At 39.7% G+C, this 121,896-nt stretch overlaps 4 protein-coding genes, 1 long non-coding RNA gene and 3 other non-coding genes across 13 annotated transcripts; 2 read left to right on the top strand and 6 right to left on the bottom strand.

Annotated features, from left to right (window-relative positions):
* Positions 1-4,987: 4,987 nt before the first annotated feature.
* lhx4 (LIM homeobox 4) lies at positions 4,988-16,932 on the bottom strand. 2 transcript variants are annotated; one of them, XM_077716834.1, is made up of 8 exons: positions 13,259-13,395; positions 10,900-10,995; positions 10,484-10,801; positions 8,664-8,835; positions 6,867-7,069; positions 6,301-6,455; positions 5,865-6,036; positions 4,988-5,782 (listed from the first exon to the last, which is right to left on the bottom strand). In XM_077716834.1, the coding sequence occupies exons 3-8, from the start codon at positions 10,560-10,562 to the stop codon at positions 5,394-5,396; spliced, it is 1,170 nt and encodes a 389-aa protein (XP_077572960.1). In that variant the 5' UTR covers positions 10,563-10,801; positions 10,900-10,995; positions 13,259-13,395; the 3' UTR covers positions 4,988-5,393. The 2 variants fall into 2 exon arrangements, with proteins under 2 accessions (XP_077572960.1, XP_077572957.1); XM_077716831.1 differs by lacking the exons at positions 10,484-10,801; positions 10,900-10,995 and adding an exon at positions 16,834-16,932 and having other exon boundaries at positions 13,259-15,526.
* Positions 16,933-17,045: 113 nt separating this feature from the next.
* On the bottom strand, positions 17,046-37,690 carry qsox1 (quiescin Q6 sulfhydryl oxidase 1). The gene is made up of 13 exons (XM_077716830.1): positions 37,067-37,690; positions 36,136-36,236; positions 35,380-35,428; positions 35,111-35,210; positions 34,528-34,618; positions 34,277-34,422; positions 31,472-31,606; positions 31,264-31,393; positions 25,195-25,317; positions 24,444-24,582; positions 23,310-23,486; positions 18,595-18,756; positions 17,046-17,950 (listed from the first exon to the last, which is right to left on the bottom strand). The coding sequence occupies exons 1-13, from the start codon at positions 37,356-37,358 to the stop codon at positions 17,334-17,336; spliced, it is 2,262 nt and encodes a 753-aa protein (XP_077572956.1). The 5' UTR covers positions 37,359-37,690; the 3' UTR covers positions 17,046-17,333.
* Positions 37,691-38,420: 730 nt separating this feature from the next.
* On the bottom strand, positions 38,421-59,915 carry cep350 (centrosomal protein 350). 2 transcript variants are annotated; one of them, XM_077716806.1, is made up of 38 exons: positions 59,575-59,915; positions 57,740-57,825; positions 57,599-57,636; positions 57,254-57,362; positions 56,935-57,085; positions 55,932-56,584; positions 55,764-55,850; positions 55,568-55,675; positions 55,105-55,221; positions 53,805-54,544; positions 53,510-53,631; positions 52,167-53,089; positions 51,946-52,078; positions 51,220-51,344; positions 50,992-51,116; positions 50,489-50,633; positions 50,159-50,322; positions 49,942-50,052; positions 49,800-49,874; positions 49,578-49,696; positions 49,407-49,478; positions 49,119-49,312; positions 48,826-49,016; positions 48,177-48,455; positions 47,927-48,079; positions 47,657-47,814; positions 46,562-46,684; positions 45,081-45,304; positions 44,805-44,983; positions 44,515-44,656; positions 44,054-44,214; positions 43,827-43,957; positions 43,704-43,762; positions 42,155-43,623; positions 41,253-41,786; positions 41,012-41,158; positions 40,788-40,910; positions 38,421-40,279 (listed from the first exon to the last, which is right to left on the bottom strand). In XM_077716806.1, exons 2-38 carry the CDS (start codon positions 57,819-57,821, stop codon positions 40,124-40,126), a joined length of 8,622 nt encoding a protein of 2,873 aa, XP_077572932.1. In that variant the 5' UTR covers positions 57,822-57,825; positions 59,575-59,915; the 3' UTR covers positions 38,421-40,123. The 2 variants fall into 2 exon arrangements, with proteins under 2 accessions (XP_077572932.1, XP_077572933.1); XM_077716807.1 differs by lacking the exon at positions 46,562-46,684.
* On the top strand, positions 47,440-50,453 carry LOC144196532 (uncharacterized). The gene is made up of 3 exons (XR_013326345.1): positions 47,440-47,635; positions 47,721-47,772; positions 49,978-50,453. It is a non-coding gene; the product is annotated as an uncharacterized LOC144196532 (long non-coding RNA).
* Positions 59,916-60,687: 772 nt separating the features above from the next.
* cacna1ea (calcium channel, voltage-dependent, R type, alpha 1E subunit a) lies at positions 60,688-116,717 on the top strand. Of its 4 annotated transcripts, none has more exons than XM_077716230.1 (48): positions 60,688-60,938; positions 66,546-67,037; positions 77,090-77,358; positions 82,358-82,464; positions 82,542-82,681; positions 89,953-90,056; positions 90,141-90,299; positions 91,848-92,038; positions 92,324-92,427; positions 92,575-92,690; positions 92,799-92,852; positions 93,613-93,654; positions 94,996-95,088; positions 95,174-95,380; positions 95,613-95,725; positions 95,798-95,910; positions 96,089-96,220; positions 96,284-96,353; positions 96,436-96,553; positions 96,957-97,024; positions 97,164-97,255; positions 100,161-100,994; positions 101,496-101,704; positions 101,789-101,900; positions 101,988-102,117; positions 102,219-102,278; positions 102,603-102,709; positions 103,025-103,121; positions 103,575-103,735; positions 104,115-104,252; positions 105,177-105,378; positions 105,541-105,705; positions 106,433-106,543; positions 106,618-106,698; positions 106,822-107,004; positions 107,325-107,416; positions 107,741-107,915; positions 107,993-108,120; positions 108,917-109,013; positions 111,562-111,667; positions 111,748-111,855; positions 111,916-112,016; positions 112,477-112,577; positions 112,656-112,812; positions 113,574-113,693; positions 113,779-113,926; positions 114,035-114,207; positions 114,411-116,717. In XM_077716230.1, the coding sequence occupies exons 2-48, from the start codon at positions 66,550-66,552 to the stop codon at positions 114,891-114,893; spliced, it is 7,359 nt and encodes a 2,452-aa protein (XP_077572356.1). In that variant the 5' UTR covers positions 60,688-60,938; positions 66,546-66,549; the 3' UTR covers positions 114,894-116,717. The 4 variants fall into 4 exon arrangements, with proteins under 4 accessions (XP_077572356.1, XP_077572355.1, XP_077572357.1 ...); XM_077716229.1 differs by lacking the exon at positions 108,917-109,013 and adding an exon at positions 110,191-110,287; XM_077716231.1 differs by lacking the exons at positions 93,613-93,654; positions 108,917-109,013 and adding an exon at positions 110,191-110,287.
* On the bottom strand, positions 72,594-72,665 carry trnap-cgg (transfer RNA proline (anticodon CGG)). The gene has a single exon. It is a non-coding gene; the product is annotated as a tRNA-Pro (tRNA).
* Positions 72,807-72,878, bottom strand: trnap-ugg (transfer RNA proline (anticodon UGG)). Its single transcript has one exon. It is a non-coding gene; the product is annotated as a tRNA-Pro (tRNA).
* On the bottom strand, positions 76,107-76,178 carry trnap-cgg (transfer RNA proline (anticodon CGG)). The gene has a single exon. It is a non-coding gene; the product is annotated as a tRNA-Pro (tRNA).
* Positions 116,718-121,896: the final 5,179 nt, after the last annotated feature.

Raw genomic sequence — 121,896 nt, forward strand, 5'->3', positions numbered from 1 at the left:
GATGAGCTTAGGGATGCATGCTGGGTTGTAATTACATTGTGTTTAAAAAAAACAAAAACAAAAAACAACAACTGATTTGGGGTTTTGGGGCCTAAATCCAAATTTGTCTATTATTAAATTGAACATAGATGAACTCTTTCAGTGAATGATGGTGTTAGATGTCCAATCCTTTTTGACGAAAGGAGCAATGATCAATGAATTTACTACAACAAAAATATTAATAGTAGTGTAGTGGTTGTAGTTGCAGTAAAGCACATTTAAGTGTACACACCCCTGTTTAAATGCCAGGTTTTTATGAAATAAAAAAATAGTGAACCCAAAAAGAAATAACTAAAAATGAATCCAAAGAAATACTTGGAAAAAGTGGTGGGTCTTTCTGGTAAATATGAGTTTTCATTATTGTAGAACTAATCTTAAAAATGTATCATAAAAATTTAAATTCAAAAGTATCCTGTAGTTAGTAATGACTCCATTTTTCAATTGGTCCAATGAAATAGGTTACAGTTTTCTCAAAATCTAAAAATGTGGATTTTTCCCACTGTATATGAATAAAACACCATAGCAGCAACTTTGCAGTCTCTTGTTTAAGTAGCAGGATTTTTTCTGATACAAAAGACCACATTCAAAATCATTTGGAATTCATAATGAATAATGTTTTGCTCCCATTCCAAATGAACTGGACGTTCATCAGGAGCAATGTTGTAAAAGTCTTCTCGACTTTACCTGACATTTTGAGTCGCTTTCTAGGAGAAACCTGAAGGCTTGGTGTCAACTCTCCCTCAATTTGGAGCTTTTCATAATCCAAGTTTAGGCGGGCAATGTTCCAGGATTTCCTGCCTGCCCGGAGAGATTATTGACACATATTTCACAAAGCGCTGCACAATCAACAGCACAGGGATTAAAAGCAGCTCCAACCAGTGGCGTCACTGTGCCTATTTTAGGGGGTCTTCAGCCTCCTCTCCATAAATAATTTGTACATTTTTTAATTGTTATTTTTGAGGCACACACAAAAAAAGTCTACATTTATCTGGAAAAAAAGATATGTATACTAAGGCTTTTATTTGTTTAAAAAATGTATGTGTTAAATAGCATTTTTATTTTCTTTTTTTTAAAGTGCATCTATGGTAAGACATATTTGGTTTAAAAAAAAGGACATTATATAGTATGGGTTTTAATTTTTTAAAAGTATGTATAGTTGTCATGATTCACCCTGCGGCACAATTTACTCTTCACGACAAAATAACCATATAAACATGGAGACAAAATGGTAACTAAAGCAGGAGGAAGAGGCAAAAACATGACTTACATGACTGAGACCAAACACAACACTTACCAAAACTCCACATTAGACACAGGTGTTTAAATACACACACCAAGGCCAATTACTAATCACCAACACCTGGCCACGTAAGGGAAGGGAAGCCTGGAGGGACACAAGAGGGAAAACGCACACAATCACCTGGATGGCACACACAAGGAAAAACATGCACACATCCATCCAAAATTTCAACAAAACATGGCAATAGCAAGGCTATTTTTTAATTGAAAAAAAAGAATGCCATCTATACTATGGATTTTATTTGGTCAAAATATGACCCTGTATAGTAAGGCTTTTTTTAAAGACCATAAATAACAAGACTATGTTTTTTTTTTTAAATGACAAAAAATGACCATCTACACTATGGCTATTTTTCTTCTTCTTTTAAACAAAAAGACCACCTATAGTAAGGACTTTTTAGAGAAAGGCCGAATAATAAGCCTATTTATTGTATAAAAAAAATCTCTAATAAAAGCATTTTAAAAAAGATATGCTCAAGGCTTTTAAAAATAAAGACCATTGTAAAAGCTTTTTTAAGACGATGTACAGTAAAGGCTTTAAAAAATGACAATGCAGTAAACCTTTTGTTCTAAAAATAAAACGAAAAATAAATAAAAATAAAGACCATGCATAATAAGCCTTTTGTTTGATCATTGAGTTTGATTATTTAACATCTATTGCATCCTGACGCCCCTGGCTCCCACCATCCGCTGCCGTTTCTTCATCACTGCCAGGATCTGGCATCTTGCATCCCCCCACCCCACCCCACCACACCCCACCTCGTCACGTCATGTGTCTTTGTGATGGCCCCCACCCCGGAGAGAGCGCATCCATCACTGTTAACTGAGCCACCAATGTCTGCTGCTTCTGCTAAATGGATCTCCACAATTGAATCGAGGTCTAAGTGTGTGGTAAATGCTCTCGATGGCTAAATGAATTTGCGGGTTAACTCTCTCTAAAGAGCACTTGGATTCAGCAACAAAAAAAAAGAATATACAAACGCCTCCAATGGTCCCATTTTTAACTCAAAGACGATCCTTTTTTTTATTATTATGATTTTCCTCATATAGATTTGACTGTACACAGTTCCGACCATTACACAGAAGGCATAAATGAATGAATTCAGTGCTCTCCGTTACATCTTTTTCAAAGACACATGGCAATAATAAATAGCACTCATGAAACAAGACGGTCTACACGTTGGCAAACTGTACACAATTTACAACAGTTACGAAGCAAAACGCAGTGTTGTTGTTTGTTTTTTATACACATTTGTGATGAAGAGGTTTGATTGAAAAGTGAACGGAATGACAGTGTATAAAGAAAACTGAGTTGCCATTTTTGTAAGTCAAACCGGCATGTGGATTCCAAAATTGCAGTATTTTTTGTTTTGTTTTTTTGCATGATGAATTAGAATAGTGAACATTTTGGTCACACCTGTTTCTTTTAAATTTCATTGCATGTCAAAAGTAATTAAAAGTATCTTCAAAAAACAGGGATCTGTAGATTTGCTGTCAGATTCACTATTGGTTTCTGCAGCCAAATTTTTGTTTGAAACAAAAAAAAAACCCAGTTTCACATGCTTAATCTCTTCAACTGATGAAAAATGAATAAAACAGAGTAAATGTAGTCAAAATGTATGAATGCTGAGTTCATGTTTCTCGAAAAATTGAATCCAAATCAAATTTCTGTAGTCCAACAATTGATAGAATTTGACACTGTCCAACAATTCTTTTTCATTATCTGCTGGAAGAGGATTTTTGTAGTTTAGTTGTGTTTTTACTTCAGTCATTTTTGGTCACTGATCTCAATCGCCTAAATTTTGAGCTGTCGTGCAATTTTGCTGTTTTTAACCAATTTCTCCTCGATTTTCCCAATCTTTCCAGTCCTTTGCATACTTATATTTGTTTTTCTGAATCAATCTCAACATTTTCTTGTCACAGTTGATTGGTATTTACATATTGGAGGCCTCTCTGCTTGCAATGGTCTAAAACACGTATATTTTTGCTACATGTTGTTAATTTTGGTTTACTTTTAAGTGTCAAATATGGTTATATCTTTATAAAACATCCTGCATTGCAATAAATTAACTTAAAACTTAAATTTGCAAACCTAATGGGTCAGATTTGGACAAAGAGGCCAAAAATGACATCAATTTTTGCATTGCAGTGTAATTTTTCAGCATTCGTACAAATTGCTCTCCATCCAGTCGGATAGAACGATTGCACTTGAGAAAATATAAAAATAAAAATCACAACTGGTCTACTTTCCAAGCTCCGAAGTGAAGTGCCAGCTATTAATCCCTCTGACACGGAGGGAGCCAAAGCGTTGGACAACAGGCTGACAACACATCTGGCCCGGGTAAGCGGGATGATAGCGGGCGCGGCCTGATAGAGCCCATAGATCTCCGCTTCACTGAGTAGATTACGGAGACAAGCCCGGATCAGACGGACGGATGGACCGACAAACGGACGCGGGGAGGGACAAACAGAGCCCAAACAAAGGCGCCACGTCATTTCAAAAAGGTCCAGACAAGGATTTGAACTCAACAATTTCAAGGGGAATGACCAAAACATGCCTGTTGGGTCCATAAAATAGTGCGAATGTGGGCAAAATAAATCATTATTATGATTGGATTTAATTCACTGGATGCCATTGAAGGTAATCGATGTCCAATCATTGGACATTTATCGCTTCCATTAGCATTTTTTCCCAACAATGTTCTTCACAAAACTTGTTTTTTTCCCCTCTCAGGTGTGACCTTAATAAGGTTTTGTTGTCGTGTGGCGTAGGTCAACATGCGGTGGACTGATGTCAAATAGCTAAAATGTTGAATAAAAAAGTTAAAAATAACTTGAATTAAAATGTGTTTGGTTGTAGAAACTGATTGAATCTTAAATTCATTCATAGCAAATGTAACACTGTAATGTCAAAGCAATGTTTAAAAAAAATAACACTGACTCAATTAGATCATTAGCTTTACAGAAATTGATGAAGCAATAAAGCTCCTAATTCATCTGACCGTGTGAACATTTTAGCTTTCAAAACACACTTGTTGCATCTTCAAATAACTTAAATATAAACGTTCAAATTCCCCACCCTTACACTGTTTTGCTTGGAGACACCATTACACACACGATAACAATTCAAGCACCCGCAGATTCGCAATTTTTTTTTGAAAACACCCCTCGTCAAGCTCCCCCCGTAGAAAAAAAAAAAAACAACGTCCGCGTGGGTTTTCGAAAAGAAAGACTTGTGCCACGGCGCTTGTCAAATCCTCCCTCCACGCCAGACTTTTTCGGCCTTGTGCGTACCCTTCGCCTCTCCCGCTCTGCTTTCCCTGGTTTGCGAGGGCGAGGAGAGTAAAGTGCATAGAAAAGGCTCCGTCCGGGCGGTCCGCCGGAAGCATGCGGGGGCCTCTCAGTCCACGTTTCTCCACAAAACTGCCATTTTGAGTTCCATGTGGAAAGCTCCTTCAGATTTGATCGCATTTCCTTAACAGCCACTTTTAGTCATTGACGACAATAGAAGTCCAATTTGTTTTAACTGGCCAATAATGGTTGTTGAGGTAGTTTAATTGAGTTCTGCAAGTAAATGTCCAATTGGGTGGTGGCAGCCAATTTGACAAACATTAGGTATTTTGGATTGAGTTTAACCTGGTTTTAAATTTGGTATGTGTATAATAATAATAATAGAACATAAAATTGATGAGTCTTGAAAACTTAACTTCAAATAATTTTAAATGTCTGTCAATATCACTAAAGAAGAAATTTTCACTGTTTCAAAATAAGAGCTGATACAGCATGTCTATTTTATCTTATTGTGTAAATCAACGAAAATGGATATGATACGAGTCAACCCTCACATCAGACACTTTCACTTAAAAAATTGCTTTTTAAAGTCACGTTGGAGCCTGCATTTGTATGTTAGCCATTACTTTATCTTATCTATACTTAAAATTGTGGTTGGAAGTAATTGCCTAAATTACGGACCAAAAGCGGCTGTCACTCATCTGGAAGAAATGTCGGAGCGGCTTTCCACGGTGATCCACGTGCCAGAACCAAAATGTCCGCCCTCAGAATTGGGATTGGTCCATCTCATCCAACCACGACGCCGGGCTAGTGGGGAAATCGGGGTACCCCGTGCTGCTCCCTGTGGAGAGGTCTGAGGTGGGCCCGCCCGCCATGGCCCTGAGAGCCTGGCCCACTCCACCCGGCCCGCCCGGCGCCCCCAGAGCGTCCATGGTGAAGGCCAAATTGTTGAGGAGCGGGGTGTGGCCAGGCAGGGAGGCGATGGAGGAAGGTGACTGCGGCAAGCCGTAGGGGCTTCCGGCGCGGATGTCGTGGTACGCTTGGCCTGCCGCGTCCACCGAGAAGCCGCCGTTTAGCGCCACGCCGCTCGTCATGTCGCTAACACTACCGTATAAGCCGTTGGCGTGGCCAAGGTCGGACAGAACCTGGTCGTCTGTGGGTGACAGACATGGGAGAATTTCTTTCAAGATCTCCCAATTGAAATGGATTGGACGGCGCACGCCATTTTACGTTACCTCGGAAACTCAGCTCGCTGTCGCTGATTCCCGCGTCGTCGGCCGAACTCTCTTTTTCCACTTTGGATCCTCCTCTACTGCGTTTGACACTTTTGTAAAATTGAGTCCAACGATGGCGGCCCGCGTCTTTTTTTAAACGCTTTTCCTTCGCTCTGCGGTTCTGGAACCAAACCTGACAAAAGAGAAAACCCAAAATGAGTGTGGATGGATTTCCATTAGCCTCACGTGTCCATTGCCCTTGCCAATGTATCAAAAAGTCTGACCATAGTCCAAAAAATGCCATTAGTTCCTAACGTACTACATGCTTAAGTTTAGTTTTAATGATTAGACTGCAGTGTTTTACCTGTGTAATGTTATAAAAATGACTTTGCCTTCAGTCTATTGACATTAGAACAACTTCCATGATCAGGAAAAGTACTCGAGTGTGCCACCTTACCTGCACGACTCTCATGTCAAGGCCCGTCTCGGAGGAAAGTTGCTCTCTGACGTGTCGTGCCGGCTTGGGGGAGTTCTTGTAGGCACTTTTCAAGGTCTCCAACTGCTTGGCCGTGATGGTGGTCCTTGGTCGCTTGGTCCCCGCCTCGGAATCGTCTAAAAAAAACCACCAATAAATTAATAAAAGCACTTAAAGCCTTTTCTAATTCCCAATGATGCCTGATTTCAATGTAAAGCAAAGCAAAGTAAAATGCGCTAAACTCAAGTTAACATTTTCTTTTAGATTTTCCACGCATTTCCAGAACATTTCCATAAAATGGGAAAGCTCCTTTATACAAAAAAAAACCTATCCTCAAATAATGATTGGGTTAAGGATCAACATTTAACTAGTTGTTGACCATAAAGATCAACGTCTATGAGACACTTAATTGCGACAGCTATCGTCCAAACTAATCCATGCAAGTCATTCACTGTATTTAACTGCAATATACACCCAGTCAAGTCCACATTGATTGTCTTTTAACCCAGACGGGACTATGAAACATCTTCCCCTGCGTAGCAACTGACCGTTTTGCTTGGCCGTCTCGTAGTCCACCTTGCACACCAGTCTTCCGTCCTCCATCAGGTAAAACTCGTCCCCAGTGGCCAGCTGCCTGCTGCACATGATGCAAGCGAAGCAGTGGAGGTGGTACACAAAGTCCTGCGCCTTCCTCACCACCTGAGTGGGAGGGATCCCCTGCTGGCAGGACGCGCATTTTGTCCCAAAGCGCCTGCACCCAACAAAGAAGAACATCAGCTAAAGATGAAGAAATTAAAAAAAAGGCAGCTCCTAGTAAGTCTTTTCCTCTCAACGAGAGGCAAGAGTGATGGTGTGGCGCCTGTTAATAGAAGCACCAGCTGTTGAAACGGCGGAGAAAGAAGAAGAAGAAAAAAAATCAGCACTGGAATGCATTTCTGTTAACGATAGACCTGTCTGCGACTTGATGGATGGAGAAGATCTATGCACTGCGGCCAGTGTGCGTGCTGGCGTGTGTGTATGTTTATGTGTTTGCAGAAGAAGGAAGGGGAGAAAAGGAGGAAGAGAAGGGTGCTCCAGCTAAACACACCCACAGGACCACCAATAAAATACTGACTCAGGAGAGGCTTTAAATCACAGCGGCCAGCCAAAGACAGTAAAAGAGCAAGGTGAGGACTACACAAAACGCACATACACCAACTCGCTGGTCATAATATCAGGTACACGTGAAGTTTAGAATCCCTCCCAGTAATGTGAAGTCTGTCAACTGAATCGCCAACTTTTTTGATCGTCAGTGAATCGTTTGAAGACATTCTTGACCTCAAAATTGTCAGGTTTTGGGGGAATTTGTTTGAGCCTCTTAATAGCAATATTTTTTTCTAATTTCTTTGAAAAAAAGGGAGAAAAGGTAAATATGGTTTCTTTAAAAAGGTTTTTTTTGCAAATATTGTATTCATTGTTAAATTGTGTTTTCCTATTTATTTTTTTGGGGGGGGGGAATGCATTCATTTCTTTATTTAGTTTACTTTTTCCTTTTTGAAACTAAGAAAATGAAAAAGGAAAATATGGTAAACATTAACAAAAAAATATGAACTCATTTTCTTACATTTACCACATAAATGAATGAGGTCAGTCCAATTGAATTACATTATTGGCCAAACCAAAGGATTTGAAGGCCTGGATATTGCCCCAGGGCCACATGTTAGCTACCAGTGTTAATATAAAATGTAATCTATTGCGTTTTTTTTCCTAACAAAGTCCTTTACCGTAAAATACAATCAAGGATCGATAACGAGTTTGAGTTACGCAGTACAATTTTGAAAAACATTAAAATAACGCCCATACGTAGCTCAATGTGCTCATTGTCAGATTCACAATTGACTAAAGAAAGAAAACTACACTTATATTTTTGATTATTTGGAGGTCAAAAGTTCATTTTACTGCAATTCAATTTAAGCCATAGTTAACCGGGATAAGCTCCAGCACCACCTTTGCAACCATTGTGAGGATAAGGGGCACAGAAAATGAATGAATGAAAACAAAGATGTTTTCTCTAATATGCCTCATAATTTACAGGATTAAAAAAAAGATCTTTCTAATGCAAGAGTCAATAACATAAATGGACAATTCCCAATTTATGTCTCCTCTGGGCCTGAGAGTGGATCAGAAAAACTACAGAATCCGGGGTCGCTGTCTTCGACAATCTACGTTGGATACATTGTTATAAGTTGGGAGTTTGGCAGCATCTAACCACGGTTAACTTCTACATGCCCAAATGTATTGGTTGTCTATCGGATGTCAAAGTCAAAGCGGATTTTGCAGACTGGGAGGCCCCAAGAAAGACTCACTTGAAAAAATCCTCCTTGCAGTAGACACTGCCAGCCCTAGAGAAGCACTTGTCGGCCAGCGGTGAATGGCAGTCGGCGCACTTGAGGCACTTGGAGTGCCAGTGTCTGTCCAGGACCTTCAGGATGAACTTGTCTACGATGTGCTGACTGCAACCCGCACACTGAGGGATCTCTGCACAACAACACACACACAAATTGACAGCATGCTTTTGAACTACTCCATCCAATTTGAAAAAAAAAAACAGCTGTTAAACGTGATGATAGGAGTGGATTGTAAATTGAACGTTTGTATTCGTCTATGATGATTTTGGCCGTTGGAACTAAATAGCATGATTTTTAACCTGTTAACCTAAAATATAAAACAGAATATAGATGGTTATTATTTTAAGTATAGACATTTGCAATATATAAATAAGACATATAAGACCAAACTTAACATTCTAATAACATTTATTTTTTGTATTAGGTTGCAGTTGCTTCAGTGAATTATAGATTATTATTATTAATATATTTAATGGGATAATGCAGAACATTTGAAATCAGCCTTATTAGGCTTCAATATAAAAACCTTTTCATATTTAATATTTTCTATAATCCTATTGTTTAAAATGTAAAATACATGTGCAATACTTATTTTTTTTATCACAATTGGAATAAGGGTCATTAAATAACGTTGCAGGGGCAGAGAAGCACGTGTGTCTCTGTCCATGGTGCTGAAGATTATTTCTCTTGTTTTTTAGTCTTATTCTGATATTTTTGGAGGGGAATAAAATATATGGCATTCCTTTTCGAATTACAGCCTCCTTTAATATTACAATGCCTCATCCCCCCTCAATATTATTCTCATATTTAATATTTTTTCAAACATCAATTACATAACCATAGCGAATATCATCTATATTTTGTTTTCTACCATTTTACCCTTTCATACAATCACACCTCATCCTCCAAAAACCCTAACAGTCAAAATATGTAATCATTAATACCAGCACAGCCGTAAAATGCTCATTTTAAAATTCGAATTAATAACCGACATGATTTAAAACATGCATCTAACCGGTTGCCATGACTGCACTCGCCATTATCATGAACGTTCAACCTCTTCGTCTTCATCAAAAGGTCACACACACGCAGGCACACACACACGCACACACATACACCACATTGCCACGTTTCTAGCCCATATTTGTTCACTGATTTAAAATAAAAAATCTCCTGGATTCCTCGAAAATAAAGCACGATTTAAATCCATGCAGGATGTTGGCAACCCAGGGGGTCTGAGTGGCAGGATCTTTATCCAATCTTTTAATCTGACTCCATTTTATAACCTTAAATAGTATAATCCCACCATCTATATGTAAAGAATATATTGCAAATATGTGAATTTCGAAATACACTAAACGATTAAGAAGCCTATTTAATACAAAAGAGAACTGATTTCTTTTGAAAGGGGGTTAAAAAGAGGTTACATGAGGAATATTTACAAGTAACGTATTGATGATGGTTTTGGAGAGATTACAGATTATCATCATTTTGCTCACATTGTCCAACATGTAAAGGCCTTTCAACCAATACAATGAACTCCACACAGTCTTTGTCTTTTTAATTAACATTTTCATAAATCAGTTTTGCGTAAATGCTGCAAAATTCTCGGCCTTTGAAAGAAAATCGAATCAAACGAAGAATAATAGGAAAAACAAGGTTGAAATCGAGCAGATTAAACAAACTCCCTCATGCATCCTCGATTAACCGAAATGATCTCATTTTATTTTCTTGAAAAAAATCTTATTATCCATAAATATGAGCATAAATATCCTTACGTTGCAGTGGCACTCCCAGGATGTCCGGTAAACTCTTAACGGGACTCTCTGTGGGAAGGACAGCCGCACTTTGCATCATCGTGATCCGGCACGCGAACGCTCATGCACCCGCAACACTTGTGGGGCCCCCCCCTCTCGGCCGGATAAAAAAGAGGGGGTTCCAGGAAAAAGAAAGAAAAAAGGGAAGAAAAAAAGGAAACAAAATGATTTTTTTGCTGGCGAGACGAGGCGAGCCTCTCTCGCGGCTACTTCCAACTAGGGCTGCGGGCGTCCGCGTTTATGCCGGGCCGGGCCGAGATCAGGACGGGCTGCCGAGTCCTGCAGGGGTGGTGGGAGTGACATCACCCAGGCGCAGGATGAGAGACAACCAATGGGATGGCGATTTGGAATTGGCCCCGCCCTTTTGACCCACCCACATCTTCCTGTGAACATCCAAGCGGACGGCGAGATGACGAAGCCCAGAAATAGCTCACCGCAGTGGGGGTGGCCCTCGGAGGAACCCCGGGGCCAACCTGGAGGACGCCCGAAAAAGGGAACGACTATCATTTGGGTTCATTTCAGTGAATGTTTGGACTCGTTGGCTGCCACTGAATGAGATAGAACTCCAATTCATTGTCCACTGCATGGGATTGCATTAAAAAGCTACCACCATCATTGCCATAATACTGAAAAGATACATTCATGTGTCCATTTAATCCAGGTGGACTGTTTATTTTTATTAAATGCAATATTGCTAACACAGTGATTTTAAACGATTGCAAGTCACAAATAGACTGTTAATAAGGTTAATTCACGCCCTCCCCAAATTTACTTTATGGTATAATATGACTATTTAGATTTTAGACGGTAGTACTTACATCTAAAAATGTGGAATATTGTTTTATGAGGATTGCATATAATAAATTATAGTCACAAATGATGAATGGCAAAATATAGATACCAAAACTTGAAAACACCGTCAATCAACACCTCAAAACATGGTCTACTTAATCTATGTACATGTATTCAATTACAATATAATATTTTATGTAATTTTAAATAACTGTTTGGATTGAATAACTAAAAAAAACAAGCCTATACATGTATACCTTATTCAAATCAACCAAAAAAAATTGCTTTGATATTGTCACCTCAATGCAAACTGTGCCAATTTAAAAATCTTACAATTCGACCACATGCAACAATACCGAGGACACTGCTTAAATCTTCTTTTAGTTGCTATTCATAGCCCACATCACAAAGGTCACTTAGAAAATACTGTTTTACTAAAACATCAACAAACTGGGCTACTCTTAAATGTAAAGTTTTCCCACAGTGCCACCAGCCGACAGTTGTGTATTGATAAAATTGCCCCTAAACTTCAATTTGAATGAGATTATAATATGTGAAGGATTTAGGGTGGAATCGGCAAAGCATAAACAAATGCGTGCTTGTCTCCTGTATTGGCTGTTTGTGACGACTAGATGGGACTTGAAGCGAAATGAACCCAGTCGTCGCTCCCAATTGACTAGACATGTGAAGGAAGGGGATCCCTGGCCCTTTGGCCCATCGGCCCCCCCACCGCCACTCACAATCAAACACACGCGCTCACAACAGCCTGGCGTTAACAAAACGCCTTCATGTGTTGACACATGACAACTCAAATAATATTATCAGGTCATGAATAATGATCCTATCATGATTAAGGAGAGTTATAAAATTGGATTTTGCAATGAGATAGAATATTATTATCTCAATGGCACCCAAACATAAACATTCACAGCCAGTCTTCCCAGTCTGGCATAGAAGCTTCATACCGATCCCAATTATTTGAGTCGGGTGTGTCGGTGGAGTGAGAGATGGTAAACAAACCGGATAGGGGCTCTCGAGGACCGGAGTTGCCCACCCCTGGTTAAGGGTGTTGTTGTCTGTATTTCATTGATTTAGATTTAGGAACATGGTACTAATTTAGTATAAATTTTGTACGTTTGAGGAAACAAACAAATAAATAAAAGATTGATTAACTATTGAACAAAATAGTATTGCTAATATTTTACATTTTTGTTTACCAAATGACTGAAAATAGTCACTTGCTCTAGGAGGCTTAATACTCTTGTGTTATCTAATGCCATAGTTCAAATTATGTTTTTAACCTATAATAATAAAAATATGAAAATAAAGTGCATAGTTCCAAATTTCTCTTGATAAATGAATATATGGCTTCTCAAAAGCAAGGCCATTAAGATTATAAAATCCTGTAACAATATTTGAGTGATAAGAGAATCCACCCACTGAAAAAGAACATAAAATTGTGTTTTGCATTTCCCAGGATTTTAACAAGCATGATTTTAAAAACTGCCAAACATTATTTCCCTGAAAATGATGAAAAAAAAATGGTTCATTCTAGAATGAAACAAACTCATCCAATATGCATTTCATGCATCAATTTCTTCACTTAAAAACGCTCCTATTCAACGAAATGGAAGCAATCAAGGTGTTTTCGTCTCAATTCCCAAACATGCAGCGAAAGGATCATGCAGTAATTCACATAAAGCTGCTTCTTTTGCCACCACTGTTGACCCGTCACCTCTAATTAGAGCTCATCTTTCACTATATTGACGTCTGGACGCACGTACACACGCACACACACGCGCGCGTACCACAATATGTCAGCCCCCTCCGATCCCCCCCAAAACCTATACCTATTTCCCCACTCATCATTCACCTCGTCCCCCAGAAAAAAAATTGAGGAAAAAAGCACCGATTTTGGCCGTTTTTGGGTGAATCATGTCTTACCAGGTCGGACCGCCTCCTCTGCGTTTCCCAGCCGGAAAAAGAGTGCCTCGGTCGGCTTGCCTGCAGCTGCATCCTCGGTCGGTGGCGATGTCGCTCGGAAGTCCGGAGAGAAGCCAGAAAGCAGCAGAACCGAAGCGGGGAGAGGGAGAGAAGCAAAATCAGGCGAGCAGGAGAAGCTACGAGCTGGAGAAAATGAAATTGCACTTGGGGGGCAAATTGTATTAGGGGGGATAGTTATTGTCTCCTGACAGCTCCTGTCCATTTGGGTAATTAGTCGCCCAGATTGGTCCGACTGTCACAAACGATATTTTGCCCATTCCCTGATTGAACCTGACCCTTGAGTACTACACACTATTGCACGTGACATGCTGTGCGTGTGTGTGTGTGTGTGTGTGTGTGTGTGTGTGTGTGTGTGTGTGTGTGTGTGTGTGTGTGTGTGTGTGTGTGTGTGTGTGTGTGTGTGTGTGTGTGTGTGTGTGTGTGTGTGTGTGTGTGTGTGTGTGAGTGAGTGTGTGTGTGTGCACGGATGAGGCGTTAATAGGCTGATTGGTGTCTAATAACAGCAAAGTTCAGCCAACTTGTCAAACACTTTCAACCCGTTAATCACCTGCTGACCACCTCCAAGCTTTACACACGCAAAACACACCCATATTGCTAATTGCTTCACTTTAATATTATTAATAGCGTGTACTATTGGAGTAACTGGCCTGGTAGCCTGACATTATTAATATGATTGGTATATACTTGCTTATTTCCGTACTATAAAAGAAAATGGAAATTTAGGTTTGTTGATTTTAATTCAAAGATCAAATATTATGATGATTGATTTTTTTCCTAGTTTAAAGTGGAAATGTCAATTGTAGTATTATACCTGAAGTAGTAGTACTATTGACTATACTTTTGATTGTAGTGGTATGTAACTTTTTTTCATAGTCATTTATTTCCAAGTGTAATTAGTTCCAGCATAATAAATGGCTATTCTATTCACCTGTAATGTTTATATACAGTAGTCGTGGTATTACAAATAATTCTAGTGGCAGTAGCATTAGTATCACATATTTTTCTTCGGTGACTCCATGTTGAGCAGCATGGTTTTTGTTAGGTATATGATTGTAAATAATTACCTTTTTTTGGGTCATTCATCACTTATTTAAAAGGGTGAATTCAATAACAGATGCCTACAATGTATTATTTTTCACTATAAATTTACATTTATTTAAATTTGAGTGTGACTTGCATGTGAATTGCTATACAGACATTGCTGGCTCACTAGAACACGGCGACTATTGTGATTACTGCCATTAAAATGATCACGTTTAGCACCATCAACAGAAAATCCTTGACGCAGACGTAAAACAAACGCCAAGGAACACGTTGGACGTGTGACCCAGTCAGAAAACATCTTGGGCAGACGTCGCCTAGACGAGCAGTAAAATGAGATGGACGTGACTCCGCTTGACTCTGGCCTTTAAAGGCGGAATATTGGAACCAAAGGCGGCCCGGCGCTTATATTTGCTTGCGATATATACCAATACAATATATTAACCTCCTTTTCTTCATAATGTATTCAGCCGGCATGCACCCCCTCTCCCTTTTCTCGGCCCACAGCGGGAAGCTTTATAGTATTATTAAAGTCAGAAAGAGAGATGACAGAAAAATGCATCAAGGTTGCTTCCTGCATCCTAATATCAATAGCAGCGGGGGTAATAAACACGCCGGCCGAGCTGGTGGCGCCGAGGAGCCACTATAAAAGCTTACATCTTCTAATTTATGGAAGGCAACAACAGGCCAGCAAGGTGACGTTTTTACCCTTCAGTGTTCAGTTGGGTGGGGGTATGGTCGCTAAGAAAACTTTGGCAAACTTTTAGCAGCATTGGAAAGTTCATGTTTTTTTGCATCCTTGACTCATAAACCGCTAGTGACGGATATGGACGTCTTATCTATTTGAATTAGGAGAGATAGAGTGAAAAATGTTGAATTTGTGGCACAATCTAATTTTCTACAGATGTAGATAAATAAAAGAATTCAGTTGTATGCATTTCAAGCAAGCATTGGCAAAGATAACGTTATCAAGAGTTGGCCATTAAGCACAATTTGGTCAATTGCGAGTGATCTGTTAATCTGTTTAAATGTTACCTGCATTGACGCTTGAGCCTGGTTGAGCTGAAAGCCAATGATTGCTGACGACGAGGACGCTGGCAGCCGTGGACTGTTTTTTTCCTCGCCGGAGAATTGAGGACGTCGGGATTCTGTTTTACTCCATTGTTACTATGAGGGTGAAACAACAATTTCATGATGATATGATACATTCATTATAGGTTCTTTGGACAATGATTTTGTACTAGGAATTCTTCTAAGATTTGATTTTGATTGGAAGGTCTCTCAGCCAATGTTTTGCATTTCAATCATGCATCATCGAGGTTGTAAATAAACACATTTTGGGATGATGCACGATTGATTATTTAAACACTATACGATGATTTCCAGTATAATAAAGCAACATGACTTGATTTTTGGAAGATTTGAGAGATCAACATTCAAGAGAAAGCGTGTTTCGATGGATTTCATTGGATCATTACTTGAAATCCCCGATTTCATGACGAACCAACAATGAATGTGTGGATATAAAATTCACTTTGTTTGATTCAAGGGCCTCTCATTTCTTGCATTCCAATGGATTTCATTGCTTAACCTATCTTATCCATCCAGATCAATGCAGGTATTTTTTCATCATTTTCTATCTTACACAATGTAATATTTCTCAGATTGCAATGAATTTTATTGGCTCCTTGCAATTGATATATAGTCACACCCCTAGATTTTTATGAGTTAATGGTAACTGGTAAGGCTTCCTACAACAATGACCCCTAAAGGGCAACTCAACACTTCTTTGAAGGTGCCATTTTTTTTGATTGAGCTATTCAAGCCCCCTCCAACTGCTGCGAATCTTCCCATCAGGCGGAAACGTCACGCTGCTCACCCCCCAGGATTGTGGGAAATGAGATGCCCATGTTTACGTTTTCACTGAGAACACGAGACTTCAATCCAATGTTCCAGGAAAGCAATGCTCAAGATCACAAGCGACTCCTCCGACGCATCTGCGGTAATCCCTCGCTCGTCAGAGCGTCCTCCATTCATCCCCGGCACTTTTTCATCCCGCTCGACCCCTCTCCGTTCCGCCCGTGGGGTCCCGGTGGAGTCAAGCTCCAAGTGTGTGCGAGGGGAGAAGAAGGGCCGTAAAAGCCGATTGCGTTTTAATAAAGTTTATTATCTGCGGGGAGCTAATCCTCAAGGGTAATCTCTCCCCCTAAAGGAAAGCTGGATTATTCACTTGCTTTAATCCCAATGAAATTGTTAGGATTTAGCCTGTGCTGCACAGCAGATGGCAACAGGCTTTTTCCTTCAACCTTGTGATGATTTAACCCCCCTCACCTCCTACTGCTCCCTCATTTCAACATGGAATGTCTGCTTCTTGCACCACTTCTCAAAACCACCACAAGCAACAGACGCCCAATTAATAACGCTGTAAAAGAGGGAGAAAAAAAGTTAACAATGCTAGAAGTCGGATGCTTCACCTTTCAATGAAAAGGATCTTGACAAGTACAGCATTCGCATTGATGACTCAGCATTGCGATGTTATCGTCTCGGATGTGACCATCTTACAAAGTTGCTGCAAGAGAAATGGACCATCAATTGAGTCTATGCACCTAATTTGTGGAATAAAAAGAGAAATTGATCATCAATCGAGTCTATGCACCTCATTTGTGGAATAAAAAGAGAAACTCCATTTATCTGCATATCAAATTGTAATTCAAGAACAGACCAGGATTTCAGATTCAAACAAATATTCACACTTGTAACTTCAGACTGAATAAACAAAGGCAGTGATGGCGGGAAGAGACAATGAGAGCCAATTCATACCACTAAAGAAGAGTTTTGTTTTTTTTTGGAATTAAAAATGTCTAAATCCCAGCAGTAAAATATCCATGACATCCCCAAAAAAAAAAAGTTGTCCTTCATTGTCTTGTGTTCTTCTTCTGTTGAAAATAAACATTCATAAGCACAAGTAGTGTCATCAGGGCAGCGATACTTTGCCCCGCCGTGGACGCAGTCGCGTTTTAAAGAAGATGTACATAACGATGAGACACATGGACGACATGAAATAGAGGATGACGCACAAACTGACATCCGCTTTGGAAAAGCCGATGCTTAGCATGGACATCCAGCGGGTTCCGCGGCCCGAGCCGGCGCCGTCGGGTACTCCGTGCTCGTCGGAAGCCACGTTCCGTTCCATGAGCACCACGCCGAGCTTGGAGTCTCGTTCTTCCCGGTTCCTCTGCAAGGCACGCCGCTTGACCCGGCTGGACGTGGCCACTTGCACGGATTTGGCTTTGTAGCTACGGTTGGCGGCCGAGTCCAAGTCCACAATGTCTTCCCGCACTTCTCGGGGCTTCATCCCCACAATGCTCGGCCTCCGTATCTGTCGTCCATCGTCGTCGGGCACGATGGGTTTGGCAGCTTCGTCGTCTTCCTCTTCCTCCTCCTCTTCCTCGCCCTCCTCAAGAGCAGGATTAGGTGCGTTGGCCTTCTCCAAGGCTTCCCTTGCGATTCGCTTCTGAGCCTCTATTTGTAGCATGCGGAGACGTTTTTCTTCCTGCTTGGCCAGAACTACACTTTCGTCTTCTAGGTAGTCTGAGGGTGGGGGTGGGTTAAGAAAAGATAAAACAAGTTACTCTGAGTAAGTAGGGAAGCTACAGGTGTCAAACACAAGGTCAGATCCTGCCTGCCTAATTTGAGAAAAGGTCAAAAAGTACAGAAATCTAAAAAATATCAGGCTTTCTTTCCTAATAAATAAACAAAAACTGTGGTTTTCTGTCTCTATGTGCCCTGTGATTGGCGAGCCACCAATTTAGGGAGTTCCCCGTCTTGGGATAGGCTCCAGCACCCCCCCTGCGTCTTTCAGTCAAAATAGATTAGCCGTCTACGACCCTGTACCACAGTCAATGAGTTAAAGTTGTATTTCAATCAACCACTATTACTACAACTGTAGTCATCCTCTTTTGTTTCTTTTTTTTTTAAAGAATTCTTTAAAAACATGGACACAAACAGACAGACTTAAATGCCAGCATATTTCAATGTGGAATATTAACTTGATACAGCTGACCATCATGACCCATAAATATGAGTTACAACTAAATTGAGTTACGAGGTACTACTGTATTTTGAAACTTTCAATTTTGAGCACATTACCACTCGCAAACTCAAAATACAAACAGCCTTCTTGTTCATAAGTAGGGTGGCTACATTCCATGAAGACAACAATCTTTTTTACACACCTGTGAGGATGTTTTCAGCTGAGTAGTAGTTCTGGAGGAAGAGCAGAACCTGATTATTATTCCACTTGTGCTCTCCGTTCTCCTTCACCGTGTGGCAGTCGGCACACAAGTCAGGTGGAGGCCACTGGATCTTTGGAAATCTGGGGTCTTCACTTAAAGCCCCTGAAAAGAAAAGAAAACAACAAAAAAATAGCCATTATTTATCATGTTTAACGTTTCTTATGATTTAAAAAAAAAGGCAGCAAGCACAAGGTCATGGCGAGTGTTTGCACGCTTTGATTTGAGGACACGAGTGCTTTGAGGACTGGATGCAATCTGTGTTGAAGCCATTTCATCTTGTCACAGCTACCATAAATCTTTAGGCCTATATGCATACGTGCATGTAGGTCTTTTAAGAGTGTGTATGTAAATCACCTGTCTGTGTCTGTGTGCATGTAATCTACCGATTGATATTGGTGAGTGTGTGCATGTGTGTGTGTGTGTGTCTAGGAATGATCAATGGGCTTCGGGGATGTCCCTATGGGAGGAGTGCTGAGATAATAGATGTGACCAAAGTGGACAGCTTCCCCACTCCCACCCACCCACACGCGCGCTAGCTTGTGAGGCAGCAGACCTCACTAGAGCAGAGCGGACCACCTGTCTGGTGGTCCTTCCGCAGCCCTTTGAAAGTGAAGTCCAATCATTAAATTGAACATGAGAGGAAGACAAGCTTCAGACGGCTGTATGCAACTAATGAATTAAAACAAAAAAAATATCTTCTTTCAGCACCTTTTTTAAAATTTGACCCTGACAGCAAAACTGATATTCATACTTGTATTTTCATAAACAATTTGGTTGGAAAACAGAGGTAGGGTGCGATCTTACGGACCTAACTGGAATATATGTACTATAATACATTTGTCCAAATGTGCTTGTATCAGATTAAAATTATTATTATTATTTTACCTCCACCATCCACATGCTGTTTGTTTTTTTAAGGCCATAGTAATCTGAAAAATTCATGTTAACAGATACCTCCATTTTACTATTGTAAATATAACCTATGTTTGTTGATAAAAAAAAATCCCACCCAAAACTGCATCTTTTATACATATTTTTTCTCTTCATTGTTGTATTTTTTTGGCTGGTGTGACTTCTAGACCCCCCCCCCCCCCCTCCCTCTCCCAAAAATACAATACTCGCCACTATATAAAAATGAATGAAATCCCTAACTTGAACACACCAAACCGACACCCATTATACAAAGTCTAGCAATAAACTGTACATTGTCACCTTCCCGCCTTCCCCTCTGCTGCTCCGTGTGAATCTCAATCACACGCACGTGCGTAAGGACTCTGCATAAACGCTGCTTTACATAAAAGAAACATTCATTCTCTCTGTCCTGGACATGTTGCAGCCTGAGGTGTGTGTGTGTGCTAGAAGTGTGTGTTTTACGCATTTCAGCAGGTGGACGAGAGGGCACATACATGCATGCACGCTTCCCTCATTCTAATCAGTTTGTGGCCAGGGTGACATTAGCCATAGCGGCCATATTGAGATTGCTACCGTGTTAAGGATGTCATCAGTACTCACGTTTCCATATTCATCAGGTGTAAATACCTTTTGTGTGTGTGTTGAAAGTGAATGAACAGGTTTCAGAGCCTTTTTAATGGCGAGAGGTGTCCAATCATTTTTGATTGGGAGGGGACAGAGGTGAATGATGGCAGAAAAAAAATTGTGTGGAGCCTTTTGGCCTTTCTTGACAAATTGCAAAACAAAAACTATACTAGTAAATAAAATATGATGACTTTGCAAATAATTTCGCTTTCAAACCAAGTTAAGATAGGTAATTTCACAAGAGATGTGTAAGACAAAACAACGAAACAAAATTCCCAAAGCACTTATGTGAAATTATCCACTTATTTTTAATCCAATATTTGGTTTTATTTAATCTTTTTGATGTTTTAATTTATTTAAATCCATTTTTTTAATTAAATAAGTGCCTATTGGCAAATGTGAGCAAGAGACCAGAGAAAAAATGGTTGCCGTTTTAGAGACTATGGCAGATATGTCCAAAGTCCGGCCCGCGGGCCAATTAAGGCCCGTGGACAATTTTTTACCGGCCCGTGGCCTCTATCATGAAATCAATAATACGCGGCCCGCCAGCACTGTTGACCACAGTATAAAATACATGAGTTCATTATTTTTTTTGTGATGGTCAAAATCACAGTTTGAATATGCAGTGATCATTGTTTTGTTTTCAGCACTGTTCCTACAGTGAGCATATAATAGTGAATATGTGATGTTTCACATGAACTTAGATATCCTTGATAGTTTTCTTAATTTTTTTGTGGTTTGTGATTTCGGTAAAAACCTAAATGTAAAAAAAAATGTAAAAGTAAAAGTATGCCATTTGTAATTAAAAAAAATCCCAAAAGGTTAATTTGTATTTAATGTTAATGGTTCAAAGAATGTCAGGCTAAATAGTCGGCCCGCACACATTTTCACCTTACAAAATCTGGCCCTCTTTGCAAAAAGTTTGGACACCCCTGGACTATGGTGAATTGAGGATAATTTTAAGAATGCCTTTGTACAGATAAATATCACCTAAAGGATGTCATTTTAAATAAGAAGAATATTTCACTTCTTTCTTTTAAATAGCCTGTTGAAAAATTTAATTTATAATGAACAAAGTATACTTCTTCCATTACTCTTGATGTTATTGGATTGTTAAAAAGCTACTGGTTTTTGTGCCACCCTGTAATATAGATGGATATCAAAAGGGAAGTTTGAAACCCCTGTTTGAATTCAATGCAATAAAAACATTCAATTAAAATAAAACAATTTGTGCATGAAGATCTTAAATGATTACTCACAAAAAAAAAGAAATAATGTTTCCCATTAATTTGACCATGAATGATCAATCCTGGTGGGCCGATATTAGAAATGAATCTCCCGCTCAGCCTGTTGACAAGCAGCAACAAGACCGAGGCACCGTCGCGTCTCTCAATGCGGCCCGCACTGAGCGGCATCACTGGGCCCTGGGGCCTCTTTGTTGCCAGCTAAATGAATTGTTCAGCCGCTTTACAGATCGCTCCTCTTTCACGCATGGGCGCCCCCTGAAAGGCGCTGTGCGGCCGCCAAGGCGGAGGAGGAGGAGGGGTCGCGTGCCTTAAAGAGAGCGGAATGTGCGCTGTCACTCACCGCAGGGAAAAACCTCAGACCATTGCATCTTTGCCGCCTCCCTTTTCCTTTTGATTCACCGTTCTGATCCCCAGCGGTAACAAGTTACTCTTCTACTAAGGCAAAGTGTCATGCTGTTTGCCACCTGCTGTCCCACAATGCCTTGGGAATTGCTGTGTATGTACGTGTGTAGGGAAGAGAGAGGTGGCTCCTGGGGGAGCCATCCTGCCGAGGTGCTGCGCTATCACTTGTCAAGCGGAGGTTATGAGTCTCAGGGGGGGACGAAGGGGGTCTACTCGAGACACAGAAAAAAAAAAAAGAGGAAAGACGGATTGAAGCGGTGAGCAGAGCTCTGGGTGTGGGGTAGGAGTGAAGGGGTGTGGGGGGGTTCTGAATAGTGTTTAAGTGTCTGGGGAGTAGACACACGCAGAGGCGGGTGTCCCATTGGCCCACGCTGTTCGGGACACAAGCTGTCCCGGTGATAGAAGAGGGGGGCGGTCTGCACAAACAAAAGATAGTCATTTAACAAAGTGGGCTGTTAATGACAGCGCCGGGTCTAATAAAATCAGAGGGGACAAAGACGGGGGAGGAGGTTTTTCGCTCTTCCACCAGTAATATACTTTAGTCGTACAGTCAAACAGTGCAGAGTGTTTACAGTGCACTTGACTGAATGGATGCTGACATAAATGTGGATTTTACCCAGTCGGAGTTGGGGAAGCTCAGTCTGTTTGATTGGGAGGTAAAATTGGCAATAGGTGGAGTAAAAGTTCAAATGATAGTTATAGAAAGGCAGAAGTTACAACTGAAATTTGTAAAGACGACAAGGTTAAAATACTCAATGTTGTTGAGAAAATTCTTCATTCAACTTTCTTTGTCATTAGAACTTCGGTGTCGGTAGTTTGAACTCAACATTCGATAAATATTCAGTAAATATGTCATTTTTCTCTTACGACTAAGAATGATATTTCCATTTGAAACTTTTTACATAATTTGAAGGTAAATTGGAATAGTAATACGTACTCAGGAATAGTTACCAGAATTGAAGCATTTGAGTTGCCTACCTAAACTATTTACTTTGCATGCCTAACACAAAGTTTGATTTTTCAAAATGATTTCATATGGGGAAGCACTCTGTGAAATCAACATAGTGACTTTCCACAAGTCAAGTTCCTCAAAAACCGGAGTAAGCAACAGAGTTTTAACGAGAGTGTGAGAGTGAAGAGGGGCGGGGCAAAATAAATCAGGATGAGAGTCAAATGAGAAAACGGCCAAGCGATAGTGAACATGTATGAAGAGGATAGGAAGGTAAGACTGGAGGGGAAAATGGGTAGTACAGACACTTATGATATACCAAAGAATGGAGGGGGTTGGTCTAAGACAAATCACCAGCTGGTGTCTGATCTGAGGATCGGTCCTTCTACCACCCAGCGCCGTCTCTAGTCGTATTAACACGACCCACTGAGCGTGTGAGGAGGACGACGCCCAAATCTTTCCCACAAACTTGTTGCGGTAAACATGAAGGTCTGTGGAGGAGCCAAAGCTGCTCAACTAACCTGCTATTCTGTTGTTGACTCGATTGTGTCGGGACCAAAGCCACAGGATGGAGTCCTTGAAGGTTGTGGCCTCTGCCAGGCTCTGCTTGGCCATGGTCTCAAAGTGCTCAGCGCATGGTCTGCAGCCAAAGAAATTGCTAATGTAGCCAGTCATCGCGTTCAGCACCTCTTTGTGATCTAGAAAGGACATTGGTTCTTGGTTAATATAACGCACATAATACAAATTTGGTTTATAGTATAGAATTGTGCGACAAAAACAACTTTGGATTTATTGTACATCAGTTCTAGCATCCATTTTCTCTAACTAGAGATTCTTGTATTCCCACGCTAAAGTGGGCCAGGAGTCACTGAGAGCTGGGTTACCCTATATTGAGATGAATAATCTCGATCCAATCTGCAGATTAAACAAAGTTAACCCTCTGTGTGAATGACAGCCAGGTTATTATCTCAAGAGCTTCACATATTTTTCCGGCAGAAATGTGCTTTTGTTGTTGGTTTAGCCTCCCCTGTTGGTTGATAAACCGAACAGACCGTGTTTGTGTGTGTGTGTGTCAGGACAATGGAAGGACCGGCCACACCTGGAATACTGCATTCACTGTGTTCATTCATGCAGAAAGTTTATGTCCTGATCAGGGGTACTACTGTACTGTACAACCTGTGAGATGGCCGGCCTGTGGGGTACCAACCATATGGACGCCCCTTTTCGGCCAGTCCATCTGGGGGTCATGTGATGGTCCATAAACCGGGGGGGATTAACCCCCGCCGCATGTGTGCGTATATATGTGTATGGAGGAAAGAGAGATTAGCATCCCCGCTAGAAGTGGACCCTCCATTCATCTGCCTTGTTTTATTCACCGCTCATATTGCGCTAATCTAAAATAATCTGCTTTCACACAGTCACAATTAGGTTCAATGCAGCTGCAACTACAAATTTGTGGGGGGGTAAGGGGACATAAATGATGAGTCCAACTGGTACTAAGAGTTATACGCTTGAAAGCATTTGTGTGTGCGCTTTCAAAACAGGTCATTGTAAAAAGAGGCTAATTATTGGATTTACATACAATATTCCGAAACAACCAGAACTGAACTCTAAATGGCCTTTAGTAAGAACAAGCAAATAAAAACGTTGCCCACCTGAGCCGCCAAACTGCTTAGCCTGGATAGTGAGCACGTGGAAAAGAGTCCACATGCCACAAGGGTAACGTCTGAGGTGAGGTTGTGACCCCTGACAACTCACCCACCTCACCCCCTCGGGCAAAGCGGCGTCTGGAGCCTGTGAGGGAAGGAAAAAAAACACCACAAGAGGAATTCCAAGTGAAGTAAAACTGCCGTTTTGCTTTTCCGTTATCGCATCTCCAAAGCAACTTAATGAAAGCTGCTCTGTGTAGTTTTCTTGATCAATGAGAAGTCAATCTCAGGTTAATGGCTCAGCCCCCGCGCTAATGAACGCAGGCAGTCCGGATATCTAACCACGGGCCGCCACTGAATACGACAACATATTCCCTCTGACACAAAGTCGTTTCTCTCACCGCCTTCAATTGCCTTCTCGGCAATGATTGACAGGGTTACTCACATGTCAATAGTAAAGATTTTGGGCGGGCACAAAGTCCATTTCCTCACAAGTGAAGTCAATTCATACCTTCTCATCGATTCATTGATCCATTGATTGGGCTTGCTAAAAGCTAATGATCCAAGTAAGTGACTCTTTCAATTAGCGAGGGGGGTGTAAACTGGAGGATAGCCCTAGACAAAACCCTCTACATATTGAAAAGTCAAATTAGAATTGTAAGATAGTCCCACTGCATTGACATCTACAATCACAATAATACATAGCATTAGACATCCAATGGGTAGGAAAGGAAAGACCATTTAATTCCAAACTGACCTGTACAGAGTTTTCCAGGATCTCATTGAATGCTTGATATGAAACTTGGTCACCCGTTTGGTTGTCTAACCATAAACTGAGGGACTTCAACAGGTTCATCAGTATGGGGCGGCCTGGGAAGTACTGCAAAAGACAGAAGACAGTATGTCATAGTAAGTTCTTTTCAATAAATGACTGGGCATTTGCTAAATTTGCCCATTGTTTATTTATTCTAAGATAGGCAGGGTCAAGAGGGCTTCGAGTAAATGGGGAGGTGACATTGACAAGACTCTGAGCCACCTCCTCTGACATATGAGTGTCAGTTTCAAGATTTATACAGCAAAGTGCACAAAATACTGAAAAAAAACATGACCTTGAATTGCCTTTTGTAAATTCACAACATTTCACATGAAATGGAATGCACTCACAGTAAATGTTATCAAAATGTCAAGAATGTTCAAATATCTCAACAAAGTAGACAGATTTTTTTTATCAATGAGAAATTTTGTTAGAGGTACAAAAATAGGGACAGCAATGGAATTATTCTTGCTTAATGAATTGAACATAAATAAAAGTATGTATTCTCAGAAAGTGGCAGTCCGATATGGTGGGCAGGCGGCAGACAATTTATCAATGCCAATGAAATGCGAGTATGTCAGATTGCCTGTCCTTCTTTGTGATGTCACTAATAGCCATTATCACATGAAATTGTGCCCCAGTCTATCAGTCTATGTATATCTGTGTGGTTCTAACTAGAGTCACCAAATAGCAACACCTGCGAGCAATGTCATTTTTTTTATTTTTCTCCAATTCAAATGAATTTGATGTCTTTCATGGTCAATTATTATTACCAATGTTGCCAATGACTTCAAACTGGAAATGTCTTCGATTAAGAATAAATGAACAATGAAACTTGAAGTCACAAGATTGACTAATTCTGTAGTATAAATAACAAAGTGCTACCTACCCTATGCTACACCATCTGAATTAGAATCCTCAACTCCCTCATCTTTCCAGAGCAATACTGATGCACACAAATTGCACTGAATCAGCAATGTAATCACTTGATTAATAGTTGCCAAAAAATCCCTGACAATGTTGTTCCCAACATTTATGAGCAGCGCTTGAGTTATGGTGCTTGTGTTTTTAAATCCCAGCACCTTCTGGAAGAATATTTCATGTGCTACCAACCACCACCAAACAATCCTATTAGGAGGGGCCAGTCCTTCCAAATAAAGTGTGTTTAGGTCTTTTTATACCATCGCTACCATGGGGACACCCTGTGAAGGAAACTTGATATCGTAACTAGCAAAAATGAGAACACGGCGAGGAGGAAATGCAACTGATGGACGTCTGAGAACAGCGATGACAGACTAAATGCAAAATGCCCGTGCGTCTTTGCATTTAAGACATGAACAAAAGACTGACTTTAGACTAAAACCGTCTGCCAAAAGTGCTTGCTGTCCTCACAATTAACCTTGACATAGTTTACAGTATGGAGCTCACAAATAAACACTTTACAAGCTTTTCAATAGAATGTATCCATGGTTCCAAGTCCAGGTATTTTTAAATCCGAGTTACTAGCGGGATAGCTTGCCAACAGCAAAAACAGATCCAGCTACGAGTCTCAGAGGAGATTTCGAAAACGTCATCCAAAAATGTACTCCTTTTTATTTGTCGCTGCCATCTGTTCACCTAAGTGCACCTGCATATGGCGACAATCTCATGCTTCAATTCATCACGCTTTAACAGGAGCTGGAAGTCACACCACTTAACTTAACCCTCGCAGGCTGCTTAAGGTGCTGCATTTTGTCCTTGTTGACAGTTTTATACGTACGAAACAAATTCAAGATATTGGAATGTTTGGGAGGGCGCCCAAGTTCCGAACGGCAGCAAAAAAAAAAGAACGAAACGTTGTAAATCTCTGTTAAGTCAATATTTTCTAATAGATGCTGTTTTGTCCAACAAAAAAAAAATCGTATAAACCACATCACTATGCACTAAAGCAGGGGTTGGGAACCTTTTTGACAAAAAGAGCCATATACAATTCATATTTTCAAACATTATTCCTTGAGAGCCATACTCAGAATTTAAAAGAAAAAAAAATACATGAAAATGTGAGCATTTATTATTCATTTCACCACTTTAAAAGTTAAAAAAAAGTCTGAATTCTTTTAAGAACATTATTTCACTGTTGCTAATCAATGAGTATCAACGAGAGAATGCACGCAGAAGAGCCTAATGAAGAAAAAATATGATTTGAAAAAGCGAAGAGCCATATACACCCATCAAAACAGCCACCTATGGCTCCCGAGCCATAGGTTCCCTACCCCTGCACTAAAGGCTCTTGTCGGGGTGTCTTGAGGGACAAACAAAGGGATCTTGTGGTCCCCGTATCAGCTACTGGGAAAGTGACCTAATGGGTTTAGGTGTGGATGGGACGTCTGAATAACAGGCAGTCAGAAAAGCTCATTAAACAGTCATATGAATTTAAGCAGAAGAGAAGAGGCAGGTGTTTGCCAGTAATGGGCTTAGCAAAGCATCACCAAAGCAACATTATTCATGTCTCTGTTTTGGGGGTGATTGCATCAGAAGCTCTCAGTGTTCCAATGGGACATGCTGCTGACCCCTTAGGGCCATTTGTGATTTACTCATCACTGATAGGGTACAAAAAGGTGGTGGATTTAGGGGGAAATTGTACAAATGTACAAATTCCAGTCAAATGTTCACATATCCTTTCAAAGTTGAAGATCAAAGTCCATGCCATAATCAATTGTCCGACTTCAAATTTAGATGAAAAGATGGTCAGGCTATTTTTTGTTGATCTAGGAGGGGGGGGGGGGTTCATTTTTGGTGTGTGTCTTTGTGGGATTTTTTATTTTTTTAAATGGGTGATGAATGGGTCATATGAATGAGGCCTTTGGAAATTGAGGTTTGTATCAGATTTTGTGTGAATTAGTCATTTTTTAAGTGCTAGTATATATAAACATTTAGATTTTTTTTATGTCAAAAAATACATTTGAGAGTTTTTAGATCCTAGCTTCTTTTTTGTACCACTAAGAGATTTTATCCTCTAACAAAACAAAATATTGTCAGATTTGTATTCCTTTGTCTGCACACATTTCTGATCTTCGAGAAAAACAGTTTGGACATTTTCCACTCTACTTTGAGGCTTTTTCAGGATTTCAATAAAAGCGCATCATTTCGATGTTTGGACTGGGACAGAAGCTTGTTTCAGATCCCCGGCCTCCCTTTATTTGTTGCCCCTGCGGGCTTCTTTCAAGAAAAACAAGTTGGTGGTGTAATCCCTAAAAACCTCCCTCTAATGCTCTCATGCATCCCAAGATCCACTTTTTTTTTTTAATCCACATATACATGTAGAAAGGATTCATAAATCCGGCTTCAGTCCGACAAGACAGTAAATCTGGTCAAATATTATTATTAGTGTGTACGAATGGGAAGATCAAGCTAATGTGAACATGCTTAGATGAAAATGAAATAAAAGGTTTGATGATGAGAGACAAATGTTTCATAGAATCCTTGGAAAAAGACAGATTAATACAAAAGAGTAACAAATCTAGACAGTCTTTACTATAGGATAATAATACAGTAATCTGTACTAACAGAAAAACATCAATCCCCCAAAAACAACATTTCCTGATTTGTTTCCCCTTTTGACACACACAAACGTGATTTGTTATTATCTTTTCTTTTTTGAAGCTTTGTTTACCATATAGATTTACTTGCAGTCATAATTTCTGGCCCCTAAAAATCTTCTTTAGGGAATTTAAGTATATGTTTTAGACCTTCGGGATTAAATGTTTAGATGATCGTTTTTTTTTCCTTTTTATTAGGGAAGCCAGCGTAAAAAAATGAGAGTAACTGAAAAAAGAACAAAAAAAAACATTATGACAAGTAGAATTAAAAAAAAAAAAAAGACTACACTAATAGTATGTTATAGATATATTGTATGTATGGATAAAACATTAAAAACTAAATTAATACAATTAAAATGAATAACAAAAAATACACTCTGGATATCCTATTTTTTATCAAATCAATTTCTTTATATTAAACTTATTATCTGCCATTGACAATGATCAACGTTTAATTCATACAAACTGGGAGGACAGACTGCAAATGCCCAATCGATTTTGAATGGGAGAGGCTGGCAGCCAATGATCTTGCGGCATCAACAGCAACCAATAAATGCCTTATAAAACATTTAACAAAAGAACAAAAATAAAGTGGCTCAAATCAGAACGTCAGTCACCAGCTTGCGATGATGAGAACCATGAGTCACTTTTAATCTAATCACATGACTCACACAAAAAAGGCCCGGTGTCACATTTTGTACATAACGATTCATTCATCTGAGCGGACATTCCTTCACCAACAAATGCCACCTCAATGAAAACAAAAATACACGGCCTTTACTTAAGGAGTCAATTAATTAAATTTACACCACGTCCATGTGGAAGCTGCCAGTAATGCATTTGCCTCCCAGTTTCTTGAGCCTGATCAGAACCAGCACCCCGCTTGCCTTCCATTAACTGCGCCTAACAAGCTAACTGGATAAATGGATTGTCTTTGTCGTGAGAGCGCTCAGTCAAACGTCAACAAGAGCCCTCACAAGTGGCGACCGTGACAGACGGCTTAGCCTCACAAAGCCCTGACCGGCGGCTGGGCCGCACTGTTTGGGGAGGGGGTTGGCGGGCTAAAAATACCACTGGGACTGGCTGCTATTGACTAAACAAACGGGAGCTAATGGGAGGCCACGACGCGTGGCCCGAGCAGCCGGTCGCACGCACGCAGGGCGGCTCGCGGCAGCTCGCGGCAGCTTGCTACAACAAGGCCTCCCTGGAGAGGGGAAAATATTATCAGGGAGATTGGTGGCAGTGAGATAGCCCCCGGTGCGTGGCCAATAGGGGCGAGGGTAGCGGGTCAGATCTCATCAACACAACACGTTTGAATGGCCGGCTGTCATTTTTCGAGGAGGGAAGAAGAGTGTTGTGGGCAGAGTGGGAAAAGCAAAAAGGGGAAGAAGATTAAAAATATATATATATATTTATATATGGACTACTACAAGCAAAATATTTGTGGGCAGTTGGAGGAGTTGTAGACATGGCATTGGGGTATACTAGAGGTTTTCATACTAATGAGACCACATCAATGCAAAGCATGTGGGCGGCGGCTCGGCTTCAATCCCCCAGGGAGGCAAAAATCAAGAGGGTCAACAATAGCCATGAGAGGCTTTGAGCCTCCTCTTTTCATTCCCTTGATGAAGGTCAAAATATCATTTGTTTTACCATCTATACAAATATTTAAGATCTCACAATATCCCTATTAAGAGATCATCCTAGTTTGGTTACAGAATGATAAACTGTTGTTGCTTAAAATCAGTTTTGGGACAGGCTTGGTAGAGCTGCTTTTGCTGAAAAGCTTTTGGGGTGTATATACGTAAATCGAAACATCTGATGGAGGTGGGTACACGTAAGGGTCAGAATTGGGTGATATTATGATTTGCAATGCATTGTGGAACATTTTCAGTAGCAACCTGTTGGTTCTTATATTAAACTGTGACACCTTTTTAAAACAATATATTGATTTTTAAGGAGGGAATATATTGGGAAGGTCTGAAATTTGATGTTTCGTTTCTGCTGCTCATGCCACTCCAAATTTGGGCTGTTCATTTTCAGTCACACACTGCGTTGTACTGTTTTGAATATTCATTTTAAGTAGTATTTTCTCATGCAGCTCCATAGCGGTCGTTATAGTAACAGTGATCTGTGCTCCAAAAGGTCTAGTTTGTAACATTTTGCCGTCTCATTCTCCATCTAGTGGTGACCTGCTTTAACTACAGTATCAGTATGTATAACGCAGAGATGTTCTATCTAGACAAGCAAACACTCCCTTTTTAATTAAAAAAAAAAACTTTACATGAAAATAAAATAAAAAGCACACTATAATTTGCACCTCATTCATTCTGCCTTTGATAGCGCTAGACGTCCAATCAATTCTGATTGGCCTCTCAGTTCAATTATTGCCAATTATAAAAAAATAATGAATTAGTAATTGAACTTGCCCTACCTTTGCTAACACCGAGATGTACTTCCTGAGAGAAGTTAGCGCCTTTCCTGTGAAGACAGGATGAGCGGCCAGCTCCACCCGCAACGAGTAGTGAAGGGTTGACTCCAAGTCAGCCATGTACACCCTGGATCTGTACGTAGATGAAATACATGTGTTTCAGGACATAGCAAGAGATCTTAAAAGCAAATATTTAGTTACTGGTTCATGCCTGTTGAAAGGTTTCCAGAGCTCTTCTATGGATTTGCTTGAATTGTCTATGGTGGCGAGTACAGATTTCCCTGAACGCGCCACACCTGGAAGCGCCTGAAGGGCGTAGGAGTAGAACGTTCGGGCCTCAATGTTGCTGTAAAACAAGACAAAGAACGTTTTTAAGTCAAGATGTTCTGCTATCAAACAGAATGGCAGTGTTGCAGTCATCCTATTCAAAATAAATAGGACCTCACCCGAAAGTTAACGTCCCAAAAATGCCACCGTACACGTTTGCTAATTATTTTTTTGGGCTTGGTAAGCCACAAATTAATTCTAATCAAAGCAAGGAAAAACACAGCCTGCAGAAAAAAAGGTTAGTCAAAGACAAATATTGTAGTACAATCCAGATTGTAAAGATTACACCCGGCAACATGGAGTTTTTTTCAGTCTTATTTCAATGCAAAAAAAAAAAAAAAACATCTAATATTCGGGCCAAAACGGAAGTTAATATGGTACCCTCCCTCTACCACCATCAACCATGACGTCGAACAAAACCACTTGAAAGAAAGCCCTCATCGAGCCGCTTACCGGCCATAAAGCGTAAAACTCAGAAGGCCCCAGACATTTACAATCAACATATTTGGCAACGCAGAGCGTATTTGCCAAGTAGGAATTGTTAAACAAAATGCATTGCACTATTTTTGTTTTCTAGTCTCGCGTTGTAAAAATGCTTTATGGCCTCTTGCGCTTTTCCTGGCCGTATATTTTACACACTTACTGGAAAACATTTACGGCGGCGGGGCAGATGGTGCCAGGTTAGCGCGCGGCCCGGGAGAGATCATCGATTATGAAGCTAAAGCGCCTCGGCATTACAGCGCTGGCTCGCTCGGCTTCTCCTTTCCTGCATCCTCATTGACTTTCTCCTCTCGTGCGGGATGGAGAGAAGACGGAGCATCGTAAAACTGCAAAGGGATGGCAATAAGGCGAATGGACGCTAAAAAGGAGGCTGGCGTTCCCTCACAGCAGCCCGGGACTCAATTACACCTGCGGGCCTGGTGGGAGTGTTGCGCATGTGGGGGAGAGACGAGCCATTTATCCACTCATCCCCGTGGGCCGGTGTCAGCGTTGGCCGGGGCGGGGTGGGGTACGCATTCACCTGGGAGCCGTACACATTGCATGCATGACGGATGTGCGTGCGCCTTCTCAGACGTGTGCGCACACAAGCGCGTCTCTCCCAGGATCAATCAGACATTCAAGCGATGATGGGATGCCATCTGCCGCTGTGCAGGTGAAGCCAGAAACGCAATGGCATTGTTTTCATGCAAGAAATTAAAAACCTCCCCTCCTCTTGTACAGTGATGGAGATGAGGGGGGTCGAACAGAGGAGGGGGAATAAATACATCGGCAATAAATCATTTCCTCTTTGCATTTGTCAACTAAAAAGAGTCCTCTTTTGCATGCCAAGTTATTGAAAGCGCCAGACAAAGAGGCACAAGCGGCAGATGGATTTGCGAGGTGAGGAACGATGGGCGCCGCTTTATGATGGTGAATAATGGGAGCAATTTTGATGCTCTGATCCCATTAAGGGGCCAGATGTTTAAAAGTAGTCTCATGCATAGGGTTCGGCTAATGAGGATGCAAACTTGTTTTGTGCGGAACAATGTCGAGAGGCGTGGGAATGCACCTGTGTATTGGAGGTGATATACAATATACGTACAGTGTTGCTTTTGGAAGCCTTTTTAGTTTCGCTGGATGGTGAAAACACTTTTTTCTAAATGTGTTAAGTCTTTGTCTGTATTTAGTCAGTGAATATTTTAAAAGTGTGAGACTAAGGGTGCCAAAATTGTATTGTGCGAGGACCGCTTTCATTTTCTTCTCCGGTAAACACAATTATATAAGCGACCTCGGGTTTGATAATCAATGTAGGTGTGTGTTTTCAGGGTCATGAATGTTTGTGGTAAGGATGCCCTCAATCGTATGGCGTCGTTAACAAAATTCTCCATACGATACGTTTTTATTCCACATTTTCCAACTTATAGTTTTTTAAACTATTCTACCTTCTATTCTTCAATTAATTTTGTATTGTAAAATGTTCTCGCCACTTTACTTTCCAATATATAAACTGGATCCATCTTGTAAATGTAAAGGTTAGCCAAAACACTATTTTGCCTATCAGCAACCATTTAAATCCACTGCTAGTCACTTGTTTGCCAATTGTCAATTTATTGGCTTCTGATTATAATGAATGTCGAGTTGCAAAAAGGAAGTTGTGTCTGGAAGGTTGCCACGCATCACATTCCTCGTGTGAAGATTTATGAGCTGAAACAACCGCCTTTACATGACAATCCTTCATAACAATTTTTTTAGCGGTCGCTGTCCGATCGATTAGTGCTGAAAGTGACATCACTCCATAAATTGTGTTTGGGAATGACCTAAAACTGTGATGTGTGACCTTGGCATTTGGATAAATGAGGTTGTAAGCAAAGTGATCTTCCTTCATCAGCATCTTATTATGAAAAAAATCCCAAGATCATTAATTTTGTGAGATTACACCAGAGTTGCTAAAATTAGGTTGCGAGTTTTCATGTTGATTTTAAGGGCCACAAATGTAGAAACAACACAAGTTATGAATTCAAATAGGTAATGACCCACAGGTGGGCTTCTCTACCATCATTCATTCATTCATATAAACTTGTAGGATACTGTTTTCTAGGCCTGGTTAATAAAAAAAAGAATCAAGTTGATCGTTTGTGGCAGCCCTTAAAGTCATAAATATGTGAATATTTCAAGATCCAACGGAAAATGGTGTTGTAGAAATACTCACACTTTTAATCTTGTGTAGTTGCCTCCACGATAATAAAGGTAACAAGAAGGGAATTCAGTCACCCCCAATTTGGCTACAAGGTCATCGTCAGTGCTCAGGACCCTTCTGACCGCAATGTTCTCAAATTGCAGCAAATCCAAAATGACCTGCGGAAGAAGGGAACACTCAGCACTTGAAGAATGTGTGGCAGCCAAAGATTTTTCAATATAGACTGACGACATTGGTGGAGCGACGGTTGCAGGTATGGGTACCTCTCTGCCAACGTAGGAGCTAACATTCTCAAAGATCAGGGCGAGGTGGCGAACGTTGTTAGTCTCCAAGAAGATGTCAATTTCAGCTTGGCTGGAACAAGTTGGATTTTGATCATGAAGAAACATTCTAACATGCTTTCAAACAAAAGTGACTTTATTTTAGCCTCGTATGTGCTTTTTTTTATATCTATCATTAAAAAAACGACTTTTTCTCCGATGTAAAATAGAGGAAGAAGAAATGTGGGTGAGAAATGTTACAAAATGTAAGTTCCAGTTTTTTTCTCTCCAAATCATCAGCATTACAATCTGCCTGTCATGTGGTGTGTAAAAAAAGGCTGCCTGAAGGCTCCAGCAAGATTTTTTAACAAGAATGAGGGTGTCATTTACTACTCTAAATTCTTGTAAATATTGGTATAGTGTCAACAATTAAAGGTTTTTATAACAAGACTAAACATGGACTTAGTTTCCATAACAATGTATATTTAAATGACAAGAGTTGCTGAAGATAATGACACCATTTTGAAAAATTATCTTTTTCAACCAAGTTTACTAAAGAATTTGTAATGGTGTGCTTTTTGTCTACCTGGTGGGCTCAAGTGGGGGGCAGGCTGGAGGCCATGGGTCTTGTTTTTCCATTCGCTCGATGATTTCATGACGGAGAGCTTGCACGTCATGGAAAACACCTGAAGGTCAACGGGGAAAACCAAACATTTGATAATACATTTGTTTTGTGGCAAATCCAAACCAGTCCCAAAGATTAAGATGTTAATATTTAAGCCACAACTGAGAAGTAACCCCATAGTAAGGTTCCTTTTTACATGTGCAGGTGTATCTATAGGCATGATTCGATACCTTTAAAACGCCGTCCAGTGGAATCCGTCCGTCCGTATGCGTGGAAAAACTGTGAGGTGGAACAAAAGTTTAGTTACACTGAAAAGCTGAGGATCAAATGGGCACAGTCCTCACACGGCCATGAGAGAAGCAAAGCGACGTGGTGTAAAGTTTGGTTGGCACACAGCCATCCCCGTCTGCCTGCTTTCATCCAATCCACACTGGCTAAAATGACTTGCAGATGTTTAAGCTTGATTGTGAAGTGGAAAGAAGGAATCCTTTGTTCCAGTCACATTTACTAGCAAACAGCAGGACCCTCTTTCACATTAGCAAATCAAATTATCTATAAAAAAAACAGGTTTGTGACCTTTTACACCAACAAAAGTACTTTTGCAAGTGAAGACAGACAAGTGTGAAGTAAATTAGTGTGTGTGTGTGTGTGTGTGTGTGTGTGTGTGTGTGTGTGTGTGTGTGTGTGTGTGTGTGTGTATGTGACAATTTGGGTGTGCCTTGAGGGTTCCCAAGTATTTGACTGGATTACAAAAGGATTACAGTATCGCGATCACAGTATGGTGAGAAAGGCAATGACATCACAGGAATGTTAGTGTCAGTTCATATTTGCAGCATAACAACAAGGATGGTACGCAAACAATATGTGCACAACTTAAAATTTGACTTGCAATGAATAACTTTACACTTAAGAGCCCAAGCCCCTTAAAAACCTGTAAAATAAAAACACTTAAGTGGCATTTGTGACTTGTAGGGAACATCAAGTACCTTCAATGTTGGATATCCAGTGATGCTATAGTTTGTGCAGACCCTCCTGTTATTGTCATCAGCACAATCAATGGCTGCCAAGTCAATAGCAGGCTTCCACTCTGAAAAAACAGAACATTCCGCAAACAAACAGGATTTTAGCATACACAGTTGCTTGTTGAACAACTATGATGAGTAGGAGCCATTTACAGGATAATACAACACACAGTATAAAACATTCCTAATTAAGATGGTTGTTCTAGGTATAGAAAATACAGAAATTGCAAATTTCTTCAAACATTTAAAAAGTTTAAAACAATGTCACCACTTGCGGGTGCAGCCATTTTGTGATGTCATTAATACCCACATACAGGCAGTACTTTGGCATTAAGTCTCTTTGTTTATTATTTATTTTTGGTTGGGATGGACAAAAACACAAGGTTAATTAAAGTTTTAGAAATTCCTAAAAAGCAGAAACTGTTGGTGAGGAAGATGAGATAAATAATCTAAAAAATAACACAGAATATCTCCTGATATTTACAACGTCCAATACAAGGATCAGGGGGTACTAACTGACAATTTGACAATTAAAAAAAATGATACTTGAGTCAGGAAATCAACCAAAAATATGATCTGCCAAAAACTTTTGTCTTCCTCGCAGACTGAGAATATTTAAGTGCCAAATTTTCATAAATAAATACAAAATACTTAACTGACTGCCTGTTATTGACAGGACATCCTTCACCTAAAAAATAATTGGGCAATGATATCGATAATCTATTTGATGCCAAGTATCGCGATACATTGACACGTCGATCTATTGCCAAACAAATAGTGAACTCATCTTCATATAGTATGGCCTACAGCGAGATCCAATAACATAACACAAAGTTAAAAAATAAAAATACAAGATCTGTTGTTATTTGACCAGTTGCTATGTGTGGTGACTCACCCTTAATGTCTCTCGCCAGGCGTTTATAGACCGGAGAGAAGGCGATGCAATGTCCACACCACGACGCGTAGAACTCAACCACAATAGCCGAGCTCGAGTTGACTAAAACGGACTTGTAATTGTCCAGGGAGATGGCAACAATCTGATCGGACGTCGTGTACAGCCCGGCCTCGGCCGCAGAGGACAGTAGAAGCAGGCAAAATGTCAGCCCAAGCACGGCGACGTGTTGGGGGTACGATCGGGTCCTTTCTTGGCTGGAATGGGACGTGGCACGGTTCGAGTATCGCACCATCTTTCCCGATTGTTGTCACTCGGACGCAGAGTTGACCATCCCTTGGAGAAACTTCTCAACATTGGCGTGAAGCCACGGGACTGACAGCCCGGGCATCCGTTTATTATGAATGCGCTTCTTCCTAAGCCTTTACGGTAATTGACAGAAAATTGATCGGTGGATCTCAAATATCACGCATCAAAGTGGGACGATTTTGATTTCCTTCCGATGTCAAAATGTCCAATCGTAGGTGTCGTTAAATAACTATAAAAGTATGATGAATGAGCACAAAACCGGACAGTCTACCGAGCACTCGCCATTTAGTTTACTCCGGCTAGCGGAAATACGCGCAGAGCCACATAAGGACTTTCAAAATAAGCGTAATCAGCGCTCCTCGTAAAATGCAGATTTTATTTTTATGTGTATAATAATAACGTTGAAACACTGTAATATTGTGTGCAGTACAGTATTCATGTTCTTAAAATAGCACGTTTTACTAAAATAATTCAATTAAAATATATGAAAACGCAAAGTTTGAACATAATTTGTGTCTTATTCTCAATCATATTTTTTTTATTTTACAAAAAATTAAGAAAATTTCATTGCTATTGCAAGTTAGACATTAAACACGTTTAATCCTTGGTGGCTGTCATTGAGTGTTAATTTTTACCTGTCACTGATGGTCTCTTTTGAAAAATAAATAAGAAAAGAATCATAGCAAGTCATGTGAATTATGTCATTATAAATGACTGAGTGATGAAATTATAATTTGGGATTATCTCACTAATCAAACGATATTCTAAATTGGTCAAGGTGAACAAGTGCAAAGAGTGACGGCATCACAATTTGTTTGTTGGCACAATATTGCCTACCGTGTGCTTGGAGTTGTGCCACTCGTCCTCACTGCCATCGATTTGGTTTTGTAATAACGAAAAAGATGACGATGACACTAACAACCAATGACGTTTGCAACTTATTGAACTTATTGCGTACACATATGTGCACATGCAAACTTTTAAATGCATTTAAATTTGCAAATTATCTATTTTTTCTTGTCAAAAAATGAAACATTGCCTCAAATCATTCCATTACAACGCTTTATTTACAGTTCCAACATCTACAAATATTATAATACAAGTTTGCAAAGTAAACCGCACATTTGTCAACAATCACTGAGGTTCCAGTAAGCATTGCTTCAATTGGCGATTTGATATTTACACCCATAAAAGTAATATACAGGCAAAGTGCACTTGGTGCACACTCTCAGAACATTATAAATATTCATGAACATTTTCAAACAACAACAAAAAGGGAATTTGTAAGATACGGTTAAATAAATCGAACCAGGACCAGATGTTAAATGTGAAGTGAGAATAAAAGATACAGATTCCAAATGATGTTATACAAACAGGAGGCCTTAAAAGGTGTTCAGTCAACTACATGAAGGACTGCATAGTTACAATAGAGAAAGTTATGTCCTCCAATATCGTACAATTCGAGGCGGAAATACTAAATGAGGTCGGCATCACGTTTTTGGTACATTATCTAGAACAAAGAAAAACGGGTAAAAAACGTTAAGTTAAGGTCACTTTTGCTTAAGACGAGTTGGAAAGTCAAGAAATAGCTGGTATGGCCATGAAAAAAGGAACAATCAGGCCTAAATTGAAGTCATAGGAGGCTGTACTTGGCAAAACCAGGAAAGAGGAAAATGAGTTCTTAAAGGATCATTTACAGCAGTTGGAACAATATGACATTCAAGGGAGGTCCAAAAACATGATGAGCTAACAAAGTCAGTGTTCTTACAACAAAGAGGCACTTGAACTGAATGTTGACTGTCGAGACTTGGCTAAATGTTTCGCAGCACCAAGGACGAAGAGGTGCCATGCTAACAAAGCTTGCACTTTGAGTGAGAAAAAAGCAGGTGTTTTTTCTTGTATGATAGAAGTGGACAAAAACATTGAATGGGGAAGGTTAAAATCCAGCATTTGACAGTACGGCAATGCAGTACTTTTTGTATTTATGTCCCACTTTAATGCCGTTTACTGAAGGCATCCATAAACCTGATGTATAATGGTAAACAGAAATAACCCAGATTTAAGAAAAAGGAAATCAGTAGTGTTTTACTTTTAGGCTGCATGGACAGCTAACAATAACACATATTGTGCTAATAATAAAACACATCTTAAAAGTGGGACAAAATCCTTAATGTGACTCTTAAATACATTTTTTTACATCCTATATGCCCAACATATCTATTGCAAATTTACAGTACTTGTGCTTTTAATTAGATCTTAGATTTTGATTTTAAAAATATTAAATCTCTTGTTTCATTTCACAGGATAATATACAATTCATTCTCTCCAATAGACTTTAGAGTTTTTACCCCCCCCCCCCCCCCAAAAAAAAAAATAAATAGCATATTTTAAATGTTTGACATAATATGGTAGTTGTACTTCCTGGCAAAAGGGCAATATAAATCAAACTTTCGATCAGTGGCACATTAAAAGAGTGTTAAAGTTCAAGTTTTTTTTTTTTTAAATAACATGGGATGATAATCTAAAATGAGTTTAAGGCAAATGTCACGCCCCCAACTCACAACGATTTGATCAAAAAAAGATAATCACTTTTTGTAGTGTAGATTGTACTGAAAAATGTGCCACTAATTAACCAATTGTTAGTTGTGGTGTTTGCTACACATTCATTTTGTTCATCCACGATCATTTTTGTTCTACCTTTTAACCCCTCCCTCTATAAAAAATATTTCCTGGGCATTAAACAGATGACATTCAACTAATGGGAGCCCTCTTGGTGATGAGTCTTAACGTGTTTACAGTGTCCTTCAGCAACATGTCGAAGATGCTGTCCGCTAGTTGCATTTTGACGGACAGTTCATCTTCTTCGTAGCAGAGCCACTGAGCCTCGTCCTCATGGAGTTCCTGTACCTGCACATCAAACAAATAATGTGATCAATTTGAAACAAATCTATTATCTATTTTTGGTCTAACAAAGCAACAAATGTCATACTTTAGGGCCATCTGGTGGATTTTTGTGTTATAGCCAATTCATTGATAGCTTTACGAGTACACGTTAATACCTTGAGATACGATTCTAATGCGCTCCGGGATGGAGCTCATATGTCAATTTACTCGTATCCCAAATCAATTTTCCCAGCTTGTATCTCAAGGCAAATATTTTCTCAGCTGAGCACAAATGACTCGTATGTTGGGGCATTGGTATGACAAGGTATTACAGTACAAATTTTCCGGTTAGTCTACTTTACTGTAATATTTTTAACACATTCAATCATTTTTTGGAAATGGTGACTAGGTCTTTTTTGCAGTTGTTTATGTAATGCTCCATGACAGTGTGTGTTGACAAGCCCATCGCAAATAAAGCAGCGTGTATTAAACAAAACTCTGAACTCTGTTTACTGTCTGTGTGTTGACTTACCAGTATTTGATCCACTCTGTCCCGTTTTTTTCGTCCAAACTTCAGCATTTTCTGCCAGTCTGACTTTTTATTCTTGTTCTTGGACAAACCGTAAAGCTTCAAAACTTCTTCTGTGACAAATTCCTGAGCGACAGACAACATAGGGAAGAAAGGCACTTGATTTATCGGAACAACAATATTCTCTGTGTGAGGAGGTTTTTTAGATAGAATCAATTTATTTATACCTGCACTTTATTGAGGTCTTGTGGTGTCTTTACTCTGTGGAAAAAGGCAGACCTGACTCGCTGTGGCTTAACCCACTCAGGCTGATTGGCATTGGGGTCTTCAGCATAGATTTCTTGGAGGATCTCCCATGTCAGGTCATACACAGCCTGAGTGAAAACAATAGTTTTACATTAGACTAAACTCTTACTAGGCCAAAAGTGACTCAAATGGAAATGTTAAAGTCGGATGAGGTAAGGCAACCTTTTTGTAGCTACGAATGGCAAGAGCCTCCTGGTCATTCGTGGTTTCCTCGACACCCCAAAACTCAATGGAAGGTTTAGGGCAGTTCATGTGCGAAAGGGAATGTTTCCCTTCCTTTGTAAGGCCACAGCTCTCCCAGATCTCCTGAACAGCAGTAAGAACCATCTTTTCAACATCTTTGCATGAGTGAGGCACCACCATGCTAGGTTGTTCTGGCAATTTAGCAGGTAAGGGAAGAGGGAGGGCGGGTCTCGGTGGCGTCTTTGACGACTGGTCCCCCCCCTCTATGTGGGAGACCATTTCGCTCAAGGGATCTTTAGCAGAGGAAGCAGATTTTCCCAGGCCCGCTCCCAGCCTGGTATCTTCCTCCTTCTGCTGGAGCCTCTGTTGCTCTCTCCGCGAGCTGAGACCAAAATCCTCGTCAAACCAGTCCTCATCATTGCCAAGGTCATCTAGCAGATCACGGTTTAGTTCCAGTTCTGCAAGTCGTTTGGCCAGTTCTTCTTGCCCACTGAGCCCCAGAATTGGACTTTCCTGTTGTAAAAGAAACAGCATTTTAAATTTGTTTATTCTTTCCGTGCTCATATACACACACAGTTGGTCGGCATACCAACAACGGACTTTGGCTGGTGGAAGAAAAAAAAATCGATTGAAAAAGGGGCAAATCAACATGTTCAGTGTCTCTGGTGTCTGTACCTTTAAATGCTAAAAAAAAAAGTTAATGTGCCAATGGGGAGTTTAAAGGCTAGAGATACATATTCGTTAGTGTACCCATACTAACATGTGTGTTAGTCTGGAGTACTGTCACTGCACACAACACTCAACAATTTCTGCAAAAGCTTTTGATGACTTTAAAAATGGAATTTAAAATTCTACTGTTGAAATTGAAGGATGGGACTCACCGGTCGGTTGCATAACTCTGGCGAGGATGGCTCCTCTTTGGATAAAAAGGAAAGTAGCCCTTCTTCTGGTTCCAATGACGACGTGTGCCTTTGCTCCTCAGGCACGAAATTGATCTGATTGGAAGCTTCTATTTTCTCTTCTTTAGCCCTTTTAATTTGAAGGAAATCCTGAACGGTGTCAACCAAAAAGTTATTCAGCAGTTTGTCTGCTAACGTGTCAGGAGAAGTTGGATCCTTTTGTAAATGAATGCGATCACCAGCTTCATGGGTACAATCGGGATATATCGATTGGTTAGCTTGGCTTGCTTCCTTCTCATCAACGGCCACAGAAATTTCCTGACCAAATGATACGTCCCGATCAGGCGTTTCCGCTTTCTCGGATATTTCAGAAATCTGTCTATTTGTTAGTGCATGCTCTTCAAGAATGATGGACTCTTGACTGCTAGGTAAGTTCTCGTTTAGAATGTCATGTGACTCCTGACCATTCTGTGATTTAGATTGGTTGTTATTTTGTGTCTCGAGTTGTGTTTCAACGTTCCAAAGCTCTGGGCTTTTAAGATTTTGCGCTATGTCAGCTGCTTCATCTGAAAGCTCCACATATACATCATTATGAGAGGTTTCTTCACTTTTCTCCTGACTTTGTATGTTTTCAAATATATCCTCTTCACTTTTAATGCCCTCCTCATAATGATCAGAGTAAGAATCTTGATGTTCTACTGCTGAGGCGTCAAACTGGTCTGGCAGATGAGTGATCTTTTCAGGAGGAGCAAAAATGCCATGACGTTCTTGACATTCAAAGTATGGCACTCCGTCATAGGTGCCACAGTTCCTCCCCTCAGATTTGTCTAATTCCACCCCAGCCCAAAAGCCTCCAGCAAAGCTGGTTGGACCTTTAAATCGAAGCGTCCCGGCTTCAGCGTTCCCGACAAGCACACGGTCCCCGATGTTGAAACCAGGCATTTCATCTGTAGTCAAAGAGACAGGGCTGGGTTTGAGAGACTGTGGTGTTGGACAGATGGAATCAATGCTATGATTATCATTTTTTGAGTCATCCATTTTCTGAAGCTTGAATAGTCGACCAGATTCTTGAATGGATCCAGTAGTAACAGAACTGCGACTTGATTCTTCGGCAATCTCCTCTTCGAACTCTTCATCGTGACTGTACATTTGTATTTCAGTATGGCAAATTGAATCTGATTTGGGAATATGTTGATCCTTTTGAAGTGAAGCGGATTCAAAGTCATCTTGATAATCTGTCTGGGGAGAAGCTTGGACATCTCTTGTTGGGGTTTCCTTCACTGAAGGCATAACATACAAGTCAAGCCTGCAAGAATTGTCAATGGATGGGGAATTTTCTTTAGATTGAGCAAGGACATCTACTGCAGGAGAAGGTGTGTCCAACACAGGGGATGATGGTGGGACAGCTTCCACATGGGGCTCTTCAGATGCTGAGGTAGATTTGTCGTCATCTAAAAGTCAGACATTTATCATGAATAAAATCATAACAGCCTCAAAAAGCAATTACTAGAAAATGAAAATGCAAACGTACTTTGGTGGAATGATACATTATTGTCAAGTCCCACAGTAGCTATATCACTGGTTTCAGACCTAAAGAGACAATGATTTAGTACATTATATAATAATAATAATAATATGAAAAGGAAAAACAAACTTTGTAGGAGATGTGAGGCCGGATTGATCTACAGCTAAGCTTGAATCTTCTTTCTGAATCTTGATATGAAGAGATGGCTCAGGATCTTTGCTCAGGGCTGCCTTGGTTTTTCCAATGTAGTTGTCATAGCTCTGAATATAAATCGGGAATATATACATGAATCTATATAACGAAAAAAACCACCAAGAGCAGCAAACATCTTACTAGAAAAAATGCCGAATATTTACCTGCAGTTGTTTCCGCAAGATGGCTTCTTGTTCCTTAAGGCGATCCTTGCGCCTCATCTTCTTCTCCTTTTTGAGCTGACTGGCCATTAACTTGCGTTTCCTCAGCTCCTCTTTTAGAGACTTAATTCTGTTCTCGATGTCACTCTGCTCTGAAATGGGTTCTGAAAAGCAAAGACAAATAAATCTCAGAATGTGCGAGAAAAAATCGCTCTGTGATTAGCAAAGTATAATCCGAATTGTGCCCAATGGAATTTAAACCTAATTCTTTAGGGATTAGTTGATGTTTTCTTTATGTCTAAAGTTCACTTTAAAGCTTTTGGTCAAACCACTAGTGCATATACTATACCAAATCTAGAAAAACTCACTTGGCATTACGAAATTGAAAGTGTTTGGTGATTTAATAATTATGTTTCTTAGTGTTGAGGTATTTCTTATTTTTAGTTGGACAGAAAACAACTCACCTGTTTGTGAAACTATGGATGATTCCACAGGTTGACTTGGGGTCTGCTTTGATATTTGGACAGAGGATTGCAGTTGCATCTTGCTTTCGGTGCTAATATCACACAAGGACGAATGGTTTTGGCTGTCTTTAATTGGAGAAGACTGGAAGAAAAATGACATGGCCACTATATCAATGTCAGAAGAAATTCTCAATTTGCCTTTTTAATGATTTGAAGTAACACATCTTTCACTTCAATTTATCCAAAGTGTTTTCTGTCCCTTCAAAGTAGAAAAAGGCATTTGGGCAAACCTGCTTGCTGCGTGTAAATGAAGCAAAGTCCTCAACGTAATTTGGGGGGCTGCTTAAATTAGATGCCAGAATTAGTTCAGCCACCGATACAGGTTGTGCTGAGGATGGACTTCTTCCTTCTTCTGTGCGTATACTGCAATCAGATATGACTGAGGAATCATCGTCCTCGGTCACATGTGCTGAAATTAAAATGACACCAAAAAAAAAAAACTGTGAAGTTAGTTCATTTTTCCTTTTTCTAACAGCAAGATGTTCAAAATTGAAGAATTGAATCACCTTTCTCACAAACTGCTCTGGGTTCTGATTTTCGAATGTGACTAGACTTGGGGATATTTTCCGAGATTGCCTTGCTGCCCTCTCCTCCTTTCCAACCAGCCAGAGCCTCTTTTTCTATCCTCCGAACCTCTGCCTCTTCTTCATCAAGTCGCTTTTTCCACTGCAGCAGTTCTTCGGCGTGATGACGCCTCTGCATCAACTGCTGTTCCCGCTTAGTCAGGAATCTAATAGGTGGATGGAAGGAAGATTGCAGAGAACAACGCAGAGATGAAGTGTGCGTGTTTAGAGGGAGGGAAAGAAAGGGGGGAAAAATAAGATGCAGTTAAATATAGGAAAAAGGAGCTGGTATTGGCAAACCAAGAAAAAGTACCATGATTAATGTTGTAGGGAAAGAGTTTAGCACAAAAAGTTCAAAGCAGGCAGATTCAAATCACCAAGACAACCAACCGTTTTCACTTCAGACATGCTTAACTTTACCTCAAAGTATTTCTCTAAAGAAACAAATCAATTAAACAAGCATGGAAGACCCATTAAACAAAAGTTTGACAGTGGGGGGCGGGGCAGCTTTTTTAGAAATTAAAATAAAACCCTGAGATAAACCAATAAGCTTCTAATTTATGTTCCTTTAGTCTGATGTTGTGAAGTACTTCATGAGGAAAAGACTAGCTCCCAGTTAGGTACAGAAATTGGATAATGAGGAAAATGAATTTAGCATGTATTCTCTATCCAATTTGAAAGTCACTGTGTTTTCTTAATTCAAACTAATTATAGATCAGGTACTGAAGAATTGCCCATCTATTCTATTATAGAAAATAGTTGTTTATTTATTTGCCTAAGGTGTGCAAGTTATCCAATCAAGCAGGAAAGGAATAATTAAGATATAATGGGTTCATTAATAGACATACTCTGTGTATAATTTGCTCTGAGCGATAGTGTGGCTTAAATTAAAACATTTTGTATTAATGATCGCAGCTGGGTAATAAAGAAACAGAATCAGGACCTCTTGTAAAACCTGTGAGCCGAGAAGGAAAAGAGAAGTTTGGAAAATAATTCAAGAGGGAATGAGTTTTAATTTCAGAATGGAGTCAAGATTTCCCATCCAACAAGGAAAGATATACTAATCAAAACATGCACAACCTTTGAACACCATACATTTGTAATTTTCTACTAATAAAATACCTTTTTTTTAAAATTAAAAATATGCAATGACATCGAGTGTTTTTTTTAATCTAGCAAAGGCTGTGCTAATTTTAACTTTTAATCTTTCCTTGAGTATTAAAACACCCTTCACAAATGCCACCCTCTAAATAAAAAAAAAAATCTTTAAACCCCAATCACATCAGTCAAAATTCTATACCACACCCATATCATTGAGCACACGCTTTTCATTTGGAGAGGGAGAGGTAAAGTCAGTAAGGGATGGGAAGGGACTCGGGGTTGGAAGAAAAGCGGCGAAAAGTGTAGGGAGAACTGCACGGTACCTGTCCAACTGGTTGTAGATATAGAGCTGGAATTGAGGGTCAAGATTGGGAAGACAGACACTAAGGGAGGCCCAATGCTGGGTCGTGAACACAGAGAAGAAGCAGTGCATGGGGGAACAGTGTCTATGACACAAATGCAACGTATCGAACAATCACAGAGAAAGAGAGACACATATACGGGAATTTAGGAGAATGACAACATGATAGCAAATGACAAAAAGCAAAAGAGGACAAAGGGGGAAAGAAACAAGGAGAGAGGGAGAGAGAAAAGTACTATATGAGCATGTGTTTTGTGTGTCATGTAGTTAAAAGCCAGGTGCCTGCTAGGTTTTCAAACAGTGGACAGAATGATTACAATTATTCAATGTTTTTTTTTTTTTTTTTTTAAAGCACGTATTCGGTATGCAAGCAAAAGGAGTCAACAAGCCTTTTTGGAATTGGGATGGATAAATAAAGTGGAGGCAGAGTAACCGTTGGTAGCCATGTGGCAAAATATTTGAAAAAAAAAACAACAATTTATACCAAATTGTGAATGCATGATAGTTGTCGGAGATTTATTTTTTTTAATCTGGCATGAGAAGAGAATTTAGCACTTTGTTTCTGGATGACTGCCAAATGTGTTCAAATTTCTTAAATTCCATTTACTAGACATATATTAGGAAAGTTTTACTATAATATAGTACTGTATGTACAGTATGAATTACCATGCAGGTAACCTAATTTTCACCACTCAGCTGTGAGGGTTTTCTAATCACATTACATGAACTGGTAACCAAGCAAAAAATCCTCCTTAATTCCTAATCACATGACACTACTGGTAAAAATAAAATACTGGATTTGCACTACTACTTTCAATATTTCTGAGGGGAACCGTGAATATCATATAAACTTCACTCTAATAGAACATTTTGAAAAATACTTTCCCATTTGTGAGAGGAAAACCAAGACATGCAATTGAAAATTCTCTGTGTTAATTTGGTTAGTTACTAATCAGGTTTTATCACTCACAGCCTTGGTGACTGCAACTCACGGCTAACCAGGGGCAAGATTGGTCCAAAACGGATCAAACAAATGGTATTAATAAAGAGCACTTACTTCTCATCCATGCGTGAACGCATCTTCTTGAGCTTCTGCATGATGCTGCTGGTTTCACTTGCAGAGACGGATGGGGATGGTGAAGGTGTGCGACTGCCATCCGTAGTAGGCCTCAAGTAAGCAGCCTCTGACACTGGTGTTTCTGACATTAGTGACTCCTTGAGACCAAATGATAAGGTATATAAAATCTTTAAAAAAAGCCTTTTCGTGACTTGTACATGTGTCTATTTGAAAATGATTCTATTACATAACCTTTGTTATACTACTTACAGACGGAGGAGCATCACCCCCCGCAGACTTCAGACGTTCTTTCAGTCTTTGTGTTGAAGTTCTCATTCGCTCAATCTCTTCTTGCTGCTTCAACAGAAGCTGTTTTTCTTTTCTGGCTACTTTATTGGCTTCTTGAAGACGCTTGATCTCAGCCTGAGGTTATAGAAAATTCATTTAGAAAAAAAAAAATCTCAGCACCAAAATTATGAGTCACTAGATTGGTATATAGTTTTTTTTTAAAGTCCATTACCTGTTCCTCATGAAGTCTCAACAAAAGACCCTTCTGCTTTTTCCTGATAGGGGGCAGTTTGTCATCTTCTCCCTTGTTCCTGAGCTGCTTTTTCTGGTGCTCCAGCCACGCCAGCTCGGTTCTGATCTTTTCCTTGACAGCTTTCTGGCGTAGACGCAGCAAAGCGTTTTGATGCTGAAGTCGCAGGTCTTCGTCTTTCATGTGCTGACGCACCATGTCCATGGTGAACCGGGAGAAGCTGTCTTTCCCACCAGAAAAGGCCATGTTTGATTTGTTATGCTAAAGTAGAAAAAGACCAAAAACTTGAGGGATTCATGGTGTACATGGTGACAAATGTTTGAGTCATTCCATAGTTGGAGTTTAGTCCTGCACTTTAAATTTTAAATATTCCACATACAAAATACTAATGAAAAACATATGATTCAATTTACTAGTGGAGAGTCCAAATCTTAAAAAAAATAATCATAAAAACATGAGGAAATCCGAGATAAATTGAAATTTTGCCTAAAATGAACTGTTCAAATGAAATGTGAAACAATTATGAGGTTATTTGTACATTGGTTTAATATTCATTATTATAAAAGCTTATTTTTCTAGAATTTTGAAGCCCAAATATCCTCCAATGTTGAAAGGAACCACATGCTCTCACCTTTGAAACATGACTTGAACCCGAGACATCATTTGTGCTGCAATCTGCCAATTCATCCTCTGAATCCCCGAGGCATCTTGCCCTCTTCTCTATAGAACTTCGACGGTGCTCTTTACATGACAGCAAAGAGCTGAAAGAGCGTTCTTCCACCTCATCCTCTGTCCTGGACGAATCAAACTTATAGGAATACTCTAAGAAATAAGACAAGAATTGAGTTCATTTCAAAAGTCATTGGAAAACACTGTCAGAGACAGAGTTGGACAAAATCCTTAAATTCACTAGCGGCGTAGTACCCTTGACATCCGCTGCAGAGGCGATGCTTTCACTGCAGAGGGAGTCATTTTCCGCAGTTGGACAATCCTCCTCTATTGAATTGTTGCCGGCTTCTCGTTCAGCCATCATTTCCTTTTTATCTTCTTTAATGACCTCGTTTTGGTGATCCGTCAATGTATCGGAGAGGTTACTGGAAAAGCTTGCATCAGCAACACTGAAGAAACAAGTGGTGGGGGGGGGGGGTGTTAAAGCTTAGTGTCTTCAATCCATTTAATACAAATTGGCCTGTAAATAAGTTGAGTTTTTACATGAAATGGGAGTTTTGTAGGGGTTGTGAGTCTTTGTGACTGAGGCTTCTACTTGTTTCCTTTGTCTGATAGCTAGAAACAGAATAAAATGTTAGGGAAATATTTTCCTTACACTGTAACAAATAATATATTTGCCTTTTTTTGTTTGAGGGAGGACTTTTTTTTTTTTACCTATCAGAATCGGACTTGTTCTCCTTTTGTCGTTGATGCTTGTTCAGAATGATAGACTCAGGCACAGCACCGGATACAGTTAGAGCACCTTCGATCTGAGTGCGTGTCAGATCTGTCAGCTGTGTGACAAAATTACACAATAGTGATAACAGCGTAAACAATGAGAATTAAGATTTTCCTGATTTGGTGCAACAATCTTAAGTGCGTCAAGAAATTGCTCACCTCTTTGATCTGACGTGCTGTTTCCGCCGTCTCTTTTTGAGTTAGAACAATTTTTTCCATTAATTTTTCATGTGCCTGGACAAAAAAAAGTTTAAACATCAATATATATATATACGTCTAAAAATAAAAAATAAAAAAGTACCCTGTTTGTTCTTTGCCTGTCTTCTTCTCGTTGCAGCTGGGCCTCCAAAGCTTCTCTTTCTGCCTGGATTTTCTGCTCATACGGATCGTTTTCAAGTTTCTGCTGCTTTGCCTAGGACCGGACAATAAGACCCAGACATTTTAAAATGATAAGGAAAAAACTAAAAGTCCTGAATGTTTTGTTATTAGGTAAAAGAAAGCTCATAGACTTGCTTTACCTCAAGCATTTGTCCCAATACAGCACTTTCGTTCTGGGCCATGGAAACACCTAACAGTCTCTCCGCATCCCATAATTGTCTCAATGACTCATCTATGGACTCCTGGTATTGGAGCTCTGCTGTCATATGTTGATGCAAAGCAGCAGGAGAGTACTGGAGATTACCTGAGAGAAGAAATTAGGAAGAAAAATGATGTGATCATGACCCGGTAAAGAAATCATTGCCTTCATTTGGCGGACTTTCTCAACAACTCCCAACGTCAAAGGTACTACAACATGATCAATCACATGTTATCTCACATGTTTGTGAAATCAGCCAGTGATTATTTACCTGCAACCCTGCTGCTGTTACAAGTGCCAACATTGAATCCATTACGTTGAGGTTGGGAGAGGAACTCAAGAGCTTGAGTAGAATTTGGAACGGCAGGGGGAGACGTCATTTGGCCTCTTGATGGTGGAGATTTTTGCTGCTTCGCCTTCGATATTTAGGGAACAATTGGACAAACAGGTTATCAAACAGCCAAATTAAAAGTGATTGACCTTACAGAATTAAATAAGGTTTATTCATTCAGGGAGCCATTTTATTGCTGTTTTTAATAGCTTAGGTGAAAAAAGAAAATTGTAAATATTGATTCGATTTGATTGGAATTAATTGTATGTTTCCTAATTAAAATCAAAAAGGGGACATTATAAAAATGTTATTTATCAACTTTTTACTTGCGGCCATATCTAAATGACTCAAAATGCGAGTTCTTTATGAAGCTACATTTGATAAATGACTAAAAACACTCACTTGCCCTGCAAATGTTTAAAAACAACAAGAAATAGAATTACCTCAGGCAGACCTAGCAGCCTCTCCACATTGCCAAATTGTCTCAACGACTCATCAATGGACTCCTGGTACTTGAGCTCTGCTACCATATGCTGATGTAGGGCACTAGGTGAATACTGGAGTTTACCTGAACAGACAGGGAGGGGGAGGAGACATTTCATTTCATGAATATCACAGCGCTTTCAACATGGAATCATTTGCCTGTGGGCAAACCACAAGCTCAACTTCACCATTTTTTAGAGAATCATTCTTGAGAGCAGCTGCAGCTTGAGCCAAACCCAAATCAGGCAAGGCTAAAAGAGAAGTCACTCTTTCTTGGGATGGTGGGCACATTTTATTTTCTAATCCCACACAACTGCAATAAAAAAAAAGAAAAAGCATTATTTAATGACCCATTGCATTTCAAGAAGCATCATATTTGAACTATCTTTCTAAAGTCTGAACTTTGAAGACATGCATATTTACAGAGATTTAACACATTTCCAGGGTTAAATAGATTTGAGCGCATTGATTAAAAAAATCCTTAAAGGGACAGGCAGCATCTCGTATAAATGACATTCATGTGAAAGCATGAATCTGGAATCCTTACATTTTTCTCCACATTAACAATAAAAATTTGCAATTGTGTCCCTGGCCCAAATTTATTCTAAAAAGTCTTTATTCTAAAATCAACATGGTAAAGTGGTCATCTGTCCCTTTAATAGACTGCTGTCATATGTTACTAGGCATAGCTCATGAAAAGATTTGGGGATTATCAAATAAATGATCTGTGATGCCTTGGCTGTACTTTTGAGTTGCTTTGAAATGAACAGAGATCACAAATAACATTTATTTGAAACTTGACCAAAGCACAATATACTCCGAAGAGGGATGTTGTTGCAAGAGCTTTCCAATTGTAAAATGAATGTTGCCTAGTGGATTAATTTGAAAAGCTTTTATTGAAATCATTCCAGCACCTATGTGGACTGCAACTCTTCTTTGAGTGTTGACTGCTATGAAATGATGCAAAATCATCCTCATAGACTGCTGCATCTTCATGGGATTCTCCAGATAGGAAAGAACGAGCAGATGGAGAATTCCTGTCATCCACTGCGGGAGAAAAAAAAAAGATATAAGTGGTTTCAACAACTTTTAGTACGTCAGCATAGATGTCTATCAAATAACACAATATAATAACCTTTAACATTGAGGTTCTTTAAGTATATGTTGATGACACTGAAAGGGTCTCCTTTGCTCAACTCATCCCAAGGCATTATATTTGTGTTCTGAGTTGAGGTGAGAGCCAAGCACCTGGCAGCCTCCTTCTGGAAGTCAGTGAGGCGTTGCAATTCAATTCTTTGAGCAGAAGAGTCACCACCGGTATTGTGCATCAATCTGGGAATATGATTTCTGGGAGGGTGAGGAAGGCTCATTTCATCTTGACTGAAGCTCCCCTCACTGAGGATGGTGCCCTCACTGATAGAACCTCCACTTGAATCATGTTGATCTGTCCTTTTCTCTTTCCTGTTGACTTCTGGTGTTCTATGAGCCATGTCATCTCTCCTCTGTAAACAATTACTGCTAGGAGACTGTTCAATTCGATCAGCAGTCATTTCTTGTTGTTGCCCTTTGAAGGTGTGCAAATTTCCAGCTCCTGGAAGTGAGCCACTATTGCATGGACTAAGACCAGCGCTTGTTATCATCCTCTGGATCCCCGGAGTCAGGTCAGCATCATCAAATGTGCCGTTTCTTTGGTCGAGGTCAACCCACGACCGTCTACGGGCCAGAATATCGGTGTCTAAAGGCGTCGCCTCACCAAAGTTGATTCCCACTCGGGCAATCTGCCGGCCTTCATTCTCTATGCGGTGAGAGAGCGAGATGGCTGTGGCCTTCAGTGCGTCAATGCGGGACCTCCTAGACTGAGACCAGGTGGGGGTATCTGTGAGGGCAGGCTTGACGTCACAAGCTACCGTTTGGGTCTCCGGCCTCAGAGGGCGAGCAAAGAGAGGCTCATAGCTTGCAGATCCGAGTGGACTGTTGTTGCTGGAGACAGAGTGGGAGTGAAGAACTGGACTAAAATCTGCATGTTGATTTGAAGTAACTCCAACATCCAAATCATCCCTACAACATAAATGAACATAAAGTTTATTGTAATAGGACAGATCAAAATAGCAATTATAACCACACACTGCAACAAAATGCATTTAGACTTTTAGCCAATAATGGTGTGAGATGTCCAGTTGTTATTTAAAAAAAAAACATTTGAAATTATATCATCATGCTTCAAATTCTGATTTGTTTACGTTTTGCTGGAAAAGTATTGCTTGCCATATAAAACTACAGGACTACAACAAGAAGGACTGGCCTTGAATGGCAATGTTTTAAGGCCATCAACGTCCAATCCATTTTGACTGGAATAGAAGCCAATGGAATGGGAGTTAGAGCAATAGTCATTATAACTGGAAAATGAGTCTCGTTCAGACTGCCCTGAAATGCAGTTTGGAAGTAAATGTTTGAATATGATAAGCATATTAAATCTACCTTGTTAATAGAGGAGGTATCTGATCAGCAGTCAAAGACCTGTCACTGCTTGAGGGACTGTGCGGTAATTCCAGTATCTTATTCTCTTTATCAGACTCTCCAGAGGGTTGGTACATTGGTCTCTGGGGTGAAAAGAAAAACAGGAGTTAGGCAAACCTTCCTTTCATTCTATGCCGTTTATACTCATGAGGGTTACAATCATTCTTGGGATGCATAAGCGGTGTTGTTTTTTTTTCATGTGATAGCATGGGAATTTTAACAATTGGGGGGGGGGTAGCATTTTGTTTACATGTACCAGATGATGTGATGCAGCAGAAGAATGCATCTGGACTCCATATTGACTCTCGTCCATTGTAAGGAGATTGTAAGTATCTTCTCTGTATCGTTTCTGCCAATTGGCTGCAGTTGCATCAACAGGAGTGAAGACAGTTTTTGCCATTTCCTTTTGCCTCCTGTAGACATCTTGAAGCCTCTGGTTCTTTTTCTCCGACAATTCTTTCAAAGACTTCTTCTCCTCTGCCTTTCGTCTCTTCCGTTCTTCTTTCTGCTTCATCATGTATTGTCGAATTTTATCGGAATCATAATGCCGCTTTTTCTCCGGAGTTTCATACACACTTGAGGACTGCGGTTGATTTAAGGATGGGTTTGCGCTACGGCTACCTCTGTAGGGGCCGTACGCTGGTGCCGTCGTTCCAGACAAGGAGTGGGGAGTCCTTGTTTGGGACAATGACCTGGCTTTCCCCCTGGGACGGCCATTACCTCTCCCGGATCTAAGCTGAGATCTCTGCTCCTCCTCATTTGCTTTGGACTCAAACTGTGGGTCATCTAATATGGCCCGCATCTCTGCTGACAACGGGTCTTTCCCCAAAGCCAGTGGGCAGTTGTCATAGACAGCAGGTGACGGGCTACAAGGGGATGTGGAGTGGCTTTGAGATCGGCCCTTAAATCCACTCAGTGGTTGTCTGTCAATGCTTCTAGGGCGGGTTTGATGTTTTGCTTCAATCGTTTTGCCAGCATTAGAACGGTGGTGATGCACTGTAAAACAAACAAATGAATATACATACAAATATTCGTAAGGTGGAAAAAGAAAATTCAATTTTTATCCCATCAAGTCCATTTCAACTGCAAAGGCTGCTAGTAGTTTTCTAGAAGTGGCCATCCAAAGTGGAGGCAGCCATTTTAGGAGAGAATGAAGGCAGGGCGTTGCCATGCCAACTTCAATTAATGTCAAAGTAAAAATCTTGGTTTGGATTTAAAAGACTAATCCAGACAGTTGTGAAGCCCACTGTGCTGAGCCGAGTTTCACTGAATGCTAATGCCACTCTCTGGTGCTCCAGTATTAAGAGCAACCTTATCAAATCAGGCCACAACTCATTGTTCACCCAACCAAAACAACTAGTCTAACCTCAATTTCTTCTGGTCAGTGGTTGCCAGTGGTGTAAAAGTTAATACGGGAAAATGCGAGGGAAGGTAACGGGGTCACCAGTCATCGTTTTAGTAACTTTTGTTATTTGTAAAATCTGTTTTTTTCTAGATGTGCTGTAAGAAGATAATTTGAGAAAAAAACTCACACAGTAATATTCACTGTCACTGACCTGGATGCTGAACTTTATCATTAATATGGTTCCTCGTCTCTCTGGGTTGTTTTGCCGCGGCACCAAGAATCTTGTTTACCAGCTTCGAACCTTCCCGCCAGGAAGCAGGTGTAATCACTGCCAGAACAACATTGTCAGTCATTTTAAAAAATCTTTAAAAGCTCTGACGGGTGTTACTTGAGAGCCCAAAGAGTTGCTGAGGTATTTTATGGTATTAGAGATACATTGTTGTTTTGTGACTTTTTCACCACATACATATAAAGACTAGATAATGAGTAATAACAATCTACAAGGGCGGGCGGTAAATGTGAGATATTCACAATTGATTGGCTAATACAGTAATCCCTCGAATATCGCGGTTAATGTACACTAGCCATAGCCGCGATAATACAATTATTTTCTCTGGAATGCAGATGATAAGCATTGTCTGGCCCTTTAAATCTAAGCCTTGTATTATACCTACATGTTTTTGGATTTTGGCCAGGGACAGCTCTGTGGATTTTCCTGGTTGGTTTTGTTTCTCTCTCTGCAGGACGATATCTTTCCCGTTGCTGCCTAGGTGCAGTGCTTTCTACAACAACAACATCAGGACAAACATAAAAAACTCTGCCCAAGGATATATCTCACCCCTTCCCATTAATGTTAACGTTTTGTCTTACCAGCAAATTGTTTAGCCGGGCTTTTACAGGCTTCCTCTTTAAGTGCGGTCCCATGAGTCCGAGTCCTTGTCTCGATTTTGCTGAAGCCTGAGAAAAACCCAAAAACATGAATCTTTATTTTCAGACAATGCTTTTTAAAATGATCCTTTTAAGAGAAGTTTAGAATACCTTTGTAAGTCGGGACTTGTGGTGCAGCTGCTACCTTCCGTATTTTGGCTGCAGTGCCACCATTGTTGCGCCTTGTGGTCATAATTGGCTGATCGAGACGGTTCAACACTTTTTCCTTCTCTGCAGCTACCTCTTGATATTTAACCTGCCTTCTAATACGCTCTTTGAGCTTTTCCAGTTTATCATCCGGTTGGTGTCGCCTCAGGTTTTCCAAACGCTGAGAATCTGAGCCTGGACTGGTGGAAGGACTACTTTCCCATCTACATAACATGTCAGAGGGAGGAGGGGGAATCGGACTGGACATTTGAATATACCCGCTCTGGGTGATTTCTGCCTCTGGACTGCCGTTCTCCATAGCTGGAAGTGGACTCGTAGAAGGAATGTGGTTGTCGTAAGTCGGTGGGGCGTCTACAGTGGTTGGGTCATTGAGGTAGCAGACTTCTGTACAGTCTCCAGAGGGTTGGATGTTCAAGTGCCTGTCTGTCCGCTCATCCTGGATGTTCAAGTGCCTGTCTGTCCGCTCATCCCAAGTGTCTTTCGGAGAGACAGATTTGCTTAACAGTGCGTCTGAGGAAGAGGACATGGGCTCTGATATTGACTGTGGTCTGTAAGTCTCCAGCTGAGATGAGGATAAAGATGGAGGGGCGGTCTCTCTGTAAGAAAACCAGATTACATTGGGTCAGCAAAGAGGATCAAGATTTAGTCTTAATTCAACATTCACACATATGGAGGTTGAGCTCTTGTATGAATGGTCACATGTAGGAAAGATGCATCTTCTTTTAGCGATTTTAGTGCAACTGAGCACAAACATGAAACATGTCATCCTTACTTTTAACAATTTATTTGATATATTGAGGCGTAATTCCCAATAACTCAAAATCTTTCACTCTTTCATGACGCAATGTTTTTAAGTACACTTAAATATAATCATTCTCAATACAGCTTGAACCATATCTGAAAGGACAAAGAAATCAAACAATTTGCACGGATTGTCCACACGTACCTGTACGAAGTCAGCTGTTCCCTGAGTGCCATACTATTGTGCTGTGTGACATTGCTGTCTTGTGTGGCATTTCTTAGCGGGCTGCGCGAGCGTCTCTTCTTGGAACTCGAGCGACCACATTCGCTAGACTTCGACGACCCTATCGTCTCACCTGTAATGAAGCACGTAGTACCTTAGTCTTCATACCTCGTATCAAAACACAAAACTGTAGCATCAAGGTTGCTTGAGCCTATCCCGGCTAAATTTGGAAAATTATTATTTTAAAGATAATAGTGCTGAAGTTGTCATTATGATTCAGCAACACTATGCCATAACTAACCTCTGCTGTGGCCCGACACAGATGATTTTTTCTTGGGCGGGTCCATGACGGAGAGGAGGAGTGCTGTCGTTCCAGGCACGGCCTCCACATGATTTTCTATTCGTCGCAGCTATACACATAGAATAATAATATCATGACCAGGTGGTATGTTATGGGTTCCGCTGATGTATTAGGTTGTTGCTACAAGTAACATCTTTGTCTCGGTATGAAATATCGATTAAATAAACAACAACAAGGTAATCATTCCAACCATAAAACCAGGATTACAGTTGCTCTAAAAAGGTTTATGTCTTAAAGTAAGACCTATAAATAATGCATCATATAATAATTTCTTTGTATACTTACAGCTTTGGTCTGCGGCAAACTTTTACATGAAGTTAGATCTAATAAAAGAGGAAAATCATTGGTGATGTTTAGTCCAAGAAGCTCATCTGATGTATAGCTAAAAAAAATGTATACAAATTAATACAGTATTTCATTTTGTACCTGAATCATTAGCAGAATCTGTGTGGTGATGAATTGTGACACCGAGGGGCAAAGCCCTCTGACTACTCCTCATTTCACCCATTCACCTGTAGACAAGGAAATACCAAGGTCATCTTGTTAACTGTGATGTAGGATGGGGGAAAATGAACTTGCATATTATGTACTAATATTACCTGTACTTATTTTGGCCAACCATATATTTGGCGACCTTTATTGATAATACACACACCAGCAGCAATGCAAATATAACCCCTTATGCCGCTGTTGCGTATATATAGGCAATTTCAACCCTTAGGCAAATGTTGATGAATAAAGAGGCGTTATTTAAATTCTATTTTAAGCAAACTCATGTGAATTCTTCAGACTGAAAAGCAATCAAATTAGAACAAAGAATAACACTATATAAGCTATATCAACAAGGAAATGATTCAGCTTTAATAAAAAATAAGGAAAAATGTCTGAGGTAATAAACAATAAAAATAGATTAGATGATTGTGATTATACAGTATATTTTCTGCTACAACACCTTTTATCAACAAAGAAACAACGTTGTGTAAACTAGTCATTTAAACCGGTTTTACAACATTGACTTCATTCTAGGAAGGAGCATGAAACTGAAGATGTAACGTGTCGGATGTTTACCTAAAAATAAAAAAATTAAAAGACCTGTTTTAAGAAGGCAAGAGCCATATAGGTATTTGTTTTAAAACCAAGCTACTCTTGAGGGTTGTGTGGTAGCACTGGCTTACAATGTAGGCAAATACTGAGCTTTGGATGTTTAGATTTTATTTCTTTTGGAAGGAACCGGTGGACAAGTCAGCAAGTTTGGTCATATGAGTCACATGACATTGCCTGGGGTTAACACACTTCCCTTCTGACGCAGAGAGAGAGAGATAGAGAGCACAGCATACAGGAAGTAGTCAACACCATTATTTGTTCACAAGAAGCTCTGGCAAAATTAGGCGGTTGCTTTAAACTCATGTGTTATTATTTTCATATAACATTCAACTTAATTTAGCCTCTTTAAAAAAATTTAAAAAACACCACACTCTGGTGCTTGTGTGGTCAATCTATTCAATTTAGTTTGGTCCCACCCACTCATATCTCAAAACAACAACAAAAACCTGAATGACAACTTGGATATTGTAAGACTTATGAGTTGAGCTGTCATTAGCATAGATGATGTTTAATGCTAAATTTTGAAACATCAAAGTGCCTGACTTGTACTATTTTTGTTTTAACGTGTTTGTGGGTTTTGGACATAGTACTTACTTAATCAGGGTTCTCAAAAGGCTACTTAAAAACAAAACTTTTTGATTTGATTTACGTTTCCAAATTTAGCATATTAGTGTGAGAATTTTAGGTGGATATGTAATAAAGGTTAGTCACTGATATGAAAGAATTAGTTGAACACACCACACCTTAATCGCTCGATTTCTGACTCGGTGATCAGGAACAAAAGATAAATCGCTTAGCTACAAAGACAATAAGGACAATAGAAGGAGCCTTGTCAGGCTTCGATAGATGCGTTTTGGAGGAATTCTTTTGGTTTTGTGATCATTTTATAGACTTCAAATGGCAGTCTGTAAGCATCACCAAGTGATCTTGACATGTCGATGTGTACAAAATGTGGGAAATTACTCGTATGAAGGGCGATCTAATGACTAGCGGTTCAGTCCGAACATTTTATTAAGAAAAATAAAAATGTACTAACTCTTTTCGATCCTAACTTGGTTATGACTCATTTCTCCGTCGGCTAAGGAAATGATCACAGAGGCAAACTCGGGTTCACATTTCGAGTTTAACATGATCATCAACAAAATACTAATGCTCACCATTTAAATTTGAGATCCGAATCATTTAGATGTCCATGACCAAAGGAAAAGGCGAGATGTCCGCACATCATCAGAAATCTTCAGCTGGCTTCTCTGCTGTGTTTGTAATAGCTCCAGGCAGCTAGCAACTGCCACTTGTGCTAAGTAGCAACTTTTTTTCAGCAACGAGCAGCCATCGTTGACGTCTAAGACACTTTCCAGTAAAAACAACCTATTTAAATTGGAGATCCGGCTAAAAAAAGTGTCTACAAGCGTTTTACTTGACCTTTGCCGGGTTACATACATAAACCCATCAGAACCAGTGAAACAAGAGTAGCCAAGATGGGGCGCTTTGTGACGGGCCAGTCACAGAAAACATCGCGAGATTTTTGGAGTCCTTGAAATAAATACGCGAATAACTATACTATACATTTGTAAATGGGGAGTTAGATGCGTAAGTACTAAGTAGTAACCATCTTATGTCGGATGAATTCGCCCTTAAATTAGTGAATTTGTCCACCACTTGACCTGGATACCTGATAGATTTACAAACAGTTTTGTTTACATACATGTCCTCATTGTCCCCTAACATATAACATTATTAAACAAAAACCTAAAATAAATCATTACTTATAATATTTATTCAATATTTATTTTGGTATCAATAAGATATAGTGTGACTTGGCAAACACAACAAGATATTTGTTCAGTTTATTGGTGTAATTGGTTTACATTAGTAATTGGTTAATTGGTCAAAATAACTTAATTTTGTTGTCCTATTCTGGACTATACCGGGAGAGCTGGAGCCCAACCCAGCAGACTTTGAGCGAAAAGCGGACAACACCGGGTGTCTCTCTGTGCGACCAGTCGAGGGTATCACCCTCGACTGGTCGCACAGAGAGACAAACGACCATAAGCACTCACAATCAAAGCTCCACCAACTGCAACGAAGTCACCACGAGGCAAGAAAACAAAACATTCAAGAGACAAGAAGACAGAACATTCAAGAGATTTTGTTGAAATTTGCATGAATTTGCTTTTGCAACTGTAAACGATTTGCGCTCGATTGTTTCCACCGTGTGGTCAAAATGAACATTGCATCAACTTGGACTCAGATACTGCACCGTAGTTGGCAGCAGCGACTGTGTTGCAGCTTACAGGTGGCCACTCAGCCTATACATAAAATAAATAACGATGGAGCTCCAAGAGAGTCTTTGAACAAGAATGGCGATTGTATGATATATCCGATGTTGCATTTAGGACTTTAAAATATTCATAGGGGGTCCAGCACCGACGCCCCCTAAATCTCCACCTCACCCTTATTGGCGAACGAACGCAGTTCACGTCGCTCCCTTCTCGTCCGTTCATCTACCGAAAAGGACAAGGTAAGAGATCTTGTGCATTTTTCATTTTCAAGTGTCGTTTGACTTTAAACACTTTCGACTTTAAATGTTTTTTTATGTAAAAAGGAGTTGGGGCAAGGACCAGAAAAATGCCCAATTCAACATAAAACTGTTGTTTTTTTTTTATAATCAATGCAATGTTCCACTGTGATGTAAATTTGTGAACTACAATGTGGGTGTAATGTTGCATTTAGGACTTTTAAGTCAAACATGAGAATTTTGACCTGATGCAGAGCTGAATAATGCAAGAGAAAAATCAAGATTCGTTTCTCAACATAAAAGATCCCAATCTTTCAAATGTACTTAATCATAATAGTTCCTTTTTATTCTGATTCCCTTTATATCCATATCCATATAGATATCCATGTAGAGCAAGGACAAAAACTAATAAGAAAATTGTCATGCATGGGACTGTAGTAATAAAGGCAGATGCAGTTTGGATCATAAGTCAGGGAGTTGGCAGATTGCAGAAAGCATCACTGAGTTAGATCTTTTGGTGAAAAAAATACTTTTAAATGACTTCCACATATTCTCGAGACATTGCCGAGCATGACGTGTATCAGAAATTGATCTAATGGTGAGCTGCACTTGAGGGCACATTGACCATTGTGTGGATCAATATTGCTTGATGACAACATCACTTTAACTCTTAGCACTTCCCAGTCACATCAAGTGGCGTGATTCTTTTGTTCACTTTCAATGGTGGCTTGATAACGAGCAATGTTGACAATATAAGCCTGAAAGGAGTGTTTATGGAAAATTAAGTTATAAGTTCATACTGTATATCCACTATTTATCATTTGTGGCTTTCTGATTTTTCAACTTTAAAATGTCAAGTATAAAAGTGAATAAGTTCAAATCGAAAGAAGATGGCCCAGAGTCATGAAAAGCAAAAGTATAGAATAAACATTCTTCATTTACCCCTTCCAGACACAATTTAATGAACATCTAGCGCCATCAATGGGACCAAATGAGTAGGTTAAGCAACTCAAGACATCAACAGTTTGCCTATACGGTTTATTGACTTTTACAATAGTTTACAATTCATTTACGAATTGATTAGTCAATGAATCGTTTCAACCCTCTGGCTATGCCAAATGTCCTATCCGATTAGATATAGACATTTTTTGTAGTGATACTACGTTTGTTTGTAGCAACCTGTCGGTTCCTTTTTCAAACAGTGACAGATTTTTTTAAAACAATATACATCCATTTTTGGTCGGAGCTGTCCCACTTACTGTCCCACCCCCAATGTATAGACAAATAGTCATATTAGTCAGCAGAGCCTAAGCAAAGTCAAAGCCCAAACAAAACAATTTGTCCAGATTGTTCGAGTGTCATGTGTGCTTCGTTTTCACCATGGCCTCTAGTGATTGGGTTTGTAATGGTGTGATGCTTTTATTAGTACTAGTGTGGATCATTAGCAATGCGATGTGTCCCTGGAATTACATAATGACTCCATTGCTTGGAAGGTCAACGCCACAGTAGGGTTTCCTTGAGAAATGTCTTTTCATCATATGTGGGAAACACCCAATAGAAAACCACGACCATCGGCTACAACCCGGGCATCCACTTAGTGCCATCGTTAGCAATGTTATGCAATGGAGCAGCTGCAGTTTAGCACTAAATTGCATGCCAATTAATGAAATGTATTGGAATGAAGCATTGGGTTTCAAAGAGAATTCAAGAGTAAGTTTCATCATCTGTTAAGAGATGACGCGATTGACTGTTGATATTTTGTTTAAGACTAAAGATCGTTGGTGTGTCTGGCAGATCACAAAACTGTCAATGAATTATTCACTTTCAAACTAAGATGCACGGAATCTACACCATCAGCGGTACGTTATTCTTCAAACAAATTGATCTGTCATATTTCAAGCATTTCAGTGTTTAGAATGTAATAGGCAATGGTGGTATGAAACTTTAATAAGCCCCAGCAGCAGTTGGTTGTTAATGGAACATGAAGAAAATGGAAGCTACACCAATGAATCTTAAGGCCAAATTATTGAAACGCATGCATCTTTATATGTTCCGTTTTCATACTGAGGTTAAATCTTCATCTTGGCCAAATACTCACTGTGTTGGACTAGAAAAATGGCACACCCTGACACGTTTTGTGGGTAAGAACTGGTTTTGCCATAATGAAGAAAAGTTTGTTGTCATGAGAACAAATTTGAGTTTTGCATGACGTCTATCATCGCCATCTAAAGTGGCTCCTCTCATCCCCTTTAAATATGTTGCGCTTACATCTTGCGTCTTAACATCAACAATAGCAGCCAATAAATTGATGATGTAATGATAACCTTTGCTGAATTAAATATGACATTTTTTGCCAGTGGATTAAACAAGATGATTTGTTTTTGAATTTAATTAAATGTGATATGTAATGACGTTCTTGTGTTGACTGCTGTTGAACAGCAGGTGCATAAAGGTCCTTCGCCTGTCAAAGAATCTTCATCACTCTACATTAACGACCATGCAGACACCTGGCTATGCGTCATAGAGCATATGAAACATTTAGTTGTGGTCACATTGTCAATTTGACTGCATATTGAGCTTTTTTTTTTAATTTTCTGGTAAAATGGCAGACGGAACACTCGATAAACAAGGATAATCAGCAGCCATATCCTTGAAAAGCTAATTGCTGTTGATTGAGAGACGGTGTTTTGGTCAGAACATGAATAACCACAATGGAGGCAGTGGCAACCACCAATGCCTTTTTGGAAACTAATTGGCTGTTGAAATCAGATTAAGATTGACTACATTTGATTCTAATTGATGGTAATGTTATTTATCATATTAGAATATTTAAACGTAGGAGAAAATACAGCATTAAAAAGACCACCTAAAATGATGCAGTGCAGACCTACTTTATCACGACCTCTCTCGGCATTCATTTTCTATAGCAACGCCTGCTTTGGGGTTGTAAGTGATCCAGAGTTTATCACATCTGGTGAGAAATGGGTACATGCTGGACTAGTCGACCATGAATCACAGACACATATTGACCGACTACCATTTTAAACTTGACTGTGGGGCAATGTTGGAGATGATGAATTCGTAGAATCTATGCATCTAACTTTTATTTAGAATTCCACGTTGAATAGTGAAGTTTGTTTACTGGCTGACAAGAGCCCACTTTATTGGGGTAGACCTGCCAACTGGTTTAATAATTGTTTGTTCATGTCCAGCCAATGTGGCCAAACTGGTTTTACAATTGTTTGTTAGGACAGTGGAATGTAGGACAAGACAACTAGCTGGCCTTGCAATTACTTGTTCGCACTACGAATTGTAAGATAGCGAACTGGCTGGCCTTGCAATTGTTTCCTTGTATTGTGGAATATGGCCAACTCACTTTGGAACTGTTTGTTCGAAACGCAAAATATAAGATAGGCTGCGGCAGTTTGTGTGTGCTATAAAAATTCCGTGTTTGCATACAACTTAAACCTGCTAATGTCTAACCATATTAGCCCAAAGTTTTGTTTACATAAGCTCTGTCCTACATCACTGTCTTAGAAATATTACACTTTAGTTCCTATAAAAAGACTGAGCTCTGTTCATTCAGAGAGAATTGCGAGGAAGGCAGGCTGTGAAGGGTTCACAGCTGTCGGAGCATTCTCCAACCATCCTGCAGTCCGGTAATCAACCTATTTCCTATTTAAATTGATCTCACTCGTTCTTAACCTGCTCCTGAAGTTGTATTTTCAGACCTATCAACTTGATGGTAGTAACTTAGCTGCTTTGTTCAAATTATTAATAATTTTATTGTCCCATTGAATTAGTATACTTGGTCCACTCCAATGTTGCTGTTGTTCATGTAAAAAGAAGGAAACAAAAGAATTGCACATAGTCAGCAAAGTCATGCATTACTGGAAGTAGTTTGGATCTTGCCAAGATCGAATGGTCTCAAATATAGCAACATGAAATGTCAGCTGATTGCGTTGGCACTACTGTCCAATAAGTTTAAAAATGCAATTTGTAAAATGACTTCAAAAGATCAATGTCTGAGACAAAGCTTTCTTCTCTGAATAAAAATGAACCACTTTTTTTTTATTTGCATTATATTTTTTCCCCATTCATGTCTGGTTACGTTCACCACATTGGCCTGCAAACGCACATGTCAATGCACGCGGCAACATTGTCCTTATTTGACATGAAATTTAAAGTGTACAAAGTAATAGACTTCATTACTCAGAAACTACAGCTGCGGAATGTGTGGCTGAACTAGAAAAACACCAGTTTCACAGATTGATTGATGATACTATTGATTTAAAGGCTGAGGAGGCCATTTTCCAAGAGAAGAGGCTGTGAAGGCAGCTTCAAGGGTGTCGCAATCACTGTAGATACTAAAAGTTAGTGTTGCCATGGTGACCGGCAACTGCAGTTCAACCCGCCTGATTAAGATCAGCAGATGAGTCTCTAGTGTTTATGCTAGTTTCTAACCCTTTTGTCATTTGTCAATGTACACTTTTAAAATTGACTTTTATAATACCTTGAATTGAAACCTGGAATGTATAACTCTTAATATTAATTTATGATGCAAAATTATTAGGTTTAGGCTGCCTTGGTGTTTAGTTTGGGTGTTTTTTCTTCAATATTCTTGGCTTTTTCACTTGGTGTTGCTTCTCCCTGTGATTACCCATTGATTTCAGCCCTGGTGTCTCTTCTCATTTGTCGCCTCTCGTGTCAGCCAGCTGTTTCTGATTGTCTTGTCTTGCCCTGTCTCCCGATTGTCAGATGGCCTGTTTTTTTGTGTGCTTGGTTCGAGTATTCATTTCTCCTCGTAAGTTTGTTTTTGTTCTTCTCAGTGACAATGTGCTAAGAACAAAAAAAGTCTCATTTATTTGAATTGAATGCTTTTATTGTCAGTATATAAGTATAATGAAATTAAAGCTTCACCACAAAGTGCACAAATAACAACAACAACAACAAACAGACAAATACATAATAATCAATAAAAAAGTAATACATAAACAAGTAGTCAACATAATAAGTAAGTAAGTGCACAAATAACAACAACAAACAAAAAAAAGAACTGATCATCAATAAAAAATAATGATTAAATAAGCCTGGTAGACATATGCATGATTTGGCTTAATTTGGGCATTTACTCTGCCATCCCCAAATCATTGAACAATTTAGGTTATTTGTAACTTACATGTATTTATCCGGCCTTAAACTAAATTATAGTTGAATCAAAATCTTAAATTTGGGGCAATGACTTTATTTTTATTTATTTTTTTTTTTTAAACTTTCCCTTAAACCTTAAAAAAATGCAAGTAAAATGGGTTGACTTGAAGTTTCAACTTTCCAACTTTTAGATTATAATCATACTTGTACCACATTGGCAATTTCTGTATTACAATAATGGTGACAAAAGTGACACATTTTCATCTAGAAAAAACTACTCTAACATTGAACATCATCTCAATCATTTTAATGATTCCCATATTCATTGTACTGATAGTCTTTTCATGCTCTTCTCTTCAAAAACAACTATGACAACCACTTGAAGGACTTTGCAGTTATTGCTCAAAGTGACTACATTTCCTTATTTTCTGTTGTACTATTTTCTCCTTGTTTCTACAGCAAAATGACAGGGGACCACAATACATTGGGCCTACCCAGACTGACAAGAGGACCACCTTGCCGCGAGGATGCTTTGGGTCTGGCTCTGGAGCCCATGTGTGGGAACAGTACCCCCAGACACCACATCCTCCACGTAGAGGCTGAAAGTTGGCAAAAACATCGGTCCGGACTGGTCGGGGGTTCCGGCCCACGTTCGGGGTCCCCTTCAATTCTCGAGCCCCACAGTCTCTCGAGCAGCCGCGATACACTCTACCTCTCCCACATGCCGGGTCACAGCCCAACCGCGCACCAAAACCGAACCGGCCTCACCCTGGATGTGACTTCGTCTTTTGACATGGGCGGTAGCCTGCTGATGATTGATGGCGATTTGCCCGTTAGCCCCAATGTGATGAATAGACGTCGGGGAGGCCTGATCGAGCAGAAGGACATCGTGAAAGCCCACCTGGCTCACAAGATCCACAGCACACCACAGGCGCGCCGCAAAGAGTGGGAGTAAGTTTAAAACGTATTTTGTACATTTTTAACATCCCTAACCTCACTAGATGGTAGTTCATCCATTTAATCATGAATTTTGCATGTCTAACTTCTCTGAGCCATTTGAATTATGTGAAGTATGTGAAAAAAATGTATACAAATGTTAACTTTCTCTCAGGAATAGCTAAAAAAGCCAGCTTTTACAGTTGACCATGTGGACATGTTCACTTAGTATGCAGTTTTTAAGCAAAAAAGTCTTATTCTACCCATATGCATTAGAGGATTGCACCGGGTAGAGTGAGACATTCAATCAAGGTTATTTTTTTAATAGATAAAAGTATCAGTATTAGAATGAAGGGCATTCATTTTGCAAAAAAACATCCTTTTGGCAAACTGTCTGATATCAAGTTTCGTGCCTCATGTATCACTTTCTTCTTATACAATGATAAGAAGGATACATAATAAATAATATTTCCAATATTATTTGAAACAAGAAAAGTACACTGTCATTTCATTTTTATTTGAGATTGCTTTGTTGGCCTGGAAGAAAAGGAAAAAGACATTTAGATAAAACTCAGATGTTTCTATGTGGCTTATTTAAAATGTAACATAAATATGTTTCAACAATATTGGGCAGATCTAAAAAGTATGCAGAGGTTGAGTGTATCACTTTGCATTATCGAGCATTTCATTAAGGCTGCACAGTCTTACCTATAGAAAAGCCACACAAATCTGGAAAAAAAACTAATTCACTCTTTTCGAGTTATTGATTGTGGATAATTGACAGTATATCATCTGAAAAAGTATTTGTGGGTCCCATGATACCAGTAACTGATCGATTAGTGCTAGATTATCTTTTACGTCATTATTCGAAAACAAACTGCCATTCGTCTTCAATTCAAGACTATGTCATGCTGGTTCATTTTTTTTTTGTTTAGAGAAGCCAAATGTTCTGTAATGAACAATTAAATGTTTGCGCTCTTGTACATTATGTATTTATTGGTTTTCTACCGTATGGCAGAGGGAAATTTCAAACTGAATGTGTGGTGTTGATGCCCCCCCTCGGGTTATCCTGCTGAAAAACTGGGGGGTAACCTCGAGTGGGCTTAACCCCCATGGTGTCTGTCACGCCTTCCTCGCCACAGGCTCAGGATGCTACTGACCATGCTGATGTCTATATGTAGCTTAGGGTGGAGAAAACACACGGGAGGTTTATTAAGAGGTGTTGATGGAAAATTAATCCGTGGAATGCTTGGTAAAATAATTAGTCCATTAATTTTACAACCGTTTAGTAGTTGGAGGCATTTTTTGGAAGGGGGTGGCGGCTTAGATTTGTGGCCTTGTTGGTCTAGTACAGGGGTAGGGAACCTATGGCTCGGGAGCCATATGTGGCTCTTTTCATGGGTGTATATGGCTCTTCGCGAACCTGTGTGGTAAAATATGGGAACCGCTGGTGATACTCATTGATTGGCAACAGTGAAATTATGTTCTCAAAAGATTTTTTTTTTTACTTTCAAAGTGGTGAAATGAATAATAAATGCTCACATTTTCATGTATTTTACTTTTCAATTCTGAGTATGGCTCTCAAAGAATATTGTTTGAAAATATGAATTGTTTATGGCCGTCTTTGTCAAAAAGGTTCCCGACCCCTGGTCGAGTAGTATGATTCTCGCATTGGGTGTGAGAAGTCCTGGATACAAGTCCAGGATGAGTCTTCTTTTGTTTGAATTGATACCGTTAATTGGCAAATTGGTGACCATTTAAGTACCAAAAGGGTCATACAGGTAACCACAGTGGCTCGTCAGTCTAGTAGTGGTATGATTTAAGAGAAAATAAGAGAATATAAAAATAAAATGAAATTCTGTTCAAAGGAATCAATATTTCATGTCTGATAGGATGCCAGCCACACTCACTAGGTTGTTGGAATGCTAAGGTAGGAGCAGATGGTCTCGTGCTCCTGGTCTGAAAACTGACAGGAAAAGGAGGGTTAGGCACATGCACAGTCAAACAATAGCCAAGGCAAAAATATTCACCATTTTCCCTTTTGCAGGAAGTATAAATTATAAATCTTCTGGTCTTTGAATGCAACGTGGCTACATATATCCATGTGACAAATCGGGACGGTGGCATAATTAGCAGGCCTGCACAGATGCTCGGTCATGGAGTAGGCAACCATCCTCTCTGGTCTGCCTGCTATCATTAATATGATACATTCATGTCAAACAACAAACCCCCAAGTGAGTCACAATGTGTTACGAGCGTGAACGTCCTCTTCTCAAGTCCGTTTTTTTTTTTTTTTTAGGCAGAGCCGTGTCCTGGTGGCAGCCCGCTTTTTGAATTTTTGCGATGGAGCCAACATGTGCATCTGTTTTCTTTCCAGGAGGATTTCTTACCGTTAAATAGGTTATGATAAAGTGAGTTGATGTTGATCAATGCTTGGCGAGAATTTCATTTTAATTATTTAACGCTCTCTTGCCAGGACTTCAAAAAACTCATCACTCAAACTGATTCATATACTCACTTTGCACAGCTAAAGTGAATAACAAATTGTTTTGTCATCCAAAGTGTAAATATCTGTTTAGCGTGGATAAACAATTATATACATTTACTATATCGAGAATAATAATATTTGTTTCTTATTGAAAATATATGATGTACTGTATGTATATGTACATAATTTACTCTGGCAGGTTTTGCCATGAAATGAACAATAACCTTATAGTTTTGTGAGCATATGAGAAAATTTACAAAAATGTGCCATTTTGCATCCGTGTGATAAAACACATCAACAGGAAATCACCCAGACTCTATCCAGATGGAATCATACCTGAAATGATAAGAAAGTGACCCAGAAAATGCCCCAAACTTACAGGAAATGAACAGAAATTCCCTAGAATTTTCAGGAAGGAATATGAATAGAAAAATGCATAAGGAAATGAGCCTTAGATTGCACCGCATATTTTCCTCACATTTGAGGACCAACTTAAAAATGGTAAGAAGCACATATTTCATGTTATATATTAGTTTACTGGGTGGCCTCGTGGTTTAGTGGTTAGTGTGTTGTGGGTTCAAATCCTAATGAGATTATGTTTAAATTCTGCTAGATTTATATATGTCTAGGTGGGGGTTAGTTTCTGAGGCTACTGTTGCATGTGTAACATTACAAATGTTAATGGCATCTTTTTATTGCTCCCAATAATTACAGTGCTTACTGTTGCCCTAGTTTAATGACAATGATTAGGTTGGCATTTAAACCACAGCCGTACTGGACATTAGCCATAAAAACGATCGTCCATTGAATCCTGTTTGACTTCTGATCCACTTGCTCCTTAGAATTACGCTGAACTGTATCTATCTGTACCTATTCATACCGTACTATATTCAAGCTTATAAATGAAGAATAGTGAGTCAAAAGCAAGGTTTTGTGTGGTAGTCGTGCCTAGTTAAACTCTAGCAAGTCAGATATTTGGGAAATTGGGATTTTAATGTGGCAGTGTTAGCAAAATCTATGAGTCATTATGCCAAACTTGTAAATGAGCAGAGCAGATGTCTGGGCAGAATCCATGTAGGGGTTCCATGATCCCTTTGATTTAGAATACTAGCTAGCTGCAATTCATTAAAATGGTGTGAATACGCATTTAGTTTCATTTTCAAGTGCAGATCATCATAAATGAACATACTGAAAAGCATATTTTTTTTATCATTAGATCATTCTGGCTGTGAAGGCATATTATTGCTATGTTTCTGAGTGCTCATTGTCATTATGCTGGAAAAGAATGTAAATCTTCATTTTCCAAAAAATCAGAGAACAAGCCCATGTTTTTACGCTTCACAGTAAGAATCATATTAGTGCTTAAACTGTTGGTTCTGCAGGAACCTCCATAACATGAACTTGTTACATGCTGTGTGTACTATATGTATCCATCCATGTATGGCTTTGAAAATGCACTGACTTGTGTTGAGTACACCATTTATTCGACAGTTCATGGCTGATACACTGTATAGCTGAAAGACTGGGGCAATTATTTTCAAGTTTGCACACACTGGCACATCATAATTGCTGTTGCCAGTTATATTATCCACTACAGAGTGTGTGTGTTGTCTTTTTAGTTGTACGCTTTTCATGGCCGTGTGTCTTTCGTGGCACCAATTCCCGGCAGGGGTGTTTTGCACACTTGGACAGGCTCGTGTGTGCGTCTTTGTCATGCCTTCTGATCACAATGTGATTGAAATAGATGCTATATAACACTGGTTATCCCCAAAGTGCTTGCCAGTCAATGTTAACAGGTTACAGTTAGTAAATGATCCATTTTTTTTCTATTCCTTGAGGGTCAATGAAAATAATGTTGTTGTTTTTTCAGCTTTCTTCATGGCTATAGACAAACAAATGAATAGTTTGAAAATAGGAATCACTAGCACTATCATATGTAGGAAACAGGCAGAAAAGCATGAAGAAAACCTACATTCTAAATGTTTTTTTAGCATTTTCTTGGTTTCAATCTCTCTGTTTTGTCTGCACAGGCCCTCAGGTGCAAAGCCAGTTGATCCCCAAACTTGACAAATATTCAGCAAGGGACAAACCTCCCATCCATACAAAGTTCGCCAATTGCTTATTTACATCTGGAAGCTGGGGATATGGGATAAATTGCTTCCCGAGACCTTAATGGTACAGCAAGGCATGCTTGCTTGCTACCATGGCAACAGTTACTCATTCTCACTGGTTAGTTTTGTGCGATTTTAATACTATTTAATTTTTTTTTTAAAAACCTCACTTCTTTTAATTCATTTAACTTTACAGGACTGAGAACAAATCTGTCACAGTGAGTCGTTCTTCTAGATTAGTTTCCTGTTAGAGTTAGACACGCAGTGTGGTGTAAATGTCAGACCTGTTTGACACGTATCAAATATTAATGATGACATGCTGAAAAGCCATTTTCCGGGCCACAAAATGACACATGGTTTAAGTAATGCACAGAGTAGACAAGGTGGTTTCATTAAGAGTGGGTGCCAATGTGGTTGTTTGCGCAGAGACTCATTACGCTCTCTCGGTCTCGGCAAAATGCAAAACAAGCTGGCACCAGAAATGAAGAGAAATCAAAATTTGTGTCTGAGCAATTACAATCAAATTAGTGTTGCCATCCATGTCCTATTGTATAATTCCAAGTCTGAACATTATGATTCTCCTTTGTCAAGAAGTTATTTTCAGAAGAGATAAGCCACTGTCAGCTGATTTGGAGCATTTGGACAAAAATCTTGTGTTTTATGAATAAGTGAACCTGAAGAAGAGCAAATGAAAGATTAGACCAATTGCGTCAAAATAACAGGGAGGCAGGCCAGCCACATCATTTCACCCTTTAGCTCTCAAATGGTCATAATGTGGCAAATCCCCTTCAAATTAACAATTCCAAGAAACAAGGGTTTATCCCAGAATTGGACCCAAGATCTCTTGCACCCTAAAGCAAGAATCCTACCACGAGACCAACAAGCCACAGTGGTGTAGACCATGACCCTCAGGTTCTCAAATGCTAATTAACTTTCCAAATCCCCCTTAAAGGGAGCAATTCCAAGAAATTAGGGCTCGTCCGGGAGTTGAACCCGGGACCTCTCACACCCGAAGCGAGGATCATACCACTAGACCAACGAGCCACAATATAATAGTAGAGAAAGAATCATATCCCTTGACTAGATAAACAAGACACAGGTCACAATGGGCCTATGTATGAACCTTTGGTTCTATAATGGTTAATAATATGCTCCCTTTTAAGGGAGAGCAAGTCCAAGAAACTAGGGCTCGTCCGGGAGTCGGACCCGGGACCTCTCGCACCCAAAGCGAGAATCATACCACTAGACCAACGAGCCACTTGCATATATTTTAGTATTTGTGAGTTTTACTGCTTTTTCTATATATCTTCCAATGTTTTTTCTGCATTAGTTGTCAATCTCAAGAAAAAATAGAAAAACGAAATAGAACCATCATGTGAACATACTATCCAGTAAATCCACTGTGCTACCCAGAATCATGAATCGCTGCGCAAAATAAGCTCCTTGTCATCATTCATGACCACTACTACACAATATTATGAACTAGTAAAACAAACCTTACCCTCTTTGTTTACGAATTGAGATGTTTTACATCTCTAGCTGGCCTATATTTCTTCACACCAGAGTGTCCTTACTCCTTTTAATCCCCATCCTTTTTAGATTTATAGCTCTAAGCATGTTTGTACCATGCATCTCGGGCCTGTGCCCTGTTTCCCCAACAAGACCACAGTCCCCCCAGAGGAAACGCTTTTGTGAAAAATGGCCTGCTGCTTGTCATGCGTGCCACTTGCACACACACAAACCCTCCTCTGCATTGCACATTCAGGTAAACATCAAGTCCATGCATGCATCGTTTTCTAAGTACTTGTATAGATCAGTCTTGAGTTGATGTTTAATTATTGAACTCAATGATAATGTTGTAGAGGATGTGGTTTATGTGCTGTATTAACTACTTTCAGTACAAGTACTTTATTTTTCGGTTGCACCAGCGAAAAAAATACACAATAAAAAGGAACATCGAAAATATGCGCCTCATCCACTGCTAGATTTTGACCTGAAAAAATTCCAACACATAAACCAGGGCTGGCTCCATAGGTGACTGTGTAGTTCCCTTAAAAAAAGAGTGTATTCAGCCAAAGCACATTCTCTGTCCGTGCCTCAAATACCTGGAACTCAATACCAATTATTATATTTGTGTGTCTAGCTGACTTTAGCCTTTCAAATGAAATCACCTGGTTGAGACAGGGAATAATTTGTATGGAACAGAGAGGTAAATCCTCAACGTCTTTCAATGCTGGCCTCCTGATGCACGCACAGAGCTGTAATATTTTTTTCAATGTGTGCCTTGTCAAAGAGCCTCCCTCCACTTCTTTCATACAGGTTAAATTTCAATTTCAAAGCTGTTTGAGCCTTGTTGTGTCAGTGGCATGCTATGAGCTTACATTGCTGCTTTGTACTGCGGTACAATTCAGGCGCTGCTGTTTTCACAGACTTGTTTCACAATATATTTACATTGCTTGTGTCTGGTCAGCATCCGAATCCAAATACAGTATTACTTTCCTCCAGGCTTTCTTCAGAAAGCTGGCGGCACACTAGGTGCGTCTGTCCGAGAGCGAATTCAGGGCCATTCATCAGCTTGAACCCCCCCGCCCCACTCCTAAGGAGAAGGAGCCCAAATATTGCAGCAGGCTGACTTATGTTCCTTTAGAAGGGGCCAGTTTTGACAAATGACAAGGCGGTGCTTGGTAAGCAAACTCTCTGCCCATAAATATACAACAGCAGTGAAGACTGGACTTTGTTGACTTGACTCTGTCCCCTGCTGGAGTTATTGGGAAATGCCTATGTAGTGAGCTGGCCTATCATGTTGTATAATGTCTGAAGATGGCGTTTCTTTTATTTTGTTTGTTTTTTAAACATGTACCTATAATTTTCAGCACTGAAAAAAATATTGTTTTAACCCTGGTTTAAGGTTTATTCATTTTATGGCTATTCCTAACATCATGGAATACTTTAAATGAGTAAGGTTGGACAATATTTAGTCACTAGAGGGAACCATTTCATTTCTTTGCCAATTTCCTCTCTCACCTTATTTATTTTTACCCTGTATAAAATTCATGTATACTGCCTGCATACTTTTGAAGAAGCCAAATAGTGGAGCAGTTTTTAATTCAATCTCATTATTTAATGGTTGCTAAATTATTTAGTCATTTTTCACGTTGCGTTATGGTGCGATTGACAATGATGTCCAATCATTTAAAATGGATTGGGCCTCTGACAACATCACTGAGAATGACTTAAGGTGTTTCTACAAACTAATTAAAGCTTAAAAAAATAAATATATATATTTTGGATTATTCTGTTTAAAAGAGTAAGTAATGAATGTATTCTGTTTCGAAAAGGCTATGGCAAGAAAATGAAAAATTAAGTGAAGCTTTGTGTGCATATCGTGGAAGAATTGACAGCTAACACCCAATAAAAGTGCTGTTCCCTTTCATATTTCCGACACGGAATGCCTCAACGAATAGAGCAACAGACAGAGTTAGTTTGCGTTCACTAACAAATTGTAGCATCCCCACCGAGCATGCAACGCAGTGAAAAGCGGGGTAACGACATCCTTGCAAGCGTCGTTACTCCCATGGGCGTCGTCCCTAGGTTCCAAGAAAATGTAGGGGTGACGGCGGCAGATTCACAGGGCTGCGAATAGAGGACATGTCAGTTGTGTTGCTAGGAAACATGCAGGAGGAAGACAACAGGGGGAAGCAGGATTCTGGTGTGGGAAAATGGAGGGGCAAAGCTGGAAAAGGTTCAATAAATATAGTAAGCCAGTTTTAGACTAAAAAATGAACGCAGCCCTTCATTTTGTATGACTGCAGACAACCTCAAAATGTGCAGATTTTTTGACACACACACACTCTTATGCAAAGTCCTCTCATGTTCCAACCATTACCATCTCAATAAGGCTAAATATAGTGCAGACCCCACTACCATCGGCCCCTTCATAAGACCACATCAATAGGTCTGTCTTTGTTGTCCGGCTGTGCTGCTTTGTCGACCCAACAGTTGGCGTGCCGCTGTCCAATTTTGGCATATTTTGGGGGGAACTTTTGAATGCTTGGAAAAGAGCCTCAAATGACAGATGTTCACATTTTACAGACAGTTAATCTTTAAAATATCATGTGTTGTAAAGAACATTGGCTACTAGTGAGCAGATGATACTGTTTATTCTTCATTTAGTGTATTTCTATTATATGCAGAGTGGAAAGCCTGTGCCTGTGTGTGTTAGCCAAAGTTGTATTTTAACTTTATAATGATCAAAATTTATTTGAATCATTCTAGAGAAAATCTATGTATCAAATTTATTTTGTTCAACACAACAATTCGACAAAAACCAACGAGTCACACGTATGAATAATATGATCCTTTGGTTCTCAAATGATCACTAATTTCAGTCCAACAAGCTATAGAGGTCAGTTGTGTGACCCCAAGGTTCTAAAATGGTTATCAATTTGCCAAATCCCCCTTAAAGGGAGCAATTCCAAGAAACTAGGGCTCGTCCGGGAGTTGGACCCGGGACCTCTCACACCCGAAACGAGAATCATACCACTAGACCAACGAGCCACATTTGTAAATGTCCATGATATGTCTATTTGTCTCATAAATGGCCTCCAACCATTGTGCCATGAGGTTTAACTAGACTGATTGCCCAATCCTTCATTAAATGTGCCGCTAAAAATAACCCCAAAAGTAAAAATCTCATATGGTCATGGATTGAAGTGGGGAGGAAGGAAGGGAGGCAGGGAGGGAAGGATGGAGGTAAATTGGGATGTAAGTAGAGAGGTAGGGGTGGATGTAGACAGGAGAGAGTGAAACATACTGAAACATAAATAATGAATGAATTAATGTCATAATGACCAACATTTTTTGCCAATGAGACCAAATGAGCCAAAGTCGCCCTTTGTGGGACACTTAACTTCTCAGATGTGCAAAAATCTGCCAAATTCCCACTTAAAATATGTATGATTCAATGAGAACAAGGCTCCTCGTTTGTTAATGCAACAGTTCATGTCTCCCAGTTGTTTGCCTAATAATTGCTGCACCCCAAACTGAATTGGGACCACAGGAGGAGGGCGTGGTCTAAAACGTCACGCCATCTGCTTTTGGAAATGTAGTGTTGAGGTGGCTTGCCTCCCTCTTGCTGCATTTAAGCTTTCATGCTTGAAGCTGGCAAAGTTTATTCCTGCACGAATGGATTATTTCAAACACAAGGACTCCATGTGACCTGTTGCAGCGCTCTCAGTTTTGCACTTTTTGAAGTCCCGTTTATTTTTATGGTTTACGGGCAATTAAAGATGGGAAGTAGTCGTCTGGAAGAACATGTTTTGTCTTATTTTATAAGCGAAAAGTGACGATGGAGTGATTGAACAGAGAGCGACATTGAACGCAGCACCGCGCCCTTGTTTGTCACCCTACTCGTCTCATCCTTCCCAATTGCCTGATTTTTGTGTGTGTGTGTGTGCACGCTTGGACAGAATGGCCCGGTTCGGAGACGACGTCCCGGTGTTGTTGAGCACCGGTGACTGCGGCTCGGAGCGCAACAGGAGCCGCGATGGAGCTGCCGCGTCCACAGGTGGCGTGTCCCCCGCAGCCTTCAAGCAGACCAAAGCGCAGCGTGCTCGCACCATGGCATTGTACAATCCTATCCCCGTCCGGGAGAACTGCTTCACCGTCAACAGGTCTCTCTTCATCCTCGGGGAGGACAATGTGGTCCGCAAGTATGCCAAAAAAATCACTGAGTGGCCATATCCTTTTTGTTCTCATATTTAGAATAAGACTGTCACCTTCCAAATGCAAATATTACAATGCGTAAAATTCAGATCACACATCACCAGCGTCGAACCGGTCACTTTATTAGGCACACCTGCCCACTGATGAGGTCCACTTAAGGCCAAATACTTTCACACATCGAGCATGTTAAAATGGACGGGAATATTAATGGAGCAAATGGATGCATTTTAACTCGTGAAGTCAAATTGTTACGATTTGATACGACTCAATTCGACGCGTAAAACAGAAACTGTACATTTCAGGACCATGGACAGCGTGGTCAATGTATTGGGTACAACTGCACTTGGTTATGAAATATAACACAATAACTTCATCGACACAATAATGCTTATCAAAACTGATATTTATCATGGTTGTAGATTTCAGTGGTGAAGGTGCTGTCAGTCAAGGAAGTGGAATTTGACTGATTGATCAAGGGTAGCAAACAGGTGGCTCTTGAGCCACATGCGGCTCCCGGCCAAAATGAATGCAGCTCTTTGCTTCTTATCATATTTGGTATATACTGCAGCTCTTTGTCATTGCTCTACAGTGAACAGCTATTCAAAAGTTGACTTATAAAACCATATCGGGCAAGTGATTTTAGGTCAACAATGTCTCTCAACAGTTACTAGACTATTGAAATAGTTGTGGATTCATTTGCTAATTGATCATTTATGGATTTATTGTGGCAGCTCAAGCTTACAACGCCTCATTGCTAATTTAGAGACTTTACTCTGTAACACATAGTTAGGATTTATATACCAGGAATTACTGCAAAGGGAGGACATTTGCTGTATTTCAATTGCAATGACATGCTGGCTATCACTGGTGCTGTGTGTGTGTGTGTGTGCACGTCAGTTTCTGGTGTAGCTCACCAGGTGTCCAAGCCAGGTGTGGCTTATGCTCTACTATTGTTGCCTTCAATTCAGCAGCCTTAACTGGATGGCCCACTGTTGGCTTACAAAAAAAGAATGAGTCTATTGTGAACCGGCATCCTGTGTTGTTTGGTAATTCATTGGAGTTATTGAAAATAGAGAAAATAACACACAGTAAAATCAATGGTTTAGACTGCGGTTGTTTTATTAACCAATGGCAGTAATATTTGCTTTCTCATCACAATAGATCTGACTGAAAATCCAAGTATTATGTGTTGTGATGACAGGAAGTAAAGTCCGACTAACACGCAGGTTAGTGTGCTGTCCAGGAGGGAGTGTCCAGTTACATCTAATCAGCTCTCCTGTGTATGATTAACAGATACGAAGAAGAATTTGATGTAATGATATCTGATCGCCATGTCATATGCAATGACAAGCAGTCATTACTCATTGTGTTATACTCCTAGCTAATACAATTGATGAAGAATGGATACTTAAATGTTACTGTGCTATGGTCAGTGAATCGACTGAGAAGCACAGAAATTGTCTAGTAGATGCAAAACCAAATGTGTGCACAATTTTGCTACCAATTCCAATTTAATCTAATGCCTTCATTTAAAGAAAACCCAAAAACATTTCATTCTGTAATGGCATATACAGTCAAGCAAATAGAAACTGATACAATACCACAGAGGTCTCTTAACTGATAAAAAATGTAGTGGTTTATAGTCCGAAAATCATGGTAAATCGTGGCTGAGAATAAATGGCAGACCCAGCCAAAGTATGAAACAGTCTGTAATGTGCACTCCATAAAATACCAAAATAAGGAAATCATCAACTGTACTGTTCAATGCATTGATCAAACACCTGCTGTGAATTGTGTTAGAGAACAATACGTTGTGGAAAAGGCATGCTATCTGAATAAACAATGTAGATACGTAGCATGCTATAATTTCTATACCAATTATATTCACCAGTCAATATGTATATAGTTAAAACTGCACAAATACACACGTGCAATCTCTGCAGTGAATCTCCTTAAGGTCAATTGTGTGTTCATGTGAGTTTGATTCGTCTCTTGATGAGAGGATTTTTTTTTTGTTCACTGGAGTGCTTATTCTTCATGATGGCTAAATCTAGCCAGCATGATTATGTGCATAATCTAAGTGCGCTCATTTTTCTAAGCAAGGATATAACACATACGGCAGGTGAAAGTTTTCGTAAATGTGGAGAGGAAGTAGCACTAAACACAAAACAGTCTAATGTTAAAGGCTGAAGGAAGACTGGCAGCTGTTCCTCCTTTTTTAATCCCCACTGGGTCTTCCTGAAGCGGGAAGTACCCCATTGAGAGAGAGCCTACACCTTTAAATAATTGATAATAATAATATTGATGGAAAGCTTTGCTACATATATACATATTTTGATTCTTGACAACTGTTGGCTCATTCTAGAAATGGAGGACATTTTGGCTTCAAACTCTTATGAAAAATAGCCTTCACTTCTAGTTTTATGCAACATATTTATCAAAGGCTTGATTAGCTTATCATATAAGTCAATGTTAAGTTGTTTTTTCCATTTATATTTTTTAAATGAAATGTTTGCATTATTTTGCATAAGCACAGTTAAAAATTAGAAAAACTGAAAAAGGACTTAAATCCTATGACGTCAACATTAGCGTATCATAATGCTTTCTTTTTCTACAATGATAAAAAAAAAAGGTGATGGTAACTGGTGATATATTTATATCTGAAATAACTTGAAACAAATGATTCCACGGTTAGACAAAACAGCAATTAAAAACAAATAATACTCTCTCAAAATTGTATTCAGTCATTTTAAAAGTCTTATTTGCATTTTAATACGGTTAAAAGGAAATGAGACAGAAACTGAGCATTTAAGAGGGTATATTTCCAGGCGCTTCTTTTTCCTTTCCTTTTAAGAATCATATGCTCTTCTTCCTTAATGTAGTTGGGCCATAAGTAACATAAGAGTTGACATTGACTTGCAGAGCTGTCTGACTGATGGGTGACTGCATTTATCTTGGAAATTGATTCTCAGAAGCAGCTTGCTGATGTGTGAAGGAGATGTGTCAAAGGAGGATGACTGTGTCGCATATAGTTAATGCGTACATCGCTTAACTTGCAATCTTTCTAAATGTCCCGCCCTTTTTCTCACTAGCTCAGTCGCAGTTTAATTAGCTGAAGGATGCCGTCAGCCTCTTTCAAATTGAAAGGTTTCCATTGAATGTCAAAAGCCAGCAATTTCTTTCCTCACGTTCACCTCCAGAGTTGTAGCCTGTGGATGTGTTTGGCTCATAGTACTTTATCTTTTTTTCACGTGTGTTTTGAAGAATTGTGGGACCGAGCCAGTTTCATTATGACTCACCAATGCGTGACTAATGAATCGGTGCACATGGCTCGAGACCACAGTACTCACTGAGGAAGGGAGTGCTTACTTTAACAGATACTTGTTGAGTCTCGGATGTCAACTCAACTATTTTACATTGTTTTAATGCTTTAGGATCATGGCCAAGTCAAACCTGATACATTTGGGTCTTTACAATGGAATGAAGTGACCTTTTAATTTGGCAGTTCTTCAACACCTGGTGCAAAAAGTGTTATATATTTACATTTTTTTTCCTTCTGCCTGTGAGCTTTCTTCAACCCGCAGATGTCCTACTCTTAAAAATGCTAAATAAATGTTTTACGTGCTAAAATAAGCCGTAAAGTGAGGCTACACTTGCAAGCCTGTGTAATAAAAATAAGTATAACTAACTTTGGAAAATACGCACTATATTACTTAAGGTTATTATTGTTAACAAAATGAGTGGATAATTTATAAATGCAGTCACAAAACTGGTCACCCAGTAAATGAAAGTTTGTCAACTGATACCTACTTTTATTTGAATTCAATTAAAAAAAAACAACAACAACAACAACCATCCATTCATAATATGTTCTCTTGTAACTACCGTAGTTTTTGGAGTATAAGGCGCTACTTTTATTCCTTTGCTTCGAGCTCTGCAGCTAATAGTTTGTTGCGTCCTCTTTTTTTTCAGTTTTGCACATTTTTTCTGTTTAAATGTTTTTAAATAAATAAATATAATGAAAAAAGCCATATAGTAAAAGTTGGTAAAGCGTTTAATGTTTTATTTATTATTTCTGTCTTGAAAGATGACACCAAGTGTTCATTACTTGTGGTTAAAACTGTGCTTAAATCACACAAGAATTCTTAGCCGAATCGAATCTTTGAATTTTGAGTTGAAAAGAAACCTGTTGCCGTGGCTACCTCCTTCCTTCCTTCCTTCCTTCCTTCCATCTTCCTTCGTTGCTCCCTCCTGTTAGCTGCTGTTTAAGGGCACGAAGGCAACATTTATCTTCTCAGCGTGAAATGAAAAATAGAATAGGAAGACGATAGAGCCTCCTGTTGATGCAGCTATTATGTTATTAAGACATTTTCTTCTGTGCCCCTTGATGATGGCCTCATAAAAGCGGGGCAGCTCCTCTGAGCTAAAGCAAAAAGGGTTGAAGTTGTTCACATTTGCTCATTTTATTCAGCTTTTCATAACTCTCATGTCCCCTCCAGTAACCTGACTGGTCATCACTGGCCACACATTATCGAGCGCTCTAATTTGGTCTCATTGCCTACTACTTCTCCTCGTCACAAGCTTGTATCGTAAGCATCATTCCCAATTCTCCCTACGATGACTTTGACATCACCTTTTTATATCGCTAACTTGCTATACAGCAGAAATTGTATCAGTCTGAGAGATGGGATCAATCTGAGTTCATAATAAGACTGGTTAATTTTCAAAAAATATTCTCACTCACTTTCTCTAACATAAAATAACAACTTTAACTCATTTATGCACGAATGATGTACTTTTTTTCCACACTTCTAGGGCATTCATTGGCTGTTATTGACAGCACTAGATGTCCAGTCCGTTTTCACTGAGAAAGGCGAATGAACTAACCATCATTCAACTTTTGGTATAGCTGTCCACATTAGTGAGCACTGTTAAAGCTTGAAACAGTTTGAACGTCCCAAACAAATGGATGTGAACACCTTGAGCTAAATGAAACCTTAACTTCTTTGTCACTCCGTTCGAGTACATGATCTTGGCTACCATCATCGCCAACTGTATTGTCCTAGCTCTGGAGCAACACTTACCTGAAGAGGACAAAACGCCAATGTCAAAGAGATTGGTAAGATGTAACACATACATTGTCTGGCTGAACCCTTGATTTAAAAAAAAACCCTCTCGGTTTCTTTGTGCCAACAGGAAAAGACCGAGCCCTACTTTATCGGGATGTTCTGTTTGGAGGCGGGAATCAAAATCATCGCCTTGGGCTTTGTATTTCATAAAGGCTCTTACCTCAGGAATGGGTGGAACGTCATGGATTTTATTGTGGTCCTGAGTGGGTGAGTCACTGTGACATGTTAGATTGTACAATGTACAGCTTAACAATGTTTTAAATGGAGCTTGGTGTTATGGAGTGCTGAGGTGAATGTAGAAGGTTTTTACAGAGTTGCAAAGAGCTGTAAAGTACTGATCTTTTTCTAAACATCTAAGGTATTTTTTCATACTATGACTCGCACCAGACCAAAAAAACACACAATAAATAGGAAAAAAAAATTATATTAGTCGGAATACAAGTCATATTTTTGGTAAGGGGATTTTTCTAAATTATATTTTATCACAGACCGTGAAAAAACATGCGTTAAATTAACAATAGTAAAATGGAGAACAACAAAATAAATAGCCATCTGTTAACATAATAGTTTTTCAGATAATTTTAGTCGGAAAAAAACATACACAAGTCGCAGGACCAACCAAACTATGGAAAAAAAGTGAGACTTATAATCCGGAAAATACGGTACACACTTTAAGTGAGGCAGTTGAGAGGCGGGTTATAAAATATGATAAAAAGCGCGTGACTCACACACACGTTTGCGTATGGAAATGAAATAAGAAACATTTCAACATTAATTTCGACGGAAATCTGACGGCTTTCTTAGAGAATTCAATGATTCTGCCATCATCCATTAATAATAAGTCCATTTGAGGCTCAGGCTCAAAGATTCTTCCTTCGTTGTAGGGAAGGAAGCAAACATAGGGGCTGGGGGGTGAGACTCGCCTGTCGATCAATTGACATCGCTTGAGGAGAAGTTACCGTTGTTACGGAATTAGAAGCTTCATTAAAAGATAGCTAGACAAGCAGTTGTTAATGGATTATTCAAATAGGAATGGCTTACAGAGACACACAGTGGAATAGAATAAGACCAGAGAAGCTGTGTTGTATTTAGACTTAAGATGTATGCATGCGGATTAGTGGCCCTTATGAAAGAATCATTTTATTCCACTCTAGGATATAAATCATGGATGTTAAACTTCTATTGACGACAATGCATGTCAATTCTATTTTTCAATGGGGAGGAGCTCCAATGTAAACATGGCCTTGAAAACACTTGTTGACGCATAACAGCGAGCAGCTGGCAGATAATGCATCATTTTACAGTACTAATAATGAGTAACCAAGTGCTTTTAGACAACAACAAAAAATATTATACATTTACATATATACTATCATATTAAGAAAAATCCTAAAATCACGGCAAACCGAAATTGTATTCAGTTTTTTGCCCAATTTGCTCAATTTAATGTCACATGCAACACACAAGACACACTTTTGTTCCCCATACCTATTCATTTCTATCTTGGACCCACAAAAAAAGATAATTTTGACCCAAAATGTGACACATAATGCATAGGAAATGTCCCCTGAAAGTCCCGAAAAATCTAGGGGAAGCATTCAAATGGAAAATGTCTATTTTCCCCTTTTTAGCCATATGATAGGGTACCAATTAAGTGAAGAATTATGTGAGAAAATAACTGTAATTATCGAGCATTCAGATCGACCATACTTATTCATACCTGAAGTGCGTAGCCTCATTAAACACTGAGTTATGCATTTGGGGTACGCTAGTGATATTTAGTGAGCAGACAGTGAGATAGTAATTAACTGCAGATAGAGTCTATATAATAAGTGCACATGTGACATTTGATTAATTATCGTTTTTCTGAGTGAGTCTCATCCTGTGGCAAATTTAAGGGATTTTGAATGGAGTTAAATTGAGTGGAAATATATCTTATTTGGAGGATTCCATGAAATGAATATATTATATCATACTAGAATGCCTGCTTTCAATATTTGTGGAATGAATTGGATGAGAACTCGCTGTGTGGCATTTGGATTTTGTACAAGGTCGAAAAGGCCACACAAAAGAAGAAAAAAAATTATTGCTGAAAAAATTGTTTTGAATATTATTTCAATGTCACAAGTATTCTGATTCTTGGAATTTTTTGAGTGTAAAATATGCATCTCAGTTTCATAATCTCACAAACACTTGTGGTGTACGTAATACTGAGTACTGAATGGCATTCACAGTCAATTGAGACACCATTTCCTTCATCATCATTTCCTTTTCTCATAATTTTGGATATTTATTGGACTTCTTGATTAATCTATACTATGCTGACAGTGTATTACACTCGAGTAGCCAGTAAATATCTTTAAATCTAAAAACTCGGGTATAACAAGGCAACACCCTACGGTGTAAAATAATTATGTTCAAGTAAATGGAACAAAATAGATAACCTGATTCATTATGAGAAAACCACACACCTATTCTGTATTTAAATACCGGTAAATAGCGTTACACATTTGAATGTGTTGTTTCATTGAAGCATTTGTACATGACTCATGCCGGCAGAATCACTGCCTGATTAAACACTGCCGTAGATTTTTATTTTCCTGCCTGAGTGTGAAATAAAAAGCTGGCCTCAGCGGAAACCCCTGACTCACACGCCAATGTTTGTGTTGACAGAAGTCTTTGCTTAATGTATCAACACTGCAGGCTGCGATCCCTCACTAAGATGCATTTGTGCTATATATATGGAGTTCTTTCTATTTTGGATATGGTGAGTGAAGGGTAGGCAGCCGATGGGAAAAAATTAACGACAATGGGGGGAAAAGGAAACAGTGCATGCAAATAAGGAGCTAAAGAGGAGGAAAATGTGTCCGCGTTCTGTCTTCCATGCTAATTGCCACCTTTGCTTGGTGACAATCCCCCTTACCATTAGCACAACAACATCTGGCAATAGGAGACACCCAGCACTTGTTTAAGTAACCCTCACGTTCAAGTCAAGCGTAAAACCTCAATGTCTCCCCTGTCAACTTATAGTTTTTATTGTATTTTATACCTTTTTTTGATCATTTCAACTTGTGTACGACGTATAACAACTTCGTACACGATTTTTATGAAGTATGTTTTTTTTTTTTAAAACCAATCTCGTTTCACCCATTTTGGCTCTAATCCGAATTGTCTCGGTCACTGGCAGCAAACAAAAACGTCATTGTCGACTGCTAATAGCCATGCTTTAAGCATCCGCCTTTTCACTATATAAATATAGCGTGTCAGCAAGCAATGTACCCAGGCAGTCAAGCTGTCAGCGTCATACAGGGACATCTCCAGAAACCTGGATTTAGTGCCTACTGGTCGTCTCATTTGGAGAACATTTTAGACTTCTAAGTGCATCTATGTGAGTAAATATGTGCCGCGTTGCAATTTTTTATGGCTTAATAGGGGGAATTGCAACCATTAATAAGGGGAGTAATTGGCTGAGGTGGCCCTATTACAGAAATTATTTGGACTGTACAATTTGAATAATTATGGATCTGTGTCAGTAATGTGAATAGTTGTGGATCTGGGTGAGTAATTCAAATAGCGTGAGTCTTGATCATTTGATTTGGATTATACTTTCACAAGATGTTATCTATTTACTGTGAGAGGGGACTTCAAAATGATAACAAGAGTGCCAAAGGGAGCACTACTACATGACATGGAGCCAGCAACACCTTCTGTTAGCTTGGCACTCGTACACCTGGAGCCCCGAATAAAGCACACGCAGAGACAGAACAGGAGATCGGTCTCCTCCAATCGTATTTCCCCCTCTGTCATCGGCCCAATTGATGACACCGGCGGCCTGCAGCAGGGATGCATATGTCCCAGACAGTCGTTGCTATGGTGACAGTGGACCCCGCCCTAGGTCAGGCTGTCATTGGCTTCCCTAGACTATATTATGCACAGTTAGTGCTGTGCACTCACAACTCTGTCGAACCTGCGGTCAAGTATTTCCGGCCAAACTGTGTGCTTCTCAAATGGAACACACCCTATATTGGTGTAGCATTTTGAGTCAATTCTTTGTTAACTCATTATGGCCGCCATTGATGGTAGTGGACGTCCATCCATTTGGACAAAAATGAACTTTCTAATGGCTTGCTTGTTAATTTTCGTTCACCCTCTTGTTAATTCAATTGTCTACTGTTGACACCCTCAATTTTTCTACTATTCCTAATACCCTTTAAGCTCTTTTTCGGTGTCCTGGGGAGGATGTCAGTTTTCTTACTCACCTGAGAAATAGCCTCAGTAGACTCGGGTGAAATAATTACCGCCAAGGGACACTGTAATATTACGTCTAATCCTCTCACAAGATGCTCAGACTATCATGAGTCATACCAGTATGTCCTCGGTGAATCAACTAACAGGTAGAGAAGCTGACATAAGTATATTTCACATGGGGCATTACGGCGCTCATTGCATGATTAACAACACTGCCTTTTTTATGAAAGACCTAAAATGTGTTGAATAACCACAGTAAACATGCCGTATCTACCCTCGTGGTGATTTGTTTTGCATCACCTTTACAAAAATAAAGTAACGTGCATGCGTGGGTTTCAGGGTGCTAGTGTAGGAGTTTCTTGAGAGTTTCTCATTCCGTCGAGACACACACCACCTCCGTACTTGCACTGTAGGCCAATAGGGTCATTGATGCCATAAGTGAACATTTTTCAGAAGTCATAAAACTGGCTGATTCTTTCATAGATCATATACTATTTCATGTTGTTATTTTTGAGGACTTGGCCACTTTTTTCATTCATTTTTCTGTTTCTTGATGAAAATACATACCTGCAATAAACACATAACGAGAGTCAATTACTAAGTGGCCTTAGTTATTTTTAATAGATTATTATTTCAGAAACATGTTTGAAAGACAAGTTCATCAATTTTTTTCAATCTTAATTTCATCCAGCCGTGTTCCTCTATCTGAAATATACTCTAGACATTCTGGGTGGCCGCTTGACAGTGACATGCAATTCAAGTCACAACGTTCTCGCTGTCATGGCCTGCCGTTGTCCCAGCACATTTTTCACACCACGTGGAGGTGTCACGGCTCCTTACATGTCACCGCTGACAGGTGTGACGAGCGCACCACTATATGTGTGTGTGTGTGTGTGTGTGTATCTTTATAACTGCTACAAACAAGTGATTAAATCTCAAAGCACATCAAAACAAAATTGGCATGTCACCAAACATGTTATTTGTCCTGAAATGTACAATATAGGGTGAAACAATGTGAAAAAAGTTTATTGTTAGTCACTACTTTAATGGAGCACGTTAGATTTTTTAAAAATATATATAATAATAGCCTTTAGAAACATGAGCAGAGAAGAAATTAATTTGGGTTTGACCCACACCATCCACTTCGACATGAGAATGAACTGATTAGCAGACGCCTCGTGGACCTCCTGAAACACATGACCCCCACTTGATTACAACAACTTCTCACACAAATGCCTGTGAGAGACTCCTAATGACGGAATGACATTTAATATCTCAAAGGTCATCATAATACAGTGAGTGCTCAGCCGCCATTAATGTCCGCACTTCATTGCTTTCATTAAGTGTGCATTAGACTCAACGCGTACAATTTGACAAGAGAAAGAAAAATAACGAGCTCACCACAAAGATTTAAAAAGATTGGGTTGCGGTGCCGAGAAACAATTAAAACAAAATGGCTGTTTTGTGTAAACTGATCATAATGTGTGATTTCCAAAATCATATGATGACTTGCTGTCCAGCCCATGCGGAAGCAAAGCACCACGCTCTTGTAATTTAACAGTTGATTTATCCTTTGAAAAATAAAGGATTATTTTAGTTTTTATTATATCAAAACCCCAGTTTAAAAAAAAAAAGATTGTTGGAATCTTTTAGTCAATTCTCGTAGACTTCAGTTTATGTGCGGAAGTTGCTTTGTATTGAACATTCTAACTATAAGGTCAACACACACTTAGCCTCTAGAGCCCCAAAAAATAAATGTCTTACAAATATTGATCTGGCTGTAAATATAGTCTGTGTGTTTGATAAAGCATCCTGGAAGGAAAAATATAGCTAGATTCTAGGTTGTCCTTCAACGATAACGACAAAACAACAATCTCATTTGATTGTAATGATCTCATTGTGGACAAAACATTGTCAGATCTTACTTTTATTTAGCCAGACACGAAGAGCACAAATAAGCAAACAGCCTGTGAGTGAGAAAAGGAGGGAGGGCACACAATATGAGCCAATTGTTCATTTGTGCCAATCCAAGCATGTGTTTTTACTCCCCTGGCTTATTTACATGCCACACTGTCTGCTGCCAGACTTCTAGCACCAGACAGCAGAGCTGTCATAATGAATGCAAGTTTGCTTTTTTTTCCCTGCCAATAAATATCCAACACTAGCCAACACACAGTCGTGCAAGAAGTCTGTTTTTGCATAGTTTAAAACAACAAAACAAGAAAAAACAGATAATTTATTAGCTTGGATATCGGAGTATGAGAAGCGACCTAAACGAGGCTGACATTTTTAGAGCTCCTCTCCGCATGTCGCCATAACAACTATAGAGCAGACACGGCGGACTAATGATGTGAAGAAAGCCATGAGAGAAGAGCGATGTGCGGCAAGCGCCGGATGACATGACAACAAACTCCAGCTTAGGAAAGTGAGAAGAAAAGAAGAGGAAGAGGGGGTGATAAAACTTAGAATAAATGAGATTGAGGGAGCAAATCCACAGGGGGGATAGTTAGGGGGGTGAAGCTCATGGGTGATATCTATTTCTATATTTATAGTGATGAGGAGAATGACAATGAGCTATTCCAGTCCGTCACGCCCCATCTGACTTGAGCATTAGAGCATTGAGCTTGGATGTTAGAGTTCACATCTTGGCACTCCACTTCTGTTTGGAATTTGAATGCATGCTTACAGGTGACTCATGACCGTCAACAACAAAAAAAAAAAAGAAGTCATTTGCAGTTGTAGAGGTATTAACGGGCAGAATGGGTACCAAACGTCCGGGCGACCAAACGTCCGGCTAGGGGCAGAATGTGTTGGATGTACCAAAAGCATTGCTGGCCAATAGTGAAAATTATTGTAGAAGGTTAATGATACACCGAAAGTGAAGTGTAAATGTCACTCTGTTTCGATTTATTGTGTAGGTTCCAAAAAAAAGTCAGCTTCCAAATTTTTTTTCTTTGTGTCACTAGAAAAGGCTCACTGTTTGTTTGTATGTATGTGTGTCTCCTTGAGTGTGTCCACATCATTGCGGCTCAGGCTGTGAGTGTCCCTGCCTTGCCGCTTCTTTGTTCTGCTCAAAACTAGCTCTTGTCACAGCGTGTCCACCTACACACAGGGAAGGAAACAAGCCCAAAAACATCCTAGTTGTTTTCCCGCACAACTTCCCGCTCAATATAGAGGATTTGCAGCCCCCCTTTTGACACAGAACCCTGTTTTTTGTTTTTGTCGATTAGGATTCTAGCGGCAGCCGGCGCTCATATGAACAAGTCAGTGGACCTTCGGACGCTGAGGGCCGTGCGAGTGCTGCGACCACTCAAATTGGTTTCTGGCATCCCCAGTGAGTGTGGTTTTGTGATAAAGGTTGAATTTTGCTAAAGATGAAATGTGCCTGTCGTTGGACTGAGTTGTGCTCTCTTCTCAGGCCTGCAGATAGTCCTGAAGTCCATCATGAAGGCCATGGTTCCATTGCTCCAGATCGGCCTGCTGCTCTTTTTTGCAATCGTCATGTTCGCAATCATTGGCTTGGAGTTTTACAGTGGCAAACTGCACCACAGCTGCACGCCGGAGCCTGGAATACTCGGTATCAAACTCATATTTATTAACAACTTCTCTCACACCGTCTCCATCAACACAAAATCATTGTATACTCCGTATGGCAAGTCACGCTTTTTTTATCAATAGCCTGGCCTGTTTTTTAAAAAAAAATTCACAGTTTTAGACTACACAGAAATTACAGATGGGATCTTGCCAAATATAAATGAAAAGTTTTTAGTGTAGGAACAATGATACAAACATGAATTGTTAACAAATACTGTTGTTCTCTGTTTTAGTATTGTTGGTCCAATCATAGTGGCTTCTGCTGCTTATGCCAGGAGCGACATGTCGGCCAAAAATAAATTCATATAACCACCTAATGACCTGTACATGCATATAAACTGAACACAACAGATAATTCTGTAATACATTTGTGATTACGACATAGCAATACAAACTTGCGTCTCATTTTCAGATGTGAACAAATGATGCCATAAATCATATTGCACAATTTTGTGAGGAAAGCTCGCAGAGGCGTCCGGATATGAATGTTATTTAAGTTTCTTCATCTGCCAAGCACTAATTCGAGCTCCTCTGAAAAAAAGAGAGAGCGAGGAGTCATCTCTCGCCCTGATCAAATGAATGAAACAAAAGAGAGAGTAATTTGTAGCTGGGAATTTCATGAATAATGCAACGAGGCAAATAGATGAAAAAGTCATTTTAGAATTTCTAGATGTAAACAGCATTGTTTAAAGACACAAAAAACCTGCAGACTAATGCATTCTTGTACATACTCGGCATCACAATCTACCTAATGACCAGCGAAGACATCCTTTGCAATTAAAACGAACAATAAGCTGTGATATTGTGCTTTCAACATTGCTTTTCATTTTACCGATGCAAAAGAGTTAGCACTCATGGCCTAAGATGAACTCAAAAGTCAGAAAACTCAATTAATTTGAAATATTATTCAAGTTGTAAACAAATGTATGTGCTGGACGTATGAAGAAATGGAATTCAATCTTTTTCATCTAATTGCCAGTCACTACCATGTATAAACATTAAAAAATAAGATGCGAACCAAAGTTAGTTTTGTTTTGGTAGATGGAAAATGTAATAGGAGGTCCAACTGAAGTAGTTTAGACTCAATCCTATTGATTAAATACCATTTACAATGATATAACCTAAATTATCTTTGTTAGGATAACACCAATCATTTGTTTCTACTGGTAATAGGACAGTTTGTCCTTTTTTTTATTTGGAAAGCGAGCATAATGTTTTGTCCAACTGGAGCAGTTTGAATATAATGTTTATCGATTATTGCTTTCAGTGATATTTTAAGGGATATAGACTACAATTACCCTTGTTGTGCTAACGCCAACTCATTACTGTGTTAAGTGTTATCGTCCAACTGGAGCAGTTTAGAAACACCATTAAAACCATCAACACTTTTAGTGTCCAGTCCATTTGGACTGGGATGGTTGACAGTGTGTGCTCAGCCTTAAAAACTAACATGGCGACCAGAGCCAAAGCTCCATGTTGAAAAATGTAAATGACAAGTCACAAAATTACCCGTCTTTTTGTGTGCAACCAGGAAACGAGACTTTGGACCCCTCTGAATTTGAGTTTCCTTGCGGTGTGCGCCAGTGTCCTGCCAAATACAACTGCACCAAAACCTGGATTGGCCCCAATGACGGAATCACGCAGTTTGACAACATTTTGTTTGCTGTTCTCACCGTCTTTCAGTGCATCACCATGGAGGGGTGGACCACTGTGCTCTACAATGTAAGACAGGGATGCTCATTCTTGCTTATGATTTCCATATTACACTACACGTAAATTTCTAAATAATTATCGTAAAAGTAGTGCTGGAAACTTTAAGCCATCTAATCAATCACTGTATTTTTTTTAATATGTGGGCCTCACGAAGACTTTCATTTTGAAGCTTTTTTTTGCTTTTTGAAGTATATTTTCTCATATCTTTTGCTATACTAATAGCCTTCTTTTACTGAATGTGATGACATGATTATGAATAATTGCAAACCCCTATTATTTGTGTTTTCATCCTAGGCCGATGATGCTTTGGGTCCTAATTTTAATTGGCTGTATTTCATCCCGCTTATAATCATTGGCTCCTTCTTTGTCCTAAATCTGGTGCTTGGAGTCCTCTCGGGGTAAGTGCACTCTTAGTAAAATACTGCAAGTAGAAAAATGACAATTAGCAACAGTGGAAATAAAAGAACAAATGTCAATATTTATTTAAAAAACAAAAAAGTGACTAAAAGAATTGCAATAAATCATTTGGTGCTTTGCTCCTGCAGCGAGTTTGCCAAAGAGAGGGAAAGAGTGGAGAACCGCAGGGCCTTCATGAAACTAAGACGCCATCAGCAAATTGAGCGAGAGCTCAACGGCTACCGAGCCTGGATCGACAGAGCAGGTGACATCACATCAATAAAAGAACTATTTTTTTAAACCATAGAAGAGACGTAGCAGTTTGAATCAAGCACATAAAAAGGTACCAAATGTGTGGTTCTTGTTTTTACAGAGGAGGTCATGCTCGCTGAGGAAAATAAAAATCCCGGACCTTCCGCGCTTGATGGTAAGTCAGCAATTTTTTTTTTTTTTTTTACATTTCCTTTCTTTGTGATTGCTCCATGTTTACTCGGCGAAATAATTCAAGCAGATCTTTTTAATCCGAAGGTGTCAAATTATTTGTGTACATATTGCATTTTTTTCACATGCAAAAGAGGAAACTGCAGCATTTTCCTTTATCAGCTGACGCAAGTTTTACTTTTAGGTGAAGATTTTGCGTGCCCAACAAGTGCTTGTCAATAGATAACAATGCTAATTTATTGATATATTTTTTTATTATTTAAATTTCCAAACCAGACTAAAAAAGCGAATTCAACAGCTGAATAATAATCCGCTGCGGCTTTAGACATGAATTTTTGCATTTAGCGCCTAATTTGCGTAGTATAGGGGAAGCCACTGAAAAATAGGCAACTTTAAGTATCTTTAATCTGATGCTAATTTTTTCATGAAAGTTTCGGAAGTGAAGGTATATTCCCATTTTGTAGATCAACTCATCGGCTGCCATTTAAAGCAGTTCTAATCCATTTAAACTGGGAGAGCTGGCAGTAAACCATCCCCCTTAGTCCACCCTATTGGGAAAAAAGCTAAAATGCACATGGCATCTCAGTGTTGATTGTTTGCGGGGATTCGAGGCCACTCAAGTTGCCAAGTTTGCCTTCACCGCGCCGCGTTAGCCAATGGGAAGCCCAGCGCCTCCTCTCGTGACTGTGACCTTTCCCTCCTCATTGAAGCAGCAAGACTTTTATTAAATGTTGATTGATTGGCAGCTCTCAAGAGGCTCCCGGAGTGGAGCGCAGGCGGCGCCTATGGTGAGAACCCTCCCTCTCATCTGCTCGCCGCCTATTCAACGTTGCCATTTGACACACACACACACAGACACACGTCTGAACTTTTGCCGTGTCCCATAGTGGCATCAGCTGTTTGATGGGAATCAAGTAGTCGCTCTGATAGCGTTGATTGAAGAGAAAGGTGGTGCTCAGCTGTTACCTTGACGACCAGTCTGGGGGGGAAGAAGAAAAAAAAAAAGCGCAAGGCGAGAGCTTGTACTCGCCGAGCTGGTTTCACACCTTTGGCTAACAGAGCAAATATTGAGCAGCATAATCAGAAATAGATGAGGAGGGCGCATCAGGACAGGATGAAATAGGAATAATGATAAACAAACCCAGTGCTGAAAGGTCAAATTACAGCCGTCATTCTCACTCCGGTGGGTGCACACGTCGACGCTCTTTGAAAGTAAATGAGGATATGTTTCAAACCACCGCATGAATGTTCGTATCCTCATTTGATTCATTTTCAACGGGCAATTGAAAACACAAAAAGTGGCTTCATATTTCATTTTTTATCTTCTAAAAATGGTCTGACTCTTCCTGAAAAAAAGGCAATTTTATTTTTCTTTCTCCTGGAATTATGAACAACTATTGTGTCACTTTTTTAAGTTCAACTTTTCAGTTGTCATTTGTAAATGGAAAGAAATAATAATACATTGATTTGCATGGCCTGACAAGATGCCTCGGAGCATGGCTTGCAATCAGAACCATTATTAAATGGTGTTCTTGCTTGAAATATAACACGTGGGCTCTTATTGTTTGGATTTCAAAATCCTCCACATGCATGTTTTTTTTTAAACAAATTGTTGTTGATTCCATCTTTAGTAGGTAAAAGTTTTTGCTGGTGAAGGTATTTTTAGTTTGTCGGACCCAGAAAATGAACCAAAAAACATTGAAATAACTTTTTGAAAAATGAAATCAAGTAAAAAGTGGATTTGTTGATGTTTTTTTTGATGATAACAAAATGACACCTAAGCGCTACTGTGGTTCCTGTCAACTTAGTGTGAAGTTGGTTTCATTTTGCACAAAAGAAAATGAAACAAACAAATACCAAAAGTCATTCAGCAGTCAATTAATTTAATAAATTGCACTCTCATCTCATATCCACAAAAGCTTCCCGAATGACTAATATCAAAATGACATTGTATGGCTAGTAAAATAATTACATGAAGAAGAGAAGATTTGAATGCTGTCATTAATTCATTGTAATCTGATGAGTAAATAATTCATCTAAATACCGCATTAGTTATAGCCCAAATAAACAAAAATCACAGTTCTAAAGTGTTTCACTAATCACTTGTTTTTTTTCTGCTCAATGCCCAGTGTTAAAGCGAGCTACAACAATCAAGAAGCGTGGCATGGACTCACCACACCGTGGTCCGACGGAGGAACAGTATGGCAACATTTCCTCTTTAGGTGAGTGGATGTCTTCCCGCATTTGTCGTCAGGAACCAAGCAGCGGGACACCATTGGCATCTTTCTCCTTGTGGCCTCCCTCAAGGCTTCCTCGGGGGGCCCAGAGAGAGAAGTGTCAGGCGAGGCCCCGCCTCATATTTCCGCCGCAAGGAACGGCTCCTCCGCATCTCTATTCACCGCGTGGTGAAGACGCAAACCTTCTACTGGACGGTGCTGGCCCTGGTTGCTCTCAACACGCTGTGCGTGGCCATTGTTCACCACAACCAGCCGCTTTGGTTGTCCAACTTTCTATGTGAGTTCCAAAGCGTAGCAGTAAAGTCCACAGCACATTAGTTTCTCTTTAGTTGGTGTATTGTACTTGTCTTTGAGTATCTTTGACTTTTTTGCCCTCCATTTTTTTTACATTATGGCCACAAAGAAGAAAGCTAGGTCTTCTAGAATATCAATTAAGATGGAAACAAAGCACTACTTTAAAGTGACTGCAAAATCCGATGTTGTTTCAAATGTGTCTCTTGCTTTCTTAGACTACGCAGAGTTCCTGTTCCTCACTTTGTTCCTGACTGAGATGTTCCTGAAGATGTACAGCTTGGGCCCTCGCCTATACTTCCACTCTTCTTTTAACCGCTTTGACTTTGGCGTCAGTAACCCATTTGTTACATTTCAATCTTCTCTGGTATTCTTTGACAAATCCTTGGTTTCCTGGCCATAGGTCATTGTTGGGAGTATCTTCGAAGTACTCTGGGGGGTCTTCAGGCCAGGAACTTCCTTTGGCATCAGCGTCTTGCGTGCTCTTCGTCTGCTGAGAATCTTTAAAATCACCAAGTTAGTGCCCTTGATTCGTACTCAAACTTGTTCAATTCCTACTCCTCCATGAAAGGGTATTCGGACGTTTGGTCGCCGGACGAAACGTCCGGGCGACCAAACGTCCGAGGCGACCACACGTCCAGGCGACCAAACGTCCGGCCAGACCATGAAAGAATGTTGTATATTTTTTATGAAGGTACTGGGCATCTTTGAGGAACCTGGTCGTGTCACTGATGAATTCCATGAAGTCCATCATTTCCCTCATCTTCCTCCTTTTCCTCTTCATCGTCGTCTTTGCTCTCCTGGGCATGCAACTGTTCGGTGGCAGGTAACAAGTATATATTTGAAGTTTTAGTAAGGGAAGTATTGTAAATTTCCTGCTCCTCCACAGGTTCATATTTGAGGACTACACCCCCACAAACTTTGATACATTTCCTGCAGCCATCATGACTGTCTTTCAGGTCTGTGCAATTTATTTGGACACATTTCCTGGATACATGTCAATATTTTTTTCCTGGGTGTTTTTTCCATGTTATTTTTCAGATCCTGACTGGCGAAGACTGGAATGAGGTGATGTATGATGGTATTCGCTCTCAGAAAGGAGTCAAGTCTGGCATGTGGTCTTCAATATACTTCATCGTCCTCACCTTGTTTGGGAACTGTATCCAACTAGCAGTTAGCTTTTATTCAAGGATAGTTGTGGTTGCGTCATTCGCTCTTTCAGTGGCAAAAAAAGACGAGATTCATAATGGGAATTCGCAAGTACAGGCTGTTGCCATAGCATTTCTAGGTTTTTCTAATTAACCTTTTGGTTTTTTTTTCTTTTTTTTTACGGCCTTGGTTTGGTTCCCTGCGTTTCACGTTGCATCGTTTCTCTTGGTGATTGCTTCGTGGTTTATTTGTTTGTCTCGTTCCTTTCTTTGTGTATATACGAGCAGTACAGCGCTATGTGGTGATATTCTTTTCGATAAAGTTAATTACCAATATTTAGTTTTTCGCCTTAGCTTTTGTAAATAAAGTCTGTCCATTTATTTTGCGCCAGCCCTTGACTCTATTTTGATTAGACACTCTGCTGAATGTCTTCTTGGCCATCGCTGTGGACAACCTCGCCAATGCACAAGAGCTCACCAAGGTCGAGCCTAATGACGCTAATCATTACTTCAATTCCTTGGTTGCCATTGATCGGACATTTATCATTGCTAATGGCGCTCAAACATCATCATTCGCTGACAGCTCTCTCATTTCTAAAGATTCTTTCTACACTCTTATAGGATGAGGAGGAAGCTGAGGCTGCTTTCAACCAGAAACATGCGCTCCAGAAAGCCAAGGAGGTTGGCCCACTCTCCTCCTTCATGTCTTCGGAGTAAGTCTTCCTCCTCTCCTTATCTTCCTTCTTAACCACAGCGCTGATCTATTTAGAATCAAATCCACACGACTGACAAGTTTGATGACTTCGATTTTAACGCATATTAAATGCCAGGATGCAAAGTTGTTATGGCTGGATAGAATAGAAGGTTGAGCCCTATTGGTTTGAAGAAAACTTCTTTTTTTTTTTAAATCAAACGGGTAAACCTTGTTGTCATAGAGACAGGTATACTTGGTTTGTCCTGGATTTTTTTTAACATCAGAAACGTTGCTAAGAAGGAATGTTAGATAACCGCAAGGTAAATGCTGTAAAGTGGGGGAAAGGCTCCATTTTTCATCTGGGAAAGTATATCATGCCTGGCTCATTATCTAAGATGATACTGGACCCAGCTTATTATATTGCCTTCCAATATTTTTCACAGTAAAACGCCATTTTTTGCAGTTTTTCATCTTTCGGCCGGGGGCCAGTTAGGGCAATGAGTTCCAGTCCAATGAACAGGGGTGTTTAGACTTCTGAGGACAGTCATTTGGACAACTATATGACCTTGTGCCTCACTGACCAAAATTTTACAGATTGCAAGATTTAACTACTGTAGTATGCGCATGTGCATGTAAAGGATCACGGCCTTTTACTCCATATGCATGAAAACCCTCTGTTGTATGCGCATGCAAAGATGGTTTATTGGCCTTTACCTTTTTTTCCCTATAATTTACTGCACGCAAAAAACAGCCAGGCAAGAAAGACAATAATAAAGAAACTGGCATTAAGATTGAGTTAAGCTAGCGTGAAGGATGCACGTCACATCCGACTAGAATTTCAATGCCTACACGTTACGATTAACTTTCATTTTGTTTCAGTAGCCAGTAGACTGTTGACCTTGAACAAACTTGCTGGATATGAGGCTGAAGATAAATTCTCTGCATGAGTTCGGTTGGCATGATCATAGGAAGAGAATTATGAATTTCTAAACCTTTGCTGAGACGTTATCAGACTTTGAATTGCTCCTCGATATTGCACTTGACCGAGCATGATCTGAGGATGTGTCAATGCTTGGGAGGTGGTCTTGATTACCAAAGAATAATGATTCTATCTGAAATTGCACAAATCCATCTGTATTTCGTTTGTGTTTTGATTAATCCATGTATTTATGTACACATGATGTTATATGTGGATGACAGAGTTGCCTTTTGGGCGATTGTAGCACTCTCAATGTTTATGAATGTTTTCTTTCAGGTATGACAGCCATCTTGTTTGTCAACGTGTCACATGGCTGCAGTAGAGACACACACCAAAGTTTTCAGCGTTTGTTTTAGGCGATACAATTGAAGTTGGTATTATTTTACATGTCATTTTCACTGATAGATGCCAACATTCCTAATTAAAACGGATCAACCCATTAACGACAGTCAATTCGGTCATTTCAGAATGATTGGTGAATAAACCCATACCTCAGAAAAATTCATGTCAAGTTGAGTGTGCTCTGTCAAACTGATTTTTAAAAAATACATTCAAATTGGGCCTTCTTTTGACACGCTTCCAGTATATTATCTCTGCCCGTGGCTGATATTGTGTACTTTGATTTACACAATCTGTAAAAAACTGGAAGGCAAATTAATCTGACAAGACTCTGGAGTTGATTTCCCTTTGCGGTGTGTCTCTCGGCCTGTTTTGTCTCTCCTCACCAAAGCACTAATGTCTTGTTTTCAACCAACCTCATTGATAACACGGATGGCACAAGAGCCCACGCTCCATCCAGTAAGTAACACGTGCCGCTCACTTACTGTTCACCTCTCTCAATGTCTCACTCGCCTGCTCGACCTTCCCCGACTTCGATACGCCAGCCTCATTCTCATCGCGCTCCAGATCACCGATACTATTTTGTTCACTTCATGCCTCGGATTTCCTTCCGCATTTCACTCTTTATGTTCAAAGCACACACAGCGAGTCAACAACAAAACATCATCACTGATCCAACAAATCACTGGTCTCATTTTGAAATTGAAATGGCTTGCTGTTGCTATTTAAACATCTGCTATGCATGTCACTTTTCATCATTTTTCAGCAGAGATTCTCGGGGTGGAATGCAACCCGTTCCAGAAAGCTAGTTAAACCAATTTACTCAAGGGAATGAGGCAAATAGAATTAAAATATATGCACAATGTTTTTTACAGGCAGTTACTATAAATTAGGGGTATCAAGCTCACTTTGTTATAATTGGATGAATTCAGGCCCAAAAAGAGACTACTGTTGCTAGTTTGCTTTAGTTTACACTTATTATCATCTGCCGATATGATAGGCCATATAAATGGTACAAAACAAAATATAAAATACTGAGGGCAAAAAATGTGCTGGACACTTTTGAAAATGTTTTACTATTTCCTTTTTTAAAAACTTGATATGTTATCAGTTTTTAAATGATTATTGGGCCTCAATTCACCCCATTCCACCATTCTGAGACCACTGTTATGAACAAAAAAATAGAACATTTGATTATATGAGATTTAAAATACATGTCAAGTTTTTAATAGCCTTTTTTTAGTATATAACTATACACATTGAGTGAAATGTTTTTCATTACTATTCTTTTTATATACTATAACGTTTGTTTTGTAATTAAAAGGAATATAGTTTACAGCCAGGATGACCCTAAATTCACCATTTTGGGCAAAAAATGGTCATCTGTACTTCAACCTTAATATCTAATCCATCATTGTAGTACTTCATAGTTGTTTGACGTTGAAGCTTCCATTTTAAATATCAGCAAAATTAGTCGATAGCTGGAGCAGTAACAAAAAGTGACAACAAAATATTTTCCTGTACATATAAGCTACTTTGACTTCCACTTTTGTAGTACACACAATTCACAGTGACAAATGTCCCCGTGTTCTCCGTGTGTCCGCAGCGGAAGCCGAAGGAGGCGTCCATACTTGTACAGAAAAAGGGCCATCCATCGCAGCAGACCCACCTACTCCTGCTCCCTGGATGGGGCACTGGGCAGCAGCGTCAGGGAGGGCCGCCCTCTCCCACCACTCAACCCATCTGACTCTTTCATGTCCAGGAGAGAGAGGAGAAAGAGGACCACCATGTCTGTGTGGGAGCAGACCACCAGCCAGCTGAGGAGACATCGTCAAATGTCCGGCCGGGAGACCTTGTTTGGCGCGGCCGGCGAGGAGAAGGACGTAACGACCGCTTCGGTCCGCTCCCAACACGGGCGCCCAGAGTCCCTGCACCGCAAGAATATGCAAAGCACTCCGCCAGGGGGTCCCAGGTGCCCGTCAGACCCCTTGGGAGCTGACCAAGTATCACAGAGCAAGAACCAGACCTCCGCGGAAATGGCTTTTGAGGCCGTTCTGTCCGGCGTCATCCCCGAACCGCCCATGTCGGCGCCGGTTACAGATATATCGGATCCCTTGAGTCTCACGCCCGAGGACACCCCTGATCCCATTTTGGATGAGGGGAGGAGCCCCAGGTTGGCTGGGGATCGCCAGCACAGGGCCGTGAAGAAGTTCAGACCACCCGACAATGGCGAAGCGGGCAAGGTCAGGGGCAGGAAGGCCTTGCGTAGTCGGCAGAACGACGCCAGGAGTCGGGGATCATCTCCTCGGAAAGAAAAGCGCTCGGCCAGTCGCTCGGTCAGCAGGGATCGGAACGGGGAGAGGAGCGGGAGGCCGGTCAAAGTTGAACAGAAAGAAGTGGAGAATGACAAGACAAAGGAGTCCAATCGTGAGGAAAACGGGTGAGAACATATTGTTCTGCTGCAAGATAAAAGTATTCAACGTAAACAGAAGCAGTATCCTACATATCTTTGCTGCAAAATTTAAATTATGTCATAGTTCTGGGGTGGAGGGTTCGATCCCAGATAGATCCTCACTGTGTGGAGTTTGCATGGTCTACCAAGGCTTGTATTGGTTTTCTCCAGGTACTACAGTTTCCTCCCACATTGAAAAAAAACCTCCATGTTAGCCTGTTTGGACACTCTAAATTGCCCCTAAATCTGAGTGTCAGCATGAATGGTCTTTCCTCTCCTCCTTCCCTGCGATTGGCCGTTGGGATAGGCTCCAACACCCCAAAATTAACAAACATCTGAAGGAGTTACTTTTCAACAGCACTTTTATTAAGCTATAAGTTATTCGGTATTATGTAGGCATTCAGGAACGTGCAAATTAATACCAATATTTTTTTTTTTCGGGGTGGACGACCAATCATAGTAACTGATTCTTTCCGGGTGTGTATTCAGGCTGGGCAACCAACGTGACCACGTGGACACTGAACAACCAGATGACCCACATGTCAAAGAGCAGACAGAGTCCCCCCAGACTAATGAGGCGTGCCCACTTGCTGTGATGGAAAGCAACCAAGAAGACTTGGATAGATCTCAACTCAATTCCGGCGTGATCATTGAAATGCCAGACATGGGGGCCTCCATGGAGTTATCTACCATCACTGGTAATTCGTGAATTTTCCAAAACTCTTTCAAGGTTTACTGCTTGGACAATCTTCACTGGTGAGCTTCTCCTTTTGCCTCGGTAGTCAACAGCAGGGACCCCGAAACCAGCAAATCTGAGAAGGAGGAGGCCGAAGACGTAGAAGCAGTCAAAACGGCCACACCTGACAGCATGTTCATCTTCAAAGCAGACAACCCGTAGGTGTCCTCTTTTCACAGCATTTCTCAAAACATTCTCTTCTTTTTCTGGTTACATTTGAGCATAGCGTGGTGGTGTGTTGTCAGGGTGCGCCGAGCATGTCGCTACGTGGTCAACCTCAGGTATTTTGAAATGTGCATCCTGCTGGTCATTGTCGCAAGTAGCATCGCGCTGGCAGCAGAGGACCCTGTCGCCACCACGTCTGACTGGAACAAGGTGGGTTCCCCTTTCCTGCCTTTGTGTAATAATACAATGAGAGAAACTAACTTTGAATGGCAGTTTGTTCTATATGTGCATTTCTTTCTGCTTTCATTCAGGTCCTGCGCTACTTTGATTACGTCTTTACTGGCGTCTTCACCTTTGAAATGATTATCAAGGCAAGTGACCACGCAGATACTGAATTCTGGAAAAACTCGGGCAGACTGACTCGCTGCCGTAAGCAGATATGTTTTAATGAAGGTGTTTTTGGAGCAATGCTGAATTCTGCACCGTAGCGCATAACACATCAAAATGTAGAAATATGCAGCATCCAATATTTACGAGTTGAATCATGGATTCTACCGCTGACTCATTTTGAGTTAATGAGGAAATGTGCAGAAACAGTTAGTGGGTTCCTGGTTCGAATCTCCGGCTTTTGAATTCCCACACAATTTTGTAAATGATGTCAAAGAAGTATGGTGGTGTTGTTGTTGATCCTTTAGATGATTGACCAAGGTCTAATCCTTCACGACGGCTCGTACTTCCGAGACCTGTGGAACATTCTGGACTTCATCGTGGTGGTGGGAGCGCTGGTGGCCTTCGCCCTCACGTCAGTTGCACCATTAATTCGAGCCGTGCTGTGTTAAATGTATCATTTTCAAGTGCTTTTGCTTCTTTGTTTGAATGCAGTTAAAGGCTATTCTGTCTCTTGTATGCCATTCCAACTCTTTTCTTTGCGTGATCTTCTCTTTTTCTCTCCTCCTCTGTTTGGATGATGATGATGATGACCTTATGGGATGGCATGCAGCAATGTGATGGGGTAATGCAGACTCTTAAGTGGATCTGTCATCAAAGAATAATTTGCATGTTTCAAGTATGACTGATATAAGTGACTTTCTTTTTAAATGTGACTTTTTCTATGCAGAAATACCAAAGGAAGAGACATTAAAACTATCAAATCATTGAGAGTGTTACGTGTGCTCAGACCCTTGAAGACTATCAAGAGACTTCCTAAACTCAAGGTTTGTGTATCTATTTTTTTTTCTCCCTCTCCCCTTTGGTAACACAATGGCTGCCATTGAAGACATGAGAGGCCCAATTCATATCAAGTGGGAGGTTTAAGATGGATTGGGGAAGGATTTAGTAGTATTTTTAAACAGGATTGGCCATACTTGCAAAATCTCCGTTTTATTCACTTTTGGTATTCATTTACTGTTTTGCTATTGCAGTCCAGATTTTTTAAAAAGTATTTTTTACAAAAAATAATAATGAAATGTTGAATATAGTTTATCAAAAACTATCCCTTTAAAAAAAATGGACCCTTACCTTTTCTTAATCCATACCAATATTTGTCCAAAAAAAGCTACTTATTAATTGTGAATTCAGGGGATGACTTCATCAAATAAACGACAAAGACGAGAACACCATGCATATTACAAGCTTTACCTTTGGCACTGTTTTCCCCTTCCCAACAGGCCGTATTCGACTGCGTGGTGACATCCCTAAAAAACGTATTCAACATCTTGATTGTGTACAAGCTCTTCATGTTCATCTTCGCCGTCATCGCCGTACAGCTCTTCAAGGGCAAGTTCTTCTACTGCAACGACAGCTCCAAGGACACGGAAAAGGATTGCAAGTAATAGCACACTTTGCTCTTTTGCATAATTCCGACGCGCCGCAAATGCCTGTCCGACAACACTGAGAATGTAACCCTATTGAGAATCAGAAATATGATATAAACACAAAAATATTAAAGAATCAGGATGCTCTACTACCAACAAAGTATTACTTCGAAAGACAGACAGAAGAGCCTAGTTTAAAACACCTTCATTTTAAAAAGAAACAAAAGGTTGGGAAATGTATTTCATGATGCAAATGTTGTAGATTTCTGTTAATTGTGAGAAATGTTTTTGAACAAAAAAAAGTTGTGCTTTGGTGACATATTTGTTGATATTCAGATTATTCTTTTCCATTGTGTCGATATAAGTTATTGCATTTAATGTCATCTCATACAGAGGCTACTATATAAACTATGCAAAGGACAAAAAAGAGGTGAAGAAGAGAGAATGGAAGAGGCACGATTTCCATTACGACAACATCATCTGGGCACTGCTGACACTTTTTACCGTGTCAACTGGAGAAGGCTGGCCACAGTGAGTGCCAGTCATTTCACCTTGATGAAAATGTCATTATGCAAGTCATTTCACAATGACTTTCTTTGCTATTCACATACCCTTGTCAGTAGAATTTGGACTTGATGGTGTCAATTTCCACGACAAGATTTGTAGCCGTCTAATGGTCTGATTGAATAATTGAAAATCATGTCATTCTTCAAATACTAAGGGGCACATTTAAATATGCTTTGATGCGAAAATTAGTTTGAGAGCTGGAGCATTTTGAAAAATGTGTAGAATTTAATATAATGATCCTCTTGAGAGTGACACTCATCTGATATTAGACTTTATCATTTAATTTTCCATTTACTAACCAACAGTGTCAACCTGTGAAATCAAAGAACTGAAACAAAAATATTAGCAGCAAAACATTCACGTTATAGTAGTACTACTACAATTTTAATCCAGTCAAATTACAGTGTATATTAATTCAATTCTCGTATTATGACGACTTTAATCTAGCAACATTGCGACTTTTCTTTTGGCATAATCTAATGCAGACATAGGAAACTACGGCCCGTGGGTCACATCCGGCCCACTAGGCCTTTTAATCCGGCCCGCCGACGTTGTCCAAATTATTACAGCCCCTTTATCTTTTTTTATATTTCTTAATACATTCCTTTTTACTTGACTTTGTACTTTATACTTTTTACTTGAATGATGAGTGATGAGTATGTTAATACTATAGTCCTTTTTTTCTGTTTATGTTTCATATGTACTGTTAACGGATGCCCTTTTTTATATGTATCGTATCTTGTGCTGACCCGGCCCATCTGTCAAATTTTTCAAGTCAATATGGCCCCTGGGCCCAAAAGTTTGCCCACCCCTGTTCTAATGTATGACTTTAGCCTCGCAATATTGCTTCCTTTTGTCACCTAAGTCATGTGAAAAATGTTGTCGCAGGGTCCTGCAGCACTCGGTGGACGTGACCGAGGAAGACAGAGGACCACGGCACGGCAACAGGATGGAGATGTCCATCTTCTACGTCATTTATTTTGTCGTCTTCCCCTTTTTTTTCGTCAACATCTTTGTGGCCCTCATAATTATCACCTTCCAGGAGCAGGGAGACAAGATGATGGAAGAGTGCAGCCTGGAGAAGAATGAGGTGAGAGATGGCAACTTTTTTTCCCCCCTTCATCACAGGATGTAAGAAAAGAAGAAATTTGAAGAGACTAATAAGGTGTTAGGGCCATTTTGACAGCACGGAATTCAGTACTGAGTGGAATTTCAACCCTTGGCGTCTTTGTTTTCTTTGCGCTCACTTTAGAGGGCGTGCATCGACTTTGCAATCAGCGCCAAGCCGCTGACCCGTTACATGCCTCAGAATCGCCACACCTTCCAGTACCGCCTGTGGCATTTTGTGGTCTCTCCCTCTTTCGAATACACCGTCTTGGCCATGATAGCACTCAATACAATCGTACTCATGATGAAGGTGAGTCATTGTACATTTTATATATCAATCATTCTAGAATTAGAAGCTATTTGGGCTTCACAATTTGTCAAATAAACCACACCTTCAGTTTTCTGCTAAATATATATACATGTATAAGTAATAATGGTAAACTATAAAAGCCTGGCTCATCTTACAGATCAATTTACTCCATGATTTATTTGATATGCAATAATTGCCAGAGTCACAGTAACCAGGCTGCATGTCCAGATATATGGAAAAATCAACTGATATCTCGAGTGGAAATTAGAAGAAAAAACGTATTAAAAGCATTAATTTCACTGTTTGGTTATCAATACACTCTTTTCTCAAAAACTGCATATTTTAGGATTTACTATGTCAAATATTGGAAATTTCAAAGTTCAGATTTCAAATGACCCATGTTTTTTTGGGCCTTTATTTCCGTCCAGAGCGTTTTTTTTTTTTTTTTTTTTGGTTGTTCTCAAATATTCAGACAAGCCGACGCGGCGTGACTCAGCCCATATTAAATATTGATCCTTAATGTTCAGGGACTGCTATTTAGCATGACCTCATTAACGATAGCCGCCATCCCCAGAGGGATGTCTCCTTTTTATAGTGCGACAAATGAGGGGTGGAAACTGAAAAAAGGCCGGGCCGGGCTATTTCTGACTCTGGGGGATTTTTCTATCAAGCCGCCCCCGTCAAATGCCTGCATTTGTAATCTTATGACCTGTGTGTGTGTTTTCAGTATTATTCGGCCCCGCCGGTCTACGATTCTGTCCTCAAGCATCTAAACACCGCCTTCACCGTTCTCTTCTCCATCGAGTGCGTCCTCAAGATAATGGCGTTTGGCTTTTTGGTGAGAAGACGAAAAAAACGGGGTGCTATGATGAATGGTCTTTGTGGGAATGAGTTGTTGGGTGGTCTATGCAGAATTACTTTCGAGACACGTGGAATATTTTTGACTTCATCACCGTGCTTGGGAGCATCACCGAAATAGTGGTGGACTTCCAGGTGAGTTTAAAAGTCAGATTATGGGCATTCCTTTGACATTTTTTTTTTTGTTCGCTCAATTCTGAGCTTGAAAAAATGAACAAATGAGCTCAACAAATCTGCTTTTGACTTCTTTTTCCACAGTCGGTGAACATCAACATGAGTTTCTTGAAGCTATTCCGAGCGGCTCGTCTGATCAAGTTGCTGAGACAAGGCTACACCATTCGGATTTTATTGTGGACCTTTGTTCAGTCCTTTAAAGCTTTGCCTTACGTTTGTCTGCTCATAGCTATGCTCTTCTTCATCTACGCCATCATCGGAATGCAGGTTAGGCACTCTTATTTTACTTGTACACATTATTTTGTAATTGGGAGACATTTTGGCTTCAAATACATTGAAAAATAAGCCTTTGCCTTACTGGTTTTCTGTTAAATATTCATCAATATTTACTTTTTTGGAAAGATTTGGTCTCCAGTCAATTTACCCAGAAATAAGAACATTTAGTACTTTATATTGGGACTGTTTATTAAGATTTGCAGTATGATGCAAGTATTGATTGAAAATGTTCACTTTTTTTTTAATTAAAGAACCATTGGTAGCCTGAATTGAAATTAAGCCACTGGGTAACATTGGAATCTGTCAATCAGGTTTTTGGCAACATTAAAATAACCGAGGACACCGAGATTAACCAACACAACAACTTCAAGACCTTCTCTGGTGCTCTGATGCTCCTCTTCAGGTATACAACAAGATTTAAAAAAAAAAAAAAAACGTTTGTCTGAATTTTCAATCTTTACCGTTTAGCTTTCACACTCAGTGTCGCATTGTTTGGCCTTGGCCGCTCCGCCATGGCGCTTTGGAGTTGTTGGGATCACGTTGCTTGGTTACAATGCTCAAATGCATGTTTCCAAAAGTACCCAAAGGGCCACTTGTTGTCAGAAATTGATGAATGCTGCAGTGGAGCACTTAACTTAAGTGTTGTGATCCTGCTTGAAGAAAGACGCTGGATTGAATGTGATGGGAGAAACAAATGGAAAAACTACTGTTTTTTTTTTTTTTGCAGGAGTGCCACGGGGGAGTCGTGGCAGGAGATCATGTTGTCGTGTTTGGGGGGGCAGCAGTGTGAGCTGGACCCCTCCAATCCATCACTAGCACTCAACACAAAACAGGAGGGCAGCTGCGGCTCAGATTTTGCTTACTTCTACTTTGTGTCTTTCATCTTCTTTAGTTCATTCCTGGTGAGAAAAACAAGCCCGCATTTATTTATCTTTTGATAAAATCTGGCTAGAGAAATCACCACCTTTTTTTTGTACAGATGCTGAATTTGTTTGTGGCTGTGATCATGGACAACTTTGAATATCTGACTCGGGACTCATCCATCCTCGGCCCACATCACTTGGACGAGTTTGTCCGGATCTGGGGAGAGTACGATCGCGCTGCCTGGTTAGTCTTTCCTCATTTAAGTCTTATAACTTGTACATTTACTTTGCCATGAAGATAAAACAGGTGGAGATTGTGTATGAATACTGTTTTTTTTAGAGTTTAAATCGCATCCGAGTGGCAAAAAAAAGGTCTAGCCAGGTAAATCCCACTAGAGTCCATGTTTAATTCAATTCAATTTTATTGGAGAATAAGAACAAACATTAAATCATAACAATAAAATGGAGAAGCAAAGGCTAAATACTGATGGTGAGACATTGAGTGCATTGATATACGTATAATGTCAATTTGTTTAGCACAATCAAATCAAAATGGATCAAATCACAAAACATTTATTAATATTTTGAATGTGTGGACATGGCATATTGTCAAAAAGATTACTATTATTTGTCTGAAATGTTTCTGCATCTCAGTTGTCAAGCACATATAAATTCCTTTTTTTTTTTTGGGTCGATTGGTATTGATTTTTCAATCAAATTCCCCCAGATGATGTAATATGGTCAACACATTAATGTCCAAAGAATTAATGATGAAACAATGACAAAAAATTAATGACAAAAAACATGACTAAAAATTCCAACATAAGGTCCATGAACAAAAACCACTCTGATATTTAATTGTATTTAATTCAGTCCAAAATAACAGTTTTGCATACCAAAATTGTCAAAAACTATTGCTGTCCTCACCCAAAAACCACAAAATACTGTATGTTTCCCAGGCTATCACCTCAAAAGCCTCAACAATCACCCATCAGGTGGCCTATGACCTTGTAAACTAAAGACTCATGTGTTTTTTGCAGTGGTAGGATCCACTATAAGGAGATGTACAAAGTTGTGCGCTCTCTCGCCCCTCCCCTGGGCTTTGGGAAGAACTGCCCCCACAGGGTGGCATGCAAGGTTTGCAAATAGACCCCAACTACCGCCCGCTACCCCCCCAAAAAACCCCACTCAGCCTCCGTCGCGTGGGATCTTTGCGAACCTTTTCCTTCTTCTTTGTTCTTCACTGACTGTCACCACAGTGCTTGACTTTTATAGGAGTGTGTTCTATTCTGGTGTGATGGTCAAAGAATGAAGACAGTCCACTTTGAGGGTACTAAGGGACGGGTCTCCTTGCTCACATCAACATGCGTGTAAACACCGTGTGAATGCGGAGAGATGAGCCGTTAGGGATTGATAGTCAAATAACGTATTACTAAGCAATGTAAACAGTGTTTGGTCACGCTAACTACTCGCCAAAATCTATGAATTATCTATTCCCTTTTAATTCTTTGACTTGCGTGTTGCCTTTTCATATTTACACACAAAAAAAGGTTCACTGCCTTCTACTGTTTGTTTTCTATTCATTTTGTCCACAAACTTTGAATTCACAGTAAAGCTGCTTCAACATTCCAAACATGAATCATTCATCTCTATGGATGCTTTTGTAATGTTAATGCATGACAGTGTTTGGCACAGAAAATTTGGATTCTAACTTACACATAAATAAATATATCTTTAGTTAATAATATAATTTTCTTTTTTATAACCACGTTTCTTTAGTGAATAAGAAATCTGTGATCATTATTTTAGAAAGGATCTATGAGCCTCAGTGAATCAAAAGCTACAGAAAGTGAGGCAAGTTAGGCCAACAAAAAAAAACTCATTCACTTCAAAACGTTAGCATCTCTTGGCATTCACGCGATTTTCATATTTTTGCCAATAACGTGAAGCTAATTAAGGAAGACCTTTCTCTTTCTGCCCTCTGGATCTGGTTTGAAGATCTGGTGTCTCTCACACAAGCATGCGTGGTGGCATAAGCCTGTCATTTTGCACCAGATCCAGGCTGTCACTCCTTTTATCATTCTTTGAAAGAGCTTTCCCCGTATTTCTATGCGCTCATTTCAGCATAGAAACCACACCAGCTATTTCTCTTTCTGTCCTGTTGCGTGCCGCACTGAAATAATCTTTTCTTTTGTTTCCCCAACATCCCTTGTCTCCCCCTTCCCCCCCTTTGGAAATTGTTGTCTTGATTTCCCCATTTCCTCCCCTTTTCATCACAACCCTCCCAATCACCACAACTGCCCGGCATCCACAGCGGTCGCATCCATTACACTGACATGTATGAGATGTTGACCAACATGTCGCCGCCCCTCGGCCTTGGCAAGAAATGCCCGTCTAAGGTGGCTTATAAGGTAGACCCCAAAGAGGCTGTTCATGTATCTGAGGCGCAGAACGGGAAGATCAAGTCTTGTCTTCCATTTGCCAAGAAGGCATTTTTCGTGGACTGTTTCACGCTCTAACGCTCATTTGAAGCCGTTATGCATTGGCAGATAAAATGCCTCGTTTTTTTTGTTGTTGTTTTTCTTTGCTTTTCCGCAAAAAAACTAAAGTGGCGTACACACATCCCGATTCTTTGAATAGCCTAATTTTACATTCAACTCAGTCTTTTCATTTTATATGGTTTTAAGTTATATTTCACATACATGGAGGAAAACAGAGAAGACCGAGTAGTCCTAAAAATAAAGAAATACTAGCAGGATTTTAGCTTAAGTGCTCTTGGAAATACGGCTTGAAAAGGGCGTTTGGTTATTTTTAGTTGCAGGAATCAATTGTGACTACTTTTCTTGATTATCGGGATGTATGTATTATTTTGCATTTTCTGTCAGGGGCTATTGAGCGAATGGGGTCCTTTTGCTAAGAGAGCTGCGACATATCCATTTTCTAGGTTTTTGGTTCTCATCATCTGATGTATTTGTCTTCCTTTGATATGTGTTCAGTTTGTGCATGTGCCTCTTGCATCAGTGTTTGTGTTTCTGGTACTTAATGCCACAAAATTAGATCCAATAGTGTAATCTGTATCCAACTGGATTCATGATTCAATGTTAGAAACCCTTGTTTGTGTTTTGTCGTATCTTTCAACCACAAAAATCAATGTGTCTTTCAATTAACACCTTTAACATTGAATGACACATTAAACATGGACCTAATATTGTGGCTAATGAGTGTGCACAACATAAGCACTGCTTTTAAAAACTCTAGAATGGCTGTGGTTACATTTGTTACTTTGTAATCCTGAAAACTGAATTTTACATCATCTGGTCTGTCACATTGTTATCTATTGCCTCCAAAAATGAACATTGAGTGTCAATTTGAGGAATATTTACAATAGGTTTTCATTTTTATTCATGGTAAAATTTTAAATATAGAAAAAATAGCATATATACTTTTTTTAAATGCATCTTTTTAATCGAATGTTTAATGTTTATGTGACCCGTGACACCCCATAATTAAATGTTCCAATTTGTAACCATAGCAGTTCTGGTCTTTTAAATATTTCATTCATTCATAATTAACCTATTCAGGGTCATGGGATTTTTTAATGGACTTTATGGAGTGGATTTTGTTGTAATTTGGTGACTTGGCTTCGGTGATAAAATGGCCCCATTTCTCTCTCTCCAACCCTCAGAGACTCATCCTAATGAACATGCCAGTAGATGAAGACATGTCTGTCCACTTCACCTCCACGCTAATGGCCCTGATCCGCACTGCCTTGGAAGTCAAACTAGCCAGAGGTTCGTAAGCACATTTGAATGGATTGCTTTGCGTTAATAAATCATACATTAAAAAACAACATTCCTGCTTGTATGTGTAGGAGGAGAGGATCGAAATCAGATGGACTTGGACCTTCAGAAGGAGATCAGTGTCATCTGGCCTCACCTCTCGCAGAAGATGTTAGATCTTCTAGCCCCTATTAACAAAGGTAAAAAGAAGGCACAGTGCCTGTCTGCCTGTTGCACTGTCTGACGGGATCTTTTTCTAGCGAGTGACATGACCATCGGAAAGATTTATGCCGCAATGCTGATCATGGATTACTACAAGCAGAACAAGGCCAAGAAACTAAGACAGCAGATGGAAGAACAAGTATTTGCACGCTCCCATTTTGTTAACAATCTGCTCTAAACGTGCATATATGCCAATTGATTTACACACAAGTGCATGGGATAATGGGAATCAGCTCATTGGCTGCCATTGACAGCGATATGTATGGTCAATCTTTTGTCCTGGGAGGCCTGTCAGCGAATAAACATTCACTGCCGACCTCCCAGGTCATCTACCTGTGATGAAACCATGTAAATCTACAGCAGATGGATGAAAATAACCACATGATTGGACATTTATCATCATCAGTGGCAGTGAAAGAGTTGATTGTATCCAACATTTTTTTACTCCCATTTGATTGGCTAATAAACTGGCAACCAACACAACTTGGATTGGATTGGATATAAAAATATATATATGAGCGGGTAATCAATTGTCGTCTGTCCTTTTAAGGTTAAAAGCTCATGTCTCCATCTGCAATTTTCTTATCTGCCCCTGACAGAAACACGCACCGATGTTCCAGCGCATGGATGCGTCCTCCTTGCCTCAGGAGATCATATGCAATGCTAAATCACTGTCTTTCCTCAGTACAGGATCAGCTCTGTAAATATCCCGCAAAAGTCATCCAAGTGCACCATTACGAGCGTCGCAAATTTACTCTCGATGCATGTGTCCCTCCAGCACCAAAGGGGGCTTTGTGGATTTCAGGCCCATCTCCCATCAAGACGTGTTCCTGCAGCCTCCCTCTGGGTTGGAAAAGGAGAATGATGATTACTATCCACCCTATCACCCTTATCACTTTGCTCATCACCACCACCACCACCATTTAGATACACTGGTAATGACTTTTCCTAAAAATCAATATTTGAGCGGAACAAGCCCAATGGTTTTTATATATATATATATATATATATATATATATATATATATATATATATATATATATATATATATATATATATATATATATATATATATATATATATATATATATATATATATATATATACATATACATATACATATACATATACATATACATATACATATACATATATATATATATATATATATATATATATATATTTATTTATTTATTTATTTAAGTCATAATAATATATATATATATGTATTCATTGAAAAATCCTCTATTTGCACATTATGACTGTAATTATCACCTGTATGACTCAATGGTCCATTTATAAGTCAACCTAATGGGTTCCTGACAGCAAAGATGGATTTGCATACCTTGTCAAGAAGCCAATACAGAGGCAGGCCACATATTGATTGACTGAGGGATTGATTGCTTTATTTTATGGAAGACAAAGGCGGCCAAAATGAAATGATTGAATGTCTTGAAAATCTTATTTCAATAAGTAGTTTTGTTTAATAGCATTTATCAATTGCTATTTGTATGTATTTATTTCTTTTTTTCCAGACAATAAGTTACACTTTTTTCCTTGACAGTTATTTTTTAGGCTATGTTTGAAATTTATACTCCAGTGCACTTCAAAAAAAATGTTCCTCTTAATTTGTATTCTTTGGCTGCTCCAAAAAATCTATGACTAATTACAACCGCTTCACATGGCATTTGTCCAGGTGCCTGATGTCATGGAGTACAACCAAGTGGCACAGCAGTCCAGAATAATGGTCAAGTCCCCTCAGCGAACATCATCCATCAGAGCGTCATCCATGCCTCGACTGGCTGTGGAACCGCAGGTAGGAAAGAGCAGCTTGACCCCTTGATCCCATCTCTGCAAATTCCATTCCAAATTGTTCATTCTCTCTCTCTGTGCCTCTGCAGTCTGGAATGTCAGCGGACAGAAATCTGATGAAGCGCTCCTTTTCCACCTATGGAGACCAATGCGTTAACCGGCAGTGGCAAGAGCAACATTCCCTGGAGAGAGTCAGCCCCGACAACACGTTGAGACTTCGACAGAAGAGCTACAGAGGTTTTTTTTGTTTTGCTCAACCCTAGCTTTTCCTTCTGTGTCTGATTGAAGTTGGCCTCTTTTCAACTGCAATTTGCTTCTGCGTCTCATCATTGGACTTCTTCACAGGCACGAGAGTCAATGAAAGCAGTCACGAGAGGGGGCGTTCTAAAGAACGGCGCCACCTATTGTCTCCGGATGTGTCTCGCTGTAACTCCGAGGAGCGCAGCCGAGACCCGTCAGGTGAGAGGGGGCGCTCCCTCTCGCCCAAGGAAGGGCAAACGCAAGCCTTACAGGGACAGGTGAGGGCATGTCAAACTTCTCCATTTCATTTCACACTTTTTTTGGAACCATGATTGGGGGATTTTACAACAAATGTTCACACAAAAGCCCCAGTTTTAAGTTTGTCTTCCAACTTTAGTCAATATGATGTTATTTTTAAGAGAGGATGAAGCTTTCAAATGGGATTTTCTGAATTTGCTAAAAGTCTATCCACTGTACGCAGGCCAACTACTCATCAGGTAGTCCAGCCCATTCTGCCACAGAGTCCGGCACCCCTCGTAACCGTCGGCAGCTCCCGCAGACTCCCTCCCGTCCTCGCCCTCACATCTCGTACTCTCCCCTGGTATGCCGAGACCAACCCCCCGGCACGGTGGCGCCGGTCTCTTCGGCGGTACGCTCGCCGCTTTCAAACTGCCCGGCTCCCTCCGCGTGTCAGGCGCCGGTCCCGAGCCATCCGTCGCCTCAACGTTACATCTCGGAGCCCTACCTCCCGTTTCGCGGGGGTGTCGGGGAAGGCCCGGGAGGCGAGGAGCGAGGACATCTCACTTTCGAAAGCGCCGTGGCCACCAGCCTGGGCCGCGCCAATGCCATAAGCTCCGCCCCTCAGCTCAGACACTCCTGGCAGGTCCCAAACAGACATTTCCCAAACAACTCGGAGCAGGCCGCCGAGCCGCCGAGCGACACGGACGATGACGACCGCTGCTAAAACAAAAGGACGTCGGCATCCGGGACGAGTGGTCCTCGGACGCTGGCCGCTTTATGACAAAAGTCCCTTGTCACTCCTGTAGCATCACACACACACAGGACTAAACACCACTGCCATACATCAGCATAATTGTTTGCTGTTGTCTCTGTTTGCTGTATATTCATGCTGTGCCTAGAAAAGTTTGTTCAATGTGAAGAATGCCAACCAACGTACATTGGAAAATACAGGGAGTCTTCGGGTTACGCCATCTTCAACCTATAATGTTTCGACTTTACGACAGAACCGTATCTAGTCCACCGTTTCGTCCCCAGGGTGACAAACTCTGCTTGGCGAGTGCATAATGCTGGTTAATCAATGTCTAATTCAGTTTAACAGGAAAGCAGTTAACATAAATTTTGTTTTTGAACTCTTCCAGTTGTTGTTGGTGTTACGCGCCATGAGGATCTTCATTTTTTTTCTCATTATGACCCAAAAGAAAAGCAAATTGTGTTGACACAGACCTTACATCGCCAACAGTCAGTGTCTATAACATTTCCAGTTCAGGTCACGTTAAAATAAGGAAGTCATGTCATGAATCTGGTTGCATTTATGCTTCAGGTTGCAATGTTGATGTTCTGAGTTCTGTTTTTTCTGGGATGACCCTAAACGCACTTGAAATGAGATGGATGTCCAGGACTGGACTGAGAAGGCTGTTGTGGTTCATTCTGTTGTCATCACAGTCCCAAGCTTCTGTATAAAATAAACCACTGAACACCCCAACGTTCCAATCACCTCTCTACAGGATTGGTAAGTACAGAATCTTTTTTTTTTTATCTGAATCTAGTTTTGTTTTATATGCTGCTTAAATTTCAACTTTAATTGTGATACCTGATGAACATAGAAATACTTTAATAATCACTATTCACCCTTAATAATATTTATATCAAGCTCCTTCGGTGTCTAAAATGTGAACAAGGGACTTGAGAAATGGTTTGGGAATTCCCTAAAACTTAATGTCTTTAAAGGAAAAGAATATATTTGTTCTCATCAAAGGTTTGTTAAATTATCAGCCAGTAGAGCAAACAGATGACCACTTGAGGTTGAGACACACTCACACACACTTTAATTGTATCACTGCATTTGGGCCTATTGTTCCTATGGCCAATCCAAAACAATTATTTTTTTGTACTTGGCTTTCTAAACCCTTGTTGACACTATCTTTTCTGTATTTTTTTTATCTGCTTATTTCTCCCTCTTGTTATTTCCAAATCCTTTCTCCATATGACATTTGTGTAGCTTTTTAAGAAGCTACAATTGGTCAAAATTGTAGGCCTAGTACCGTCCTTGCAGTTCCTTTTTGGGAATGGATTTTGTTATTCCTGTGCCTTAATGATTTTCTTCATCAAAGTGCCACTTGCTGCTTTTTGGGGGGCATGCTCTCATTCCATCTTTGGCCATTTATTTGACACTTTTTGTTTTATTGAGCAGAAATATTTTCCAGCAGTCTTAAATGCTCTTACATTTTGGGGTGCTACTGCCACCTGTTGCTTAAGCATGCCAGTGAAAGCTTGAGAAAGTGATTTTATATGAAACAGTTGTATTTTTTTGTATCGTGCCGTATAAAAAAAAAAATCCAAACAAATATATCAGTAAATGTAGCCCAAAAATCAGTGTATCCATAACAGCCTCAAGTGTGCCTGGGAACTTTCACCACTTAACCATCTCCTTTCAAGACAGAATTTCCTTAAAATATGTGGAAAGAAAATGAATATGTGTACAGTTCCTATTTGAGTTCAGTCTTGATGCTAAAATGTCATTAAAGAAAGATCACTTGTCTTTTCCTGATGGTGGGTTATCTTCTTCAAAATTATTTTTAGATCCGATTAATACAGGGGTTGGGAACCTATGGCTCAGGAGCCATATGTGGCTCTTTTGATGGATGCATATGGCTCTCCACTAACCTGTAAGCTAAAAATATGGAATGTCAATGAGACTTGATTCCCAAACACACCAATAAGAGACTTTTTCTTCTTTAAAAGTGGTGAAATTAATTTAAACAATGTGCACATTTTAATGTATGCATACTTTTTAAATTCTGTGTATGGCTCTTCAGGAGTAATATTTAAAAATGCTAATTGTTGATGCTCTCTCTGTCAAAAAGGTTCCCGACCCCTGGTTTGATAAATCACATATTTTTAGATGATTGTAATATGAGCATGCTCAAACAAACCCATTTTTTTTTAATTGCGCTCAAGTTCAAAGCCCTTCCCTCGAGACTCTGCTATGACCTCTGACCTGAAGTGTTTCCAAGCTCTGTACTAAAGCCATGAGAATGTATCAGCTTACTGTTGATGCTTGCATTGATGTGCTAAAACTACTCCGCTTGGGGAAAATCTTTCATCCAATTTGACACCACAACAAACGCTCACTTTTCTGTTGATGAACTGTTTTTTAGTGGCATTGATGTTGGCAGAGATCCAATCATGTGGTCTTTCTGATCCTACTGACTTGAATTTAAATGAGTTTGTCACCAGTAGTAGGCTTCCACCATATTTTCAAAGGCTCACCATTAGTTCATTTTTTTCCTGTTTTGACATCAAGTAAAATGTATAGGGAATGAACAGAGCCGCTTTGATTGTTGGTGACTGAAAATGAGTACCAGGAGTTCAACTTTTCAGGAAAATAGAATCAAACGAGGTTGAAACAGACCTCAGTGATTCCAACAGCAAAATCTTTGCAAGACATGTCGTCTGTTTGGGCTGGGCTGGGTTGGCTGTCCACTTCAATGGAGATTTATTGCAAACTTTCACCTTTTTTTCAGCAAAAAACAACTCCAACAGTCTGCGCAATCGAGGCATTTATCCCTAGCAAATTGTCAACGATATGCTAACTGCCCCCAACAAGGTACAAATTGCACTCAAATGCCTGACCTCCCAGTGACCCAACAAGCCACAGTACATGTGTTGATCTAACCAAAATATTCTAGAATGAAAAATACTCCCAGGAAAACAAATCCAGAACTGTCACATATTCAATATTTACCTGAATTGCCCCCCCCCCCCCCCCCACCCCAAGTACTGTTATTTGTACTGCAATTGCGTACTTTCAAAACCCTCCGCTGATCTTTTACCGTAAGTAGGATTCATCTTCAGCCGTCAGTGAGGCAGCAGCCAGTCAATCTCGAGATTCCCATGCGAGATTCCTCACCCAAGTCACAGTCCTCACCTTTTTGACCTTCCCGTCAAGCCAAAAGATGAATGTGAGAAGGCGTGAGGTCAAGGTCAACGGCAAAGCAAGCGGAAAACATGAATGGGTGAAAAAGAGAAGCGTCATCCATGTGACATTGATAAATAAAGGTGAGCTACTCTCAAAAGTCTACTCTTAATCTCAAAATAATGAAACTTGGCATTGCCACACTTTGACTTGCAACTCCACTTTTTTCTATTTTGTGTTACTTCTGCCTAGGAGGGAAATGAGGAGCCAAAATATGTCTGTATTGGAAACATCTCGTTGCTGATTGGAACATGGCAACAGTTTTAGTATCATCCCAAATTGGACACACATTCAAACTGTGATCCAATTTGGCCCTGGTGCAAACCACTGAGGAAGTGTAATGGATTGGTGTGACAGGAATTTGTTTTGTTTGGCCTTGGCACTCACCCTGCGTGTGAGTCATATTTAGGACTTCCACGGGAGTCCATGTGAGCCAATGCATAAATCGGAGCGGTCTAAGACGGAGGCTTCATCCGACGCCATGCCGGCATGGATGCTACTGTTGCTGACCTTTGTAAGTCCACCCAATTACATTTTAATATATAACAACATTTCTTTTTTTATGTACTTGTATGCTATTGTTAATGTAGTTCCCTCAACTGTGTGTTTTTGAGAATTGTCTGGATAGCATAATTTATAATATTTTATGATTTGATAATACTGGCCAAGATGTATATTTTTTTTTACCATAAAACTATTTTGATCGCAAATTTTAATTCTGCCATTGGATTTGTTTTTTGTATGCAATTAATAGTTTTAAATTTCTTCTTATTTTTGTGATATTTTACACATATATTTGATATATTTTTACCATAACTTGTTTACTTTTCAGTCCTTTTAATATTAAAATAATATTCATTGATTTATTGATGAGTCTCAAATGCTTTGGAAATATTTGTGCTACTTCTCTTTAGGTTTGTTGTTCTTTTTAAAAAAAAAAAGAAATCCCACTTTAGAAAAATATTATATCATTAAACCAAATTGCAAACTTGTGGGAAGCATTTATAATAAGAGAATAAGTATGCTACATGACATAAACAAAAATATAATATACCCACCTGGCAATAATAATTCTAACTTTGTTATTCAAAAATAGTAATGAAATAAAAATGCAACAAATATAATGGTCATACCAATGTATGACAAAAAAGCTAACTCTTCATTTCTATCATTTCTACAACTTTACTTGTAACCAAATGTTGCACTCAAAACACCAAAGACAAAACAAGTGTACGTATTTAAATATGCAAAGACATTTATGCTATTTATTCCTAACATGTTCGTCCGGAGGGACAAGACTTTGTAATATTAATTCAGACATCTCTACAATTGTTTGAGATGGCAGAGCTCCTTTGAGGCTATCTGTCTTCAAAGAGTATCTGTCAAGTTAGACATGGAGAGAAAAAAAAAAAAAGTTTATTTTGGACCGTAATAGATCTCGTACGTCCGTGCAAGCCAATCGTGAGCTTGTTTTTCTCAAGGTTCATGAAAAGACTCTGTATGACTCACTCCATTTCACCAAACGGTTATAATTTGTTGGACTCTTTGAGTGTTGCAGAAGTCCATTTTAGGCTGAAATGAAATCACTTAGCATTGTTTTGCTGCTCTGGCTTATTCAGGAGGTTGCTATTTTTGCATCGTCCAGTGAAATGCGACCATCACCTGGGCCTCAAAACTCTAAAAGCATGGTTATACAGGCCAACTCCACTCAGATGTCTCTGGGAAATATCCAAAGGGAACTTTTGAGTAAGGAGAAAAAGCAAGTTGATGAGGAATCGGCAACTCAATCACCCAATCGAGATTTAACACAAGCTCACGTTCCATCTTTTGCAAGTGAGAAGGAAAAAGGAGTTATTTCAAGCCCTCACGTTCAAGCCAAAGGGCCCACAGCTTCAGGTCTCCTGTCAGAATGGACAAGTTCAGACAGAGATACAACCATCAACATTGGAGTAGTGACCACCATCAGCAATTTACTAGCTGAAGACGGAAAACCGGCACCTCCGACGAAGGAAGCCTCAGGCTTTGGTCTTCCCAAAACAGAAAATAGACGAGATGGGGACGCAAAATCTGAGAAAACGTCACAAGAGCTTCCTGAAAGGCGGACGGATGAAGATGAAAAAATGGACTTGAATAAGAGTCACCTCCCAAAGGAATATGATCCAGCATCTGAAACTCCTGTTACGTCGAGCCCTGAGGAATCCATCCACTCGGAGCGAGAATTTCCATTGAATGCTCCTTCGACAACAAATCAGCAACACGCCCCAGAGGATTTTCAACTAAAGCCTGGGCCTCAAGGTCAAATGGTAATTATATGTTATTGTTTTGCTTTGTTTTGCTTTGTTTTGTTTTTGCTCAGGGTTCATTGTTGAAGTGCTTTTTGAAAGGAACTGCTTCCAAGAAAGGTGTTAAAGTGGTTAAAACTTTACACTTCACTCCGTCACTGCCATTGAAGTCGGTCAATCCATTTGGGTATTTAAAAAGTTTAAACATCTATTTGCTTCGTCATGAACTGCCAGGATTGCTGATATTATTGGTTTTTATGAGACGGCTGTATTAAATGAGAAATGATTGGAAATCTAATCAGCTCTACGGTAGTGAATCATCTGAGTCATTCGCCTCCATTGCTATTTCTCCAATCCTTTTGATTCAGACTGATGTTTAGATGAGTACCAGTTCTCTATTGATGGGAGTAGGTGGGAGAGGAGGAGGCAAACATTTGGCAACTGACAAAACATACAAAAAGACACCTATAAACACACAACTTAAAATGTATTCATTTTCCAGGCCGCTCGATATATTTATATTGCAGATTCGAAACATTTATTTCCATGAGATCATTTTCATAGGCAAATTTTAGGGGCAGCCTTGTTTCCTGTTCCTTGTTTTTTTGTCACTACAAATATAATGTTAATCAATTGTTATGTACCTTTTTCAAGGGTCCACCAGGTCTACCAGGATTTCCAGGACAAAAAGGAGACAAAGTAGGTTATTCATAGAGCATTAACCATACATTTGTGTTTTAACCCAGGAAATCCCAAACCAAATAATTGTCATAATATTCAAAAGCTTTAGATCATGTCATTTTAGTATCTCTATATTGTTGTTCTTAGGGATATCAGGGTGTGATGGGAAGAACTGGACAGACTGGATACATGGGCCCCATTGGTCCACCTGGAATGCCTGCTATTGTTGTTTTTAAAACATCTGAAGAAGAATGGGAGGCATTCAAGGTTGATTTTCTTCTTTGTTTTTCCAAAATACTGTGACATGTTCATGTTTCATCTCAATTGAAAATAACAGTAAGTATTTTTCATTTTCATGAAGAAAAAGAAATTCTACACCAAGCTGATTTCATCATGGCCGGTACTTGGTTGAGAAACTAAAAACAACATGCTTGATTTGTTATTTTCTGTTAACAATGGATTGCTTTTCTTAAATCAGAAACGGAGAGGAGGTCCAGGGCCTTTTGGACCTCGTGGAAATGTCGGACCAATTGTAAGTTGCTGTAGCTTTTAGTTCAAAGTTGGACTTATGAGTTAAATTGACTCATGGTGAAAACCAGGAGTAGGAATACTATCAAAAAAATTTTATTAATCTTTATTTTAAAGAAACAGTCACACTCTTTGTTCAATGATTTGGATGAAAGAAAATGTTATGTTATTTTTGCACCATTTCTTATCTTGGGGAAAACAAGTTTTTCATTAGTGACATCAATTTCATCTGAACTGTGAGGGCTAGTAGCCAATGAACA

This window comes from Stigmatopora nigra, chromosome 5 (assembly GCF_051989575.1).
Source record: "Stigmatopora nigra isolate UIUO_SnigA chromosome 5, RoL_Snig_1.1, whole genome shotgun sequence".
Taxonomy (NCBI): Eukaryota; Metazoa; Chordata; class Actinopteri; order Syngnathiformes; family Syngnathidae; genus Stigmatopora; species Stigmatopora nigra.

What these genes read in the sequence shown, in the direction of transcription:
- lhx4 (XM_077716831.1), bottom strand. Translation starts at nt 13,520, where the DNA reads ATGGACAGGAGCTGTCAGGAGACAATAACTATCCCCCCTAATACAATT. An exon ending in TTGACATGAGAGTCGTGCAG is followed by an intron (nt 6,037 to 6,300) that starts GTAAGGTGGCAC and finishes CTCTTTTGTCAG; the next exon opens with GTTTGGTTCCAGAACCGCAG. An exon ending in CAGCGAGCTGAGTTTCCGAG is followed by an intron (nt 5,783 to 5,864) that starts GTAACGTAAAAT and finishes TGTCACCCACAG; the next exon opens with ACGACCAGGTTCTGTCCGAC.
- qsox1 (XM_077716830.1), bottom strand. Translation starts at nt 37,358, where the DNA reads ATGGTGCGATACTCGAACCGTGCCACGTCCCATTCCAGCCAAGAAAGG. An exon ending in AACTACACAAGATTAAAAGT is followed by an intron (nt 31,607 to 34,276) that starts GTGAGTATTTCT and finishes CTTGTTTTACAG; the next exon opens with CAACATTGAGGCCCGAACGT. An exon ending in AGCTGAAAACATCCTCACAG is followed by an intron (nt 17,951 to 18,594) that starts GTGTGTAAAAAA and finishes CCCCACCCTCAG; the next exon opens with ACTACCTAGAAGACGAAAGT.
- cep350 (XM_077716806.1), bottom strand. Translation starts at nt 57,821, where the DNA reads ATGGGTGAAATGAGGAGTAGTCAGAGGGCTTTGCCCCTCGGTGTCACA. An exon ending in TGAGACTTCATGAGGAACAG is followed by an intron (nt 48,080 to 48,176) that starts GTAATGGACTTT and finishes CTATAACCTCAG; the next exon opens with GCTGAGATCAAGCGTCTTCA. An exon ending in GGCCTCACATCTCCTACAAA is followed by an intron (nt 43,763 to 43,826) that starts GTTTGTTTTTCC and finishes TTGTCTCTTTAG; the next exon opens with GTCTGAAACCAGTGATATAG.
- cacna1ea (XM_077716230.1), top strand. Translation starts at nt 66,550, where the DNA reads ATGACAGGGGACCACAATACATTGGGCCTACCCAGACTGACAAGAGGA. An exon ending in AGAATCTTTAAAATCACCAA is followed by an intron (nt 95,911 to 96,088) that starts GTTAGTGCCCTT and finishes TTTTTTATGAAG; the next exon opens with GTACTGGGCATCTTTGAGGA. An exon ending in GACAGCAGATGGAAGAACAA is followed by an intron (nt 112,017 to 112,476) that starts GTATTTGCACGC and finishes TGCCCCTGACAG; the next exon opens with AAACACGCACCGATGTTCCA.